A 144,179-nucleotide genomic window follows, 5' to 3' on the forward strand; every position below is an offset into this window, starting at 1 on the left:
TTTGTTGATTGCAATAGTATGGTGTCTATAAACTTCTTTGATTTGTCAAGTTTGTATATTATTTTAATTGAAGAGGTTTTTAAATTAAAGTTCTGACAGTGTTAAATCAATTAACAATAATTGGAAATAAAAACGTTAGTATAAAACAGTTCTACCACCAAGTTGCTGAGGACGAAGATAAGAAGCAAGATTACAAGCATGAGGTAATTAGATGGTTTTCCTTTTAAAAAAATACCTCCATAGTTCCATTGTTTCTGCAGCAAACCACTTTGATTCAAGACTCAATTGATGTAGGCCTGTACAACCATGTACATTAGTTTAGCTTAAATACAAGATTATCTTGTTTGAGGCCTAATACATAGTATTATTAATTTTCCTCAGATTAATAGGCCTATGGCTTACCTCTAAAAACAATTAGAAACAACTTCTAGTTGATTCAAGATTACACTTACTTCATCTTGGCAGGCTATTATGGTAATTAGCTATTAATCTGTATTTTAAGGAAACAATGTTTTCAATGGATGACAAGTTTGACCAATATTTCTGGGTAATATGAGTTTGAAATAGGCTTAGGCTACCCCCCCCCCCCCCCCCCCGCCCGACACTTCATGCCATTTCCTTGAAGTATGTATACATTTAAATGTTAATTAAAAAAATTAAACAAGGAGACAAATGAAGGCCTAAAATAAGAATAGATCATGAGCTTAGCACTATAAAATTGTCTTCTAATGTAATGATTTTGAGATAAAATGCCATGCCTTTCCCTTTGAAGTAGGCCTACATTTAAGTGTTATTCACAATGGCAGAAAAAAAGACAACAAATGAGGACCTAAAGTAGATGTTATTAATGATAAGTCTAACACCAAAACACATTTCTTCTAATTAATATTAATTTGAAGTAGATGACAAGTCTATTAACCCCATGTTCCAGGTAATATGAATTTTAAGATGTATAGTGACTCTTTTTTCCAAAGTGACATGCCTTTTCCTTGAAGTAGGCCGACACTTAACTGTTATTCACAATTGAAACCATAAAAATAAATGAATACATTAAATAAAATGAGATTTCTTTTCAATGAGAAAGTCTTATAATGTTCTTTGTGTTAATATAAATTTAAAGTAGGCCTAATTGCTTTTTTCTTTCCATTCCATGTCGTCCTTGATGTAGGTCTATAAAAATAATAGGCAACTTTTAATCAGAATTGGACGAAAACCAAATGTATAGGCCTAAAATAAGATAATTTTCCCATGAATGATTTTAACATTAAAAATAGATTCCTGAGAATTAATATGATGACATTTATTTAGGCCTAATAATGGGATTATTTTCCCCATAGATATATGATCTAAATACCTTAAAGAATTATTCAGAACACTTTTCTGGCAATGGTGAGGAAGAGCCGGCTGTGTGGGGAAATGGAGGAGGCCGGTTCCAAAAAATAAAAAAATCAGGATGAATCACAATTTTGTTTTGTAGAAAATGTATTAACTTTATCGCATATTCTAAAGTTTTACATGCTTTCCTGTTCACATAATGAGACTTGTTTCTTAATACACATGAATATACCAACAATATCTTTTCAGAATCTAATGTTTTATCTTTACTTCTCAGGTCCTGAATTTGTGGTTCATGAAACAATGTGCAAGAAATCTTCTCTCTTTTGCCATGGAAATGATAGACAGCTGATCCTTCCAAAGGACACGAATACTCTCAAGGTATTGCTCAAAATCAAGATTTGAATCTGCATAGGATGGATATAGGCCTATAAAATGGCAACATGTGGAACATATCAAAACCTTGTCTGTGTATTGTTAGGAATTAGTAAACTTCCATCGGGTGTGAAACTTGATTATCATTATCTGTAATATACTTGGTTACTAAAAATAAATAAAAATAAAGACCAATTGACTGGCCAACAAAGCTGTGAATAGCGCCCTCTATAGACACAACAAACTTTATAATAAAAAAATGTTTTGCCGAGGGCAATAGGAGTATGGTGTCTGTAATCTTCTTTGATTTGTCAAGTTTGTCTATAATCTAAATTGAAGAAATTTTTATCAAATCAAAGTTAGATTGACAGTGTTGAATTTTTAAATCAAATTTAAGCAATATTGGAAACAAAAACAATAATATAAAACAGTTCTATCATCAAGTTGCTGAGAGAGAAGGACCAAGATTACACTCATGAGGTAATTAGATGGTTTTCCTGTTTAAAAAATACCTCCATAATTCCATTGTTTCTGCTGCAAACTACTTTTATTCAAGACTGAATTGATGTAGGTCTGTACAACCAGGTACATTAGTTTAGCCTAGATACAAGATTATCTGGTTTGAAGCCAAATACATTATAGTATTATTAATTTTCTTTGCCAGTCTATCCGCCAATATTTTTATGAAGACTATTAAGAAGGTGCATAGCGCCCCCAACGTATCAAAATGGCTAATGTGCAAGATACAGAAACTACAAAACCAATTTGGTCAGCTGTAAAATTTATGATGTACAAAAAATACTTAAACGCTTCTAAGAATTTCCACTCAAACATGAACGTCGTGGTTACAAATTAGTTTACTTTTGATTTAATGTCTTTGGGTATCATAGCCGAGGGGGTCACGGTAACATTACTATCATTGGGGGCGGGGCACTTTCATTTCCCCTCCTAATTATTTTTTTGTGACAAACGATTTCAGGCCGAAAAGGGAACCGAATGGATATTAAACGTAGGCCTACTGTCTGAAACTTATTGAAGCTTAACTGATTATCACCATGCCCGAGTAAGTATAATCTTATTTTTGTTTTATTTATAAAAGAAGAAATTTGATAATTATGCAGAATTGCCGGTTCGTGGATCATTCACGCACGACAGTCAGATTCTTCTGCCAAAACACGCAAAATCATTGGACAACAATTCTGACGTCATTTATAAACAGACACAACCACTTTGTAGTAGGGGTGGTCAATTGAAACTTAATACAACTACCTCTTCTTTTAACATTTTAAACCTTGTCTTTAAGCATTTATTTTGTAAGTTGAACAATAGATTATGTCTAAAAGAATCATTATTATAGTTTATTTAACTTCTATTGAATGATATCGTAGATTTGTAGATGTTTTTATGGAACTAAACACTGTGACACTGTTGACATTTGTGTAGCCCAGCATGCAGGGATATCCATTCATTAATTTCGTCTCTCGCATAAACACACGTACGGACCGGACGTACGTCGACATCAAGGAGCAACTCTGCATAGAGCATGCATGCACAAAACTACGGCAAAGAAGAACTGCCACTTGCCGCTCGGATATCGTGCGTGGAAGTTGTTGAATGGAAATGGCTGGATCTTGCAAAGTTGAGGTAATTTCTAAAATGATATCCATTATCAAAATGTATGTGTGGTTTGTTTTTTAATTGCCGTGTGAGCTCTAGAAATGTTGCTTTGCAGAATAAATTACAAGTATGTTCATGAAACGTATCCATGTCAACGAGCGAGAGCAGTTCAAAATGTTGTCGAATTGCTTTTCTTCAGCGACAGATCACACTAGTGACTAACTAACTATACTAAATTATAGTAAGTATAATACTCCTACACTGCAGAAGGCATTGCCTTGGCGTCGTATGAGGGAGCTAATCCAGTTCCAAAATGGCTGGATATTTCTTTTAGGGTTTGACAACCTTCCATACGTGTTGTGTGTAGTCGTTTGGGGGAGGTTGAGCCAACAAAAAGAAAAATGGACTCCATCTTGTGTGAAGGGGGGGGGGGGGGGCACATCAGGTCTGGTGCACATGGCTGGTTTGATGGTTTGACCATGGTGTTTGACCATTATTTATTATAGAACATGGATGGCATACAGACAGTACAGAAAGTGATCACCCTGACCCGAGTTCTTTAAATAAATTAAATGTTGATGATTTAGTGAAAATTTGTGTAATTTTGCAATTTTGCAAGTTTCACCTTTTATTTTTTACTCCGACTCAGTTGAGTTTGTTATGGCCATGCCCATAAACACATTTGTCATGTGTGTGCCACTTTTACGAATTATTGTAAATGTTAGTGGAGTGTTCTACGACTCTGTGTCTACTCTACATTTTTCTGAAAGTTTGTAGTTTAAAATTGTGAAATGTTGCACCCTAAGGAAATGTGATTTGTTTGGCCCCAGTTGCCTTCTGACCTTTGACAGCTAGTATGATTCTATGCAAATAACTCTGATGAAAGATTTTATATTTTAAATGTATGGGAATAAAAAAAATTCTGTTTGAAATTCTTTCAAATACATGGTTAAGCCTGTCTTATGATTATTCAATGCATCACCAAAAGCACAGAGATTCGTATTGCATTCCCCTTTTGTGAAAGATAATTGTACTGTAATTAGTCAATTCGGAAAAATGTTACCACCTCGCCACAATTTCTTTACGTTTTTTCTCTGTCTTTTCCCTGGATGTATGAATGCAATAACCCATCCTCTAAGGTTAGAAAGCAGTTCAGTATATTTGAGCTTATTTAGGGTGGATAAATTGGTGGCATGGTGCGGAAGATAAGTTATTATTAATTTCCGAGAATTATTGTAACTATGTGGCGTGATCATGTAGGAAGTGATGATAATTGATGATGCATTAAACCATATTAAACATTGTTTTAAAAGGCTGTGGTCTAGCCAGTGAGGTATGTTTCAGTGATAACCCACAATGTATGAATGAATGATGAAGACTACTGGGCCTGCAACGTGGCCTGACATGTGCAATGCTAGCATGTACATCTACTCCCATGTCTACATCTTTGTGGATCCATAGTATGGTACATGGATACCCCACAGCTAGCTGCACAATTCTGTGGCTGTTGATTTGAGACTGCTTGGTCATGGAATGGCATGGACAACATGCACTAGACAACATTCATGTTGTACACCCAATCCAACTACAGACTAGACAGGTACTGGTACACATTGATCATGCTTGAATGGGTTCCCTGGTGAACTGCACCATGTAATACATTACTAAGCACTATGATACTCACTTCGTGCATACTGCAATTGTACTGTGGAGTTGTACAGTATGGTACTGTACATGGTACATCCAAAAGAATTGTGCTTTTAATGTTTATTGCCTGTTTTTTTTGAACTATTTGGAAGTTGTGTAGCTGTTTACTTGTGTTACAAGAGTATTATTACACTGACAACTATCAAGGTAGCACACATGGGTAAAGAAATATGCCCTACACATTTACAACGTCCTTCCTCCATGTTATATGCATGGTTTTGCAAACTGTACACATGTGAGTGTACATGTACAAGGTACAATAAAAAAAACTGAGTACAGAGATACATCAAACATTCAATGAATAGTTCATACAGTGTATGACAAAATAAGGTATAGGGCCCACCATCTTTTGAAAAGAATTTCTTACTATTGAGGCAATATAGAACCTTACGATCCATAGGCCTACATAATTAACTGCATTGTTTGGTATACATGTACCTACAGTATTCATCCTGACAATTTAGTTTAAATTCAGGAAACAACGTTGGTCTAAATACTATGATTTTTCTAGTTTTTATAATTGCATGCAGGCCTGTATGCTTTGTTTTTGGAAGAGCAAAGACACCAATGCATTTTTACCTTGAAAGGGCACCCTAAGAAGTAATTTGACATTTCTATTGTACATGTAGGCCTAGGCCCTATGCATTTCAAGGGCACCAAGGCAATGACTAATGGGGCAAGGAGGCAATTACCTTTGGTGATTTCGTGAAATATCAGGCCTGTGCTTGCAAGAACAGCCCCCTCTTAATCATGCTTGCAAGAACACCCCCCTCTTATTTTAATCAACAAAAATATTTAATTTTCAAATATCAGGAATGTGTTTATTTTCCCTCCAAAAGTTCGCACCCATTGTTATGCCAGAGTATAATTTTCTCTGAAACACAATTCCCTGTGTTGCATTTCATCTATTTATCTTTCGACTTGTTTACACTGTTGGCTGCAACATATCCTATAAACCTGGTGATATTTGTTCAAGTTAAAGCCATTATACACTTTCGGTACAGAAAAGAAGTAAAAAAGTTCACAGATTTACAAATAACTTACAGGGTTTACAAAAGGTAATGGTGAAAGACTTCTCTTGAAATATTATTCCATGAAATGCTTTACTTTTTGAGAAAACATTAAAACAATTTAAATTCTCGATAGCGAGAATTACGGATTTGTTTTAAACACATGTCATGACACGGCGAAACATGCGGAAACAAGAGTGGGTTTTCTCGTTATTTTCTCCCGACTCCGATGACCGATTGAGCCTAAATTTTCTCAGGTTTGCTATTTTATATATAAGTTGTGATACACGAAGTGTGGGACTTGGACAATACTGTTTACCGAAAGTGTATAATGGCTTTAACAACAACAATCACTCTTCCCACCAGTGCAGCATTCTGCCTGCCACTAGGTGGATCATTGGCCTTCATAATTGCCAACACACCCACCAAGAGGGTCCATGGCTCACTACACATGTGCTAAAATCCACAATAGTCCAGGTCATGTTGCTGTTTTTAGGATTGCCAACTGGGTAGACGGATTAAAGGGTCACACCACTCACTCTTGGGTGATGAAGTTTGTGGCCCAAACTAACTGCTCCAGGGTGGGACTTAGACCAGTGAATACCTTTGTACTTTACCTTGTTGTGATTTCTGTGTGGATACACGAAAAAATAACATACCCCAAAAAGGCCGCTTATTAAAAATATACAAATACAATCAGTAGTTGTAAACTTTCACACAGTGTGCCTCGAAGTGTAAAATGCTTTAAAATTCCAACAAGTAAATCTGCCACAATATTTTGACTGTTTGGACAGAATAACTTAAATCATAGGGATGGTTACAACATTGTTGGTAATAACTTGATGACATTCAAATTGAAAGCTCAGGGGTCTCCGTGACATGGTAAGAAAAGTAGGGATACCCTAATGCTTTCCCTTTAAGTACATGCACTCATTTCTTTAGTGAAATGTTACATTTCCCGGCCAAAATGTTTTCATCAAGCACTGTTAGTGTTAGGAATAGAACTTTTCCCAAATTTCTACTGTGTAAGCATTTTTGGGGGTCATGATTCATTGATTGTCTTCCAAAATAAAGACATTCAGCATCATAATATTCTATTAGTATTAGAATAGTGATAAGAACACCATGGAAAGTATGCTTGCAAATGTTGTGATGTTGAGTATTTTTAAAGGAAAATGCCTGTTTAGTGTTGGATTAAACCATAGTAAACAAGACTGTCATGCGCTACACATTTTGCTGCAAATTATGTCATGTGACGGTATCTGGTATTCCTGTGTGTAGGCTATTAACAGCAATACATGTATGATGTACTCTAAATTCTCACTTAGATTATTCTGTCTTTCAAGGCTTGCTTTGATTATCAAGGCTTGCTTTGATTACTTGATTTGAAGGGAGTTAGACAAGATGGCTGATCCATGAATCAGCCTTTCACTCATTGTCCATGCTGTCTATGCGAGGAGTGTATGGGATACACAGTGAAGCATTGCACTGATGTTGTGTATTGAGGCCCAACTGCTGTGTGTCTGTTTGGTCATTGGGTCCTTTTTATTATGCAAAATGACCCTCTGGACTGAACTGCAAGCCCAAGTCCAGTCTGCACTCCTGCAATCTGTTTAGTGTCGGCCAAATTGTAAATCAGCATCCAGGTCTATCATTCTCTACCTTGTTAGGTTTTGGTAGGATTGAACTACGTGCATAATTTTTTTGTAAATTTGGGTTTAATGAACACTCTGTGTAGTGGTAAACAAACCGTGCCAAGGTACGGTACGGTACGGTGCTTTCTTTTAATGTCAATGACGTACTGTTTATCATGGTATAAGTCATTCATTAGTCAAAATCTAATGTTGCAACCTTGTAACTTTACAAAGTTTTAACCTTTAGGTTAAAACACAGTACCTCAGGTAAGTCCAACCATGGAGGAAGAAATTAAGAAGAAATTTCTTCCTCCATGTCTCCAACTGAGATCTCATCAAGTCAAGTAAAATCTCATAGAATATTTGTAGGCCTCTACACTCTAGATTATTACCGTAGATGTTCTACAATCACCAATTGTGCAATATATATTGCACTTCTTGTATTTTGTGAAATTCAGTTCTGTTTTGAGAAGACATCCTTGCATAAAAAATGTAGGCCCTTCATAAATAACATCCTTGAGAATCGTGTTAACACAATTTTGCATTAAAATGGAAGTGGAAAGAATTTGTCATCTTTGTTCACAAGTTGAGACTGAAGTATTTGTTGCAGCTGGCTACATGGTATTCATAGTCTATTTCAAACGGACTGTGAAAAGCAATTCAGTTTGTATTGTTGTCACAAATTATAGTGAGCCTGCATGAGAAAAAAAATTGTCCTCGTACAGTGTACATGGTGTAATGCAGAAAACAGGCAATGCAAGCAGAACAAATATGTAGAGAGAGAAAGAGGGAGAACAGGGCATGCTGCAAACTGGCAGGGACAAAGGTTTCGGCTGTTCGTACCATGTTTGTACCCCTCTATGTGCCAAGGTGTATGGTATCTACCCTGTGGATCTGAAAATTTCCTATCCCCTCCAAGCTACATGCACACACACTTCTCATGGCCAGCTGATTATTAAATATTACAAGCATTCCATGCCTGTGAGTTTACCCTGGTTTTAGTGTTATTCAATCTTGCCAAAAGTGCCTTCGTGAAACAGGCCATAGAGATAGGAACCAAACTCCATGGAATTCTTATGTTTGCTTGCTAGTTGGTTCTGAAGTGGTGTGCACATGCCATTGTGTGCTTATGTCAGGGTTTAAGTTGGTTTTCTACAATCGGGTTGGTCCAAGTACCTCCATGGTCCAAGTGTCTCTAAAAAAAACCTTAACCCAAAACAAAAACTGGGACAGAGCAAGTGAGAGGTTATGGATTGTTGAACCTTTCCTTGGATTAAAGTTTAAATTTCAAGTTTAGCATTTTCATTGTAGAAAGGAGCTTCAAAAGAACTATTATTCCCACCTTGTGTTCAGTCTGCTTGTGTTTTGTACAAAATAATGTGTTTTCTGATGTTAATGTACAATCCAGAGTGATAAATGTTCAGCAGTATCTCTTCCTCATCATGTAGTTCATACATTTATCAGTGCAGTAATCAAACATTTTAGTTATAATGAAGTATGGCCATTCAAACAAACTAGGACATGGATGCCAATATTATTAATACCTCCACATTTTGCAGGGAATTTTTGTTGATTTCCTTTCAACATTGAGGTTGTTTTTCAGAGGTACTTGTCTTCTTTTATAGTCCGGAGAAGTGCTTGAAACAATCTAGGTTATGTCAACCTCCAGGTTGTCATTTTGAAATGCATGTACAGGAACTATACCAAAGTTGTCCAGTGTTGTTTTTTCCTTTTTAATGGACATGATAAATTACATTAACGGGCATGGTTTGTTACTGATTCCCGGTGTCACAAGTAATTATTATCTTTCAGCTGTTCTCTTCAATATCTCAATTGTATTTGGAATGCAGGTGTGCTAATAATAGAATGACATGCCTCAATATAACCCACGGCACCCAAAGCAATTGCCCTGTGCTTTTGCTGTGATGCCCTTTGCAAAGTAAGTTCCAATACAATTTTGAATTTTCCTCAAGGAAGTCAGTGCCCCTTACAACCGGGAAATTGCTGTGCCCCTTACAGAACAAATTAAGGGCTTCTAATGAGATTATTTTGGTATACCAAGTCATTCAACTACTATGTTTTGCATTTTGCAGGGAATTATGCAGTAGCGGGGAGGCTTCATGCCCCTGTCAGCAAGAGGTAGGCTCCAGCTTCATTGGGTGGCTCTGATCTCCAAGGTGTTGGCCAGTTCCCCATGGAAATTCCTCAGGGTAGCTACCACGGGGCCCACTACAACAGCGGGTGCTGGTGTGCCTAGTAAGGTGTTTGGAGATAAATTGGAGGTGTTGTTCATCTGGTGTGTACATGTATAGCAGGGACTGCTGTCTGCCTGGCGGGCCAGCCAAACCTGTTTCTGGACTCGTTGATATTCTTCTTGCTAGCCGCATCAACTTTGATGCATGTAATATGGTGACGGTGATTACTGAGAAACTGCAGAACCAGTCGCTGGACGATGTCAAGTTTGCAGTAGTAAGTATTTTCAAATTTGTTTTTCTCTAAGTTCTAAAGTTGCATTTGTACTGTTTGTCTTGGGGTGAACCTACTGTACAATTCCGTTTGATGTTTGACTGTATGTACCGATGTAAAAGTTAACATACAGTACATTTTGTGTCATTACCTGTATTGCTGTTTACCATGCAGTTATTTTTTAAGCAACCAAAAGAACAAGAGCGAATCCTCTAGTACTTTTCTTTTATCAAAGTTCTATTGTAATCAAGAGAGTTCAAGATCCTGTAATCCCCAACATGCCCAATACAGTACTGTTTACTGTGTTCCAATGTAGTGCAATGGCATTCCAAGGTGTTTAACCCCCACTGGTAATCTTTAGGGGTCTGTTCTTGATTTATGTGGAGAAGACACAAAAGGACACCAGGAAAAGGACAACAGGTCTACTGATGGTGTGTATTTGTGGGTCAATTGTTATGCAAAGTTAAATTTTGAATAATTGATGGGTGTGGTGTTTCCATGAACATTAATCTAGTTAAGCCGTTTCTAACATTTCATGAAAGTATTGCTCAAACTCACCCAACTGTACAACAACCAATAGCCTAATCAGCACAAACTTATAAGCTGGAATTTGCTTGATATTTGAACCAATTTACTCAAACTACTCTTTGAAAGAGTGCCACAATGATAATTTTGCAAAACAAACAAGGATAGCATCCTACTATGTATGGTTTTTTTTAAATATAAGGTGGAAGTGATCAATCCAACTTTTTTATGTGGATAATGAAAACACAATTAAAATTAGTTTCTCTTTGAAATATGAATAACTGGTATTTGAATCTCAAAGTGCAAACCAACACCCCTGAGGGCAGATGCAGTGTTATTTCACATGTCCCAAGTCCCTGAAATATTTGTAGAATGAGCTCAGCAATTCAATTACTTGATTTACTTTTAATACAGCCAAATCTTTGTGTAGGGGACACCCAAGGGGGTGATGAAAAATATCCCCATTGCTCAGTGTACAAGTGCCTGATATATCAGAAGATTTAAAGGACTCACAATGGAACTGTCCTCAGTAGCATGGGCGCAAGTAGCAGGTGCTTGCTTTGTCCAGATGCCTACATTAGTTCTGCTGTAGATTTTGATTGTGTCTCCGAAAACCCAACTTTTTTCCCCGGCTGCCAGGGTGATAAGAGTTCTTTCATGAAACTCCTCGTATAAGAATGTAGCTTTTGTTTGGATTATTATCAAATAAAAAACGTACTGAGTTGGTGATATAACCTGAATGGCTAATATGTCACCATTGTTGTATTGATTTTAAGTATGCCGCCAATTAAACCGTAATTTTGTCCCAAAGTGCTTCAGAAAATGTCAGTCTATAGAATGGCTCTTGCCTATTATGTTTAGAGTTGCATGATATAATTGGTTTGCATGGTTGCATTTTAAATTGTTGACGAGGACAATGTCAAATTTTCAGGTTGAAATGCGTATAATTATTAAGATCTGCACATACGTGACTGTCATACATTTGTACTCGATGAAAGAGCACCAAAATATTTTGTGATTTTTGTAACTCTTTAGATATTCGTCTCGTTATTAATTTTCAATTAAACTCGAGGGCAGCGAATTAATCTGCAGCACACACTCACAGCAATTGCTGTGGTGTGTGGTGCCTTGCGCTTTAACTATGGTGCCCTTTGCAAGGTTTCACTTCAAATTGACTTTTTCCTAATAGAAGTGCCCCTTTAAAGAAAAAGCTGTGCCTGTTCAAGAGCGAAGTTCAATGCCTGAACAGAACTCATCATGGTTATGGTTCGTGTTGGAACAATTCAATGAAACTGCTAGTTTGAATGCTGCTGGAAACTAAAACAAGTAATCAGAGACTGTTTGTCGCCAGCCTCCAAAACCCGACTTTTCATTTCAATCCAGTGTGATTTTTAGTGATACTTATCCAGCCAACAAAATGACATATTGTTGTGAATCTACAATAACTTATAGGCCCCCTAGTACTTGTATGTGAACACAATGCAGTACTCCAGTGTTTGTTTTGGCACAGTGCGCCAACAAACACAACCTTTGTGGTTGTAAGGTTTCAAACAGTTTTGGTCATTGCTGCGCTGAAAGATGTTACTATGAATTTGAGTGTTTTTTTTTTAAATGATACTGATTCACTGAGGCAGCAGAAGCAATTCCCTACCATGTGTCCCTCTTGCCTTGGTGCCCCTCGAAACATTCCCCCCAAAATTAACAATTTCCTCATACATGTGCCCTTTACAACGGAGAAAAAACATTGGACCTGCTATGCAATGAATGTACAGTAAATGTTCCTTGTTTTGGCACCTGAAGTGTATTTCTGAAGTTGAATCCAATATAGTTTTCAATTCTTTATGAAACCGGTTGATACAAATGTTGAAGGGAAGTACACTAGACAATTTGTAGCTGTAGCAACTTCCCAGCAAGAGCATGAGCTATGTTTGCTCATTTATTCATTAATCATAGCAGGACACATTCCCTGAGGTGCCAGCATTGACAACGAACTATTCTTGTTTAGATAAAAGGGGGGGGGGGTTAAGAAAAGAAGAGATGTTTAATAATATGGCACCACTGCCTTTTAGAATTATCCCGGTGAAATCTTGGCTCTCATTGCTTTCCTTTAGGCATTCAGTAACTTGCCTGGAGTGAAATTTTACACGTCTAGTGAGTTCTAGTTGTAGAAGATGAATTATGGATACTGGCGGTGCAATCTGATGGAGAGAAGCGGCTTCTTGCAAACACACATTCATTGGAACGGTCTTACAATTTATTTCCAGCAGCGCTGAATGAAACTGACAATCAAACACCTCGCACTATACAATCTTCTACAGATTGTTTCCATCGTTTTTTTTTGTTTTCATCGTTTCACTTCCATTTTATAAATTTTCTTCCCGAACACAGTGTGAAATTGAAAGTAGGCATGCGACTTACCCAAAACAATAATTTGCGCACTGCTGCAGCACTTCAATCACAAAACAAGTGATCATTAACTAGTAGAAGGAAGAATGCCTTAAATTTATTTTGTTCCAAAAAACAAATCTAAATAAATTAAATGATAATAAATCAGGTCTACTTTCTGAAATAGTAGGTGCTTTTGAGTCCAAGTAGCTTTGTAAATCCTTTGCTCTTTATGAATTCATTGAAATTAAAAAGCTATGGAGCATTTGATTATTGTACACAAGTAGGCTACAACAAAACAAAACAGCTCTTTGACATTGGATTCCTTGGAGCAGCAAAAGCAAAGGTATTACTTTGTTCCTCCCACATTGTAAGAAGAATTTGGCGTAATACAAGTGTAGTTAATAATATTTAATAAAATAAAAAAATATAAAAAAGTTGTTATAAGCAGCAGCTGCTTTTGTTTTGATAATCAACCATTGGAAACTAAAGTTCATTGTCTTTAAATAATGCCATTGACCGGACTTTTCAAGCTTGCATGCAGAACAGCTATTAATTCACAATTTTTTATCTTTCATTGCTTATGGGAAGTTTTATAACCTGAAATTTCACTCAAGCGTGACTGTAATCAATTTAAAAAAAAAGTCCTGCTGTGCAAAGACCAGAACCATTTGTTTAAAATTATCAGAGATTTGCTCTTTCTTTATGCGTGCGTGTAAAATTTATTTGGGTTTTTAGTATTGGGGGTGTTGATAAAATGATACTGTTGTGTCCCTTTCCCCCCCCCTTTTTTATGGGGGGGGGGGGTGTTTGTTGGCACTGCATTCCATTCATTGTTATTGTCTCTATGCATTACAATGAATGATCTTGGGCTTGATACTGCATGACTGTTTGGTTGAGTATTTACAGTAGGCCCCTATTCATAAACTATTACCAGAGCTTGAAAACCTAGTGTTCTGTAGTCGAACTAAGACCAGACGTTCCTGTTTCACATTCAACTAGGACAAGTTGACATTCCTGTTGAATAAATGCCTTATGCAGCTTTAAATGATACATGAAGGTAATAGCTTAGCAGCTTACCAGCCAAACTACCCAACACTGTAATGGTAATTATTGTCTGTCAACTTGTTTTTATCAGCTTAATGTTGCATGCCAGATACATGTAAGCAATCAACATGATCAGGGATACAAGGTTTCAGCTGGTCAGCTGAATTCCATGTTGCTTGTAGGTTTCTCATCTGTGCCAATGAAAACGGAGAGTCCAAAGTCTTGCTGTGCCTAGTATCATGCTAGTATCATCTGTTTTCTTTGAAAAACCGCAGCTGCATGTCTGCATACAGTAGGATAATAGCAGTGCAATGCGTGGTTACAACAATAGATGAATTGTTATGGATAGGCCATGGAAAGTTATTTTTTGAAAAGGAAAGGCAATTTTCATTTTGCAAAGGGCACTTCCTCTAAAATTGAAAGTCCACGGAAAACTTTTGAAAGAGCATCAAGACTAGGGCAACAGAGGCCATTACCTCTGTGACCTGCATGAATTGAGGGGCCCGACTATAATATTATGAACTGTTCCTGAACTTAAAACAAAGTGTACTTTGGTCTGAATTGGAGACTTTGGAAAGCACAAATTCATAGTACACATTAGTATGGAAGCAGACATGCATTGTACATGTACCAGGAAATTTTCAATTGTTTATTTTGTTTTAAACACGTGCACATTTCCAAAAACAATGGATTTACCTGGTAAGTCTGCTGCCACCTATGTTTAGGATGGCTTGCAGCATCTTTAGTCTTATGACTCAACTAGATGCATGTTTTAGGCCCAATTTCACAGAGAACTAAGATTGATCTTACACTTATTTGTGTGAATCAATCTAAACTGATGTAACCAGGTTGTGATGTCATGCTTTCTTCCTCCATGCCATAACTCACTATTGAAAAATGACAACTCATCTTGAGATTAATTTTCCTGCTTTTTGATATAAAACCAAGGGCCCGAATTTCATGGCACTATTTACTGTCAAATTTTGCATTTACGGTGCCCTGGAGAAGCTTGTGAATCTAAAGGACATAAGCGTAGAGCTACGCAGAAAGCTGAGCCACAAGTATAGGCCTTGTACAATTTAATTAAATTGGTTCAGAGTTCATTCAACATGATTAGTGAGGACCACACCCATGTTGCACTCTCCGGTTCCCAATTGGGATATACTTTTACCTTGATTTAGAACAGTTTCTCCTGATGAGGATAATGGTTCCAGATTGGGACACCCTTGGGTAACCATGATACATGTACCTTCTGCCCGTTGTGCATTCATTCAAGGACTGTGTGCACAACTAGTACACATACGCCCCCCCCCCTCACGCTAGTCTTAAACCCCCTTCACATTAGCTGTAGGACCTTTTCATACTAGTCCAATTTCCCAGGAATTTTTCTAGGGAATTTGTGTTGCCCTCTTCACACAAAATTATTAACCCTGTTAAACTCCTGTAAAATAACTTTAAAGTGTGGGAGAAGGGTGTCATAAGTTAACACCAGGGGTTTTCATACTGAGTGTTCACTTGTTGGGGTTTAAAGTTCCCAAGGAATTTGCCATGGTTTATTTCCTTGGAACTGCTCTGTAGTGTGAAAAGGGCTTTACATAACATGGGCAATGCATGATAGTTATAAGCACAATGTGTCAGTTTACGGTGCATTTCTACCGATTTCTCCTCTGTGCCATACAGGTCCAACTTGTTAAACAGCAACAGCCCGCAGGCTAACTACAACCATTGAGACATTGAGCCATTTTAAAAGCAGTTTTTTAAAGCTCTTCCATGAGCCTATTTGACCACTGACAACTGACAAAACCAATAAACTTGGCTTCAAGCTCATAAAAAAAACACTATATTTTTTGACACTTTGCCCTAAGATAACCAAACATCCATGTATACAAAAATTTAATTTTTAATTTCTTTGAGGCAACCCCCACACCCTTATCCCCTATCCTTCGCGTGTGATGTGAATAACTTCCCTCACTAAGGCCAGAAGTGAAAGTTTTAACGAGAGAGTGGTCCATGCACGGTATATTGATCAGTAGGAAGTCAACTACAGAGGCCATACCATCTAGATCAATAACCACGCAGTCTGATAGTGGAGGATAAAAAACAACTCAGTGGCCACAAAAGTAAATTCAACGCTTGCTTGCTGGGCCGAAGGTTGGGTTTTGACAAGCTGTAAATGCTTGCTTAGCTCCGCACAATGGCTTGGTCATTATGGGAGTGTTGTTATTCAAATTGAGTTTTGCTTGTTTAGGATGTAATACTATAGGAGTCTTTGTAAGATTTTTTCTCTTTTTGAAAGTATTTTTTTGTGGATTGGGCTTTATTTCGAGACGACAGTTTTTCTGTTGGTCTGGTCCTCCTACATACATGAACAAGGGAGCAAGGTTCTCACTTTTACTGCATTCATGTCTCTGATGCCACATTAAGAAAAATAAAGCCATTTATATGTTATTCATTGAATTATTTAGCAAAAGTTTACAATTTAAATAGATTGATTGAGTTTGCCTGATTGATTTTCCATAAATTTTATAGGCAGCAGATGTTGGATTGAAAATTCATAATGTAAAATGTAAAGTTACTGGGTCTTTTATTGGCCAACAATGTATACTAAGGAAATGCATACTGATGCATTCGCAATTTTGTTTTTAATTGTGTCATTAATAAATAATTTACTCTGAAGAGATTTGTTTGTAGTATAAATATTTTTTAAATCATCATTGCTAATTTTTCTTGTTGTAGATCCAATAATCAAGAATGTAAAACAAAGATTGAATTTTGTTGTTGTAAAGGTTTAGGTTTTTCAGATGGTTGTTGTTTGGCGACCTAAATAAGAAAATCACCTGCCAAATGTGGCCTTCGCTTGGAGGACCTGTTTGTTGGGGCCACTGGCAAACCACTGATCATTGTTTGTTGACAATGACATTATTATGACAATTTCTGCATTTTCACCTTGGATGGGATTTTTTCCTAATGTGACTTAAAACAATGAGTTTGCAGTGCTTAATAAATGTTTTAGACATTGTGTTCAGGTTAAATGAGTTCTCCTTGCTGTATTTGTTACACCAATTAAAATGCTACTGATGTAGTTTTTAACTTGCAACTGAACTTAAATTGTTTTCTATTTTTTCCCTCTTTCTCTTGTAGATACCATATCATACTCGAAGTAAAACAAAGGCCAGAGTTTGGCAACAGCAGAGCAAACAGAATGTTGCTCTTGCAGGTGAGTTTGAACGTCAACAAAACCCCTATGACTATGTGTATCAATTCCTCTAGTCTTTATTTAATGAACTGTGCACAGATCCTGCCAGAAAAAGAAGGGGCTGTCTGCCAATGCAAGTCGTTTAAGTTTCATGTGTGTCTGTCTATATGATGTAATGTACATGTAGTAATCCTATGTCATGTACAGCATCAAGCTCCTTTATGTACACCTAAACTGAAAGTTCCAGTTTGTGTAGTCTTTGTGTTATTCACAAGGGATATGATAAGTGCTTCCCAAACATTGTACATGCCTTGCCTTTTGCAAGTCTTGACCTTTTCCTTGGTTGGATCTGTTCACGATATTCAAGACTTCCTTTGAGTCTTAAAACTTGGAGCCCTAAGTCTCATGTCATAGGATGCACCTTTATTATTCTGCAACCATGCGCCTTATCGTGTTCCCTATGTGCATTGTTTTTTATTGATAGTGATTCTCATTGTGACCACAAAGGTGCCTGTTTTTTTATTTTTCCCTTCCTTCTGGTTTTTGCTGTGTTGATTTTAATCATAAGGAACAAGATGGAAGCACTGCCATAAAGGCTCCTTATTAGTTTGAAGTGGTGTTCAAGGTAGTGTGAAGTCATAAGGAGGTTGAGGTTGCTCTATTGTGTGTACACATTTGCGTCATTACCTAGTTTACTAAAAAGCATTCCTAGACGAGATGAGGGGAATCATAATTTATGCACCAGTCAAATTTGGCCTTGGGCTTCATTCTGATTTGCATTCAGTAATTTGTCGATACTAGGAAACCAACAGTGACTGCAAGATGAGACATTTTAATCACAACATGTTTCCCCTTTTTCTTTTTCTGCCAAATTTCGATGGAGTAAAAGAAATATTAAAAACTTACAATTCACAAGGAAATAAGAAGCACAATAGAATAATTAAATTCATCCTGGCTTATGTTGAATAGGTCAAGACCAATCGGTCATCCAAAGTATTTAAGCTTGTGTCATCGAATGCAAAAACATACAAAATTAAAAAGGAGTGCCCTTAAAAAAAAAATGCATTTGCGCTTCAAATTCAAACAGGAAGTGAATGTTCTTTGATAATTCTGTTTTCTACATGAAGCATGACTTGTTCCTGTAGCTTTTTTGAAAATGGAAGGAAGTAGAATAACGTACATGCATGAAGAAGAAGAATATTTGCCACTTTCAAAGGTTCTGGGTGAGGACCACTGCACTTAACACTTCCCGTGTCTGTCTGAGAGCTGTGGGGAGGGGAGGTCATATTGCTTTTTCAGGTCACAATCTGATGAAAGACAAGACAAGTCATTAAGAGGCCACCTTACATGGTGAATTTGGTGGCTCCCAAAATAATGATCAGACTCAAAGAGAAGAGAGTCAGACATGTTTTGGAGATAAAATACCCCTGGGGTGGGGGGGGGGAGGGGGGGGGGTCTGGCTCTTAGTATTATGACACACAATGTTAATTAAATTGGGTCCCTTGCATTTAATTTATGCTGTCACAGTGTTTCTGGTGACCATGGTATGGCTGTGCCGGGCAGACAGTGGTAATCAGGTTCATGTACAGTATACACGTAGGCAGACGGCCTTGGGAAAATGATTTCATTCATTCCTCATACCATGACCTTACCAAGGGTGTGTGCTCACCAGGGATCACGCTTTTGTTTGTACTTAATAGTAGTCTATACGACTTATGGACTACATAGTATCAATTCTGTTAATTTCATTCATTCCTCATATCATACTAGATGTTAAGGGTCTGCGCTCACCAGGATTAAACTAATGTTTGTATTATATAGTGACTCAGTGTCAATCCAGTTAACTTTGTAATTTGGTGCCCAGCATGTAAATGTTTTTCTGTGAATTGAGCTTTGCTAGTCAGGAGACCAACCTGAAATGCAATCTGATTTTATGATAATGGATAATGAATTAGGGCTGGCCCATTTATAATGTAGGACTACATCTTTACATGTTTTTTAAACAATTAATACAAAATTTATAAATAAGGAGCAAAATGTGAACATAATTAACGAGGTCAATGAACAAAATGGAAATGAGTATTAGACTGAACGCTCTTTAAAAAAAACCTCTAATGGGCTAATTAAATGGTTTACTGCAGCTAAGAGTTGCTAGACTTGTAAATTAAAAACAGTACTTGTATATAAAATTCAAACACATTAAAGCCTGATACTTTACAGTGGCAACGAGGGCAATTGCGTCCATGCCCCCTCGTCATTGCCTTGTTGCCCTTGAAATGCTCTGAAGTAGAATAGTTTACAATTTCTTCATAAGGTGCCCTTTTTTATAAAAGTGAAATGCCTTGCCTGGTGCTTTTGCCCTTTCAAAAACAAAGCACACAAGCCTGCACATTTTACATGCATTTAGATTGCAATTGGTAAAATTGGTAGCCCATGCCTTCTGCTTATAAGTTATATAGCATGATAGTTTCCAATGTTTCTGGAATGTAATTATTTGTCAACAAATCAGTATCAATATTCCCAGGGGCTCTTTGAATGCTCTCTTTCATTCAGTGTCAATGGTCCTCCCAGGGTATGCTTAACTGCGAGTGCACCACAAACGTTTGTACGCCCTTTTTCACACATTACAATTTTGCTCAGGCTGTTGTCTTCAGTCGTTTTCACTGGCCATTCATCATTCTCATCCTTGTGAATTCAACTGATATGCCTGCGTGTGTAGAGGAGCTGGTACATAGTCTTGGCCTAGTGCCACCTGCCATGCTATTTGCCCCGGCACGCAGTTCACATTAAGGTTCAGTCACAATTTATCCAGGTGCAAGTTTTCATATTAGAAGACTTCATGTTAAATGGCAGCAGCTTGTTCAGCTGATTTCCTGAACCCAGTGTTCTGGGGTTGGCTCAAGTCCAAATGCGTGCCGCCAGATCTTGTTTGTTATGAAGGTGTTTTTGTGAAACAAGGGGAACTGGGTGAGGTAAATGACTGTTCAGTTGACATGTGTTAATTCAGTTATGTCGATGCTGCCATTTCCGCAATTTGCAATCTGGATGCATAGAGGTAAATTAATGTTTGGACCAACTTTAATGACAATTCCAAGCTGTTAAAGAGTGAGCTTAATTTCATTGTGCCAGGAACAAGCCATCAATGTTAATCTAGTCAAAGCTTGCTCAAACTTCATGCAGTTGCATTCTTTATCTTTACTCAAGGAAAACACTGTTAGTTGTCCCTAAAGTCATTAGGCACAAACCAACCATTAATCTTTATTCAATTCATAAACCTCAGGCGCTAATAAAAGCTAACATATTTTCCTGTAAATACACCTGGGCCAAGAGAAGCAAATTATGGTTAAAAGTCTCTCCCATGGATACATTATGACGCAGCACTGGGAATTGAAACTTGACAAGCTTGCCATTAAACAAGAGTCCTGACGCACATCAATATTCAAATTAGACCTTTGATATTTATATTTATACACTGTCTTGCAGTGTTTGATGCCACAAACTTTCATGTTGCATATATTTTTCTCAAAAGTACAATGGCAGTCCAATGATTAAAAAAAGTAGTATCCAGTGATACATGGCTTTACCTGACACGTTTTTACTGCCCTCATATTTTCCACTTTGCAATTGGATTTACGCCGTTGCTGTTGACAGTAATTTTTGTTTGCGATGTAGCTATCACAAGTACAGTGAACTTTCAATTTTTGTATGCGGGTTGACAGACTCTGGCATTGCCAAACATCATTTATATCATTATTTATTTGCCAAAGAGATGATATTTCCTGATAAAGGAGCAGTTTTATCACTGTACTTATTATAAACTACGTACTTTGAGTTTCTGTTTTGAAAGGCCAAACATGGTTTGAGAACAATCTACCAGAAGCTGAACCAAAACAAGGACAAGGAGAGTGAGAAAAACCATAAATAAACTAACATTTTAAAGAAGGGTTCTGAAAATATGCATTCAAATTTTCAGGATAATTGCCAATGGGCTTGATAAGATGTGTTATTATTTGTTATTATTTTGTGTGTTTGCATGACATTGATACATATGAACCTCCCAGCTTATACTCATAATCTTAGCTGTTTACATTTTGCCAAGATTTAATCTTTTTCATCTGAACCCAAGCTACAGATAAACAAACGTTTGTTTCTAAACAAGAGGGAAATCTTCAGGATCTCTTATAATGTAACTACTGTATGCACTGACTGTACATGTTTGTCTGCCAACTCATCACTAATCATGGTCTAAACTACCATAATATAGGCAGGGGTGACTAGTGGAATTCACAACCTGACTTGTTGTGCTGTTAATCCCTGTCATACCAACAATACTCATAATTTATTAATTTATGCACGTTACAATCAATGCTGTAGTGTGACTTTCTCTGTGTATTGTTCATGGTTGGCTTCCGCGTAAAGCTCTCGCCTCTCACCACTGGTTCGATTTGCTTCGGCCAGATGGAGTACAGGTGTGCATTGGTTCTCTTTTATGCCAAAATGGTTTTTCTCCAGGCCCAATGGTTTTCTTCGGAACAATCAAACATCTTTGATCTCAGGCTGTGATTCGTGTTCGCATGGGTCGACATAGGCTGGCTGCGGCATCCTTTTCAATTCAGCTTTTTAGCTGCGAGTAAGGATGATTAGCCTCCCAAATTATTATTAGTACCATTTATATGTAATCTGCTGTTTATGCTGGTCATTAATATTAACACTTTTTAAAATATTTTTCTCTCTGTTTAGTTGCCGGCTGTAAAGGTCCCTCCACACAGGTAACCAGTCAAGAGAAACCAACAGCCGAACAGCCAGGTAGATCACATCCTACGACGGCCCAGAACACAGGCACCATTCCAAGTAAAACGCTGCTAAATGTTAGAGAAAACAACGCCATCAATGAAGCATGCTCCATCACGCCACCAGCGCCCCCAAAGAAGAGACACTGTCGATCTCTCTCGACAGGCGAACTCATAGAACGCAAGTGGAAGCCTCGGTCTTCTAAAATCTGGCGGACTCCCTCACAGGGGAAGCGGAAATGTGAGAGTCATCAGCTGCACAGCCATCAAAAGGGAGGAAACACCATTGGACTCTCTGGTATTCCAAGCAGCTCTGGATTGAATCCATCTGTCAATGAGTTCTCAACACCACCAGAGTCCCCCATACCAAGACCTACCTCTTCGGCTTCTTGGGATGGGGCCATCTCAGGCATCCCTTTCTGGCTGGAGTATGCCTCTTTTAGACCCGTGCTTTCACCTCGGGCCCAGAGTCTGTCATTTTCAGAGGATAAGGCGTCAGAGAGTTCGGGATCGGTGTGCTCGTTCACCGGGAGCACGGACTCTGAACTGGACCGGGGAGTGGTTCCTCAGAGGTGCCACTCGCACCCCTCGGTTAGGAAAAGTGGAAAGAAGCGACGCAGGGAGGAGGAAGCTCGACCAAAACTGGATTTGTTCAAAATGGAAGAGGTAAGTGTCTGATTTTAAAAGTTCCTTTAAATTGTTAGGCTCCCTTCTTGAATTCACCAAACTGTTCCTGTTTGGGATCAATCAACACCATCTTTCCAGGATTGCCACTACTCTGGAATTGCTATCAATTTAGCTGCTGGTGGGGTAGTAGTAGCAAGCGACTGACAGTAACATGAAGGGTCTCTTTCACTGGAAAAAAAATCAAGTGAACAAATTGAAACTAGAGATTTTTGTGTTTCATCTTCTGCTTTGCATACGTGAATGTGTTGTTAGTTCCTGCGTAGTTATCATTAAACAACTGACCTTTATACATTGGATGACAATATAATGTTATGATGTTTAAGGTTTCCTGGCAAACTACATTATAGTTTTTTGGGTATAATCGGTCAAAAACTGCGTAGTTTCTGCTGAACAGTCTATGAAATTTGGCAACGACTGTGAGATGGACAGCTGTTTGTACAACACAAGGATGGGCCTTGATTATAAGTGTACAATGAATCTTTCACTGTTCAATTGCATTATGCCACAGTTCCACACCTGTGGACAGGTGTGGAGGTATTATAGATAGAACTTGGAAGTAATAGCGATGACCCATTTTGTAAAGGTTAAAACATGTCAAATCCATACTTCTAACCTCATTTGATGGTCCTTGGAAACACTGTGGTGACACTTTATTTTCATAACATGTTCATGTATACAAAAATGTAATTACAGGCACACACGTAACCTTATTGTGACCGATTCTTCTGGATGTAACTCGGCCAAGTGCATTGTGCAGTAACGTCAGTGTCTGAGTTGTATTCAATAATAATGAGTCATCACTGTAGCGCTGCGTGTTATTCTTCAATGAAACTGCCGGACAGCAAGATGTACAATCAAATTGACATTGTACTATTCTTGATTGTTTGAAAGGAGGGGGTAAAACCGACCTAGTTTTATGCATAATTAATTCAGCTTGTAGTTTAAAAGGATCCTTACCTTGGCCTCTGGCCATTAGGCAACTAAAGTGGGACAGCCTGCGCTTTTTTTAGTCCCCTGGAGAATTGCGCAGGGTTCCTTTCGGTCTTTGTAGTTTGAATTAAATGGATGTTTCACTTACATTACCATGTCCAATATTCATGCACTCAAAGATGATGCTAATATAGGTCTATACACACACATGATTTTGTTAAGGAAGTGTTCTTTGCAATGTGAAGGAAAGATTAGAAGGGGGGGGGGGTAGAGGGAGATATTAATACCAGCATAAACTGTCTGCATTTTGAGTTATCAATTCAAAATACATTCTAAGCAATATGACACACATCAAATTGGCACAATTCTTTCTATGTGGTATAATCCCCATATTGGAAGTTTATACATACATGAACACACGCATGTATGTGACCGTGCATATGGGGACTTTGCTTTTAATCCTCTGACATGGAGCTCGTGCACGCACATGAAGCCAGGCTAACCTTCATGATGAAAACAGCCGACTCTGTATCATCTCCCTGGCTAATAATATTACATTTTATTGTAACTTTTCATCATGGTCATTTTAATTAGTGAGAAAGTCGTGAAAGTGTGGGCGGTGGAGCTCACGTTCGCAAAAGTAAACGAGACCTACATTTACTGTGTGTGTTGAGGAGATAATTGCATCTGTTTGCTTAGACTGTATATTACATAAAAGATTTCACGATGCGTATAATGTTGATGTAGTCGCAATGATCTGGCAATTTTCAAAAACAAATGTACGTTACACATAAAAAAAATTTTAAAGGTGGAGTATTGTCACTGATAACTACTACAGACCTTCCCTGTTGGGTTTATGACAGGTATGAGAGTAATCACAAACAAACCAAACAGATAAAGTTTCTTCCCACCCCAAAGATTCTCTTTCTTTCAATCCTCCCACAAAGTTTGCTCTTCCCTGTAGTGAGTAACATTTAAGGTTCTTCATTATAAATAAGAAATGCAATAACACAACTGTAGTCGATTTGATCAATTTACTGAGAACTAACTCATAGCTCTGTGGCCTTCATCACTAACAATGATGACAAAAGCCACTCTTCAGCCTTTTACTGGGCTCTGCTCCATTATCTTGTTTTTCCTAATACAATTTATAAGTAACATCTGATATTTAAAACATTCCTTATACAATAAGTGGTACAGCAGGGCGAGTCAACCCAAATTCTCGATCGCCCGCAATTCAGATCCCGATTGCGGCCAAATTAAATCTAGCAAGTATCTAGAATTGTCAAACTTACTATTTTAAATGCTGTAGTAAAATATTTCTTTGGGATTTTGCCACTGAACCCTCATTTATATGTGAAAAGGAACATGTATTTGACTCTCCCGTCGGGCTAGTGAGAAAGGGTTTCCACTCGCCCGCCGCTATTTTCACTCGCATTTGGCGATCGGGCGACCGCTAATTTCGACCCCTGTACAGGCTTTACAATGTTTAGTGTGCCCTATGATTTATGAAAAGAGACTGCTCTCGATTACTGAGAGAGATAACATGTGTTGCTAACACAGCGTCTACAGCGGTGTTGAAAGCACAAATTATGAGCTATTTAAACCATCAATTTCTACAGTGCTGGGGGAGGTTAGTCTCTCCCTACACTTAAACCAGGTTCTGAACAAAATATTATTTACCAAATTCATTACATGATCCGCGGGGACATTCCACCGCCTAAGTCTCAGTAGGAATTTTGGTGCCTGTAGGCACATTTCTGAATAATATTTACATTTTTTTCGAAATGAATTATGCAGGACAGTGCTAAGACATGATTTACAGTTCACATTATTTTGTACACAATACTTAAACTGTACGTGTGCAGGCATATGGTATGTTACTTGCACAACACTTTCTTGAATCCCAATATTTCATTTGATACTTTCATTATTCTGTACATGGATGACACAAAGTCTGAAGGAATTAAATTACTTAATGTTTCGATGCAGCCTAATTCCTTTAAAAATTGTCTTCCATTTTAAAACCATCCTTATTGCTCAGGTGTTGATTTTGAGGGAGATCAAAAAGACAAATACGTGTTTTGTTATGCATAACATTCAGCAAATCGTTCCCCCCCCTCCAACTCGGCTCTGCAGAATTGCTATCAAATCTGTTTTCAGAATTTGATTTCAGAGTGAGAAAATTTAAAATTTCAGTCTGAAGCAGTGAGCTGTACAATGTTGTAGTTATAACTCATTTATAACCCCTACATTAATTCAAAGCACAAAATAATAACACCCAAAAACCCATTGTCACATTGTCATTTTAAAGCATTTGGCCTGTAATTTCATCTTCGTAAGGGCAAAGCCATTTTCATTTTGCAAAGGGCAATTTAGATGGGCCCCAGTCCCAAGACCAGGGCCACAGGCCTGAAATGTTCTGTGTGTAATTTCAGGTACATGTATGATGTTGCCATAGTAATTTCAAAGCATTAAGTGGATACAGTCCTCCTCTACCAACAATACTTCAGATCTTTTGTAAGAACGCCCTTTATTTAATTTATATGATGAATATGTGATAATCTCTTTGACACTTTCCACAGACACTGTTTGGGCTGACCTTTGAGCCTGTTTAATTGGCACTAGAGTACAAGAATGTCCATCATTACTTATCTGCTTAAATCCTAATTAATTTTGCACTGACAACACTGTTATCAACAAGGTGTGGAGGTTATCTGTTTGTACGTGCTGAGTGGGTGTTGAACAATTGCTTAGCTCCAACTCCTTCTCTATCATCCTTGTATCATCAAGAACATTATATCGGATCCTGTCATTCCTTGATAGTTTCTGGCACAGCAAAGTGGGATAAGATTTTTAAGTGTTAACCCATGAAATGTACTCCAAATACTAGAAACGCAACCTGTGTTTGGTGGATTACCACTATCAAACAAAAGTATGCATCTAAAAACCAGGGTTCAATTTCAAAGAGTTGCTTTTAAAACAGTGGTGCTAGCATTTTCTTAATTGAGACAAAATGAGCAGGATATAGTTGCAAACTGTACATCCTGTTATATTGGCTAGTAACCCTTTTCTGGTAAGCACGACTATTTGAAGCACAGGCTGTGTCTAAATAGACCGATCCTTTAAGCTCCGCCCCATTGTGTGTTGACCATTTACAACGCCATTGCACAATCAAAAGTCTAACACTATAAAGTCTGACATGCGTGCGCTACTGCGCATATGCTTAGCGCGCGGCAGAGTTGTGCAGAATGGCGTTGGAGAGGCTCATGTGTTCTTGATCACACGTACGCCGTGGGTGGAGCCTAATGGACTGGTGTATTGGCAGCTTCGGCTACAGCTATGGGTTGAAGTTTGTGTCCTTTCCAATGCCCTTTCTTTGTACCGTATAGCCTGTAGCTGTGAATTGTAGCCTCCAATTTGGATACAGCCCTAGCTACTTTTTGCGCTTTCAGCAGCTCTATGAAATTTCACTGAGGTCATGAAAAAGGTTCTTGGAGTCAAATGTTTAAGTATATGGATGTGCGGTTCAAGAAGAGTAGAAATAATGTCTTCGGAGCTACGAGTGAGTCACAACTTGGATGCACATAGTCAGGGGATATTCATCAAAATATGGTACAACTTACTCATTCTGCAGATGATAAACATGTGATGATGTCCGATAAATGTGGAGCATTGGGGATTCTTTCAATAAGTCTGATGGCTCTTCCATCATCTTGTGAAAGCAATTGATACATTAGCTGGGTCCATCAATGATGTTATTAATGCTTTACTGAGTACATGCTATGACGTCATTAAAGGTTTTTGATGTGATGCCTCAAAGTCTGGGAAATGTTTGATGATTCAGTCGTTTTGTTTTCTTCTCTGTCTGATTAATGTAACCCAAGTTAGTCTGGTCTCTTTATGAGCGTCAGTATTGATTATTGCTGTTGCTCAAACAGGGAACATGACCACAGTGATGACGGCATGATTAGAGCATACTTGAATGTACTCAGTGCGGAATCAGAGTATGATGACGGACATGTAGGGGTGTGGAAGTTGAACATTAACCTTGCCTTCAGCTCTGACTGGATCAATTATCAAACTATCTTTTATTGATCACCTCATCAAAAACATATTAGGTTGATATGAAAAAAGTTAAACAAAAGTAAGCAACCTTTTGGGCTCTCAATATTGTTTTCTCTCATGAGTTCAGTTGTAAGTTGATTTGCTTACAATGTCTACAGTTTTTGAATAATTATTGCACTCCAGAGGAAAGGAACATGCTTTTAAGCACGCTCCATCTAGGGTACACATGCACTGTATGTGATTTTCAAATAACGATTGCACTCCATGCTCATGCACACATTTAAACACTTGACAAAGAAGGTACATGCACTATGCCAGCAGTAAATTCTTACAAACTGTCCTGAGGTCTTGTACTTTGTACATTGTAGACACGATGCCCAGTAGAATCAGGTGTGCCTCAATGCTTTTGCACAAGCCATTGGCATTTTCATCCTTCGTCTCTCCATCTCCAAAATTTACCATCCACTCATAAACCAGCATTCTTTTCATAAGCAGGTTTATTGTATACTGCCCCGAAGATGAATTTCTCTCACAAATTGTTTTGCTCATACCTGAAGGAGACTTTTAACAAAAGAGCATGTACATTACCCTGTTCGTGTGTACATGAGCATATTTCTGTGTGTACAATCGATTCAGCACTCAGCAGTTGTGAAAATAAAAGCTTCAGTAAGGCACGGACCACAAAAATGGAGAGCTTAAAGGCCCGGGAACATTCACAGACTTTTCTGTTTGAGAATCTCAGGTATTGAACAAATAACAGCTTGGAGATTTGGAGTACATGTAGATTCAGGATGGCTGGAGTTTGATTTTGACAGGACGTAATTTTGTAATTTTGTCTGTATTTTGTAAACAAAAACTACTACACATAATTTCATATCTCTCTCTCCCCTATCTCTATGAGGGTGAAGGGGCAGATACAAGTAAACCTTCAAATCACAAGACTTTATGGTTTTTGTTTGTGTGTATAATATCTAAATGGAGGAGTGCGTTGTGGGAAGACTTTTAACGTTAATTCTCACGATTTAGATTTGATTTTGCGTACCAGATTTTGCGAATATCTCTCCGTAAGAAATATGTGGGGCATGATTTTAAAGTATTTACTCCTATTTCTTGATCAAAATGGTTGATGTTTGACGAGTCTGTCATTGCAACATAGACACAGAAAGTCAGCTGATACGACAAAAGGATTTCATAAAAGGTGTTTATCACCTCAAGAATGAAAGCTGCATGCTCCAGTCAACATGGTTTGACATATAATTTACCCCATCTTGGTACATGTGTGTGATGGTGTACAATTGTACATGAAGTCTACTCCTATAAATAAGCAGATCTGTCACCTTGTTTGCACTCACGACTTTGGCTATTTGTGGTGTTCCTACAAATAGGGGAAAAATAATAATAACTAGGGCATAACTTGACACAATGCCTTCTACCCCCAGAGGAGATCAATCGCTTTGTCAGAAGCACCTCAATAAGTTTGACTTTAACCTCAACAATTGTACTATTATTAACTAATTAATGAACTGTGAAATAACAAGTGAGGACTTTACAATGTGTCTGAAGATTAGAGGGCTTGGTAACATAGTGTTGGCGACTTCATTTATAAAGCAACACATATTTGTACATTAAGGGAATACATGCACAATTGAACTGACTGTATTAACTACCTCCTCTGGGTCTATTCATGAGTACTAAGAACTCAATGGAAATGTTGAATTCTATTCATCAACTCAATGGAAACAAAATACTACTGTCAGAACTTTCAGCTCAAGTTTATAATGTGTTCAAAAGGTATGTACCCCCACAAACAAATAGAAAATGCTCATAATGCATTGTAACCCTTTAGTTTCAGGGATTCATTTGTCATCCTTTTTTAAATAAAAGTGTAGTCAAACACGATTTATGATGACAAATTATGCACTACATGAACAATGTAATGTTTTGTGAGAAAATCCACAGTAGTTGTGACATAAATACTCAGTACACTCTTGCATTTAATAGTCGTGTAGTTCGTTAAAAATTTGGTTGTTAATTAAATTACATGTAGACCAGCATGCACCTCATTCCACATGTTTCATGATTAACACATGCACAGTGAGAATTTGCGAAGTAGTCTTGAAGATGTATTTTATTTTAATTTTTAATTCTTGATGTTCATGCTGGGTTTTTTGGGGGAACTTTTTTTTTGGTATTGACTCTCCCAAAGTAAGCCTGTGCTGGGCTGAAATTTTCCAGTTGATGACATAATTGTCTTGTGATGTGTCCGAAAGAGCTCAGAGCAAGACCCACTGATATGACCCTTAATTGATTATTTTAAAAACTCCAGTGCACCTGTAATTAATGGGAGTATGCCAGCCTCATGCAACGGCTGAAACCCTCGGGGAAGAGCAACAGTCATCACAATATTAATGTGTTTTGTATTGATCTACTGTTTGTTTTCACAATCGGACGTTTCTGCTGTTCTGCTGTTTACAATGCCATTAATATCATTATTAATATAAAAGAACCCTCCGGGGATATGACACTCAGTGATAATGGTCCCCGGCATAGGGTCGCCAGTCAGTCACTACCTCACTATCATCAAATACTGTGACACAATCAAAGTACTAGGTCAGCTTTACTCAGGCTGCCCTTGCAAAGAAAATGCCATTTGGCAGTGAGTCTGGTTCACAGCTTACATTGATTTATCAAGGTTCATGTGCAGGGATGAGATACATAGTATCGGTAGTTCAGACGTTTATCTGATTTCAGATTTTCTTGGTAATCAAAAGGCTGCATTTCTCTCAAATTTAAAGAAGTCATGCTCTTGGATCTACTTATCTAGCACTGATGATACTGTTCCCAAAGGCTCCTTGGAATCTACAGTTCCAGGAGTGATCAAAAGGTGGAGTTTCCATCATTTCAGTGTACCTCCAAAGATATAGATCACAGGTTCAGACTTTTTGTCAGCATTGACTTCATCCCTGCATGTGAAACAGATACAGAAAGAAGTCTAACATAAGATAACATGCTTTTCTCTATAGTCCTTGTCTAAAAAGGATTGGAGCGCTGTATATTTATCGTGGCATTACACTTCCCTTGTTTGACTCCATGTATCTGTTTACTTGCAACAAACACTGTTGTGTCAGCTACTTTTTTAGTTCTGATGATTTATCGTCCACTCAATCACATCCGAACTACATCAGGTCCAAACCAAACAGACGTCATTAGAAAAAAGATAAAGCAAGCAATTTCAACTGCTGATCGCAGGCTAAAATCTTAATCCATCTGGAAATTTAAGACAAACAAAGGACTCCATCGGAGTCTTCCTTGGATATATTTAACATCACTGAGTAATCCTGTTGGGATTACAACTTGATCTCTTTCATAGCATACACTATATCCCATTGCAAAGGACAAACTGTACGTTCAATTAATAAATTCAGGGAAAGGAGATTTAAAAATAACAACCTGCCACAAACACTCTTGGTTTGTTAAGGATATCAGGTCTGACTGCAGTTTGGTAATAAGTTGCCAAGTGAACTGTCCCATCTCCCCATTACGTAGGTATGCATTAGCAGCACACTCTTCTTGAGTTCAGGGGATCATTTTTTTCAGACTCGCTGTCTCCAGGTTTCCTTGGCAAACCCCAGGAGCTAAGTTTAATGAATTTACACGCACACATGCAACAAAGCTATACACAGTAAAACGCCAGGGAGGCTGGTTTTGTATTTGACAAGCTTGAAATGTAGCTTCACGCTTATTGAACAGTTGTGGCAATATTGTTGCACTGGTAACCGGCTGCTTTCAGTTACTCACTGTAAAGTATGGGATGGATACCAGGATTCATGTGCTCAATTCTCACCAGGTTTCTTTGTGGATAGGGAACAATGACAAACTCAAATATTTGGCCAACCTAAAAGTGCTTCCAGGCAATATTGGTCCCTGGCATTCAGATCCTAGACAGTTTCATAAACACTTTTTTATTAAAATCGGTTATGTTCTGCTTACATCTGCCCCTGATCTGTATCGACAAAACCTCTAACTTTAAAATCAATACCTCTTGAAAAAAGTTCAGGGTGTTTTCGTGTACATTCAACAATATATAAGAAACTGATACAAGTAATGGCACTAACTTTGTATTAAATGTCAAAATAATTTGTTCTCTTATCAAACGAGAAAGGCCATAGTTTATACAGGTGTATTCATGTGCACGGAGCACCATCCCTAGTTAAGAGACACTGGTGCCAGCACTGTAGTGTTTATAGACGGTTTACTTGAGGATGTGCTAGCATGCTTATTAAACTAATTAGATTATTCTGAGATGTAGGTCAGTTTTTCTCCTCTTCCGTTCAGTTTTAAATTAACCAGTTGAGATATATATGCGACTGCTGCTTAATTCAAAATTACCCCCGATGTTATTATTTTGCGTTTGAGTGTTATCGACTTAAACACCTGTACATCAGCATTGCGGACATTAGGGAAGGCCCTGATGAACTGGTTTATCTCGCGGCAAGAGAGCGTTAAGCACAGAGGGAGGAAATCAAGCAAAAGGGGTCATGCCTTTCTCAGAACCGATGACCTTATCACCGCATGGGAAGGACTTTTATTTGGCTTACATCTTACTGCCCTGCTTGTAATAATTCTGCTTGCATGACATCCAAGTCTTGGCAAAATAAAATCTCCATGGGTTATATGATATAAAGGCCCTCTTTGCCTCCATGCCCATTATTTTGATTGAGTGGGCAATTACCAAAGCATAAATTATTTAGTGGTTACTTTCAGTGCTGAAGCAAGCACTTGCAAATTTGGCCTCTGCCATTAATTTATTAATTCATACAAGGGCGTTGTTTCCAATAAAATGCAAATGAGTTTAAATAATCAGAAAGAATTCATAACATAACTGTAACTTTTAGAAAGTAGTATATTCAGTCATAGTTTTATAAAATGTATTTTAAATTAATTTGAGCAGTTATGGTTAGCACTCTCAAATTACCAATTAGGGTGACATTTTGTTCTTTTTTAAAGTACGTTTTTTTTTACACAACCATATGTCATGTTGTTGTCAAAAAAATTCTTAAAGGAACGTTACAGAATTGGTAAGAAACAGAAATCGTGAAGATCACAGATTTACATAAAATTTACACGGTCTAATGATGACGATAGTCAAAAACATCCCTTGAAATATTTCTGTCTGAAATTTAATATTTGGTGAGAAATAAATAATGTTACTTCGATGTTTGAGTTTATCGTTCAGTGAGCGTTTTATTCATTTTTGTTTGGGCATCGATGCAACGCAAAATTTGTAATCGGTTTTTAACTATTCTCTCGTGACCCAGATGGTCGATCGATCTCAAACTTCTACAGATTTGTCAGTTTATGTACATTGGATTACATAAAGTGCTTACACTGCCAGCAACTTTTTTGCTAGCAAAACCAATTCTGTAATGTTCCTTTAAAAGGGCCTAGAAATATCCCTGGTAAGGGGCACTCTCATGAGGAAAATTTAAATTTGCAAAGGGCACCACAGCAAATGCACAGGGCACCACGGCAATCGCTGTGCGTGCCATTGTTTTATTTGAGGCCTGATGTATGCTGTATTGTTTTTATTCTCCTCCATGGTATGATGGAGAGAGGTTATGGTGGACATTTTGCCCAGGGCACATGATTAAGTACTGCTGTATATGTGCTCCCCATGATTAATCCACATTAAATTGCTGTGGTTTTAGAATGCCTCACTATCCATTGGCTATTATGGTCACTGTGTAATTTGTGGTCTGACAACTAGAGGCTTACCCCACCACAATCTTGTAATATCAAGGGTTTAGTTGTGTCAACACTGCATGGCATACCATCCATCTCCACTGGTTGTTGTAATGTTTTAAGGGTTCTCCAAAGGTCTCAATGGTTTGTGTGATAGAGGACATTATGTTTTAGAACTCCTCCCTTTAGTGCTTTTTATTATCAATGTGTGCAACTGCAATGTGCGCTTTCATCACCCTTTCCAGTCAGTTTCCCAGCAGGCAAGCTGTGAAGTTTTGTGTTCTTTTTTTTGTGCTGTGAAAAATTAACATTTGAATGTTTCTACAGATGTTCCTCAGCAGTAATCGTTTCACTTATATTGAGCAGTTGTAATTTTACAGGTCTGAAACTTGATCTTTGAGAGTGCAAGGCCCTTTTCATTTTGCAAAAGGCACCATAAATATATCTCAAAGTCTATGGGAAACTTTTGGAAAGGCACCAATGCCAAGACCAGGGCTCGATGGGCCACAGTTTCTGTGTAATTTCAGGCCTGATTTTGGGAAGGGTTGTATATGTTTTTAATACAATCCACCTTAAAATGCTAGAGTATAAGAGAATTGTATTTATAGAGAATGGTGAGTCACACTTTGTTACTGGCTGTCTTGTAGGGTTTCAAGCTCTACAGTTTCACATGTGCATTTCATGGTTTGTATTTTAGTGAACCTACGGCTACCCATGTCTCATTAGGCAGGTGCAAGGGCAGTTCTTATCGAGTATCGTTATTGCCCAATAATGTGCCTTGCAGGTACTAGGTGCATCTGTCAGTCGGCAACTTTTATCGGAGATCCCCGTTCCTATTGCCATCATGTCAACTTTAAAGGTAGCGTGTCATTTGTTTTTTCTTGACAAAATTATCATGAACGATACAATAAAAGTCACCTGTGTAAGTTTCAGTTGAACATAGTGCCTTCTCGTTAAGGAAATGCCAACAATGTTTATCAAGGTGATAGCAGGTACCAACCACATCTTTGGCTGTATTGAGGGCATTATTTTAATGCAGTCCGTGGACATTTCCATCTTTGGAAGTTCAAAATTGTTGACATATTTTTAGTGACTTCTACAGTGAACCTTTATACCAAATAATTTTGCAGGATGCTTCATACTACCATTACAATCTTTACATGCTTTATAAAAAAAGGCTTTCGGAAAAAAATTACACAATGTCCTTTCAGGTTCATTACCAAAGTACAACCCTACCTTAAAAGCAATCATAAACTTGTTGTTATCAAGTACAAAGCAGTCATTCTTTTGACCATCAATGCAAAACGAATATAAAATGACTGCGGACTCTATATTGTTAAGAACTCTTATGAAAGAAACTTACCCCCAGATGTTGTTTTTCATTACTTTTTTTTCTTTCTTTCTTTTTTAAACTTGATACCAGCAATGTTACACCAAAGGCGACTGACCCTGGATTGGGTCCCAGGGAGTGTTTACATAATCAACAAATGCTCTTTTAAAATACAGTCATCTGAAATATCTTCTGTTTACTTTGGGTATATATCATTATCCAGTGTTTTCCAGGCACGAGGGAACGGGGATAAAGACTACCTCCATAAAGTTGCAATATTAATGTCAAGTACATGTACGTACACGTAGCTTGCTCTATTTATACCCTTATAACTTGTTACTTAGTTGATTAAAAATTTAGGAGGCCTTAAATGAAAAGTGCGGAACTGTATTTTAAGATATGCAGCTAACAAAAGATAAAAATATTATTATGAATGCTGATTAAACTTGTAAAAAAGACATTGAAATCCCCCTGTTGTAAGTATCGGGGGAAAATTAAATAAATCTGTTCAGAAGAAAATACTGCTTGACAGATATGTGAGTGGTGCACCAGCGTAGCAATGTAAATTTAATGTAATTTAGGCTGGTAACCTTTTTCTGTTTTGTTAAGCATTACTTTGGCTGTGCTTAGCACATTGTTGTGCTTATAAAAATGTTTTTGAAATTGAGCCCATGCTGTGCTTCTCTTGAAGTGACTTAATTATGCAAGCACAGTTGAAAACATGATTATAATATTTATTATTGGGGAGTGAGTTGATTATGTAATCCATTACAGGTGTCAACCTGTCACGCTGTCAGGTTGCATCAATATTAAAGTGCTAATTGTATCGCATGATTTTTTCATACATCAGCTGCTGAGTTTCAGCATCTGTTTTTTCTACGTTGTTGTGCTGAAGTCATACAATTGATTAATTAAGTAAACTAACTAAGCACAAAATGCTTTTTGATATTCTGTTCATATAAAGTGTGATGTAATTCCACTATACGCCTCTCCCACTTCACACAATCTGGCTCCACGGATTGCCATAAGCTCACACAAGCTGATTTGAGCTAGTTTTTCTTTGTTTGTTTTTGCTAGAAAAGTTAAATTTGTGTATGTGGCTTTTACATACATTCTTCAACGATTAAGGTCTTCTCAGATTTTCAAGTTTCTGCCATAAATGCTTTTAAATGATGAAATTACACACAACTTTGTGCCAGTTTTGAAGCGGAAAATAGCGAAAAAAAATTGCATTTAACAGCACAACAAGAAGAACTGTTCAGTTTTAGATTTGGGCGGAAACCCCCTATGGGCAAAACCCTGGCAAACAGGTGGGGACCGAAAACCCAGTTCACAGGCAAGGCTCCAGTCGGAGTTCGGATTTAAACTGGGATCCAAAATGGGAGGAAACCCCAAATGGGGCATACCCACACAATCCGGTAGGGACTGGAAACCTAATCCACATGTACTACTTCAGTGTGAGGTGGGATTTGAACTGGGGTCCACAGAGGTGAACGGCAGGGACAGAAACCACTGAGCCAACTTGATCCCCTGATGTGCGTGCGTGGGATGCAATGTCAGAGTAGGGTGTGACAGTCTATAGAAGGTGTCACACTAAAAAAATAAAAAGCTATAAAAGACTTATCAATTGTATTGGAGAGAGCTTTGTATTTTTCTGTGAGTAGAGTTGCATTTTGGGGAGTTGAGTTGACAAAAGCAGTAACACTTTATCAGTTTTTATGATTATTTATTTATTTTGATTTTTTAATGTTTTACTTCCTTGTGCATTGCTTTATTTAGTTTATTTAATGTATTAATTAAATTGCAAATTATGAAGTATGAGTTACAGTTATGATTGAAACTGCTCGTTTTGTGTGGAGCTTTGACAGATTGATTGAACATTCATTACCTCCCCAAATGCTTTCAAACCACTTTAAATATTGTAAAACAAACAGTGTAGCTCAATTGTTTTTGAATAAAGAAAATGCATGTAGCTTGAATTAAAGAAAAAAAAATTGTTGTGAAAATGTTTTGGCAAAAACGGAACAGATATTAAAAATACCACGTTTCCTTGTAAGTCTGCCTTATATGTGTTTATACAGGCTCAACCAGGAAGGCTCTTTGTCACTCAAGATACCAAATATTGCTTCGTTTTTGACACAGCGGCTTATATTTGAGATGTTGCAGTTTACCTTTCTGACTTTGCTGTTTTGAAAAAAAGCAAATCCGAGGTTGTACTTGCGCTTCTTTCAGTGTTAAGTGAGGACAAGAACACTTCCATGCTGTTCACAAGTCATTGCTGCAAAGTAGTTAAACAAAATATGTTATTTTCGCAAAGAAGAATTAGACTTCCGGTAGGAAAGCCATAAACTCCTGTACAGTAACCTGCATACTGTACATGGATCTACAGAAAAAGAAAAATGCACTGCAGCAGTTGGAAAGATCACAATGCACCAACAATAAGGCATTCCCGTACAATGCTTATCTTTACAGGGCTAACAATACCTTTCCATATTTTCCTGGCTTTAGCATGTTTAGTGCCAATGGAAGAAACGGGATTAACTGTGTTTTGTTGGTATTTCATATCTCCATGGTATTTCTGACTAGGACTGTATGCATCTTGCCCTATGTTATGGATGTATTATGACATTTATGTGTGTACATGTACAAGAATAGATATTCTTCTCAACGTAGTTTGACTACCCTCAGTATATATTTGTTGATCCCTGATCCTAATATAGCTGACTACCCTTGTATTGATTCCACACCATGGATTCACAAAATGACTTCGACCCCCCCTTCTCTAAATGGATAACCATTACCCCATGTGTGTGATAGAAAAAAAAAAAACAGTAGTCCACCAAAGCCGGAGTTGGAACAAGACTGTACAAACCTGGTAAATCTTGTGTACCTAGATTCCAATAAGAAGCCTTGGCAAAGTGCTCAAACCTTGAAGGAAATCATCCTGAAGAAGAATTACTGGGTGTTGGTTTTGGGATGATCCTAGACTGAAGAGGGGACAACAGCAAGACCCCAATCCCCTTGTTAATGAAATAAGAGCAGACTATGTGATCAACCCGGCCTGTCCTGCTAAGAAGATTTTCTTTACCCGTTTTTTTTTTCTACAAAGAGCTTTGGCAAACTTTCGTTGGGTTTCATCTTAGAGCTCATCTTTAATGTTTGTGTTGTCTCTTGAAGATCCTTTTCAGAAAGGTATGCATTCAGATTGTTGGTCATCAGATTGTGTAACATGGTGGTGTTTTTGGCTGGTAGCTGTGTTTTCATTTGACCACAGTTTGTGCACCCGATCCATGGTTACACAAAACCAAAAACCTACATGACCTATAGCAAGGATGTGAAAACCAAATTTGTTCAGGAATCTGAGTTGAGGCAGTAACTTTCTGGGTTGGTTTTTTTTTAAATATGGTGATGTGGCTTTGCGTTTAAAGGACAAGCGGTTAAAAGCACCTGGATTCAAGCTCTGTTGTTTCTGATCAATTTAGCGTGTGTTTACAGTTGTCCTCTTGCTTGCAAGCTTTAGAGATAAAAATATCACTCAAATCAGGTATCCTCGGTTTTATTGCCAGAAATATACATAATAATAATATAAATGATAAAGTTGATAAGGTCACTTGTCCAAAATACATGTGCCACAAGTCTTTTTCTTCACTGGAAGTTTATTCAAAATCCATAATGGACTTACAAAATATACTGTACATTCTTTAGGGATCTTTATCAGCACTATGAATAGGGAACAAAAATGCACAACTTCTTGACCCATTTGTGGACACTACTATGGTAGTTTTATAATCATGTTTACCAGAGAGTTGATGTACTTGACTGGATGAGTTGGCCTTCAATCAAAAGTGATTAATACCTTATGCAGAATCAGGCAAAACCAGGAGCAGTACATAAGGTTTATGAGGTACACACCTGATGAAAGATGACGCCAGCCCTCTTGTGTTGTTAAGCTCTGTCCACTTAGGACAAAATAAACTCACCATTGACCCAGTTACTAGGCGATTGCTTTCATACGCTGGAATGGCCAATTCCGATGAAATGTGTGCTTAGTTACCACTGCGTAACTCCTGATGGTATTTGTGCTGCCACTTATCAACTACTCCTTGTGTTGTTTTCATCAGCCTTTGACCGAGGGTTGGTCTCTTTCCCAAAACAGAACCAGAGGGGGATCAAAAATCCATGATTAAGTGCATGGGGTTCAGACTTTATAAATGCCTCATTTTGTATTTATTTTATATTTTGGGTCGAAAAAGGAAAATTTGACATTGGACATTGACCTGCGACATCAGGATGAATGTGCTTTTTTTTTTAATTCTGTACACGATTCATTTATACATCTGTTAACTGGGTTATAGTAACAATATTAAATGTTAATTTTGGTTTTTACCCATACACCAATGTGTGTTAGCACTGTAAACTCAGTACTTTCCCGAGTCCTGTGAAAAAATATCACAGGCATGTTACTCGGGTGGGAATATTAAATTAAACACATTTATACTTAAAATTACCTAAACCTATTTGGAATAATTGTCTTCTACAAAAGAGGACCTCTCGATGAAGTTCGTGCAGGCTAGTTTTACAGAGTCAAATCAAACCAAAAGACACTGAATAGAATCTAACCACACTTATGCTATTAATTCCCCTTGTAGGACAGTAGGACAGCAGCCATGTGTTACTAATGTACATATAAAGAACATTGGATAATTTGTAGATTGTGTAACTAGAAAATGTATCTGGGCCAAGCGGCCAAGACAGTTACTTCAGCAAAACATAACCTGGATTAGCCTATGGGGAAAAGAGAGCATCCTGTGAGTGTTTTATTGGACTGCTCCATCCCTGCATTCCATTTGTGCTTTGTGTTTCAGAGGTTGGTTTTTTGTTCACAAAAAATTGCAACATCGGAGCCTTGAATTCTTTTAAACCTTGAACAAATGTGGGATTATATGCTACATCTATCAAATATTTGATGAGTATTTAATTTTCTGTTAGGGTGCACCAATTCCTGCTATGACTGATCAATGCACAGCGCATGGTGTTCTTTAAACCCAGTTTTATCATGAGGCTAACTGTCCATGGTAAGATTGAAGAAAATACCTCAATGTGCTGATTCATATAGCATAGAAATGAGGTACCGATGCCCAGGTCAGTTTCAAAGACTTAAATATGGCCATGAAAGCAAATCAAGATGACAGCATTGTTAAAACGACCCCATTTTTTAAAAGATGATTGCCGACTATTGTGGTAAGACTTCACAGCATTGTCGCCCGGCACATTGTGGATATTGATCATCCTCAGGGATCCTTTGTTGATTCAGGCAAAGGTGAATTGACTTAGTAATCAATAGTCACAAACATTGTTCTCGCCGAAAACAGCTTTGCTTTTTCATACCATTAACCTGCAGTGGGCTTTAAAGTTGTGTAATCAGATGTGGGAGGGGCTCAAGTTATGGCAAGTGCTTCAACACGGGTTCATGTTGGTACTTGTCTAAATGTTTAAGTGGATTGGATAGAACTTTAATGTCAAATCACATTTGGGGTCTCAGCTTGAAACTTTTGACAGTGCTGTGTGTTTAGTATGTAATGGGAGAGCTAATGTAGCAAGAAGAGGTTGTAAAGAGGGGGGTGGGACCCAGACAACACTTGTAACCATGGAGGGATGCTGTATACAGTTCATGTACACATAGCAACATCAGTGGTAGAGGGGGGGGGGGGGGGGCATGCCAAATATGTTACCTTGGGAGGTATGTTTCTCCATATGCCTAAATGCCTCACTATTTATTTAGTAGGATGTATGTTTAGTATAAAGTTAGCTCTTATAAAATGTGTAGATCCCAATGTTGGATTTATATTTGTGTTAATTCAAGTTGGATTATGTACACATTCCGTGTCTGCTGCCCACACAGATTGTCAGATACAATGTCATCCATGATAAATGCCTTATTTCTCTGTCATTGTTCATGTCAGACTGCATTCATATGGACATGTGGACAGCCTATGTTCATATTAACCGCCACATTACCTGTTTACAAAGATGCCACGTTATAATCGGCAACTTAACATAAGCCCTCTATAGAACTCCTTCCAGATCTCGCATTCGTCAAACTATCTCTCTAATTGACACAAAGTGGAAAAACTATCATAACTTCCAGAAAACTTTTCTACAGGGATAGCATACTGCTCCGGTTCATTACGTCAGACAATTTGTCAGTCAGTTACTTGTCCATCTTGTCTATAGGCTGATACCTGTTATCAGTTTATGTACAATTGTTGTGCTGAGGGGCTGTGTATTTTCCACAATTATAAAGGTCTGCCTACTTTAGGAGGTGCATGTACTTTCTGCAAGCTTATCAATATGGTTATTAATACATGCGTTAATTGTCAACAGCTATGTGCACTTTCTAATCTCGCAAGAAGTTCAACAATTAAAAATATATGCCCTTAGGCTGTTTACTCTTTAGAGAACAAAAAATAAGTATGGAGAATGATGGATTTCAATAAATGGTTTTGATTGGATTAAGATTTGGAAAATACTACATCTTTTTTATAATAAAAGTACAGGACTAATGCCTCATTCCTTGAAGGAAAGGCATTTGTTAAATAGTAAAGTAAACCTTTGTGAGGGAAATTTTTTCACTGCTTCCTCTCCCCCCATGAAAATTGATTAAAGATGAAGAATAGCTATAAATATCCACATTAAACTAAGCCCAATTTCATAAAGTTGTTGGGAAGAAAATATTGCTCCCTAAATCTGTTTACTTGTATGAGAACGAATACCAGGCATTAGATTCATCCATGTAAAGCTATATGGCATTTGGCTAATAATAACCTGTTTCTGGTCAGCAAGACTGTCTGTGCTTAACATATCTGTTTGCTTACTGGCTCTATGAAATTGGGCCCTGGTGTTGTGAAGTTTGAGAGTAGGGCGGAGGACGTACAAGCCTGCAGCAAGATCTTCACATGGCATGGCAGAAGTTCCCCCCAGGCCTGAATGGAAATTGATCTATAATACACCTGCGGAGTGTACATATTCTGATTGGCCAGGCGACTTCATTAGTGAGCTATTGGAAAGGTCATCAGGGAAGCCATGATGATTGAATAACATTCTATCCAGATAAAAATACGCTTTACAATTGTCTATTTCTCAATATTGGTTCCCTGTTGCCCGAGGGGCCCCTATGGAGGAGTTACAGCAGCTTTGTTTTCACCCCACAACTTAAGTTATTTAGTTCCCATTATATTTCATCCGTTGGTAGAGAGATTGCTTGCAACATGTTGCTGAATCCTATAAGAGATGCATTCCATATGCTGGTCATTTAAAATAAATTGTTCAAAATGAAACTAGTAGAAACATGTTTCTGCATCAACTCTATTCAATAGAAGTTGTGATTCTGTTACTCTCTGCCATTCTAGCGTGAATTGCATTTCTTTGGTTGCTCGCCACAGGTTTTCAAAATGTTCATGCCCATGTGAATACCAGGTTGTACCATCAGAGGACACACAAACATGGGGAAAAAGACAGCCAAATATACAGTCATTTGTATTGATATGCTGTTGAGTACATGCCAACGAACTTTGGACTGGCTGTGTATGACAGTATGAAAGCATACAATCGGAGAAAAACAAATTGAAATCTACATATTTGGCACTAGCATCATTTCTTCTACTGTGTCTTCCTTCCCTCAAGGATCGTAATTCTAACTGGACTGCAGACCGACCTCATACTTCACAGAGGCAACGAAGGCAATCGCCTCCATGCCCCCCAGTAGAAATAAACTAATTTCTCATAAGGTGCCCTTCTCCAAGGAGAAAATGCCTTGATGCCCTTGCTCTTTCAAATACGAAGCATACAGTCCTGTGCAGGTCAGATGCTTCAATGAGCAGTTTTTAAAAAAACCATTATGATTTTTTATAATATTGATAATTCAACGAGAATATCACCTCCATTGTTCCTTGTCATTGCCTTGATGCCCCCACTTGAAATGTTCCAATAGAAATTTGCAGTTTCCTCATCTAGGGTGCCCTTTACCAAGGAGAAACTGCCTTGTTGTCCTTGCTCTTTCAAAAACAAAGCGTCAGGCCTACACGAACAAAGTAACAGTTCTGTAACAAGATACATGCTCACTATATCACATTAGGTAAAATATTGGCCGAGGACCAAAACAATGTTATTCCTACATATCTCTGTAACAGCTCAATGAAAACACCCTCTGGCCCCGTTCAGTGAAGTATTCACACGATAACCCTGTTCAGAAATCCTGTGTATTATTGATTCCCCCTGAGAAACTCTTAATTGACATCTCACTGTAAACCTGAATGTTGTCCGGGAATGAACAAACAGGGCCCAAAATGATTGATTGTGCTCAGAGTGGGTATATAACCTCCTCACCTGATGTGTAATGGTAGCAAGGCTAATTGTCGGCGAGACAAAGTAGCACTGTACAGGTGGGTAGAGCAGGAAACATCCAAAATGACTTCCAGGATGCTTAAAAATTTATCGGTTTTCTGGAAGAAGTTTACAATGACAAATATCCTCTTTTTATGGTTTGTTTTGTTGATAGTCTTGATTTGTTGACTGGTCCATGGGCCAAGTGTTTGAGGATGAATTTCTAGCTATAAGGCTGAGTCAGAATTGGTGGCTATGGCTACATCCATGGCTGGTTAAGCATCATCATACGTTGAAGTTTAAGACGTCTTAGCAACAATTGTAGCCATAGCCATAGCTGCAATTCAGAAACGTCTTTCAGGTTTTAAGGTTTTGATCTCTGTATACCAACTTCCATTGGGTGGGGCGAGGGTCATGCTGGATCCAATGCAAGTACTATCAGTAAGATATTTGGACTCCAGTCATGGTAAATTTCTACCTGTTTCAAAATTCTTGCTTGAATCCTGGAAATATTACCGAGTCCGTGATAGGCCATAGACCCACTATAAGATACTTGATGATAGAGTAAGGTATTGGTTTACTACCCACTGATTATCTGATTAACTTCATGGCTTCATGAAATGCAAGATGTCCATCTTTGAAATGCAAATCTATTTTTTCCCTGAACGACTATACTGCCTGACAGTTGAGTTGACAACCTACAGCCTGCATCTTCACTGTTTAAACATGACATCTAAAAAGTCTGGCATATTACCTTATCTTAACCCAGTTTTTTTACATTCACAAGTCTCTATTCCTTCTTCATCTGCCCGAAGGCCTCAATAATTCAATACTATTGACCTGATTTTATTACTCAACAACGTCATTTCTGACAAATTTGAATATTTATCCTTGTTAAGTAAAGAACAAAAAACATGTATGAGGTATTAAATGTGCTGGTATACATTAATGTATTCTTGATATGGAACTGAGTGCGATATTGAATTCCATGCATTCATAATTCCTTTTGAATTATGGACAAGAACCTGATAAAAAATAATCAACATTGAAGAAGAAAATCTCATGAAGGAAATACTCTAAGGCCTCGGCCTTGATGCACATAAAATTATGTAAAAGTTTTCCATAGATTTTACAATTGAAGTGCCCTTTGCAAAATGAAAACGACTTTGCCCCATCAAAGATTAAATTGAGGCCTGATTAATTCAAATAATTGAAACGCACCAATTTAGCTTACTGTATTACTTAAGCTATCATTCCAACCCATCAAGCAAACTGAAAACTATTCCTGATGGTCTATCTTAACTTCTACAGGAGTGTTGTCTCTAAAATTATTGCTAATGATGAGTGCTCAGGGTTTTAACCACTAATATTTTACTAATATCTTATCCTGCGCAGAACTTACCATGTGCAGAGAAGCACATTATGGTTCTGTCTAGCTCAAGGACAAACTCTGTGACATTTAAACTCGGTGGCAACTGGAATTTGAGTGTGGTGTGCTAGATTAACATGACATTCTATTAAAATCTCACACCTAACTAGAACTGAAACCGTTAGATGGAGAAGATTTGCTTACCAGACCGCATGTCAGGAATTGTTAGTCATTCTAGCAATATCAGTCAATACAAGGGAAAGGAATTTGGAAGATTTTCTAGACTGCCAAGTTTGACGTCTGCACAGTTGGTAGGAAAGCAAATTTATATTTTTAACTGAACGAGAAGAGGATTGATGTAAGCATGAGTGGAACATAGAAAAATGAAGCGCGCCCTTGTCCCTAATCTAACTCAGCCAAACGTGGCCGAAGGCCTAGCTGGATGGAATACAGATGCGTTTTATTTGTCCATATTTGACAAGCAGTGAGCACGTTGATGATAATGATTTTATCTTCAAGCAAACATGACACTTAGCTTTAAATAGTGCAATATGAAGAGTTAGATTGGCGCAATACACAGGGTGTGAGATGGTCTGTGCAATACGGAACAATATCACACCGCTGCTGCCATGGATCGACCAATCAGAATCGAAGATTCAAGTTCGTTGAAGATAATGAAATACACACAACCTTGATATTGATGTAAAGGATACTGTTTTTGCCTGGGTTGGGGGAGTGGGTGAGGGAATGGAGCTACGTTGATGTTCCAGGAATTACAAGCTGTTTATCCAAGGATTATTCACTGCTTTAAAGCTCAACAAGAATTACACTAGTGTTACTGTTACTTGTCCTCTGTTTCATAATGTAGAATCAAATAACATTGGTGTTTGTGATCTGACTTTGGATAAAGACATTGGGATGATAATTTAATTGTTGTGGATTGTTGAGGTAAAATATTAGACCTACAATGTAAAATCATTGCCATGGTACCTTGCCAATTATAAAGTGACAGGTGGTTCAAACATTTATAGTTAATAACAAGGGCCCATTTAAAGAGTTAAAATCCATGTTGTTCATAGTTTGTCAACGTGTTTGATTCCCTTGTGTTGTAATTAAGGTCTACATGACCTTTACTTTGCAAGCTCTCCAGTAACTTAAAGGAACACGTTGCCTTGGATCGGACGAGTTGGTCAAAACAAAAGCGTTTGTAACCGTTTTTTATAAAATGCATATGGTTGGAAAGATGTTTTAAAAGTAGAATACAATGATCCACACAAGTTTGCCTCGAAATTGCGTGGTTTTCCTTCTACTGTGCGAACTAACATGGTCGGCCATTTATGGGAGTCAAAATTTTGACCCCCATAAATGGCCGACGTGTTAGTCGACGAGTTAAAAGGAAAACCACGCAATTTCGAGGCATGTTTGTGTGGATCATTGTATTCTACTTTTTCAATATCTTTCTACCCATATGCATTTTATAAAAAACGGTTACAAATGCTTTTCAAAGACCAACTCGACCGATCCAAGGCAACGTGTTCCTTTAAAGGTCAACCATTTTTAGACAATTTATGTCATAAAGAGATAATTTATTATCTACCCATACATAAGATCAATATAAGATACACACATGATGTAAGTTTATGCTTCTACCCTTATGGTATTTGCGTTTGATGAATGATGTTTTTAAATGTCATTCTGTAATCCATCAGATTATTTAATCTTAATCATGGATTGTCAGAAAACTGTAACTAATGATATACTGGTGGGATAATCACACAGCATAAAGATTTGAAACTCATGATAGGACAACATTTTGTTGACGAAGTACATGCATTTGAGTTAGGCTTGGTATGTTAACGTTGTGAGGGCAGGGCAGTATGACATCACACTCTAAAATAGCGCCCTCACCGAGGGAGAAGGGGGCAGTTCATGGACTGACAGCTGCTCATAGTGCGTTAAAAACGTACACATGACCTCAGCATACCAAGAGCGTTGCGCGCTATGCAATGGGTCTAGTAAAAGGGTACTTCATGGAGGAAAACTTAAAGGGGCTGTGTCATCATGATCAAAGCAGGCCCGTCTTATTACAGGGACTTCTAAACTCTCACCCAGTTACTTTCCGCGCACTCTCTTCAGATTTAATATGGAGGGAGAATGCGCACACAGCCCCCTTAAATTTCAACTGGAACATTTCACAGGGCACCTAGGCAATGAACATGAGCATGGATGCATTTGCCTCTGTTGCCTCCACTGAGTATCAAGTCTGCTGTGCAGGTTCATGTATACCCGTGTTTGATTGTAACTGAACTTAATACGTTGAATGGTTGTAAAGGTCCTATAACTCGTTCGGGTTACAGCCAGTCATCGTATTGCATCAGAGCTGTAAGCCATCACCCTCAACACAAATTCTTTAGGATTTGCTTATAACATGATATGAAATGGCCCGAATGAACTTGTTTACAACATGGTCTACATTCATTCATACTTACACGTACATGTGAAGGCCAGAGATTTTTCAGGATACATCCTGAATTTAGGATTGATCTCCTTTCATCTTTAAATATTTGCTTGTTAGACATGAAATTGTCATCACTGGTTAGAAAAACAGCTCTTTATTATTATGAGCAAATCTCAAGATTTCAATTTTAGGGAAATAACCCACGGAACCCTCAGCAATTGCAGTGGTGCGCTGTGCTTTTGTTTTGTGCCCTCTGCAAAGTTCTCCAATACAAATGTACATTTTCCTCACCAAGTGCCCCTCAACAGGGGAAAATTGCTGTGCCCCTTCAAGAGCAAAGTTCAAGGCCTGCTATTTAATAAGGCTTTATTTCAAGACCAAGATGGGACTGTTTCGCATTTTGTTGAGTCGTCTTTTTCATAGAAGATCACCCCTGCAGTCCACTATGTGACATCATTCACAATTCTCTTGATTGCCCTTGTGGCCAATGCAGTGGTTTACATTTCTCTATTGTTTTTTTTTCGAAGGAAGAAGGGGGTGGCTGGGGGTCGGTGTGCTCTAGAGACGTCTATCTTGGTTTTCTTCTTATTTATTCATTGTCATACGTATCTGTTCTTGATGTACAAGTACACGTGATGCATATATGAAGAGTGCCCCGTGTGTTCAGCTATGCTGGATGAGTTACACTCTGTAAAAATTGATGTCAATATAAATAAATAAATCAGATACTGGGACCCGGAGTCATGTCTTCAAATACATGTAGGGCGTCACATTGATTGAACAAGTGCTTTACTTCATTGAACAGGGACTACTTCAAGGTGCTGTTCCACGCACTGGCTGCGTTTGCCGATAAAGCTTAAAGCTTAGAAATAAAAGACTGGTAACGATTGGTCATCTAACTCTCTCTCCCTCCACGGAGCCGGACCACTCTATCTTATACTTTTAAGTTACAGTTTAAAAAGCCAAGTTAACAGATGTGACATTTCATCCCATAAAAGTTTGGCCCTGGAGAAATACTCTTGCCTCCTTCCACTTGGCAGATCAGCATGGTAAATTAAATTGTAGAGTCTGGACTTTCCAAGAAGCAAGGACAAACTTTCCTAAATTTCATGCACCATTGTCTCTTTGGGCTCACAAATTAACTTAAAAGAGAATATTTTGCAGTTAAAAATTTATTCAGTTGAGACATCAGGATAGCATTTTTTGCTTCCTCGTGCCAAACTAGATACAGGCTGTAATAATTTGGGAGGATGGTTACCATGATTTCCCTGGTGGCCATCAGTGGCAATAGCCCCACTTGGTCCGACGCACAGATGGGGGTATCTATAGGGAGTTTGCACCGCTGTGCAAGCTGATCAGTTAGAATGGGAGAAATCTAGTCTTGCAGTGTGCCGCTGGCTATTGTTAGAGCCCATAACATCCCAGGCCCTGTGCCAGTTTTATGTAGGTCAGGAGGATTGGCCTTAAGATGTGAATTCATTTTCTTCTCAAAGGTTTTTTTTCCTTTTCACCGTCTTTTCTTCTTCCGGAGTGACTGAAACATGCTGCCTCCTTTGTATTGATTTTAAAGACATCTGGGAGAGTTGAGTTTCATCGAGTCCAAGTGATTATTTTATTAGGTATATGTAGCTCTGAACAGAGACTCATTCAAAGTCGCTTTCTCAAACTCTTGCACGAACCGTTCAGCACATGCATGTGTGCACTTTTCACATGATGTTTAATTTGTTTGACCAAAGGGGTTTGTACATGGGGCCCCAAATGTGCTGCTGTGACTGTGATATCATGACATATAATATAGGTTGGTTCATACCTCGGACCAAGCAATCCCTGACGTTAAAAATATAAAACAAAAAAATAATCAAATTCCATAATTTACCTGTAATTTCAGAGGCACACAGACATAAAAATAAAATTGTAATCAGATTATCAATAGAATACACACGAGGCTATTGCCAAACTCACTTCAAATTTTGAGATATGAAAACAATATATACATACTGCACAGGCAACTTTGTCATAAACACACTGACTTTAACTTCCCTGAAACTGAAACCAGGGCAAGCTTTATGTTTCTGTGATTCTTCTATCGAAGGAGAGTGGAATTCAAGAAACTCTAATTTTGTATCCTTTCATACCACTAGACAAATAAGATTATTCTCTTTTAGAAATCGCTCATAATCAAGTCTCTAAAATTAGTTCTTTTCATGCAAGATGGATAAATAGCTATTTTCCCAAAGCACTGTCCCTTTGTGAATCTTTTAATCCGGAGTGTTTGTTTCTGTAAAGTGCTTCAGAGACTATAGCTTGACCCTTGATATTTCATTCTCATTCTTCTCCTTGTCTCTTGCATACTGATTATTACGGAAAAGAATGTCAGTCAAATCCTGCCTTCTTTTAATGTTTCAGGGAAAAATTCTCTGATTATCTTTTCTTGAATCGTATCAAGTCTTTCATTGAAACAGAATTTGCTGGCTGATTTTAATGGAGTTATTGTGTTGAAATACATGAAAGGAGTCCTGGTTACATGCAAGTCTAGACAGTGGATGCTGGTTGTTCATGTAGTGATAACAACGCGACCTTGTTTCCATGCAAATGCGAATAATTAATTTGAAAAGAAATTTTTCATGCTGCTAGTTTTTATCATTCTTTTCCCGGAAAGTCATGACATTTCAATGACTGTGGGATGATATAGCTTTATTTTGGTCACGTTCCCTCTATGAAAATTATACGTCTGCACATTGCATTCATGAAACATGGTTTTCATTATAAATTGGGAACCAGACTAATTTCTCCTCTAGCCTTGGATGAATGAAAGGCCATACCTAAATGGACCCCTCTAATGAAATATGCCAATTACATCCACGTATGTGTACAGACCCTATTTGGCAAATGCCGTAGAGTTGTGCACTAAGCAGAAGCGCAACCGCGTCTGTACAAATAAGCGCGAACACGCTATGTGCAAGTTACATATTTCATGGGAAGGTTCTATTGGGGCTACTGCTATGACTGTTGCTAAGGAGTCGGTATACTCCTGCCAATTTGGTCATGGCCTGATGTTGTGGAACAAGCATGGCCGAACTTCAGAAACTCCAACTCTCTAACATTGTCAGTGCAGCTGACATCCATAGCCAAAGCCATTCGATTTGTATGTATGTATGTGCCCTTAGAAACACACAACATTGTCCCTAACCATTCACCACCAAACACACTTATTTCAAAAGCATTTTTCTTATTTCATTGATTCTGGACCTTGGTTGCATGCTGTTGAGATGGATGTGAAAATGCATACAGTACGTGTTTTGAGAAAAATGTCTGACAATTGAACTAGTTTCACATGGGAAAACCTTCCTTGTACTTAAGGCTGGTGTTGCATGTGTGTGTTCTTGTTGTGGTTGTGTAGTTCCTTGTATTGAAGACTTTCAGTCATTAATCGGAATACAAATGCGGAAAGGGATCCATCAGGCGAAAGTAAGATAGACAGACTACCTGCACAACAAAACCTGTCAAGAGGACTAAAACCCCACATGGAATTAGTGCATTGGACCTGCAAGTAGCTAGCTATTAGCTGGTCATTATACAACAGGCCGTTAATGCAAGATGGACCTTGCTTTTTCATGTACTCTGTATGCCTCACTGTGCGCACAAGAGAGTATTTTTGTCATGGAAGCAGGGTGTCGTTTTGTTCACCACTTTAGTGACACTTCTTATACAAAATGACAAAGCATGGTATTTTCCTTGGGTGGAAGGTCTTGTGTTATCACCCTCAACTGCTGAGCCTTTCAAGAACTGTGTCTGTGATGTTTTTTTTAGGGATGGTTTTTTAAAAAGAATGAAACTGTAGTTGTTGATGGTGAAATTGTATTTATTGAAATAAATAGGTAGATATATCAGGCATGCAACTACTTTTCCTCGGATCAGCTGATTTCCCCCTTTTTAAATCCCAGTTTTACCATTCAAAATTAAAAAATACTATACAAAATCGTTGACATTTTGTAATGTCCTCTTTTTTGGGGGAAGCCTGATACATTCATTAGCCACACCTAAAAAACAATAACTTAGGTAACAGCATGTAAACTTCAGGTTACAAGTCTTTATAAATAAACCGCTGACCAATAACGCTGATACTCCTATCTGTATACTACACTATTAGAGAGGAGCAGAGTTGAGTTAACAATATAGCACTAGCTTGTTAAGTTTTAGATGCGAGTTTTCATCATGTCAGTCAAAATTGTTGTGTAAATGCTGTGCTGATTGATCAGGGCTTGGATTTCAGGGGAGAACCTCTACTAGACCACAGGTCTTTTATATCATGTATCACAGACCATTTACTAAATAGGAATACATCTATGCATGTGCAATTGTTACCATTGATGATGCTGGACCTAAATATTTCTTCTTTTTGTATATTTGCCGATTGTGTAGTTGGAGGTTTAGACATTAAATGTTTATGAATTAATACATAATTTAATCTGCAAAAGTATGTGCATGGAAACATGCTTGGCTTTAGGACTGATTCAGTTACTTTGTGGGCTTATTGGCCAAGTGGGGCTACTAGCCCAAGTGATAAAACATATACTGTTAAATTGTATTAGACATTTAGACCTAAGCGACTACTGCATCATGAAGCATTGAAGTGTATAGCAAAAGTTTTAACAATAAGCTGTAGCTGAATCTTTCAATTCAGATACGGCTTGAGACTTTGAAAGTGTGGATACCAAGCACTGCCTGCTTCTTTGTAACATTCATTACTAGTCGTTGCGTATGGATGCATATACCTATGGAAATATTCTTCATGGTCACATGAATTGTAAAAGGACACATCAATACCTTCATTAGATTGTATTGATCACAACAGTTGTATGTGGGAAATTTATTAATTTTTTAGGATCAGGACATGATTGGGCTCTGACATACAAGAGGGATTGATTGCTTGTATTCCATTGCAAATGAAAACCCAGGGTTCCTCTCAGGATTTTGTTAAAGCTGTGGGGCATTCTGGACCCTAACTTTGGAAGTTTGGCCAAAGGACTTTGAATTGAAATGAGATTATCGGAATGTTTTCTACTTGGTGTTTTCGTAGATAAAAACGCTACTGGGCCATTTTAAACTTTAGGTATTTAAACAAGTGAGAGATTTTGTTAGAAGTTCATTTGAATATTTAAGAACCCATAACTTCATTGAACTTTATCATGGTGTGCAGCCATATCAAAATTGATATCACTATTACAATGCTGTTATTGGATATAGGGAACATGACCAAGATGGTGATAGCATGAAAAAGGTCTTTAGTTTGAATTCAATTATCATTTCATTTTTTACTTTGAAAGTTCACATCCCAACTTGTGATTGGCATTAAACATCGATCTATGTCTGCTCAGAATAAGGATACTAGTGCGGTTACTATGGGTTTCATAAAAGTGATTTTGTATGTTTTGGAGCTCCTTGTAAATGGGATTTATTTATCAAGAATGTTCTTCGAAGTATCTGTTTGCCCCAAAACACCATTAATTTTGTAGGTAACACATTGTTGATTTTGATCAGGTTTTTTTTCCCAAGTCACACTTTCAAATTAGACTATTTTATTTGTATAAATATGAAATCACCAATAATGGCCTGACATCTTGCTCTTCCTTGTGCAAGATGGTATTTAGAGAGAGGCATGGGTACTTCACGATGCCGCCAATTCTTCCAGTCATTTATCTCGTAGCATTAATAACGTCATCATCCTCTGCATGAGTTGAGCAAGAGGAGACTGCCATAGTGGCACCAACGTGGCATGCAACCCTGAGAAAATCTAGACAAGAATTTCATCTCCTGTTTGTTTCAGTTCAGTTTCCATGCCCTTCACTCTAAATGTCAATGTTTCCTTAAACATATCTTTTTCAATGTCACCAGTAATTTTTTTATGCAGTAAACCAATTTAAAAACTCCATCAATGAAACAAGACCCAAGCACTGAATCAAGCCCCTCCCCTTCTATTCCTACAGTTTAACATCTAGGCCTGGAATTTAATAAATTTTACTGTGGCCCTTTTCGAAACCAATAGCTTCGGCTCTGGATTTGGCTCAGGCTAGCTTGTCCTCGCAGTTGCTTAGACAACTCTGCGTGCTTCAACTCTGCGTGTACACGCTCAGGGCTTCAGACGAGAAAAGGAGCTCAAAGCCAAATCAAGAGCCGAAGCCGTGGTTTTGAAAAAGGGCTGTGTTAAACTGTAATCACCTGATAGTGGTGGGTGCCAAGAAGTTGTTGTTTATTTTACATGGAAACTAAGAAACGGATGTAATAAATGTGTTTGTACTACTTTCATTGTTTTTCTTAAAAGCTGAAAGTATTTTTGTGAGGAAAACATTTCTTCTGCACTTTTGGCACATGTACTTCCTTGTAGGACTTGGAAGGAGTGTGTTACAGGGTGACTACTATTACAATAAATAACATGTTTTTCAGTGTTCAGTTTCCTTTAAAGGAAAAACACATTTGTTTTTTTTTGAAAGACTGAGTTAATTCCTTCAGTTTTTCCATCATGCAACTTTTACAAGATGTGTAAATTTTTGTGGTCATGTATGACTGTGGTCAAAGGTGTAAAATAGTCTGATCCCTGTTGAGTGAAATGAAAATCAGTAATCATCATCACTATTGCATGCCAGGAACATGACCAATTACCTAGATGCTGTCAGGATAGGTCTTATGGAAAACATCTTTAAGCAACGATTGTCAAGATGACGCAAATGGCCACTGCTTGAAATACCTCTCAAGCATTTAGGTTTAACAGGTTCATGTACTTTGGGACCCTGGACAAATCTTAATTATGTCCAGGTTCCTTGGTGCAGTATTTCAGGGTTTTTTTTTAAGGAAAAACAAAACGGATCTTCAATATTTGGTTTTCTGTAAGTCAATCAATCAAACTCGGAGGTGCAATATTCATCAACAATGGTTGTGTCGTTCTAACAAGTCACAAAATCCTGTCATTGGTGACCAAGTCACGCAATTTGCCGCCAAGTAGATGCAGTCAACCTCCATGATTCAAATAAGCCGACCATAGATTACCAGGTGCTTCTCAAATCATCTCCAATGCACACTTGGACAATCTTTTAATCGCCTGATTCCCTTCTAAGCCACAGGTCATGAGGAGCTGAGATCTTATACGGGTAGTAAATGACAACTTAGAAAGGTCACTTCGGTTGCTCAGGGCAGAAAATGCTAAGCGGAGGAAATCTCTTGCTCATCTTGACAACTTAAAGGCAGTCATCTCTTTTTTATAATTGGCCAAATAGTGATTGCTCTCTTAAAGACATAAGTGTGATCTGCAAGTTACGGCAGAACCTTATAGCAGTACTTGTATTAGTAGGTCTAAAACTATTTTTTCATAAAAATTAGATCTTCAATATTATGTTGCTGTAATAATTCTTGTTGGCAATTCAAATCCTTATACATATTTATAGATTTTCTTCTTCCGTCATAATTATCAAATAATGACGGAAGAACCGCACCCCCTTCCTCAACTGAGACCTAATTGCTGTGTTTTCAGGAAGAATTTTCGTCTTGAGATGCTTGTTCTTGTTTAACTGACCTCCCACATTTCCTGTTCTTCTCTAGAGATTGAAGACGATTCCCCCGTTATCAAGACCAGTCATCTTTCTTGTCTCTGGCTGAAGTATCCTCTTTCGCTCCATTTCTCTTTTAGTTCAGATATTCAAGATGTGAGGCGACTCTGATGACGCTAGTGTGAAGTCACTACGCTTTATGTTTCATTAAGAATACCCCGATGGCATTGACCTGTATTAACGTACATGGTGTTGATACGACAAGAAATCTTGAGTTATTTTAAGATTCTGAAGTCTCGGGCTCAGATCAATTCAATCTAGAAATTAGTCAGCTCCAGAAGACCAAAAAGAAATTGACTCCTGCTGAAGAAAGCAAAATATCTGTGCAGTCATAGCTTTGCAAATTATTAAATATTATCATGCACACTTTCAAAAAAGCACTTTACAATCATCTCATTAGTTGAACATTTTCTGTTTTGCTGTTTCAAATATAGTTATCTAATTATTTCAAACGTTGCCAGGATAACTGATGGTGTTATCTTACAGTCTTTTGATAACTTCCCCAACCCCCTGGTTGGCTCTAAGCTTAAGAAGGGCCTCGTCCCTCGAGGTTCACATTGTGGAAAGAGAGAAATATTGATTTAATGGGCAGTTGGAGTGGTCACTTTCCATCAGCCATTCATGGCCGATACTTTCTTAGACCTCTGCGGGCATCTCCATCATATCTTGACGTCAGCGCCGGTTTTCAGTTTCAGCCAAGAGCTGTTGGAAGGGGATGTAGCATTATGTGGATTTCCTCAACTTGCAAGCTTTCGGAACATCAGATTTCACCGGCCACCGGATTAACCATTTTTTTTATGACGGATTCTATTTCATGGGCAAGTTTCGTGTATTGTACTTTTTTCTTTTTATTAAGGGATAAAAAAATATCATAAATAAAATTACTTTCCGGTTCACCATGCCTGGAAAAGACTTTGTGTGTCACACGCACACAGATCTTCATTCAAGGGTGAACATTATCGTCTTCAGAAACTCTCCTCCGTGGTTCTAAATAGAGGAAGATCTTAACATTAATTCCAGTTCCCTTTTTCAAAGATACTTTGTCACTCAAGAATTTTCCCAAGGGTTTAAGTATGACCATGTGTTATTCTTAATAGAGTGTGCCGTTCTCATCTGTGTAAATGGTCTCCCTCACGAACATCATTCGTCTTCATCTTTCTGAAAGGTTTTTTAAGATCTCCATGAATAAAAGCGAATCACTGATACCTTCTTGGAGATTTACCTGGATTTACTTTCCCATTATTTCTCATCGTCTGAATGATGGAAATATATTGTGGTTTAAAGTAAAGAAGCTTAGCCTTAAAGGTGACTTGGCATAACTGTTCAGTCTTCATAGTTTATTGTGGTTGTCCAATTGATAGTTTTGGGGATTACAAAGCTAAACAAAGTAAGACATTTCAAATGGTCAATTTTGAACCCCAACATTTTGATCAAAGTAAAGATTTAGAAGCTTTTAAGCCTAAAACATGACTTGACATTATTGTTCATTATTCATACTTTTGTGGTCCAAATGATGGTTTTCAGGATTACAAAGCTAATCAAAACCTTGGACATGGTCAAATGGTAAATTTTGAAGCCCAAGGCGGCACTCAGTACTCTATGTCATTGCCTTCCATTCATATTAATGTAGAACCTTGCCTGCCATTGTGATTAAAGGGCACAAATTACAGAAAATTATGATTGGTATCAATGGTTGTAAGACCTGTTAAGTGCATGTGATGCGTGACCTTTCAAATTGTGCAGTAGTAGGTGATTACTTGTTTTGCCTCTATTTGTGAATATTCCAGTGGGAAATTTGCTCTAATGGCCAACTAATATTCATCATCCTTAACATTGCCATTAGTCCATTACCCAGACCAGGTACACATGTAGCCTACATGCATGTTGAATATTATCATCCTTAGTATAAACTACCTTTGAAATCTATGTTTTATTTATTAGTCCTTATATGATCGCTATTAATACTCAGTTACAACTAGAACACGGCTGCTGAAATGGTGAAAATATACTTCCTGTCAATAGCTGTAGCCTTGGCTCTAAAACCAATATTATCTTTGGGTGTGGGGTAGGGGATCGGAGTGGACATATAAAATTTAAGCATTCAAAATTTCAGAAATGCTGGTTTCATTCAAGAAATCTCTGAAGACACTTCATAAAATAAGATTTGTAATACACAGTTATTTATATATACTTTTTTAAATTCACATTTCTTACTCTTACATGTTTTGTATACTACATAGCACATTGAGCACCTGCAATGAGCCATATTGAGGTATAGTGTGTATACATGTAAAGCACTGTTAATTAATAGGTTTGGGTAAATTTGTCTGTATACACCCAAAACCCAACAGTGTACTTCTTTAGTGACAACCATACCTCAATTTAGGTTAATGGTGTTGTTCTTCTGCCTCTTTTGGAATTCCAATTTTCTAAGGGCTATGGCTATACCACATGTATACCAAGGGAGTTTAGAGCAAACACAATGGTAGATTATTGGATGCAATCCAAAGCAAATCACAGCTTGTAGTCTGCTTGAGACAACAGCTATAATCGAAAGAGGAATAAGCTGTTAAAAACATCAGGCAGTGTCTAGCCACCAATAAATCTGGCAAGACACAGATGATAACTGATAACCTTAGCTGTCATAGGCTTGGTGGCTTGGTGGATTGCTACAACAGGATGTCCTATCCCATAATGGCGCAGTTATCAAGCCATAGACAAAGCCCAAGGAGTAGGAGCCAATTTGGACATTACCATTTTCTTTCTCTCTCGTTGGTTCTATACATGTAGATACCTGAGTTTTGACTGCTGATGGGTCTGAAAACAAACAGTAAAACAAAAATACTACATGTATTGGATATGACGTCATTGTACCATTTAACTTTGATGAAACGTGCATGCGTGCATTGGCTGAGAGTTGAGCGCAGCAAGCAAATTTTCCATTGTGTATTATGAAATATGGCAGTAGATGACACTATGTTCAACAGAAACATAGGGCCAATGTGTATCTATACTTGGGCTTAGGCCCTAAACAAAATCTTACGCACATTCAATGTGATGGGATGCAGTTGATTGGATGTGTCTTTGTATCTATATCTGTACGCTCAGGAAACCTCACAGTCTCTTACCCTTTAAATGTAATTCCCTAACATTGTCTAAGGTAGTTACCTTCTGCAAACCTGTCTTTTTAAACAGTAAAATTCCCAGGCTTAATTTGTAGTTTGAGAACTCGTGAGAATTGGGTTCTGCCTGACAAGTTGCCATTTCAGTTAAATAAAATGACGAAATGGATCACTGGATTGTGATTCAGTTTCAACAGCTTGAACGAAATTTTTATTTGGCAAAGGCTGAACGATAAAACCAAACAAGCTGCAAATTTCAAAGGTTTTGTCACTTTGCTTGGGTGCATTTGCGGAAATTCAACCAAATAAGTTTAAACTACAGAGGGTCTGAAATTTTTAAAATTAAGTTTTATAAGATTTTCATTTACAATGTTTGTGTTTCATGATTCGGTCTACACCTCATCAAACAAGGGATTTAAGTTGCTTGTTCAGTTTTGTCAAATACATTTTTTGGGAGTGGTAATCAAACATAATAATGGAAGGCATACTTTTTGATGGCAAATGATAAGGTCATTAAAAAAAAAGGTCCTTTAAAAAAAGGACATATTGGGAAACATGGCATTGAAGTGTGTTTACATATCATTTACGTCATTGGCACAGTAAATCATGGCAGCTTATTGTCAATTAATATTGTTCGTGTGTTTGTTTCTATGCCAGATGTTTTGAGGATTGCAAACAAATGCAATGCGTAGTGCATGTCTCAAATCCCTGTAGGGGTTGTGTACCGTACACTCAGGCATTGCTCTGTAGTTTCAATATAATAGCTGCAATATCGCCTGTGGGACACAAGCACGGTTTAATTAATTGTTGTACCAGAGGCTTTTATAGCCCTAATGCTTAATTAGTTGGCTCGTTCGGCACTCTCAGGTTTTCATTTCCCCCATATTGGAGGTAAAGTTGGTTGGTTCTATACCCTTATCACAGTCCAGGGTTCGAGCATGCTGCTGAAACTAAAGCAAAACCTCACACACAAAAATCAGTTAATAAATAAATAATGAAAAATGATAAATGAAAATATGGGAGAATGAGATAGAAGCTTTGAATTAATGAATTTAAAGATGGAAGGAAGGAAGAAGTTTATAAAAAAGACATGGACAAAGCTTTGGCATTATGTACAAAGAACCTGTTGTGCACTCCACCTTTTATGAAGGTGTTGTTTGTGTAATGTCCAATGGTTTCAAATTGTAAATTACTAAGAATAAATATATGCTGAAAAAACTGCCCCAGATTTTCACACTGTTTGTTGTTGTTGTGCAACACCTCCCTCTAGAGGGAAGCATTTATTCAGTAGTGTTTACTGCAGTATGTCAGTTTAAAAAGATGTTAGTTTTGCGTCGAGGATAAAGAATACAATTTGTTTTTACCTTATTACATCGATGTTTAAACAGTATACACATACAATGTAGGTTTAAGGGTATATACACATTGGTAAAACATAATATTCTTAAATTTTTCACTGTTTATGCTAATGTTCTAATTATAATGCCCCTTTTACATGTATGCAGTCATCCCCGTTGTTTTCCCATATTATTTGATCAACTCCTGTGTTCATAATGCATTGACGTTTCTGATTACTCCATTGGGATGACCAGCAATCAAAACAGAAGAGGAATTATTGATCTGGACACTAATTGGGTTGTCAATATCTTTTGTCTTGTTGAATTTGCAGGCTCCGTTTGTGACACCGGTGAATTGGCCGTGCAGGAAACGAGATGAGATCGAGTGCAAGGTGAGCAATAAACTCTTTATCTTCAGTAATTAACTCTAACCTCTCCCCTTCTCCGCCTGCCCCACCTACCCCGCCTACCCAGCCTACCCCGCCTGCCCCCTCTTTCTAACACACTCTTTTCATCGAGGCATTTTTGTTGGGTACCCTTTGAACAGAGAACCATTGGGCTTTGTTTAGATTTGTAAACCTGACTGAGGTTCCCATGCCATTCATGGTTACTTTGGCAATGCAAAAGGAATGAATACATCAAAACCAGTCAAAACCTGAGAAAGAAACCCATAAAATTAAAAAGCACCACAAAATTGTAAGATGGGAGTTGGAGCTTTGTGAAGTACAGCACAACACCATTAAGCAAATGTTTTGTTATTTCATAGCAATTGCCGTTGCCTAAACTAAAATGGCGTCCAGTGGCAAGTCACATTTCGGCCGAGTTGCCCTATACAATCTTAAGTCTGTAGTAGTTGCGCTTCGAAAGATTTTTAATTGTTTCAATTTCAGGTTTAATTTGGAATTTTAAAGCATTTGTTGCCACCCATAGTGTGAGAGTATTGTGTTGAAACCCCTTTAATATGCTTCTAACTGCGTGTTCCAACATGATAAAGAGACCTTATCTGTCCCATCAATGCATGACAAACATGAACAATGTATATTTGTTATTATTCAGGAAACCTTACATTCATTACGATATGCAGTTGTAGAGTAGTAGGGAATCTTTTGTTGTGGAGTTCATGTTCGTAACGGGGCTCACAAGCACGCAATGTTAGACACAGTATCAATCCTGGCACTCTGCCAACCAACAATACACGCATAGTATTCTTCTATAAGCGGGGCCCAATTTCATAATCATAGAGATGTTTAAGCACAGGAAAATCCTGCTCAGCGTAACTAGGTTACCGGCCAAAATAATATGTAATGTATATTGTTTGTGACTGTTTCCCTGCTATAACTGTTGCTTAGCATTAAAAACTTGCTAAGTGCCATTTTATTTTAACGTTTAACAGCTATGAAATTCGATCTTGATCATCCTGTGCATTTTATACTCGTGGCTACAATGTACATCTTTGTCTAGTAGTAGGGGGCAGTATTTTCTCTTCTCGCTTTAAATGCGAGGAAAACAAGATGGTCTCACCTATGATAAAGATCTTTTTTTTTTTAACTGAGACTAAAAGGAAAATAATTTGATTCCTTATCAGGCCTGTATACTTTGTTTTTGAAAGGGCAAGGGCACCAAGGAATTTTCTCTTTGGTGCCCCTCATGTGTGAGGATATTGTAAATTTCCACTGTGAGCATTTCAAGGGCACCAGGGCAGTGTGAGGGCTGAAATGGAATGGTCTTTTCCCTAGTATCTCAAGGAATACACAGAGACAAAGATGTAACACACATTGTAGATAATGACCAGGGGGCATTGAGCAATCGTCTTCAATGCCTCCTTAAAGGATCAGGCCTGCCTTATTGTATTTTTCAGAATCCATATTTAAAAAAATCATTCAATTCACACTGGGAAAGTGACAAAACTGCATATTTAACGTTGTGCAACAATCCCTGTTTAAAACCATAACCCTCCTCTACCACCCTATTCCCTTGGGGGAATAATGAATGAAAAAACCCATGCTGCTTGCACAGTCAGACAAGCACTGCGGTTTTACAATAATATTATTATGGCATACAGGAAATTGCTTGTGTCCCTGGATATTCTATTGATCTTCATGAACCATGTAGATTCATGTGCAGATTAATTGCCCATCAGGTGCTGTGGCTGTACCCGCACAAATATCAACCATTAAAAAATAGTTACTGACTACAAGTGTAAGACGAATAATGTTTGGCTTTCTGCTTGAATGAAGCTGAATTTGTTTTAGCTCATTGGCTCATTTGTTACAAAAGTGTTATGTATGCATACATGTATATTAATAATAGTAATAGTAATATTATGAAGTTCTTATAGCGCATTTTACAATAAGCCATCAGTGCGCTTTACATTAGTGCCCTAGTCATTTAGCCAGTAGTTTTCCTGTACTCATTCTCAGCTCCCTGGGGATTATATATAGCACTGGGCTGCAGTGACTCTCTATATTTTTCAAATACAATATCAACCTGTACCCTTGCAGATACCCATTTATACCCCTGGGTGAAGTGAACCAGATAAAAATAAGTTGTCTTGCTGAATGACACAAGTGCCATGACCGGGATTCGAACCCACACCTTGATGACTAAACCACCAGTACTTGCTCTAAACCGCTTGGCCATGACACCCTATTGAAGGAAACAACTTTTTGAAAAGGGACTTTGGTAAAGACATAAATCCGACTCAGTCATTAAACATGATTACAAGTTTTACTTTTCATGTTTCTACTGGCAGGAGTCAAGTCATCCACATGCTTTTTGTCCTGGTAGTTGGTTTATTACATGAACCAAGGAAATCATTTTTTTGAAAAGGGCGTAGACCCCTTGCATAAAGCACAATGCTGCTGGTGCGCTGTGGCCAGTGCGTACATTTTTACGCTGAAGAGAAGTTGTCATCCAATGATCAGGGGCCAATTTCATAGAGCTGCTTAAGCAAATATTTTGCTTAAGCACGAAAATAGCTTGCTTGTTTTACACATGTTACTGGCCAAAATGTCATGCCATATTCATTACTTATGACTGGTATTTAGCTGTTGCTTACTTAGCATAACAATTGAGTGGAGTCTTGGCCGGTAATCTGATTTTACTAAGCAAGGATTTTTTTGCTTAAGCAAAATTTTGTGCTTAAGCAGCTCTATGAAATTGGGCCCTGCCTACTGTTGCCTCCATATGTGATGTCGTATGCAAGGGATCTATGTTTTTTAAATTATCAATCAATAATAACAAACGGGCAAAGGAGTCCATGCAGTTGCTTATAAATTGGAATCGATCCCATTTAAAAGTCGTTAAAAAGCCACTTCACTCTGATATCTCCACCCCATTTAAGCTTTGCCTTTTTGGTTCAACTAAAAAATTAGTCAGTTACAAGATGTACAGTGTTCTACTTCCCAGGCCTTGAACTTGCTCTTGAAGGGGCACTACAATTTTCCTCTGGTAAGGGCCACTGCTATGGGGAAAATGTAAATTTGTATTGGAACCTTGCCGAAGGCACACCACATTAGGATGGTCCCTTTTCACAGTTCTCGTTAGAAGTACACGTGCTCAGACCTACTCACACATTACTGAGCAAGTACGTACATGCAAAAAAGGACTAGTCGCAAAAAAAGGACTAGTACATTTTATGTCTGCTGCTGCCAGCATCACTAAATTCTCAATTCTGACTTTCATTGAGCAGTTTGAAATTATATCTCCACCTTCTCTGATGTCATACTGGAAAATGTCTCGTGTGATTGAAACAGCAAGGTTGTGCGGCAATGCCATGACACTCCATAACAGCTGAGTCCGTTCTTTAATCAGTCATTACCCAAGGTATGCCCATGGTGAATCCGTACACACTGGGCATGCACATACACCAGATGCTGTTGATGCCAGTTTCCAAGTGGGGCACTGCAGATCACTTGATTGTTGATTGAATGGATGATAGTTGCGGCTACTCTTCTTGTGGTCACAGACCTTCCTCAGTAGATAGTTTAGTCTTGGTAACGTGACGTTAGCTCAACCAATGTTTGACGGATTTTCAGACCACCATAGAGGGTGCTGTGGCTTGAGTAATTTTCCCCCACCAGTGTTTGGCAACGCCCTCCATTCTACTCAGTATAAACACATACAGTGTACTAAAAATCGAATGTTGGTTGTGTATACCTAAAAACACCATGGGCTTGGAACCTAGACTTCAATAGATAGGACCATAGAGCAGTACAGACTTAGGGTGATGCCAGACAGGTATAAATAAAAGACCACTGGCAAACTTTGTAGGTTGTTTCCTTCTTCTATCAAGACTGAGGCAGTAGAAACTGATGGAGTGTACTTGGATGTACATACAGTGATAAAGAAATGGGCTGTTCTGGTCAACTTTGACCTGTCCAGTAGTCAGTACCTCCTGTTGCCAGGATTAGTCGGAGCATGAGCAAGGAAAGGATAGAAAAGACATAATTCATTACAACTTTTCCACAAAGTAACCTGTGTTATGCCTACAATACAATGTGTTTGTATAATGCTTTTTAGTGAAAACATTCTTGGTGTATTACAAGAATTTTAAAGCTTCCCCACAGGGAAAAGGATTTTGCCTTCCATACAAACAGAATAGTTATAGCAGTAGCTCCAGATGCTATGTTTGCAGATTACACAATCTCACCAGAAAAGGTCTCAGTAGTTCATTACAATTAACATCACCTCCTGAGTAAAGGGGGTTGAAACAACATATCTGTAAAAAAAAAAAAAGATTAGAAAAACATATTGTCCATCCTTCAAATATTTGAAATTGTTATGGATGTGAGTAGTCGATCTCTCACAATAATAGGTTATAATGTTGGTTCCCCTGAGACTCAATTATAGCAGTTCCAGTCCACCTCTCTGTCAATGTCTGCTACTATCTGGAGGAGATTATCAATGAACTGTACTGGCTCAGACATGTCAAAGCAGAAAAATGGCTGCTGTTTTGGTTCATTCTGTAAGGTGTTGTTGCTGCAGTTAGCTGTTGTTTATTCAGTACATAAAATGTAGCTGCAGTGCATGTAAGTTGATGATGCTTGCAGTAAGCTGCCGTTTTTGCAGTAAACTGCAGCATGTAGCTTATGCTATAGCTTATGTTGCTGCAGTAAGCTGCTGTAGCCGCAGCACATAAATGCTGATGTTGCTGCAGTAGGCTGCTGTTTCTGCAGTAAACTGATGTTGCTGCAGTACATGTGGGCTGATGTTGCTGCAGTAAGCTGTTGTTTTGCTGCAGTACATGTGGGCTGAGGTTGCTGCAGTAAGCTGCTGTTTCTGTAGTAAACTGATTTTGCTGCAGTACATGTGGGCTGATTTTGCTGCAGTAAGCTGCTGTTGCTGCTATAAGCTGTTATTGTTGCAGTAAACTGTTGTAGCTTCCGTACATGTATTGTTAGCTGCTATCGCTGCAGTAAGCTGCCGAATGCACATATGTAATTTGTCAAGTTCCAGGCATGCAATTATAACATGTGGATATTGATCCCCATCTTACCAAAAAGGAACAGTAGGTTATTTTCCCAAGATCTTATTGGAGAAAAGGCATTAGACTGCTCCAAACTACAATGTCAAAGTTCCTAATTGTTTTGCAGAAAGATTTTTACTTTAAAAAAGTAAGAGTAAGTCCACCCCACCTCAGTTTCGTTGACAACATCCAGTCGGGCTTAACTTAATTTACCCGTGTGGATATTCGTAACTATATTGTTTTCATGTTTGTAATGACATTGAGAGAAATGAATACCACTCAGTCCTGATCAGGTTGCGGGGTATCTGACTCCCGGCAATGCTTTGGCATTGTGCCAGCTTGCATTGACGGGAGGGCAGTGGTATCTCCGGGCTATTTATATATAATAATACCAATGAAATTCAAATAACGAGGACTTCAACCGCACGGGCCATATGGCCATGAGAAAATTGAAAGCAGATGACGAAATAGATATACATGGATTGATTCATGTTCTGGTACCTCGCTTGAAAGGAATTTCCATCCCCTGGCACCTGTGCAACATCCAGACGGTCCATCAATGATGTAGTAAACACCATTATCGGCTGAGATGAGGTGGATACCAGGCGATTAGGGTAACCCTGAGTCTATGTAGCCCTCGGTACTTTGCATGTCATAAGCTTCACTCCAATGGTTAAAAGATCGTATCGTTTACCTAACTGGACATACATGTACAATGTACCCTCAGTCAGATGACTGTTATGAGAAATACGCAATTAAAGCGGTTCATGATGTGGCAATGAGAGATTGACACTGTCCCTGCTTATAATTATCCAAGTAATGGTGGATAATTGGCCCCCACTGCCCTTCTTAGTATTCCCAGGATTGATTCAACGTCACTTCTGCTCGTCACGATTGCCCTTCACATCAACATCTCAGCATCTTCAAGGAAAATTGATATCATGCCAACAAATAAGTCCATGGGTGTCCATGCTTAAGTCGATACTGTCATATGTCTGTTTCCTCCAACCAACAAACAAGAGCAAATAAAACTTAAATAGACTTCCCTCCCTGATCTCAAGCGAGACTTGCACACCAGTACTTCAATATTTTGTTATCTCATTTCTAAATAGAGATGAGAAGCTGCTGTTCTTCACAAGTCTTTTAAATCCATTCATTCTTCACAGTCAAAATAGTATTACTTGTAGAACAGGGTATTGTATTCTGGGTTTGTTCTTAACTTTTTCAGTGACTGACCAGCGAGACAAGTTTAGCTGACACTTAACTTGTCCATCAGCTTTTAACCCCGGGACACAAACGCCTAATGTGGCGACAGTCTGCCCATGGTCTACCATTTAGGGAGTCAAATTGCATGTATAAAGACAGTGTGAGTTGAACTGCATGCAAGTCATTGCTGCAACCTCCAATGCATTATGCACGGTAAGACCTTATCTGAACTGTTGGCTACAGCTCTGGCTACGAGTGTGGCTAAGGGTGTTGCTGGGGACGTTCAGCTGTAGAAGTGGCTGTAGTCGCCAATTCGAACACGGTCTCACACTTAGAGAATTTGACTCCCAAATGGCACAACCTTAATATACATGTACATGTATCGTGTAGCGACGTCAGGTGGAATAGGGAAGCAGATGACATATTGACCAAGCACATGTGTTCTTTTCATGCTCTACCCACCTTGATCATGAATTTCGTATGGTGTTTTTAGTCTAGATTTCTTAGATTTATTTGGTTTAAAATTTCTGTTCCTTTTGTTGCCTACATCTGGTGTCCTAAAGTGCAAACATTCAAAACGACGCGAAACAGAAAGTGTTAAAAATACAAGCGATGTTTACACATGAGAGGAAATATTAGAGTGCGATATCGCCATCATCTTCGGTTTCCACTGATATGTAATTCATTGACCAGCTACGCGTAGATGATTAACCAGGAGTGTACTCAAACCACATGTACTGCTCAACGAAGACCACATACGCACGATTTGGTGTATGCGGTGCCGCAAGACTAGAGCCGGGTCACATGTTTTTGACATTTCCAGAATTCCCAGGTCTTTGGATGACGGGATTGCAAATCCAGACCTGTCCGTACACGTCCGTAGTGTTTGCGTCACGTACGGTTGGTCCATCCGTATCAGTTTCCCTTGGTCTTGTTCTGTCTCTATCTCCGTACTGTAAGTCAATTAACTCTCCTGTTCAATTACGATTGAACTGAGGGGCATCTTCTATGATTGAAAAAAAGAAGAAGAGAAAAAACAGAAGAAAATCATTATTGCAGCCGTGGAACGACATGATGATGAATTCTTTGGTCCAGGTATAAAGTGCTCATCATTAAAAAGCACCGGTGGCCGTTTACGTAATACTACAACTTAAATCCAACATGCTGGATTTGTCTTGGGTTTGGTAGATTATTTTAAGGTTACTGAGCGTAACAGATAATTTGTTACTGCTCGGTTGAGGGATTTCATACCAATGTTAAAAAATGAGGGTTGAAAGATGCAGATTGAGCTTTAATAACATGAATCTAACTACGCTATGTTGGAGCTCAAGTAGTTGTCCCGCGCAAAAAAAAAAAATATTGACAAAATATCGTGTCATATTTGTTCTTTTACTGAACCATACATTAAATGCCTTCGCATGATCAAAGATGACAAGGCTTTTAAAGGCTCTGTCTGCAGAACCTTCAGACGTCAGTTCTGAATACCGATGATTAGACCTTTCAACAAATTGAATGCTCCAACATTTTCAGCTCAGTAAAATTCACTGACACTTCTCACCTATTTGCCTTGTGCAATGCCATGTTTAAGGGCATATGTCACAGAAGTACAAGTAACTCTGGGGACACAGTGTCGCAGGCTGGCCTTTCCATTAACAACCTAAAAACAACACTTCACACTGCCTTTGGTCAACAGCGTTCTTAAAATATTCATAATTTGAATCCAGCACAAGGATACTTTAAGTGTGCTAATTTGGTTACCAATCGAGTCTATTGAGACCCTTGTATGGCCACCTTGTATTGTGTACCAGCTAAGACGACAGACCCTTTATTGCAGACTAGAGTTGCAGTAAACTAAGAACTTCCTTGCTACACTATACGCTATTCTCTCATCTTATGAAATTATTTGACCTATATTTTAATGTGTTTTATCTGTGTTAAATCTAGTTTTTATGGAGTAAAAAAGCAATGGCTGCCACAAACTAGGGCAAGTAGTATGGACAACTGAAGGGTTTCTTCAAGACATTTCTCTCTTGAGTGTCCTTTTGAGTTGGTAATCCATTCATTCAGTAGGGATCAAGTTCAATTGTCGAAGAAGAAAAGATAAAAGCATTGGCGCACTAGTCGTTATCATTCGGAAAGAATCCAATTTCTGTCTCAATTAAAGCTGAGAAATCTGGCTGTCGTTTGGAATCATTTTCATGAGAAATGAATACATTACCATTTACTTGTCAGTCCGCGACGTCTTTAAGCGCATAGTTTCAGCATTTGATATAGATCCAAGCCTAGACCCAATGTCATAGAGCTAGACATTTTCCAGTTCCATTGTTCCATCACAAATATCTTCGAATCAAACCAGAAAGGACCCTAAACTTCACTTTGAAACAATTGAGAGGTTAAAGGCACCTGAAAATAGGATTTTTTTTCTTTTAAACATAAGAGTATATGTTTATTAACAATAAAACAATTTTTTGAGTAATTGTTTGTCACGATTTATATGTTAAAAAAAATTAATTAAGTGACTGGGGGGGTTGACTCCGCCTACCCCTTTTGTGACGTAGGAAAAGGAAGACTTTGCTTCGATCAAACATAGACCCCCCTCGATGCGTAGATAAACACACGTGCAAAAGTACATGTTATTCTAAGTTGTGAGTTTGTACGCTGCGAAAAAGTTTTTTTTCTGGCATTTTTCCGGCAATGCCGACCAGGTGTATTACTGCTGGATGCAGCAAAACAACTAAAGATGGGGTCAGTCTTCATCTGTTTCCTGCAGATCCCAAGAATAGGCGGCGGTTGTGGGCTGCAAAAGTCAGATTAACTAGAGCAAAGTGGTCCGGTCCGACGTCTTTTTCAGCGCTGCAGCGAACACTAAGAGCCGTCGTGCTTCGAATCCTGGATACACAACTCATTTGACATGACGAGAAGAGCCATTCTTAAACACGACGCCGTCCAAACAATTTTTCTAGCTAGTGGGAAGTCGAAGAAGGTATCTGAAAGACGTGACGAACTCAGAGGAGCATTTGCTAAACGTGAAAAAATTCGGGCAAGTTGATGGTATGTTTTTAGCTTTTGCCAAGTGACACGATTTTTTGTTGGTATAGCATGCGATACACCGTGCGTGCAGGTCCTATGTGACTGTCCGCCCATTATACAGCAGCCATAGTGCGTGCATGCAGTCTGCTCCGTGGTCGTATTTCTATAATAATAGGTAGGCAGACCCACATCTTACAACCCATTTGGTCACTAAAAAGTCGCATAGTTAAATAAAAATAGCAGCAATAGCTTTTGTAAAAACCACTAGGCGTTCAACATGTTCAAGTTTCAATGTACGTATGTGTAAAATCGTGTCTAAATTTGTTTTGATGTGCCATGTTCCCAGACGTAATGTACGAGGGCCCGACTACAAATTTTCTCTCCAAATATCGCGCCTTGAAATACGTCACGAACAGCGCCCTCTCGGGTCGGGGCCTACTTGTAAATTTGTAAATACAATCAAAACTAAGATTTTTAAACCTTAGTTAATTTTTTATTCACATTCCTCTCATAAAAACACATATTTTAGCTTTATTTAAAAAAAATACCACTTCCAGGTGACTTTAAAGAACAAATAAATTTGAACACAACACTCCCAACAATCCATCAAAATTTTAAATCAAAATTTGTTTTTTAGACCCTGTGATTATTTGTTTCCCATTATCTATCACAACTTCATCTCAGTTTATGCCATGTCATCTGCACATGATGGTGAAAGTAAAGAGACTTTCTCTGTCAAGAGTAGAAGGTTCCAGGTTTCTGTCTGTTGTATCGTAGTGCGTGCCAAAGTGGGTGCTTTTTGTACTTAAAACACGTGCCATCCACTGGGAAACATGCTGTCCGATTGCCGAGGGTACCCTTACACAACTCCATGGCAATCCTCATGCAACCATGGGCTACATGAAAGTAGTCTGCACAATTAAACACTATCTCATATTGTCTTTCTTCAGAGACCACTTAAAGTTTCCAGAAATTTTGAAGTGTAGGGAACATTTTCTTCTCACGTTTTTAGTATTGGAAATGTCTTTTTCGTTTATCACAGTAAATCTTGCATGTTGACGAGAAAGTGTTTGTTATGGAACATTTTGTAGTGCTAGACAAGTGACATCATTCACTGAAGTATTGTTTGTCGGAGTTAATTTTAGTGGAGTATACCAAACAATTTGAAATTATCACACATTATTTAATATAGTTTGGGAAGGGACAGCAAGCAATGGGGAAGATTTAGTCTTCTGGGCCAAATTTCACAGAGCTGCTTAAACAGAAAATATTCTTTAACAGTTTTTGCTGAGCAGAAATGAGCAGGTTATCAGTAAAAAAAATGTACACATGACATGGTAGCTTGGCTGGTAACCTTATTCTGGTAAGCACAAATTTGTTGTGCTTGGCTACTTTTTGTGCAACTCTATGAAATTGGGTGGATTCTTCACTTCATGTATTTTTAGGAGAGCACTTGGGCAGACAACATCCGTCATTTTGTGATCTACAATACAATTTGACAAATCAGATTTTGATTTCTCTAAATAAAAAATCAGACAATTTCATCAAGATGAGGCGTCTTGTTGGAATAGCTGGTTCGCTTGTCCCTTTGGGTCATGAAGTGATGTCTGTTCAAGAAGTACTTGATGCTGCAGGCAGAGAACCAGTGGAGTGTTAGTAATTGTGTGTAATGTATGAGAGACATGTGCCTTCGGATTGTATTTCACCTTCATGCTTGGGAATAGCCTAAATTTAGACCATACAACTTCTGAAAAGTCTGCCTGTTTATTTATCGTGAAACTTTTTCGCCGCCATATGATTGTGATTATCAGAGATGCAACGTCAAACTGATATTGCACCCTTTCTTTCTTCTATTGCTTTAGAAAAACTGAGGACTGCAGTGCAAAGTTTTGCGTCGTATTCTGTATCTTTGTTTATGAGGTTCCAAAGTTGTTTGTCTGGATGGATAGGTCTGTTTGTTTATTTAGTTTGATCAGGAAGATGGAGTTATATTTCCTTCCCCTTTCATGAGCACTTGTGCTAAATTGAGTTGGTGAACTTTATTGCCTTTTCAATCATATAGAGTTGTTACAATTTGGATGTTTAGAAGCAAACGTGACAGGAATAGAGTGTTACGTGAAAAGTTTATGTAAACACCGTCAAAATATACTGAGGAAAATATCTGATAGTGCTTAAGAATTGACATTCTGTAAGGGTTGATCCTGCTGCTCTCCCTGCCCTTTCTCGTAACATTTCCCATTGGTAAACACGGACCTTTACCTAGCGTTCATCTGTCATTTACATTGTCTATCCCAGACAGACCATGTGTTGGCATTATTCCAGATTAAACAAAAAATAACAATTCATGTGACTCAAATAAATTAGAAAATAGAATTAGCTGTTGCAAACAACTTACCAACCAAATGGAGCGAGAGTATAAATGCAAAAAATAGTTAATGGCCTGACGTTTCGACCCTAGCAGAGTCTTTCTCGAAGGCTAAATGACAACACAACAAATATGAACAGGTAACTAAGTGAAACAAATAAATAAATAAAACATTTAAATGCCTGGGTGACTACTAAGTTGCCATTAATAATCCTCGGAAGCAAATGCATTGAAACCATATCAAGCTTCCTATCCTTCTTATCCTGGCTTCAGACAACAAACAAACAACAGCTCAGGTTTCATAAATAAAAACAAACAAACAAACAAACAAACCTAAGTGCTTAAAATAACCACTATAGTAGTTGGGAAGTTTTACTCAATCAGCCGACATATGCACATGAATGAAGTACAAACTAATTTGTCTCCCTGAAAAAGCAGGCCTGAAAGGGGATGACTTCATGTTCGATGTCATTTTGTGACCATGGTTACCTGAATACCACTCAAAATTCTCTCTAAGCTGTCCAGTTGCTAGTTCAGTCTTGAAAAGTATCCCTAAAAAATGAAATAAAGGCGCTTAAAAAGACAAGCTTGGGTGAGTTTATTTTGTGGATATAACAATACCTGTTTTGGTCATTGGCCAGTGATTTAACAATTGCCCATTGGCCAGAGATTAACCAATGGCCCATTGGCCAGTGATTAATCAATGACCAATTCAAAAGTTAATTGGTTACGACTGCGATCAAACGCACCCTTAGTCCCACTGTCTAGTCACTGAAGAAGTAATGGGAAAACACTGAACATGTTGATGTAGTTGCACAACTTGCATGAGATCAGATGCCTGCATAAATATCAATGCAAAGCCTGTTTGAGTAACCATAGAGGAGTAACCAGGTGTCATTTACGTTGCTAATGTTGCGGAACATGAATGTTCTTGCCAGGTCTCGACAAGGGAGGACAGATTATCTCTTGTGAATTTTGTTGGATTGTGCATCTATTAGGAGGCTCCTGTGAATGCACTTTTCTAGAAGGCAGGTTGTGAGGATCTTAAGTTTCCAAAGGTGTTTCTGTTGTCATGGTCTATCATGCAAAACCTTTATCTCATAAGCCACTAATCAAAAAAGACTACTAATGATAAACACCAGGGTCAAATTTCATAGGGAAGCTTAAGCACAATTAACTTTGCTAAGCAAAAAACAATTTTGCTTACTAGAAGAGGGTAACCATTGCCAACCACAATTACAACCTACGATTATACAGTTTCTGATTAGTTTCCTGCTTGTTTTTGTACAGGCCTGATGCTTCATGGAGGAAAACGGAGGCCCCTGGTCTTGTTGTCCCTTATAATGTTCCAAAAGACATTTAAAATTCCCTAGTTATACCCTGTACAGGGAGAAATGTGGCGGTGCCCTTGTCGTTTAAATTCAAAGCATCAGGCATGCTTATGTAGCTGTATGCAGGCATGACATTCTTCCTACTTTAGTCTGATTAACCCCTTTGTTTTACCCTAGGCAAAGCCTGATAATTCACAAAACCCTTGACAAAACATTGTATTTTTGTCACTAGAACGTGACCATCTAATTTGATGAAATTTTCACAGGTTGGATACAGTGAAGGGCCACCGATATATCAAATTCAATTCATACACTTCCAAAAAGTGTAACATGCCTTAAAGTGTACAGTGGAGTTTGCAACATATGACAACAATAAAATCCAATCCAAAATGCCATAGTTACCAGGTAAATTAGGAATATTATTAGTATGCAGTAATTGGCCCTCCACTTCAAAAAGATTTGCGCAATTGCCTCATATTAAAGTCTCCACTTTGATAAATGAACTCGTTGTGGAAAGGTCACTGGTTCCAGTCTCTAGTGTATGCATTGTTTATCCAATGCCTTTTATCATTGTCAAAGCCAAAGCGGCCAGGGTAAAGACTTGTATCTGTATTCAAAGTAAAGAAGTTAGATAATCCTAGAAGAGTATCTGTGTGTGCTAAGTGTTAACGACCCAACAAGCAGTCTTCAATTGCCATCACGATACCTACTTTCAATGTAGTCTCGGTCCGATAACCAAATGACAAGGATCAGGAATTTGTACAAATAAAAAAGAGCTGGTGAAAATGGGCTGAATAATAACGGCAGGCTTTTGTGTGGTTGAAGTGTATTTTTATCTATCTTGTGTTGATGGGTTTGTGTATTGCTGAAGTCAGTTGAGGGGATTGTCTTCAGGCTCGTTGGATACCATAGTTACACCATGTTCTGCAAATATATACTCAGTTCATAGTTACCTCGGCTTCTTGTTTTTTTTAAATATATTAATATCATTGCAAAAATTATCACATCATGATGTGCATGTATTTGGTGTAAACAAGTACCTGGGGTATTTTCATTGATTTTAATGAAAATCTATCAAAATTTCTAGGTTTTATATTACTTTCCTAAAAAAAGGTTAAAAACTCCTTTAAAATAAGTGATGTGAAGTTACAGAAAACATTTATTGTGTAAAGGGAATGGAAGGTTGTAATTGTGGGGAGATTTTACCTGAATATAATTTGTTGAGGGGATCAACAACTGTAAAAAAAAGAATGGTTATTGCATTTTTCATCTCTTACAAATTGAAGTGGAGAAGAATCAGCTGTGTGTGTGTGGTTGAAGGAGAGGGGGGGGGGGGGCGGGCATTGATTTGATCATCAATCGCAGAACCCGTATAATATTAAGAGCAGTATCCCATTGGATAATTGGTTTGTCATCACCAGCCTTTATGAATGATGCATGGCTTTATCAGACAATCTAGGCACCAGCTTGGGTTTTAAAGTGCCGCTAATAACCAGGTTTTGTTTCAAAATTCAGAGTAATATCAATCCACCACAAGCTCTCAATCTCTCTCTCTTCTTGGCAAACCACAATTAAACCACAGACCCTCTACCTTTGAACCACTACTCAAAGATGGCCAAATCATGCCCCGTAATCCAGGGACCCCTTTTCTGACGAGCTGCCGATGAGCAATTTTTCATTTTCGTTAGACTGAAAACTCAAGCTGGAAACAACTCGTACCTGGTGGCCTCAATCTGGCAATTTGACCAGGCAAATCCATGGGGGATATAGGACAACCTATGCCAGTGTTCAGTTTGAAGTATAGGATAGCATTATGTTTCTATTGGTTGTAAAAATACCTCTGATAATTGGGTTTTTAATTGAAAGCAAAGAAAAGTGTACTCCATGGTATGGAAGGATGAGATGTTTAGTGGCTGTTTTGTGCATTAGTTTTAATCAAGGAATGTGTCTATCAAGCAAACTGAATACTAACTACTTCTAGAGCAACAACCATTTCATAAATTTTTCCATCAGAAAAGAATGGTAATTTATCTGCACTGTATGGTCCATACCTTCTACACCACACTAAAACCTAAACTAATTACAGGCTACATGTTTATGACATCGCTCTCTGCTCATAAAACTCCGCATCCTAAAGTATTGTGGAGGACTTTGATCACAGTGCCACCATTTTGATTCTCTTCCATTAAAATCACTTTGATCATAGTGAGGCTGGATGGAAAAATGGTTTTGCACCCTTTGATGACTTCAGAATTTGAACTGCTTTTGCCATGTGGTATTCTGGGAACCTGGCAAAGATTGTAGCAGAGTTATAAAGTTATTCGTCAATGTTGTCATATAGACTGTGCAAGTCTCGCGAGAAATTGAACTTCCGGGACCATTGTGGTCCCAACCTAATGGAGTTTTACGTTGGGGAGATTTTGTTCTGCCAATAATTTTAGTTTAACATAAGTTATGACTCTAAAAAGTGAATATGTTCTTGGGAATGTAAAAATAAGTAATTAAAAACAGAAAAGTAAAATCAATTCAACAAATTAACGAAGAAAACTAAAGAAAAAACTTGACCTCCAGTTTCCGGTTTACTCTAAACAATTAAGAATACTACCCAATTGACGTTCCCATTATCGCTGAACCTATGTGATGATCGCACCAATTGGACGTGATTCACAAACGGGGTGTATTAGAAAAACCATCCCGGTCGATGTCGAACAGCGATCCTCGTCCCGATAAATGTATAATTTTTACGTTAATTTAAACAAAACAATTATTATGTACACGAATTAAAATAATAATTATACAAAAAGTACGTTAAAAATAATAATCTTTAAGAATCTTTTAACAAATAACGTTTTCAATACAATTTGGTTTTGTACAAAAATATACTTTTTTTCGAATTAAGTTCTCATTTTCGCTACGTGCGAGACTTGCACAGTCTATTGAGGCTTGAAGGACAAAGAGTCTGATCCCGTTTTGGTGTGCTAAGATTCAGCCTCTATTATTGTGATTGAACAGAGGGAACTTGACATACTTGATAACATATTATTTGTCAAAGCAGGCTCTTGAGTCAAAGCTGAATTAATCAGTCATCAAATCATTCATTTTTTTCATAATAACAGCTGTTCATAGTTTCACGCACTTCTAGTGAATGCACTCTTGGAGTAATTATTTTCTTCTCTGTTTGACCATGGTTTGATGAGAAAGCAGTTCATTTGTTCTACTTATTAGAACCATGGAGTTTCCTTCCTCCATGTTAGTACTCAGACTGGATTCATGAGAAATATAATCTCCTTTTGTACTGAAACCCAGTCTTGATGAATCAAAATTGAAATCTATGCGCTTTATTGGCGATCATGCAATATTATATTCATTTCTTCTCTAAAGAATGTGCAGTGACCTCTTGATATGAAATATTTCTTAGAAGAAAAAAAAAAAACACTGAGAACTTCATTAATCAAACCAAGAAAATGGAATTTGTTTTGCGATTTATTGAGCCGTGTTCCTCCTCTGACAAGCAACACCAAGGTTTTTATGGCATCGCGTTCATAAATTTGAAGCGTGTTGTCCACCAACTTCTTGTTTTTTAAATTGCTGGTGCATACTATGGTTTTAATGAAATAAGCTTAACCCATAGATCATTTTGATTGCCATCTGCTTGTGAAGCATGCTCGCCTGGCCTTCAAAAGGAGGGACTGCATTTTATGGATGGGAGTTTTTCGCTGTTATGCATCATCTGCTGATCATGTCAATTCGCCTCTTCATCCATTTTTAAATCCACGCTTGAAATCCTAGAAAATGGATGGATCAGTCGCGAGGATTGTTTGTAAATTGCAGGGTTATTTTGTTCTGGTTTGGTTGGCTGCACTCTCTAGTATCTCTCATAATACTTGTATGAACTGCCGGCGAGCTCTCTTTACATTCTGGTTGTTGAGATGTGTGCGTGCGTTTTTTGAAGTTTGAAGTTTAAAATCTTGATGGGATCTTCATAATGAAGTCCGTGTTGAAGCACGGATAGGGGTTCCTGTTTGGCCTAACTTTAACCCAGTTATTTGAAGTGAAGCCATAGCTTTAGTTAATGAATAATCGCATTGAAGCTAACAGAGTATAAAATTTGTTTGGATATCAATCATCCGGGGGAAAACATTCCATCTAAAGTACTTCAACCTTTGATAGTTCTGATGATCTGATTTTGCTTTATTACCCAAAGGTAATAAAAGTAAAATATCCAAGCTAAATGTAAGCACGCATTCTTCAACTAAAGATATACATGTTAGAACGCATACTTCAACTAAAGATATAGCTCATTGCTTGAAAATGCTGTACTTTAACGTCTTTAAAATGTGAGAAACAGAAATTGGATTATGGTGTTAAACATGTCCCTGTAAATCAATAAGACATGTCTTGGGAAAACTGAAAGGAATGCTGTGTGGGTTTTTTTCAAGAATGTTTTACCCCATTGCATTCAAGGGGTACAACTTTGCAGAGTACAAGAATCTAACTAACTCATTTTTTAAAATTTATTTTATATACATGCAAACAGTAACGAAGGTTCTGACGTCTGTGTCATTGACAGAAATTACCTCTTAGCAAATTTTAATGATAAACAAAGTCCTACATGTATGAAAAGTCACAAAAGATGTATACATTCATCCTCCGATTCAGATTAGTAAGATTTGAAGTCGTTAACAAATTCAATAAATCCCTGAGACACAAGTGCATGTGTGTCCCGCCCAAACCAATACTGAAGCTCTTGACTCCTTTATTACATCATGAACATGATAGAATTACACAACTCTAGAGATTCAGGTAGGGGCCCAAACCAAGTGCCACCTGCACTTTTTCCCTGTTCCAGAAATATTTTCCTCTGTGTAATATCATACACATATGTACTTCTTGTAATATAGGGAGTTATAAATCTGTTTTCCCACTCCTCACATAGCTGATGATCTTCCTGTGTGTAAGTAAACGCAGCCAGTTAACATTCTGACTCCCTGCCTCTGATGGATGTGGAATAGTGCATTCACATGCATCTTCTTACAACAGGCTTCTGCAATCATAAACCATCCGAGGAACTTACAGCTAATGGTCTCACAGATATCATTTGGCAATACTTAAAATCACTGCTGAGAGTAGTTTGCATCTCAGGAATTGATATTAATCTTCATTTAACTGTGTTAAGACTGTCTTGGAGAGAGTGGACGGTGACTTTAAGTGGATGTTGTGATTGACGGTTTGTGACGGCGTTGTGTACTCGCTTTTTTTTGTGTTACTGTTATTGAAAGCTGAACAACAGTTGAATGAAATGTACTCATGTGTTTATGTTGGTACTGGGATAGTCTGCGTTTCAAGTCTAATGTCCTGTACTGTATACATGCGCCACTTAGTGGAGGGGGGGGGGGGGGGGGGGGGGGTTGACCAGAATTTAAACAAGCACTTCCAATTGATACCTAATGTGTACACCCTTCTCTACCAGGTTATCATAAATTTAAATACACAGATGTTTATGACTCGAACAGGTTGAATAGCACCCCTCCCCCCCAAAAAAAAAAAAATAAATAAATAAATAAATAAAAATAATAAATCCCAGTTCTGTTTTATTTTCTTTTTTGAAGAGTGGCCTTTTAAAAAGCTTGAGAAGCTATTACAAGATGCCAAGTGAAGCTGTTGCAGAAAATACAAATCTGGATTTCAGGGGTTATTCCTGTCACTGTTAATTTGTGGTGATTTCGATCTGCTCAGGAAGAGAGTAGCTTCTGCAAGATGGTTGTACTTTCCTCAGAGGCCACAAGCCTTCAGCACCCCATCCGTGACTGGAATTGAAGTCGATATTAAAACACTTTACATGGACCCGTTGGGGTAGAAAGCTTTATTAATCTTTGGCCATCTTGTCAGATTTCCTGTGTGTAGTAAACCCACTGCGGTGCTACATAAAGAGGGGCCATGCTGCTTTGCTGGAAGGCACTCCTCCAATCTGGTTGTGTGATTTTGTGAGGTAGATAACAAGATGTCTCTGCTTGGTGGTCATTTACCTGAAGCATTTCTTAAGAAAGCAAACATGGATGAGAAATCTCAGACTTTTGTTTGAATTCAAAATGTGTTATATCTGCATGTTGAAATAAAATGCAGTTACTTTTCTAAAAACTTTCTAAACCTACTCTTTTATGAACCTCGCTATTTAAAATCCAAAACTACAGGGGTTACCCAGGGTTGGAACTGCCATTATTTCAATATTTCTTCTAAGACATGTAAGATCTGGATACCAGTTTCAGACTTGTTTGTCAGCATTGACACTCTCTCATGAATAACTATTTAACAAAATATATTTAAGTGTACATTTGGGTGTACATGTAAGGAGAAGTATATCACGCAATGCTAATGTCAATAGATTCTGTACCACATCCAGGAAGCAACAAAATAAAAACAATTTTTTTTTCTTTTTCTTTTATAATGGATCCTTTTAATGATTGATTTAATGATGTTTTTTGTTTAATGGTTAAAAAAAAAGGGAACTCATTTCCCGTTTTATCATTCCAACCTGAAAATATGATGGTACATCTCTATTTTCATTAATGCTACATTAATTCCTTTAAGTTCACAATAATCCTTTGAGTATGTTATCAGCTTTCTCTTCAACGTAGTAAGGGTTATATATTTTTATAGCACTGCCTTGCAGGAGAAATACTGTCAGATTATTAGACTTATTTTCCTAAGCTTGAATGCTTTTCATTGTGATATTTTCAGCGTTTTCATACCAGCACTAATTTGACTGATAATCACAAGAAACAAACCACTTAACTGGAGAAATACGACTTGTGATGAGAAAGTGTAATGGCATACTTCACTCCGTCTTTACAGAATAGGGCTTCAGTTGCCTGTATCATGAATTAGAAATCCCATCACTGTTGTTGCCCACAGTCCGCTGTACGTTTGCACAAGTACAATCAACTTGGGTCAATATTTGCTGTAAATTAATTCACAAACTACATGTACAACTATAGACTTGATCGTCCAAATGAGCAGTTGTAATTTCATCATTGATGTACGTACTGTCTCCTTGGGCTCTTCAGTCAGGAAGGAGCGCCCCAGGTTATCAACTAATTATTATTTTTTATATAGGTGTTTACCTTGTGTGATTTTTAAAAATCAATTATTGGACATGTTTTTGGTCATTTACATGTAGTTAGTTATTTCTCAGTCTCTGCCATTTTGAACAAACAAATTTAATGGAGAAATGTTCTCAGTCACAATAGCCTAAGAGCAAATCCTATCAGATATATTATTGCGGTAAAAACAACTTAATGAGTGCAAAATCAGCAAGTTTATAATGGGTTTGTTTTAAGGGGGTGGCTTTGGGGATTGAAGGGGGGGGGGGGCTGAAATACATTAAATGTATTACTTCAGTCTAAGCATGATCCATCATTCATATTATTCAATCACTTTGGCTTTGAGATAATGGACATGCTATTAAGAGAAAGATTTACCATCGCTATTTATTGCCAAGGAATCAAAACACATTTGTGGGTGTGCTGAGCATCATTGGGGATATACAAAGAGCATGAATTAGTCGCCTCCCACCCAGTTCTTCCAAAGTCTATTTTGTTGGCAATCCCTGGAGTCGGGAGAGTATTTGCCTTCGGGAGTTTGAAACCCACCAGCTTGTAAATGTCATCTCCCTGCAAGATTTTTTAAAACCATTTGAAATATTCATTTTGTGCAGGTATATTCTCTCTTGCTGTTGTAACGATCAAATAGCAGCCAAGCATTTTAAAGACATTGACACCTTTGGTAATTGTCAAAGACCAGTCTTCTCCTTGGTGTATCTCATTGTATGCATAAAATAACAAACCTGTACAAATTTTACCTCAATTGGTCGTCGAAGTTGCCAGAGAATAATGGAAGAAAAAACACCCTTGTCGCATAAGTTGTGTGCCTTCAGATGCTTGAATTCAAGACCTCAGCTGAGGTCTCAAATTCAATTCAAAAATTTTAGCGAGAAATGATTTCGTTCTCAAAAACTATGTTTTTCTTTTTTTTAGGGAACCCTTTTCACAATGCTTTATATTATCAACAACTCTCATTGCTCGTCACCAAGTAAGTTTTTATACTGTTAATTTTTTGAGTAATTACCAATAGTGTCCAGTGCCTTTAAATAGCAGCCAAGCGTTTTAAATGTTAGCTGCTGTTTCATCTTGACATCCAAAAAATGCATTTTAAACACTCAACATTTGGAGCACTTGTTGGAAGCCTGGAACGTTGGCTAATTTAAAATGCCACCCTTTATTTACCGGGGCACTAACCGTGTGGCCACATGTCTCTTAGTGAAAAAAGAAAAAGAAAAATGCAAAATATAAAAGGGAAGCAGAATGCATAGGGTCAGGGTCAGTCGAAGGGGGGTTCCTGTTTCCACTTAGATACTACTATGGCTAAGTGCGTGCCCCCCGCTTTCCCCCAACCAAATGGCATTATCAGCTTTCCAGTGTTGGGTTTCATGTGAGTACATCCGGTTTGTACGGTGTCATGATGCCCTCTATAGTTTAACAAAGTCCATTACTACAGTCAATCCTGCGAGAAATGTTTTGAACAGTACCTTAAAAAAAAATATGAAATTGAATAAAATCTATAAAAAATAATTTACTATGTATAAGAATATGAACTCAAAAGTAGTATGAACAAAATTGAACGAGGGCTCCCGTGTCATTCATGGGCATAGAGTAATCAATTTTTCAACTTCCTCAGTGCAAAAAGAGCCTCATAATTACGCTATTGTTGGATTCCAATTTCAGGCAGTCCTTAATAACTTTGTGTTTGGTCTTTTACGGAGCAATATATAAATAGATCAGCCTTCGCCAGGAATTAAATTATAAATTCACAGTTGAACCATGTCATTTATGACCCCAAAACAATTTTACAGCATGGACACAATGTACATATTAAGGTAAAAAGGTTTTTTTATGGGTTTACTTTGTTACACAAAACAAAATACCAAAGTTTACAACTGTATTAAATTCCGTGACGTAAAACATCTACATTGTCTGCGTTTGCTCTTTAGAAAGCTCATTAAACCAACTCTCGAAAGTACATGTAAAGCGTAATTAAGAAGGCTTTGAAGTAATGAGTTAATTAACAACAACTGTTGTCATCAGCATCGTAACAATTACATGTGAATTAAACGCCACATTTTCTTGTAGTGATGTATGGGGTATTAATTTCAGCGCGGACAACAACCTATGTTAATCACTCGCCCCAGTCATTCTAACTCTACGCTATTCAACTTTTGATGAAGAGTGCTAGCCTGGACTAATCAGGGGTTTCACACCTACACATTAAGAGATGCATCACAAATCACACAAATCAACTGTAATTATGTTCCTTTGGGGCTGGCTCAATGCCTGTATTGAACACGTATACACACACTTTGTGAAATTGTAGTTTGCTGTTTGTTTTTGTTTCCTGTGTTGACAGGGATGGGCGCCCAGAGCAGGATGTTTGAAAAAACATTGAGGCAATGTAGTTTATATTTCGCGGAAAGTAACCTGAAGATGTCTTTTTAATTTGTGTGGATTATTTGGTATTTCTTACCACTGGCATAATGATCAAAACAAACCTTTGACATCATGCAGCATGGAAGACAGAGCTTTAAAGAAAATAAGTCAATATAATCTCGGGGCTAGATTGGCAGAGCATCGACACATTAATCCAGAGGTTGCAGGTTCACATCCAGCTCATTATTAATCCAGAGGTCGGGAGTTCAAACCCTGCTGAAGTCATTTAAAGGTTATCCAGTCAGTTTTCCTAGTGGATTATTAGTTGATATTCAAAATAAATAGTCGCTTCCCAGGTTGTATCAGAAACTTGGGCGGTTCTTTGGATGTAGCGGAGAACACTATAGTAAGGCTTGGTAGAACACCACCACTTAATCCGGAGTTCGCAGGCTCAAATTTTGCTCCACTCAAATATTCTTTGTTCAACCCAAAGTCAATTTAATTTCAGCCCATAAATGTTGAACATATATAGCTTGATCACCCTCATTTGATACTTTATTTTATTTAAGTATTCATTATGAGATCATATGTCGGATACTTGAAATGATTAATGTGTAAAATCGATTACTAAGATGTGTAATAAATTAAAACTCAAATTGGAAACCAGTTTTTACGTAATTATTAATTCTCTGAAAATCTGATGAAATGATGTTGCAGGGCCAATTAATTACTACATGTATTGTACCTACATTATAAAATTCCAATAATACTTAATTAAGAGTTACCATAGAAACCATTTTATAACCTGCCATGGAATGTTAACCAGGAATAATGGGATTCAGGTTTTGATGGTGTTATTATTCACTGCGTCTCATTCACCTCTATGGACTGTGGTTTGAATCCCACCTTGGGAGCCTCGCTTGTTGTGCAGGTTTTCACTCCTTACCTAAGTGTGTGGGTGTTACCCATCAGGGCTTCCTTCCCACATCAACAACTGCTCGTTGCTTCATATTTACAAATGTATATTTAGGCCTATGGGTTCCACTCAGTGTAAGAAGACTAATCCTCCTTCATAAATATCTAACAATGATAATTTACTTTTCAACCTTCGGGTTGGATTAAAGATGCATGTGCTGTATATTGTGCAATGCATGTAAAAGAACCCAGTTAAACTTATCGCTAGAGAAAGGGTTTTTGCACCGGTGTTTCTGGCAGTGGCTGTTGAATCCAGCAGCACCATGTAAACTCTTACAAGGTTCATCAGTTGGTCTTAGAATTAAAACAAAACTTTTAAACCTGTCTTAAAAAAATGTTTCTCTTTTCAAAAAGTGCCTACAGCACCTTATTGGGTGATGCATGTGCTATATAAAGGCCCATTCACACGAGCGCTGTAAACGAGGGTCCCGTGCGATTTCATAACATCGATGTTATGAAATCGCAAATCCACGTTGTGTGAATGCTATGTATGTTACGAAATTACCTGGGTCCCGTGTTGTTCATAACACAGATCGAGACCTCCTCCAAAAAATCACATCGATGTTATAATCACGGGGAGCCATCGTCTGAACCGGATGCCTGCGATCGTAACGAGGGACCGCTGCGTTGACACGTGAAGAACTATGGAGGAAGAAATGGGCGAACTATAGCATGCATATACATTTACATGTACATACATGTACATGTATATCTGCTCAACGCTGGACTACGATCCGTTTGGCTGGTGGGTTTTGTGGCCGGATGCTAGACCAGCCCAAACCTTGAAGCAAAAACACCGTTCAATCGGAAGCAGAATACGTCATTTGGCAAAGCTTTTCGATGTTTTAATTCACCATTTGTTATGTTTCATCAATAATTTCATATCTAAAAAACATTTTCATTCAACAATGTAGCGTTTTTAATGTCCAAAAATCTATTTGAATCGTGGAATTTTGTGTTTTTCTTTGACTCGATCATGACTCGACGTTGCTGGATCGCTGCATTTCAAGACAAGCTCAAACCTTGAAGCAAAAACATCGTTCAATCGCAAGCAGAAAACGTCATTTGGCAAAGCTTTTCGATGTTTTAATTCATTATTTGGTATGTCTCATCAATAATTTCATATCTAAAAAGCATTTCCATTCAACAATGTAGCATTTTTAACGTCCAAAAAGCTATTTGAATCGTGGAATTTTGTGTTCTTCTTTTTTTAGCTTCGAAAACGTAACCCCCTTCCCGCCGGCCGCCGGGATGAGAGTTACGTTATCGCAAATGTTTTTAAAATATTCTACATTTTATGTGACTTAACTGATTTCAATGAAATTGATTTATTTTATTCCTTTTAACTGTAAGGTTTTTGTTTTAACTCAAGCCTCTTGCTTGTAGACTTTTGTCCATGCAGTAGGCCTACCCAAACGAGGGACTTTTGTTTACATGTGTGTGTGCGTGTCGTGTGAATGCTCGCTAAAAAATCGCACGCGGTAAAGGTGACAGACGGCTGGCGCCCTTAACCAGGGACCCACGTTTGCAGCGCTCGTGTGAAAGGGGCTTAAGACTGCTTTATTAATAATGAACAAAGTATCATCTTTCCTCTCATACAAATAAGAATGAATTTGAAGAAGAAAAAAAAAATTCCGCATTAGTCTCTGTTCATCAATCCCAAGTATGGATAAAGTTTACAAATTCCAAACTAAAGTTAAACACATCTTTCATATAACCCTCCACAAACTCTCATTTTTCTCTCATCACCTCTATCTGTAAATAGTTTTGATGAGTTCTCCCATCAAACCTGGTGGTGATTGCCAAGCTCCGGTCCCAAGACATGCCCTCATCACTCAACAGCCTCCTACAATTTATCTTCATCCTCACACCTTGCTCCCTGGGTTTCAATCCTTTCAGTCCACAATTTAATATTTGCCAAGTCCCCCTGGTTTAGTAGCAACACTCTGATGGATTTGGTTAAATTCATTCTGCTCTTGAGTAACGATCTTCTTGGGATCATGGATCACACTATGACATTTAGACTGAAAAGACGGTTTCAGATCCCCTCAATGTTTGAAACAATTCTGCTTTTAAAGTGAAGAGTTGAGCAAGAGCAAGGATTAATGAGTGACTTTGTTCAGAGAACACGGACAGGAACTCTGCAAACTATCTTAAATGCTTATCCATTTTGTAATGCTGTTTTTGATGGTTGGAATAGATTAAAAGGGATCAAAGAAATCACTAAATCCCTTTTTTTTTCTCTGCTCTAGAACTCGCTTGACTCATCACATAGGCACAGAAGGCTTGGAAACAACAAATGCATGGTGAGTGTGATTATCTTTAATAAGGAGATTAACTGAACCAGATTTCACTATTCCTCATCTCTAAGTCACTGCATGTTTTGGATCTTTCCTCTTTGATTCAGAACATCTGTTGAAGCTTTGTACTAACTGCCAGCTCAATGTCCAGTGATCAATTTCATAAAGCAGCTTAACAAATTCATCCGCTAAGTAAAAGTTAGTTGGTAACCACACACAAGCAACACACAGTGTTGATGGTAATCTGCTTCTACTAAGCAAATATTTCCTGCGTTTAGCAAACTTATCTTCACTGTTGGCTTACAACCATTTTTTACTACTTTTTAGGTACTTTTACATAATTTATGCACTGAAGCAACCATGATTACTTGACAAAACTTAACTGAGCAGAGGGTAGAATATCAGTTGCGAAAGCCGTTTTCACACAACAGCATTTTAGATTGAGTCCTTTGCTTTATTTTGGCAAGGTTGTGAAATAATTTACAAATTACCTTTCATGTGAGTGAGAGGAAAGAATGTTTTGGTATGTCCAAGGTCTCTGGTGAAACCTTCTCAAACATTGCTCTATAGTTTTTTTGTAGCAAGGGACATTGGTTTTATTGTCATCATGTGAATAGGGCTTAAGCCCTCACTTACAACTATGCTTACAGTAAAGCATCATGTTGTGAGATCTGGACCCCTGCTTGAGAAAGTGGTTCACACTCTCAATTAGAACTGTTCATCTGTGGCCTTGGGAAAAAATCCAGACCAAAAGGAATGAAATCTAAGCTGTCTTCTCATTATCATCATTCAGCACAGGCGCTTGACATCTCCCTGCCTCTGCTCATAACCCTCCAATTTTTTTTTTCTCTCTCTCTCTCTTTGTGGGGCGACCATCCATGATCAGAAGAATTCCTAGAATCATGATCTTTACCTTGACAGTTCTTGAATTGCATTTTTGAGTCAGAATGCTGTTGAAACCTGTCTGGATGAGAAAGTATAAATCTTGCTTTTTTTCACAGAGCGAGTTTGAAATTTGTAGACATGTTGGAAAACCGGAGGTGTTACATTGAATTGTTAAAAAAACAAAAACAAATGGAATAGGGTAGGACAAGTAGAATCGCACATGCTTGTCACAGTTGTAGAAGAAAACTGAGGTTAGGGATACATTTTTTTGCGCTTGTCTCTGAAACAATAGTAAGTTTTTTATTTGTGTAATGGAATGCCTTGGGCCCAAATGGTAAAATTCAATCAAATTCAAAATCACGTTCCAGCATTTTGACTCATTTCTTTATGAAGACTACATGTAAACCTGGCAGTTTAAACTTGGCCGAGTTTCAATTGTTTGAACTAGGAATGTTCATTGTGAGTTTCCTTTGGGCTTTAAACAAGAAACTGAAGGTTAATTACACTGTGTTCAGGTTGCCAAGGAGAGATCAGACAGAACAAGCCATAGATCACTCTGTCTAGCTCTCCCATTCACCCCAGTTCCTTGTGTTTCACCCCAGGAGATTAAGTTTGTATTGTTCTTGCGACCCCCTGCCCTGTGTGTGAGGGATTTGGTCTTGACTGATGAATAATAGCCAGTTGACTGTTGTTAAATCTTGTGGGGAGATGGGGGAGAGTTAGAAATAACTGAAGTTAGTCCCTCCATAGAGGGTTAAATATGATCTGATGTCAGTTGTCACTATATAAGTCTGAGAAAATGCATGAACACCTTATTATATTAAGCCAAAATGTTATGTGCCTTTTCTCATCTGACCTTCATTAACAATTGACTCTAACCTACTTTGCTGTAGGCGTTTTTTCTCCTGGGCTTATAGTTGCTGTTTGTGTAATGAAGTCATGCTTACATGAAGTACGGGTCATTGTATAGGATTGAGATTTTCAAAGATGAAATCCTTGGAGTTTGTTGGAAGCGGACTGTAAAGTCCATCAGATTTGTAAAGTGGGTCGAAGTACCCGAGTGACTTGGTTGCCAGCATAGTCTTTATGTCATTATCCTTTTCATCTGGCATTTAATTTGTTTGGAATGGGCAAGGTCAGTTTCATTTTGGAAAGCTTTACATTTTAAAACAAGGCCATGGATCTGTCAAAGATGAGAATAATGGGATAATTTTAAGGGAGCATGAAGGCAAGAGCATGAAGGCAAAAGCAGGGCAACAGTAATGTGGCCTTCAAAGTGGGTTTCCAAGACTGGTAGAGAACTTTCTTCCCACCAATTCTGAAAGCTTCTCTAATGGTGCAAATAAAATTGATGTAAGTTCATGCGGTGAAGCTCGAGTTTGTCTGGGGGCCTGTGGTTCTCCTGTTCTCCTTATAAGTTGGGTGTGAGCTTTTGTCATCTTCTTGTCATCAGTGGGGCGGAAGGGAGTGTGTAGTACATGTAGATGCATTGGAAGAGATAAGGAACATGTTAAAATGCATGTTATTTTATTTCTTAAGCCTCATTGAAAGGGATCGGTGTGTCTACATCTTAGCTTGGATATTTGAAATCTGACCTCTGACACCCGACTTTTCACACCCGACCTCTGACACCCGACCTCATCAACAGATATCACCTGATGTATCACAATGTATAGGGTCAAGTTGCTATGGTATCTAATGAATGCTCTGTACACAGTTCAAGCATGCAGTTTTTGTAAATTGACTCTCAAAGTATGGGAATAAAAGAATAGGACATGAGACGTGACAAGCTAAACAGTATATGCTGCATTTATAGAGAAATAACAGGAATACTTTCATCGTAGTACACTTAGCATCTGTTCAATTATAATTTTAAATTCAGCGAGTCGATGGAGCTTAGAATGAATGATTTCCATTTTTCTATGTCTTTCCTGCTTGTATTTTTTGTATAATATCATTATTAGATAACCTTTTATATGCAAGAACTATTTTTTGAAGGGGGGGGGGGGGCTAAAAACAATATTTTGTTATGCAACCATGAAACAAATATCAATTTTGCACTCTGGTTTGTAGTCAACTTCATATTTGAAAGACCTTTCTTTTAGAATGAATCACTGAGCTTCCAAGTGCATTACTAGGCCTACACACATTGAACCTAAAGTGCTCACATGGCAACAACTCGTTTGAAACATCGCCTTGGTTAATAAGTAGAATACAAGGTTTGCTGTGTCACTAAAGAATTCTTTTATGATCCAATGATCAATAATGCTTGACAAAGCTCATGATTTAAAAGCGGTTTTTAGTGATGTTATCCCAGGAGCCCCGTGCTCAAGATAGTTGCAGTTTTGTTTACCTCGCCTCGGGGGATTCGGTATCCTCCATAAAATATTCAAAGATCTATTCTAGAACCTCATAGTAATCTCCTCCGTCTTTATTCTCCATCTTACACGTGCCTCATGGCAAATAATTCAATTGGTTTTTGTCCACTGTGGGCATGCTGCCAAGTAACGTGATTTATTGCAATTTCTGCAATTTTAGGAGCCCCTTATTTTTGCAAGTTCTTCTTTAAGAAAAATGGCCGGAACCAGCAGTCTTAGTCCACTTTAATGTATGTGATAACCATCTTTCTCTTTTTTCTTTGAAAAATGGCGAAATATCAGTAAACAAGGAAATTTGAAAGACAAAAGCATCTGCTTCTGTTAGTTTTTCTACCAAACTCTCATTTTGTAGTCATATTTTCGATATTTGTTCTTCTCAGTCTGGTACTGTAGCATTTGTCTGATCATGCTAAAGTACAGAATAGATGTTAATTTTGCATAAGATAAAGAATATTTATTTTGGTTTTTACCAATTAATTATACACCAGTGTGTTAGCACTGTATACTCAGTACTAACCGAGTTCTGTGAAAAAAATCACAGGCATATTACTCAGGTTGGATCCGAACCCAAGAATTGCAAAGGTCGTAACTTCAAATCACATTCGAGTAATATGGTGATCCCGCTCCTGCCACTTCCCAGGTTGTATCATAAACTTGCGAATGGTCCCTGGTTATCAGCAGTAATGGCTTTGACTGGAAACCCCTGAACAATGTAGGGAGATCACCAACATTAGGGCTAGATGGCTCAGCTGTATGAGGACTGGCAGTTGAATCTGGAGGTTCAAATCCCACTAGAGTCAATTTGACTTTGTTCAGCCCCAAATTATTTAAAACTTACCCACTCTGTTTCCATTGTGGTTTATTACTTTAACTGGATTGTGAAACTGAGCCAATACTATAAGCAAATTTGACCTCAAATTGTGAAATCTAACACTTACACTTTTTAGCAGTAGAACAGCACCTCGCTCGCATCCCAGTTGTCATTATATTGTGTTATTGATTTCAACATCACAGAGAGCTCATTCATTTTGTAATGTTTTGTTGCCTTTGTTTGTTTGCAAGGGTGCTTTTCTTATCAAAGCTTGATCAATATTTATTCAATAATAGTGCAGTTTTGAGCACAGGGGCCAAATTTACACCAAATATGCTAAGCAAAGGCAAGTCTTGCTAAGTAGAAAAGGAAATTGTTATCATAAAGATTGGGGTCGTAATCAGAAGGTTTTGTCAGGCGATTTTAAATTTGATCCATCCTTTAATTTATGTTTCTTGTTTGGTAGTTCTTTTTTTATGATCAGTGCACCGCAGACACATTGTCTGAAAAAAATATCCCTGCCTTAAACATTAATGTCTAGAGCAAATACAAGGGAGTTATTAAAAACAAGAAAATTGTTGTTTTATACCTATGATATGAGTCTAAGAAACGATGTCCTCTGAGAAAGTTGCTATGTCAAAACTTAAATAGGATCTAGCTGTAGCGAGAGGAAGTTTTTTTTTCGTGTCAAACGTAGCTGAACAAAATGCAACCGGAGTGTATCAAATCAGCCTTTAACATGGATCATTGGCAGAAAGTGAAAGACTTGGAGCACTACACCTGGCCTCATTCTGATTGCTAAGTTTGCTCCTAGTGGACCTCTCCCTCTAGACACTCGCTTTCATACCACCCTCTCTAACCCACAAATTGATCAGAAAGCTCCTCAAGCCTGAAAATGTCACCAGTCAAAATCTATTGCAGGTACTTAACTTCCTTTCACCTAATTGATCTGGGTTCCAATCCCACCCTGGCTGCATTACCAAAATCGCTGGATAGGTTTTGAGAATGCTTAATAAGGTCAACTGTGAAGAAAAATAGTCAGATGCATCTTCATTTCTTTGTGCTTATGCAACATGTGGAATTGATGATTTTTTAGTGTGTTTCAGCAAGACCCTAAAGCTGTTGCTTAACCTCTCTTCCACGTGATTGATCTAGGTCCAAATCCCACTCTTGCCAAATCCAGGGTTTAGAATCTCAAAAGGTCAACCATCCTCAAGATTCCCTGTTGTTTTATAGTCAGTGGTTATCCAACATGTGGATGTAATATTTGTACAAGTTCATTCCAGATGATTACAAGGTAGTTTTCTTGCCAAGCTGTTCTCATGGGTGAGCGTTTCTCGCCTTTGACTTCTCCTATGCCTTGGGCTGCATCTTCTGATTAATCAAGCACAGTACGTCAGGTGTTTTCTATGAATCTGTGGTTTCCTATGTGTCTAATTATAAGCCATGATGCAGTGACTGCTGTAGCCCAAAGATCCGATATCACTCCTCGGGTCTCAAGAAAGTTTCGTATAAATCACCCCCACTTCTTAGTCTGTATTTTCCATGGAGATGCAACTTTGACCTTTCAGTTAATTTCTCAGGTGAGTGTGCATGATCAAGATCCTTGTGAAGCAGTCGCTTGGCATGTGAGAAATTTGAGGGAGTTCACCCACCCCAGTGTCAAAAGTTCTTCTGTGGAAGAAAAAGAAAGAAAACAATTCTGGGTTAACATTTCAGTTCTGTATTTTGCTGTGCAAATTTATCCCCCTTTTCATTTCTTGTCCTGTTTTGTGTTGTCATTGCTGGACCAAAAAATGACAGGCAAGATAAATTACTCACTGGTTTATGAATCCTGCATGCCAGAGGTTCTTATGGTAGTAGATTGCATTACGGGCAAGTTGTAAACAGATCCTATTCGGATTACTGGGTTTCCTCGTCACAGGTCAAATTTTCCGAACAGAATCCATCATTCATACTCTTGAATGATTCCCTACATATATGTTTGTGATTGTATGTCTTTCCCATAGTGGAATAAACCTCCAAAACCATGAGACTTAGAAATTCTATACAGGGACCTTCATTTGCCAACTAGGTTAATTGAATTGAAATAATATACCCTGCAACATCAAACATGGTTTTTTCCGTATGTTACTCCACATACTTTGTCCTTTATTGCTCTTTGATGAAAGTGTGAACAACCAAATACCCGACAATAATAATGATTAAAGCCCAATCTAATTATATCCATCGACGTTCAATTCTCAAGTCAACGACTCTCATAGGGCCAGATTAAGAGGTTGCCTTCGATCTCAGATTCAAAAGCTATCCAATCAGATTAAAGCTATAAAATTCTCAAAAATTATTGATGGCTTGCATGGTTTATAGTTTACTCGTTTAAAAGAGTCCTTTGTAATGGTAGAGTCGTGGATTGTTTTTTGTCATCGTAATGACAATTTGTGGGCAAAAATATAAAGAGAGAAACACTACAAGTCGCATATGAAAGTTTCAGGTGTACAGCATCTACTTGTTGAGAAAAGAGCAAAAAACTGTCACGATATTTACTAACATTTCATGCGAGCTGTTGTTTATGAAGGTCGTGCTGAGGTCAGTTATATATTCATATCAACTCCTCATTTATTCACATGGATTAAAGGCAGACAAATTTAGTGTTTCAACTTTAAGTTACTAATTTATTTGCAAAAATTGCCATTAAAGCGAACTTTCCCGTGCCCCCAAAAAACAACAGCATGGTGAACAAATTTTAGTTGGATATTTATGTCAAATTGACAGTCATACTTTTCAGTCGTACCTACTTTTCATGTATTTGGTGCCAACTTTCAGCTGGAGTGCATTAGGAGTGTACTTGATGCCACTCTGCCATAACTCACACATGAGAATGTGATTCCCATAACAGCTGCCTTTTTAATCTCTTTCCTTTGCCTTCAAACATGATCCAGAGAATGAGAGATATGCCACACAAAGCCGACAGCGACATATTTTTCTCATATTCCCCAGCTTTGGCTTTGGTTAGCATTTCCCCTTTTCTCTCCTGTCTTGTCAGATAATATACAAGTTGACAGCGTGTGAAAGCCCTGCTCTGGCCTTACCGTAACATCAATCTGAGACTTGTGGCAATTACACGTATGATTATGGGGCTGTCTTCTATGATACATAAAGTCTGTTACTTCATTCCGCTGGCAGTGCTGGGTTTTTCCAACGTTCACTATGATTATTATTTTTTTATCAGTTGATTGCATTTCGAGCATTTAATCCTTTTAAGTGCAGAGGAACTGTTTGCATGCATGGCTACAAGCTTCGCTTAGGATTACTGTAATTTCACGATCACTTTCTTGCCTGCCTGATCATTTTCAAGACTGGTCTTTTTTTCCACACAGTGGCTGCTCCTGTGTGAAGTGTTGGGCGGTACTTAATCCTAATGTAGAAAACACAGTTTCAGGAAAAGCGGAATGTATTATATCTAGTCTCTGTGAGAGATCTTCCCCTGTGCAATTCGGCAACTCAACTCCCATAGGGTTAATTCATTAGAGAGCGTTATTAAGGCAGGCTGCAGTATCGATCAAGTACGGTTGGGGACAAAGCACAATAGGGGCTGTCTGCGTTGGTTTATCAACTATTTAAATGAAGGAACTGCATCTTTGTGCTTGGCCTACAAACTTTGCCAGCCTCCCTGCCTCCCTTCATAGACCCTCCTTCGCCAATTTGTCCTCACGTCTCCTTCTTGCATTACAATCGTGCTCCACTGAAAGGAATCCATCTCAACTTTCACCATGTGCTTTTGTATCGCCATCTATACTCTCCGCCAGCATTTTTTATTATCAGACATTTCCACCTATACATTTTTTTGGTAGGAACGCATTCTAATGCTTCATTGCCAACACTCAGTGTTTACTTTAGGTGATTATTAAATTAGTTAGTACAAATTTTTGGGTAACAAAAGATATCTGCCTTGTAGAAAAGATTCACCAGGCTCGAAACATGGAGCCATTAAATATGTTTTTTTCTTACTTTTCTTCACAACTGAGTGGTCCGGCAGTTTAGAGAGCATTTACATGTCTGTCGCTGCTGTCTTTGACAATGGATCCCTGTGATCAGGTGATGTCACTGGTTAAAAACAGCACCCTCACTTAGGTCAGAAGAAGGCATTAGTTTACAATTATGTCAGCCTGGCTTTCCATTTCCTAATCTCTGCTATGGCATCTCCAGGAGGTATGAACTATTTTTCCTGATTTCTTTACAATCTACTTTCAAGCTTCCCCACAGAATTTCGTTGTTGAAATTGTTTTTTATTTGATTTCAATCCTGTGACATACATTTTCTTGTGTAAGTACAAAATGCTATTGTGAAGTTGAATTTGACGTTGCAATTGGAGCACAACAACAGAGGAACTTTATTTTTATTGGAGCAAGCGCCACGAGCACTTTTGTGAATACTGGCGCTATAGAAGGCGTCATTATTTTATTACGAATTAAGTCTATTTCATCATGCGTCAGTTATCATAGTAAAGATTCTTGTATTTCATTGTCTTTAATCTATATGTTTTTTAAATACTTTTGCCTGTGTCGCACCGGGCATGTAATTTCTGAGCTTTCTAATGGTATTTTGGCTTGTTGCCTTATTCTGGTAGGCATTGTTGTTGTTGTGCTTAGCTATTTTTTGTGCTCAAAGGCAGAGGACACTATTGGTACATGTAATTACTCAAAATAATTACTAGCATAAAACCTCACTTGGTAAATAGTATGGGGGAGAGGTTAATAGTATAAAACTTTGTGAGAAACGGCTCCCTCTGAAGTGACACAGTTTTCTAGAAAGAAGTAATTTTCCACGAATTTGATTTCGAGGCCTCAGGTTAAGAACTTGAGGTCTTGAGATCAAGCATCTGAAAGCACACAACTTCGTGTGACAAGGGTGTTTTTTCTTCCATCATTCTCTCGCGACTTCGACCACCAATTGGGTTAAAATTTTCACAGGTTTGTTATTTTATGCATATGTTGATATACATCAAGTAAGAAGACTGGTCTGTGACAATTACCAAAAACAGTGTCCATTGTCTTAAAGCAGCTCTATGAAATTAGGCAATGGCCTTTGGATAATTGTTTGAAATCGTTTTGAGAGTCTGTACTCTTCTAAAATGTAGCTTCCTGCAGTTCTAAGTGATTAACATCACAGCAAGATTAAACGCTTTACCCAATTTTCATGATTTCTTCATTTACATACAATCTCACTCCTGATTTCTACTTCTCAAACCAGTGTTTAGAAACCCCAGCCATCCCACGAGCAAGTAACATTCAACTCCTGCTAACATTTGCTCCTAAGACACCCATGTTACGTATTTATAAGTTCGCTTCGCACTCGCATTCGCAGGAAGTATGAACCCGGCTTTAGGGTGACCTCATCCAGACGTGGTCTATCTCATCTTCCCAACAAAATCCCGTATCAGTACAGGTATATTATAGTCTTTGTGCATCTTCAGCTCTCGTCTTCTTCTAGCCTGGAATTTCAAAACCCCATCTTCCATGGAAATCAATATGCATTAAAAAATTTGTTAGAGCGGTGTATACACAAGTCCCCAACCTCTCTAACTAGAATGTGCTCCTCATTCATATAACGTTTCAAGTTATTAGACGGAATAGCCACTGAAACTATAAACCAAGGCGAGGGATATATTGATGAGAATAATGTAATAAGTCGTCGCCTTTGTCAGCGAATGGGTCTTTATTGGATTAAAGCGCAAGCAACTAGGACAAGTTATGTATGTGGACATCAAGATTCAGTTCATGGGGCTACATTGACCTATACCTGCAGGAGGTGTTTCTTAGAAAAATATTTTGTCTCTTGAAAAGAGGTCCTTTAGATTCTGCTGTTTATTTCTTTTTTCCTTAAGTAGATTTAGAGTCCGTCCTGACGCTGCGTTTCGTTCCGTAGTTTTCCTTTGAAGTGACTTTTTCTGTTGAGAAGGTTGTTTGATGCTCAACATGACATTTCAGATTGTGAGTTTACGTCATTTCTGTTAGTTATTCCTCTCTGGACTGGTCACAATTTCCCAAAAGACCCTCTTTCTTTATTAATAACTTTCCTCATTAAATGTATATTCTTCTCATGGTTTTGAAAGTGACAGCTTCAATTTGCTTGTCGCCAAATGCACTCGGATTCCTTATTTTGTCCGATCCTGGAATATTTAACTTGAACAGAAGCAATTATGAAAGTAAGCATCTGATTGTATACACGTATATACATGTGCCTCAACTTCCCAGTAGACCCTTTCATTCCTCTGACAAAGAACATCCGGGCGACCACACTGCACTGCCAGTCGTGCATGGCAATTACCAGTCATGCTGTAAATGACTGACCGATAGGCAGCCATTTTAGAATCTGCCAAACAAGGGATGTAACAACTCGCACAAGCCGGTTGAGTTGGCTCAATCAGGGTCTTGTTTATGTTAGTTCTAAGGATGTCCCAGAGCAGTTTGCTTTTCTCCATTTAGTTATTTCCCAAATGGAATGAAATAAATTCTGCCGGAGAGTCTATATGCTGCTCTTAAAGGCGGCGAGGATTTACTGCATAATAGAATTATAATAATGACTGGAATAGTATACTAGACAAAATATTTGGACCTTCCAATATTTTGTTTTTATTAATTTTAAAAGATGTCATGTAAAAATCTATTTATGCTATGAATTAAGACTCCATTGTATGAATCTCTCGTCATATTTTTACAATTTCTAAATTCTGCGCAATTGAAATACCAGCGCCTAATGACCAGCTGCAACATAAAATTTCATCAATCAAAAACCAGACAAATTTGTACTTGACAGGTGTTTTTAGCATGCACATTTTCATCACAGAATCATCTGATTTGCCCCCTTTTTAAGGCCTCTGTTTTCATTTGTTGTAATGTATTCAAGCAGTTATATCTTTCTGCAGACAAGCAGTTTGTAGCCCCCAACCACTGACTGATGGAAAACATTAATGTTTTGGTGTTTTTTCCCCCCACCGTTGCAGCTTTTCAGTTGTCACGACCACAGTAGGTAGAAAAAACACAACCCTTTCATTAAATCCATCATTTGGCAGGGTCTATCAATCACTATAGTATGCGCACACTGTCACTGGATAGCTTTAAAACAAAAAAATCTTAATATCAAAAACAAAAGTTAGAAGATTCCTTGCAATTAAGATGGTTATGTTTTGACTGTACACTCAGCTGAGTATTTCCCATGGTATCATTAGTGCACATAAATCATGTTGGAATTGTTAGGTTTTTATTGAGGCAAGTGGAGTGTTATGGGATTTTGGGAATAGTGGTTTATAAGCTCGTTCGGTGTCAAAGGTTGTTTGGGCTTATGGTATATGCTGATGAAATTATGAGGAAAGCAGTATGAGTTTGGTGTAGCAGTGTTCGGCGTTTTTCAAGTGAATAATCTGCTTAACTCACCGAGTGATCAGTAGTGCAGTTGGAACATAGAAATTTATTAGAAAGATAATTTGGGGTTTACTGGAGATAACCTCAAGTTCATCTTGGACCCCAAACTGTTATTGTATGGCCATTTTGGTTTGATTAGATTTCACATTCTACCCAATACAACAAAACTGAGGATGAGGGGCAGTTTAGACTGGTTCCACTTTAATGAAATAAGCATTAGAGCAGTTTTCACACTGTGTATAGAGGGTACCAGACAATAATGGCCACAGTTTACTATGATTAGCCTTCAAAGCGTTGAGTTTGTAAAGTTGTCTGTACAGTGTACAAACAGCTCAAGGCACGTCCCATAATGTAATTCTCCTCAGAATATTTACATGTAGTTGTGAAAGACGGTTGTAAATCAGTTGAGAATCTTGGGGTTCAATCCTTCAGCAATGGCTGAGGTACAGTTGCCAGGAGGTGCAAGTATGCGTGGGTCAACCATGGGCCAGTGTGCTTGTTGGCATACACCATCTAGGCACGTCCAGTATTGATTGATATAGGTTTGAGAGTTTGAAGGGCCATTTCTATTCAAATGTTTTTTTTATTGTCCATGTGTTTACAGCCAGCTACTTCAATCAAAGTCGTTGTCAAGTGATTTCACAGAATGTTACATCCAGGAACATGGGTTTGTGGTTTGGAGTACTGCACTTGTTCATATAGATGTAAACATGGAATGACTTTACAAGTATGATAGCAAACATTTGATGTATGCTTGATGTGTTTTCTATTGGGTACAAAATGAGACCACAGAATGAAATGCATGCATGGTCTCATACTGACTCCAGGACAACATACTGAATGCTTTAAAACACCTCTAGGGGTGGGATAAAGCACTATTTATGAACCATGCATTATTAATATTAATTCAACTGACGTCATCATCAAAAAAAAAAAATCTTGGCAGCGCCATTTTAGGAGACCATGTCCCTGAGTGTCCTTTTGGTTCAGGTAGTGACCAGTAGTGTATTCAAGTTCCTTTCAGTTGAGTATCAAGTTCTGCTGAGAAGTACTCAATTGAAAGTACTTTGTTCATCAATTATGAGTACAAGTGAGTATGAGTATTCTGATACATGGTACTGAGTCTAATAGTAGAGTACCAAGGACTTCCATCTCTGATTAGAGTACCAGTATTTTTTAATGAAAAGTTCTGCAGATAACTCATTTGTATTTTTTCCAATAATCACTTTAAGTGGCGTTTTTTTTCTTCTTCTGTCCATTCTTCCTCTTATCCAGAACAAGTACCACACAAGGAGCCACTGCAAACCGCTACTGGATTCCCAGCAATTCTGCGGGCTGCAGACCATCGCCTCATCACCACGGGATACCAGTCACACCTCCAGCGTCATGATTACACCTACCTCAAGCCCAACAAAAGAGCTCGATCAACCGACCAAGTCAGGGAGTAATGGCCAATACAGCCTCCGCTACAGCACTCGTTGTCATGACAATGAAAGAGACCAACAAGAGGTCCGAGATGCAAGTAGCGATGAGGAGAACGCAGAAGACATTGACGGGGATGATGGGCGGGAACTCGGCGTCTTTCCGTTGGACCCTGGCAACGATTTAGACGTCGATCTCATTGAACAAAATTGAAAGGGGTGTAGGATTTATACGATGTTACTTTTTTTTAATGTAAATTTGTCACATGCGGGACACAATTTTCCACATCTCATCTAAATCTAGTAGGAGATAGAATGACTTTTTTGAAAGTTATTCTGAATATTCCATACAAAATCAATCACTAAAAAGAAACACAGAGAAGATGAGTTTAGAAAATTAGCCTTTGTTTAAAATCTGCTTGCCGTGAGTTCACATGATTATTTTAAAGATATAAAAGCTTCTCTTAAACTTATTATACAATTTTAATCACAACAATGACTTGGTTTTCCCCCCTTTTTGTTTTTTAGGCATATATTAACAAAGTATTTAATGTATCACTCGATTGTGGTGTCTGTTTTTTTCTTCATGTGCTATATATTTATTTGGTAATGTTTTGTGTTTTGCAATATGTATTGAATAGGGACTGTGAAGATTCGTCATGTGGATTATAATCAAAGATCAAAATGTGTCAATTACAGAGTGCTGGGGTTGATTTCATGAAAGTAGTCCTAACTTGGGACTATTCTTAGGACTTTTTATGAGCTATTAGGCTAGTCCCAAGTCGGACAAATAACTTGAGTATCTCGAAAGAAGACTAGTCTGAACTCTTTGTGAAATCTACCCAATTCAAACTCATCCTTTCTCAATTCTCAACGGAAACTGGTATTCTTGTAGAGCAACAATGTTTCTCTGATACAAATGGATACTATTTCTCCGAGACGCGGCATCCAATACCATATCAGTCCAGTGGGCTTTAGTTTGTCAAGCATCAAATAAATCAAGGGACATGAGTTCTGACATTGCAAGAGAAGATTTATAATTGAATATCACATACAGGTGTACTTGCTACCAAAGTCAAACACACTAAAAATGTAGTAGGGATGGAGGGCTGAGTTAATCACAACTCACATTTAGCCATTTTGTTCTTGTTTTCCAATAAAAGATGCAAAACAAAACAGGATGTACCCACAAATTCTTCAGTTGGATTTGAAACTTTGCATGGTCGGAGTACAAAGTAGAATCAGGTGAGGTTTGCGGGTAGCACCATGTATAAAAAGAGATTTACACATAAGATACAGCCGTGCGATCACAAACCTGACCTGATTAAAAAAAAATATTTCTATTTCTCTAACCCAACCTGGATTTAAGATTTGTTCATTCAATTGTGCAGATTTGCATGAGTGCCATACCAGCTCATTGTGCAAGTCTAAAAATAACTCACAACAGACACATCATGGGAAATGGTTTCATTTTAATTCAAATGTACATGTTATGTACACACCCTGTAGTTTGAAGAATGCCAGATTTCTCTGGAGGATATTCACAGTCCACTTTTTTTGTTCTCTCCTTTTCAAAACGGAATTATATATCAACTTGTCATGTTGTTGTGATGAAATTTGCCAACAGCATCCTGTTGGTTTCAAAGATCGGTTGAGATCCGATATAATGCCAATATAATGCAAACAGGAAAGTAAGAAATAATCGATAACTTCTCCGATTTGTAATGGTTTCAGGCAAAGACTGCAGCAACTGTTTGCAATTTTTTATTTTTTTATTTGTTTATTTATTATTATTATTATTAACTAGGTTATTATTATTATTTATTTTTTTTTGGGAGGAGGGGGGTGTGGGGGGGGGGGGGGAGGTTTTTTTTAAAAGGTGTTATGCCTCCCTAATGGGTGCGGGTGTAATTATCCAACCAAACAGGTGTCATTACGAACCAATCACGTGGTACACTCACTTAGCATGTTTCCTTCTTCTGAAGTGTTTAGCGGGAGGAGGAATCTAAACGATCACCTTACCAAACATATCCTGGCAACCTGGAAAGAGGCCAATATGTTGTCATTTCTGACATAAACTTTGAGTAAATAGATCTATTGCAGCCATCTTGTTTTCCCTTCCATTCCTAATCAGAGGCTGGAAGGTCAAATTAGTCTGCCCCCTGTATTGAGTAATGAGAATATATTTTCATTATTGTCAAAGGAGACAGGGAACATGGTTGTAATGTTTGATAAAAGTCTATACCCTCTTCAAGATGTTTAGTTAGATGACCATGGCTCAACTTCATAAAGCTTATAAGCAAAAAATACAGCTTGACAAATTTCTTTGGTAAGCAAAAATTGAGTTCGGGCACCAGCCACGACAATGCAAACTTAATGTAATTTAGGCTGGTAACCTGGTTCTGCTAAGCAATACCATTTTGTGCTTAACAGGTTTTTGTGCTTGCAGGCTTTATGAAGTTGGACCTATCAGTCATGCCAGAGAGGCAGAAAGTGGTGTTATCACCCAAGAGGTTCACTGCTATCTTGATTTGGAAATAAAGATCCAATCGCCGCATGTGCCTTTTGGGGTAGTTTTATGTGTATCACCTGGGAACAAATATCAATCGGGGTAGAACTACATACCCTAAATGGGGTACATTTTTGGAGCCTCAGCAAGTAGTAACATCAGAAAAATGTCAAACTGGAGTAGGTTGATATATAATTCCGTTTATGTTTGATTCATTTTTGTTGAGAACATATGGTTTGTATGTGCATTTCTGTAGTGTATTACTAGAATAATCTGATATCATGAGTTTAGTAGATAGCTATGAAGCAGGGCAGTTTGCAATAATTTTATGTTGGCTTTGTTTGTGTGTGTGTGTGTGTGTGTGTGTGTGTTTTGTTTTGTTTATGCTGTGTGTAAGAAGGATATCAACAAGCCAATTTGTTTCAAGAGTTATCCCCATTAAAAAATGTATAAAAACATTGTAACCAGACAATATGGAATTTTTATGTTTGGGCAAGTTGTATGTGTTTAATGTACCGGTTACGTTCGTGATAGTTTACGTTCGTGATAAAACACTGTCACATTTTTTCTGTGTAGATTTTGGCCCAAAGGTCTTTTCCACCGCACCTAGTTAAAGCATACAACACAAATCTACACAATTGATCATTTATGAGTTCCTGCATAGACAAGATACACTCTGGAATTCTCTCTTTGTTTGATCAAAGAAAACAAAATGTACTTCCAAAGAGTTTCTGGTTTGTGCCTTGATCTACCTTTGAGTGTTCTTCTAAATTCACTGTTCCCTTTGATTTCACTTCCTCTGCTGATGAAAGAAATTTGCCAAATAAAACTTTCCCCAAATTGCTTAACAGTAAGTTGACTATATTTATGGAATTAACAGTTTTGTTTTGCTGTGAATGGCGAGTAGTTTTTTTAACAAAGGATGGAAGTAAATGTCATTCCTTGAAACATTAACAGTTTGCAGTTAAAAAGTAAAAAAAAACAAAAACATTATTGTTAACTCTGCGTTGATGATAGACTGAGGAAAACTCAATACTGTTTATGCAGTTGATGTTTTGTTTACATAAGGTTGATCATGTGACCAGTATTTGTAAATAAAGGTCATTCAAGATCAGTATTGCTAATTAAGTTCATGTGACTGCTATAAAATGAAGGTGTGTGATTGATACTGCTCAAATCAGGTCAAGTGAGTAGAGTTCAATGGGGTCACATGATCATCACATGAGGTCATGTGATACATTTTGAAGAAGTTTTGACGCATCTATTACTGACAAATACAATTTTATGACCGTTTTGTCAACAGATGTTAAGCAACCAAAATTGTCGGACTGGGTCATGTTACCAATACTGAAAAGTTATATCATGTGATCGACATGCCTGTGAGGTCATGTGACCTGATATTGTCCACAAGGTCATGTGATCAGTCAAGTATCAGCTTCTTGAATGAGATCTTGAGCAATGAATTTTTTCTTAAAAAGAGAAGTGATTTATTCAAGTGAGCACTTTGTGCTTCCAAGATGACAGTGAACAGTCAATTTCATGAACTTTTTTTCTACATTTGTGAATCGAATGAAAGAGTGACCAGAAATTACTCTTGTATTCAAATTAAATGAACTTATTGTTTGCTTAGTAGCTTATCGGTTTTCAAAAGGCATTTTATGACAATTTGCGTGATTACTGATTTTGCATGGATATGATTATTGCAGGTCTCATATTTTTAACTTGTACAATTATCTGATTAATAGCTTTAATGAATTGTTTTGAAAAAAAAAAGTATGAAAAAAAACCTACAAACAAAAAGATGCTGTTGATATTTGTTCTTTAATGATAATATATATATTTTAGGGATATTTGACTGCACATTTATAAATGAATTTCTGTAGTGAGACACTTTGGTTGTGTGATGTTGGAACCAAATAAAGTGCTTGGTATCGATTTAATATTGATAACGACAATTCAGGGTGTGTCTTGCCTGCTTTATAGCACTGTACATGTATCAATTGTTTAGGAGAACGGTTTGGTTGTTCCTATAAAAAAAAGGTGTTCCATTCCAAGAAAGTTTGTGAGTCGGTCTTTCAACCAGGTAATATGAAAAAGCGTTAGATTATTTTGAACTCCAGCCGTTCCTGGTGTTTTTATTAGCTTGATTAAAAAGCAGTATTATTATCAATTGGAATTTTGTTGATGGGAGAGTGAGAGGGGGTGTGAGTGAGTGAACTGAAAAGTAGGAATGTAGCCTTTTTGGAGAGACCTTACTATAAACTAATTACTGAATTAAAATCAGTGTTTTAACTTAGTCACATGAGATGCACTAAATGGTGTTAGAAGCTCGGTGTATAAAAGTGCTGCTTACAACGTTGATAATTCCCCTTGTCAGTTCATTTTATACACAGGCACTGGGTGTTGATGCTCGAAAGCTGAGTGTTGATACTCAAACACTGAGCGTTGATATTCAAACACTGAGCGTTGATATTCAGACACTGAGTGTTGTTGATATTTAAACACTGAGTGTTGATACTCAAACACTGAGTGTTGATACTCAAGTACTGAGTGTTGATACTCAAGTACTGAGTGTTGATACTCAAGCACTGAGTATTGATACTCAATCACTGAGCATTGATACTCAATCACTGAGTGTTGATACTCCAACACTGAGTGTTGATACTCAAACATGAGCTTCTGTTCTTAAGCACCGAGTACTCTCTCATTTCCTTAGTAATTTGATGTATTTTAATAACACAAATTAAATAGTGAGAACATGTTCTATTTTTTATAAACCTAACACTTGTTGGGTTTTTGGTTAGCATATATAAGTTGGTTGGAAGGCACAGTTATAATTGTTTTATTTTTCATGGTAAAATTTTGACTTATAAGAATGTTATTTCAGTCTTTGGAGCTGATAGTCTACCATGGTATTAAATGCTTGGTAAACATTTGTATGTTTTCTTTCATAGTGCTGTAAATGTGTTACCGGGCTGAAGATTTTTCCTGCTGAAGAATATTGTTCTTAAAGTCTGGGATTCCACAGTTGTGTTCTGTAACTCAGAGCTCCTGTAAACAAATTGTTGTGAGACATATTTTGGGATTTTCTCAAAAGCAGAATACCTTGAATCATTTAAAAAAAAAAGCCCAGTTTCTTTCAAGAAATGTACCACCTGCCAGCAATGTGAAAGAAAATATCCAGTGTTTTTACCTTCATGTTGGATTTATAATAGTCGTAATGGATTGATACTGTGCCACTAACTTTGGACTTGTTGTTAAACCAATCTTGTTATTCTAAGTTGTATATAATTTTTGTGGGTTTGATAAAAAAAATTAAATAGTATTCCCAGGCTATTGTAGTCTGGCTCCTCTAGTTGCCTTACTTAAGTACCTTTTTCTGCACATCTAGTCCCCCGACTCACTCGGTGTTGTATAACTAGACAGTGAAGAGCACTTTGATATAATTGACACTTGGTGTGACTAGACTTTACTCATGCATCCGCCATTTTACACACACGTCTATGGGAGTCAAACTGAGGCTCATTGGCAGAATAGGCTGGTGCCTTGTACATTGTGAACTTTTTTCAAAGTGGTTTTAAACTGAAAGTCAGGGAACAATACAACAATATGGCGGTGTGATGAGGGTCTATTATTGTGATATTAATGATAATGAACTTTTTGAACAATGCATGATAATTATTAGACTTGACCATACGGGTGTTGAAAATAAGCTGAAATCTTACAATTTTTGTAAAAAAAAAGTTACTGTCTTTGAATACATTTGTATAGATTGTCCTGTGGAAATAGGAAGAGAAAACTAGGATTCAAAACAGAGTCTCAAAGATTAAGATGTACAATCATAGAAAAGATCGAATTGCATGAACTGTATAAATTTACATCAACATTTTAGTTTAAAACAATCAATAATTAATGTATGCATGGTTTAATGTTTCATAATTGATTAGTTGTAAAGCATTTCAGTAGCGTTATTGCTGAGCAGCTTTTCCAAACTGCAATGAATTGAAGGGTTTAACACTTCCAATGCTTTTTAACAAAAACACTTGAACTATTCATAATATATTGGGAAAATTTCAATAGAAAATATTAGCTATTTAAGTATGATGATTTTAGCTCATGAATTAGTAGAGAGTTGGTCTTCACGAAAATAAAAACTGCACTGTTCAATTTTTAAAATGAAACATGCAACTTCTGATAATAGTTTTGCCTTTTTTAAAACTGAGAATAAAGCTGTTCTATTTGGTGTTCCTCTGCTACTAATTATCCCTTGCAGGAGGTTATGAGTTATGCTGCTTTGAAAAACTTTTCTGACTAACTCTTATTCTTTACACTTAAGAAACTTCCGGGACAGGATTGACCTGGAGCCGGGTTCCATGGAACCTGACACATTTCTGGGTCAGTATGATCAGGAATCTGTGTCAATTGACCCTGAATGGGTCGAAATGGTGCAGAATCTTGGTTAAGGTCAAATTTGTATCCACTTTCTGGGTCGCTCTGACCCAGAAATGGGCCAGGAATGCGGGTCAATATTGACTCTGGTATTTTTTGAGTGTATGAGAATAGTCAAAGTTGACTCGTTATCATTAAAAAGTTGGGCTCGCTAAAATAAACTTGATTGGTTTTCTTATCCTGTAATCTAAAATATGACTGAAGCTGTTTCTTTGTTCATATATATAAACTCTTTTCTTATAGCGGAATGGGGTTGCTCGTGGTTACTGGGAATGGTAACTAGGATGCATAATCCTGTGTATTGATTCTTTTGTTGTTGTTTATATGGCCTTAAAGAGTATAGTTTCCAAGTTGATTTGTAAGAGGGTTTCACACTGATGCATTAATGTTTTTATTTGATTTAAGTCTCTTAGTCTAACATCATTAGTTGTTTGTTTTTCCTTCGAGTTGAGGGAAGAGAACAGTGAGTTCATTTATGTTGATTTAACAAAAACATAGATTTTATTTCATATTGATTTTTCATAAAACCAGTACTACCCATTTAGTTAAAAAAAAACATGTTTTATTTTTTTGTGTGATGTTCCAAGCTTCATTTTGTAACTTGCAAAAAATCCACAATGTTTGAATTTTTTATTTTTAACAGCTGCTTTAAAGTAGTTAATATTAACTAGTTTTTTGTTTGCAGATTTGATTTTTTTTTTATTTTAAAAAGCTAGGGACCAACATTTGTGATGTGGAGTTGATGAATGGTTATTGTGAACATTTTATATATAATTCATGAATTTTAAAGTTGGCTTATGGTATAGTTTATTTTGTACACATCACGTTGGATTTATGCACATCAACAAGCCACTTTTAGATTATGTTTTGCTGTGTTCCTAAGTTTTCATTTGTATATCACAATTTAAATATAATTTTATCAGTCAGCTCCAATACTCCTTAGAGCAAAAAAGTTATTCCTGTTTTTGTTTTTATTTTAATGCCTGACTTTATGCACTTTTAATATCACAGATCCAGTATGATGTGTTTTTGTGAGACATAGCGGCAGTGTTGTATCACTTGCATCATTTTGCCAGGAATGGTTCACACATCTTGTCCCATTATTACTTCTAATGCTTTGCCGTGCTCCTTTGAGTTTGTTTATTTTTTTGTGTAACCATTAAGTTAAACTTTTTTTTAGGCCGATACCCATTTTAAGCACCAGCATAATCACGATGTTGGTGCAACACAAGTTTGAAGAGAAGTTTGGTTTTAATTTTGTTTTGTTGTTCAGCGAATGGTTGGAATTTGTCATGACCCAACCAGATAGTTATGAGATTGTGTTAGAGAGTAGACCATCGTGATGCATCAAAAGACTGTTTTCTCAATGATTTGAGGTATTGGATTGGATCCGAACCTTCCATTTCGAGATACTGTATGTTATGCATGTAGAGGAGGACCTCACTGTGGTCAACTTGCTAATGATCATCTCTGTGGTTTCTAATGGCTAAGCTTGGTCACTATAGGCAATTTTGAAGCATTTTGCTTAAAGCAAGTGGCTTCAAAATGGCTGATAGCTCTTAAGTCAAGTAATAACCATTAAATTCAGAAAAACACAAAATGTTTATTGGCATTAAGCAATAGATGAGTATCATCCCTAATTACTTTGTCCTTCCAAAGTATATTTCCCAGTTACAAGGAAGCTCTTGAGAAGTATTAACTTTACCAATACAAACCAAACGAGGCAATTGTTCTCCGATGATTAGGATCTATCGTAACTGTGGTCATTATGACGATTAGAGAAATACTTATAATATTGTCCAAAAATAAAAGTTAAAAATTCAGTGATGTGAGACCGTAAACGTACCTTCATAGGATTAATACAAGTGTAAGAATATTACTAGCAAATAGTTAAGTCCAAAAAAATGTAACTGATGAATCTGTAGTTTCAGTGATAAATTTAGCATGTTGTTAGTCACTTGATCTAGTACATGTTTTGATCTGTCATTGATAACTACTGTCCCCTTCTATCTAATGTTTTATCTTTCCCGTTAGTTGAGACGTTGAGGTGTTCTGACCATCCGCTGTTGTCATGGTAACAGCTGTTATGGAGTGGGGAATAAAAGATGCTTAGGCCCTACACATGTTTTGATAAAACATTACCAAGTTGTTATGTTTGTGTGTTAATTGAGCTCTGAGTAAATCCCTGAATCCCTTGTATTCTTGACCCAGTTTCAGATGCAATGGACCCTTCCCATGAAATATGCTAATTACATTCACGCATGCGTACAGACCCTGTTGGTTGGCAAACGCCATAGAGTTGTGCACTAAGCAGACGCGCAGTCGCGTCTGCGTCACGCACCCATTAGCCGTGTACAAAACATCGCGATGTTCCCTCATTTTGCCAACCACAACGTTAGTGCGCATGCGCTACGTGCAATTTACATATTTCATGGGAAATGTCTATTGTGTCCGCCATGCAATACTGTCTGCTCCGGAAACTTTTGCATATGCAATCGTGTCCGGGGCCATGCAAAAACCGTCCCGACGGACATGTATATGACTGTACATGTATGTGCACGCATAAGCGAGCGTGCATATGATACACTGAACCTACATGTTATGCAGCATGAATATTCACGTATTTTATGATTGCAGCGGATACCCAACGGCCGGACATTTCTCATGTTATTCATGACATGCACTTGGCTCGTAAAAAAATGGCGAACGTGTTCCGTCGACCAAGGGCGTTTAATTTACCGCAAGGACGGTTTTGCACAGGGCGGACACAACTGCATATGCAAATGTGTCCGGGCGGACACAAATGCATTATGCAGCAGCGACTGGGCAGACTTGATTGCAAATGCAAAACGGTCCGGCGGACATTATTGCATTTGCTTTATTGCATATGCAATAATGTCCTCTGGATAGTATTGCATAGAGGACATAATTGCATGCGACGGGCACCAGTCGCCAAAAAATGTTATGGACGTGGTATTGTGGGTGGTAAACCTTTGCTATAATTCTGCTTAAATCTTTATAAATTGTTGCCAAGGACTGTTTGATTTAATCACTTCACAGCCATTTAATGTAAGTTTTTACAAAATAAAACATCGTGGATTCGGATTAGATTGAGTTGGAACACTGACAAATCCATCAAACCAGAGCAAACAAGAATTGGGATTTTGCAGGATGGATTGCAGCGTAGCTGTTTTTTTGACAAAACTTCTGCTGTTGTGTTTTACCACCTTTAAATCAAGATATTGCTTTTAATATAGAAGTTATCAAAATAACTACATCTGACGGGCTTTCTCTTAAGGCAAAAAATGCTACTCACAAAACATTAAGCCCAACTTACTATCTAACTTGGACTTCACCGGACTTCTTTCATAAATCAACAGAATGTAAGATATTTTCTTTTGTCTTTATAATAAGGAAATTGATACCAACCAATACGGAGAATGATCTGACTGTGCAGTGAAGTTAATTAAAATTTGATCAGAATTTATTCCATGAGTAATAAATACCCAAAGATGAAAAAAACGATGGCTGATCAGACAGGCTGTAAAATAATACTATGATTGCTAGTAAAGAGAAGGACACAGCATTGTAGCATGTGACATCTTGTGGTTTTGATGACTTTGCATCTTGGATTTGAACTTTCCTCATCTCCAGCCCCCCCCCCCCCTTAAAAAAGAACAGGTTGGGCAAGTCCCAATTACATCAAGACTATAAGCACAGCCAAATCTTGCCGAAAAACAAGGGTAGCCAACATTCCACGCCACTGCACTGATGCACCACTCATTTTTTGCTAAACGCAAAAAAAATGTGTTGAACAGTATTTTCTGCAAAACAGAGAAGAAACGTTACAAAAATCAAATGGCAGAATTTTGCATTAAATCTCTCTATTTTATGACAGGTTATTTGTGTGTCACCCCCCCCCCTCCCCCCCCCCCGATAGAAAGTTGTAATGTAACCGACAAAACTTTATCTCAAAGTTGAGCCGAATTGCTCTCTATATGTAAATCGAGATAGAATTTCAACCAATCACTGGACGTCCTCACTGGCTTCTGCTGGTCACGTGACTCGTTTCCAAAGATGGCGGCGGTTGTTTAGAGTTTCTATGCAGTTTTCGGCTGGGAATGTTTCTGAAAAATTGAAGCCATGCCTCCTAAAAGGCCCTCGTCAGCTCGCAGGAATATACCACAAGCTACATTTTCAGCTTTTGCCAGGTAAGTTTAGACCTTTTAGCTTCGAAATTTTGTGTAGGAAACGCACATATTTGTTACTAAAAAGTTGCATTGCAACGTTATATACGCAGTTACAGTACGTAATTGATAGGAAATGCCGTCTTTTTCCGACACCAAGCTGCAATTAAATTTGTACTCGATCTTCAAATAAGAAGTAACTTTATTAAAATAGAATTGCCCCCCGGTAGGACGTCCAACGGAGGAGTACAACCTGTGCTACATGTGGAACAACTTGTACTATACAATACAATTACAACAAGTATTAAGTAACATCATGTCATGAGTTTGTGAACAATTTGTCTTTGTGATACTTTGCAAGTGTCTCAAAACAAACTCAAAGTGCTCAAAATAAGTAGGCCCCATATTAGAAATAGGGGCCTACTTATTTTGAGCACTTTGAGTAATTACATTATTATTATTTATTATTATATAAAATACAAAATTTGCATTTTCTAAAGCTCAATTTCACTTTATGGGAATATGGGTTGATCTTGTATTTTGTAATGCACACATTTTGGAAACAATTAAATTTCCATTTGTAAATATGAGGCCTATTATCAAATATATAGGCCCTAGGCCTATACTAGTTGCGATAACGTAACCCTCCTGCCGATGGCATAGCCGGAGGGTTACGAAGCAGACACAATGTGAGCAGGGCGAAATGGGTAAAAACGTACAATTTCGACAACTAGTCGGCAGATTTGATCAATTTTTACCACTTTTGAAAATCATGACATGACACAAATTCTAGAAACACGAACTTGATCCTCAATGTCTAATGAATCCTAAAATATCACTCAAAACACCATTGAGGAAGTAATTTGAAGAAAAGGCACAAAAACTTACCAGATTCCCGAGCGAAAGACCCAGGTTGAAAATTCGAACCTGAGGGGGGCGGAGCTTCGGCTGTTTATGCACTACCGGACTCGCTGCGTGTGGGGTGCATTCTGTATCCCTGCAACTGTGCAGCCGTAGTCTTGTACACGCGGTGAGATGCGGAAATCAGAGAAACAGAGCGCCCACTAACGTTCGATTATAACAAGCGTGTACAGTTTTTGCCGTGGACGTTGGTTGTGTGTGACCGCGCAACATCAATGGTCTTGGATCAAGACTACGGCTACACAGTTACCGGGATACACGATGCACCACACGCAGCGCTGAGTCGTTGACCCCCGGTGACGTGCACACACGGCCGAAAGCTGTGAAATGGATTTTCAAAAGTGGTAAAAATGGAGCAAATCTGCTGACTAGCTGTCGAAATTGTACGTTTTTAACCATTTCCCCCTGCTCACTATGCGTCTGCTTCGTAACCCTCCGGCTACGCCGTCGGCAGGAGGGTTACGTTATCGCAACTAGGCCTATACATGCTCGCTTGGTATTCCCACTTGGTCCTCATTGGGTTTGGGACCATAGATGCCTGGCCAGCTGGTGAAAGCCAGAGCTCTGCGGACTCCCATCCATAGGGTACTTCTACTTCTAGAAACTATAAGGCTCCCCTGTGAGCCTTATAGGGGTCTCATATTTAGGGCCTTTTTAACGCTATACGTTTTTCAAATCAGTGTTGATTGGTGAAAGTTGTACGACCGTTAGCCAGCCAGAACTGAAGTTTCCTGTGTACTGTACACCTAAAGCTTTCCCCACCCTACTCAATACACATTCATAATGCTTGCATTTCCTTTTTGTTGAGTGAAATAAAAAACATCGTCAAAAAATACAATTTTCTGCTCGGTACATACTGTTGTTTTCCTGCCGCACAAAAACGAAGGCGCATACGAAATGATCAATGAATGGTCCTCATTTGTTCCGACTGGGGTTCTTACTAATTACTTGTTTATTGACGCTCATGTATTTACTATTATTAGGCCTAAACATTAAACAAAACAAGTTCTTTTTTATAAAAATAAATGAAAGTTAAAATGAACTAAGCTTTCATGTAAGGCCTACATGTAAGTTTTTTTTTTTTTCAAAGTTTATTTTTGACTTGCTTGGTAGGCCTACTTTGAGAAACCTCATTTTGTTTTCATGTACGTGTCACTGTAATAATGTGAACAAAACAATCAATGGGTCCTCATCATCACTTTAGGCAATCACCATGCAAAAACAAAAAACACAAACCCCCAAACAAGAAATAATTATAATATTATACTGTCAAATTGATTTAGCTGTGAGCAAAGAAATGGAACATGCCATGGAAACAGAAAATTCCACTGCGTTCAAAATGAACACTCTTAAAAGCCACAATCAGTTTGTTATAAAACTGAATGATGAATGAACTTGTACTATGTAGTGTGAAATTTATTCTGTTAATATGGCCAAGCAGTCTAGTGCACCAGACAGACACTGAGTGTTGTCATTGTCATAGTGTTGGTTCAGGTTCCGGAAACTAGAGAACTATGTTTGCTTCAACCTTTGGATATGGAATAAAGTCGTAGATCCCCTGTACAATGCACAGCATACATGTACATGTAAAAGAACCCATACACTTTTTACTGCCCTGGAGTGTCTGGCTTGCTTGTCTGCAGATTTTGCGACATCATCCTGTTAAACCTCACAAGGTGCTGTTTAAATAGGTCTCATCCAGGCATACATGTACCTCTCTGTGGCATACTTTCATATGAGGCTCTAAGTCTAAGGCTTCTCTTGCAAAACAATTGAAATTATAAATTTTGCTCTCGTTTTTATGAAATATTTGAAGCGTGTCATGGCCGAGCAGTCTAGTGAACCATACTCAAGTTCTGGTGGTTATTAAGTCATCAGGGCCCAATTTCATGGCTCTGCTTACTGAAGAATTTGCACTCACGGTCACCATTTGCCGAATTTCCTCGCTAGCTGTGTAAGCGTAAAAATGCCTAGCAACATGGAGTACGCACGCGCAGAAGCCAGAATTCGCTTGACGTAGCACAGAATTCCCTGCTTCTGTAATTTAAGAGCTGATTCTTTGCTTACGGTAAGCAGAGCCATGAAATTGGGCCCTGGAAGTATGTTCTTGACACATGGTTCAAATCCTGGTAGTGACACATATGTCCAGACCACGGCAAGATGCTACTTTTAATTGCTTCTCTTCACCCAGGGGTATAGCATGTAAACTGGTACCTGTGAGGGTAGAGGTTGATATTGTGTTTGAATAATCCTTTAGAGCCACACAGCAGCCCAAGGCTGTATACTCCCCAGGGAGCTGGGAAAGATTACAGGAATAAATGACCCAATGACCAGGGCACTAGTGTAAAGCCCATTGAGACCTTATTGAGCTTAATATAGGTTTCCCAGCCAATTTCAGCAAAAAATCATTAGATTTTATTAACACGCATACAAGTCCCATGTTTCCTCTAATCCACTCGTGCTAGGGTTTAATGCATTCAATTTGAATTTCGTTTTTTTTTTTTCCTCATTGAGATTCGTTTCATTATTCTATTTCATTTATTATAGCCTTCGTGAAGACTACACTTTGACCATTCTTTGGTTGAATCTACTGGCATTTGCTGAAATTGAATGGTTGACCAGCTTCTGCTGCTGGCCTTTACGAGATTGAATGAGTACTCAGTAGTATATTGCAGCCTAGTGAAATTGAATGACTTTATTTTGCCAGTGAATGCTACGTTAAATTTGTGAAATTGAATAACTCTATTGTTGAATGCTGATTCAACAGAGCATTCATTTTGAAAGGCTATTGAATGAATCAGGTGTTAAAATTAACGGGTTTTTGTTGAAATTGGCCGGGACAACCTATATTATTATTGTTGTTGTTATTAAATAAAGTGCTATCAGGTATCATTATAATATCTTTATACAGCTGCGCAAGGCTTCGTCATGTGCAATCATTCTTAGGAGCAGGAGAGAACAAAGAGACATCCGATGGAACAGATGCAATATTATGCATCCTAGGAATAGATAGCAGGTCAGTAGTTGCTTTATGATGGTGTGACTGCCCACCATTTCATTTCAATTATTCTGGTTGTGAAGCCAAGAAGTCTCAGAAGACCCAGCTTAATCACTGTACTAGACGAGAACCCCGTTTAAGATGTGGGAGGGAAGCCACATAGAATTATTTCCAGGTAAAATCCACGCAGTCTGGAAGGGACTGAAAACCCAATCCATGCACTGCTCCGGCATGATTTGAACCGGGTCCTTAAGGTGGAAAGATATCACTACGCCAACCTGACCATCCCATCTGCTCCTAGTAAATTTGAAATCAACTTATTACAACTTTTATTTTATTTTAAGAATTTCATAATAGCACTATTGTTTATACATCGCCAAGCAATATTCACACTTGTCACAATAGTCGCTTTAAACCGTGAAGGTTTAGCCAAAACAAAATAACATCTAAGACATTTTGTTTTTCATTTTTAAACGAAAGAAAACAAAATAATTGAACATTATTGAGATTTTTTTTTTGTATTTGCGACTTTCAATGTTATCATCTGATTTCCAAAGATATAATGAAGGCTGTCGTGAGCTCACTAACTACTTGCTGTTTGGATTTCTGGACTTGAGAAAAGATGAGTTAGAAAGGTAAGTCTGAAGTTTTTTCCCCATATATTATATTACCTTGTTAATCTTCATCAGTAGTTTATCCATTTGGCTCCCATTTTTTTCTTTCTTTTTCTGTTCTTTGCTGAAGTGGTTTTCTTGCTAATACCTTTGGTCATTTTCTAAATTGCAGATCTGGCCTGGAGGAGGATATTGCAGATGGTAAGTCATCTATTCTTTTCACTCACTCAAGTGTAGTTTTGACTAAGTATGATATACACAGTTCAGGCAGGCAACTTTGAAGTTTAACAGGGGTTAATTTCATGGCTCTGCTAACCGCCAAATTTTGCACTTACCATCACCATTGTTTGCCTACTGTGCGAGCACCGAACTTCTGCACTAGCTATGTAAGCACAGAATACCTAGAGTTTTGCATAATGAAAGGGGTCTTTTGATTAGAGTGCATATAGAATAATTAATGTAAGTTTCCATGTCTGTTTTCAGATCTCATTCTCTTGATTAAGAAAGACAGTGTGCATGTACACTACACTCCATCAGACTACAGTTACATCATCCCTTATGTAGCTCACTGGCCAAACCTTCACCTTCACTGTCTGACAGACTCTGAGGTAAGACAAGACCTTGGCCCAAATCCATGACGTTTGCATAAAAGCATCAAATTCAGCCTTCTAAAATTAAACGTGTCTTAAGTTGTCATTCATTTGGATGTGAGGCTGTTTTTCTTGGCATAGTGGTGTCTTGGTGTGTTGTTTTGGAAACCCTATTCTATCTGGCATATACATGTAAATGTGTTGTAATTTGGTCACATGTTTTTTTTCTCCAATTTCCAGCAAATGTTGACACCCCTTTACAAACCCTGTTTCTTAGCAATGCTTGCTAATTACAGCTCGCGCCTTTGTTTTGATTAGCTTTTTCTGACTATTTTTTCTGAATATCAAGTTATGGACGAGAAGGGAGACTAAAATAATTTTGATTTGGAGTGTAAAAAAATTATCTTATTTTGTGACTTTTCCTTTAAGGAAAGCTACTCAAATTAATTTCTTTCCATCAAGAAAACTACTGTTTTGTTCTAAACTAAAGGCAAAAAACAATGTTTCTTTTTAAAACCAACACTACCTTTAAAAAGATAAAGTTTCATCCTACAAAAAACATTAGTTGAGAAATAATCCAGAAACACAGAGGATGTGCCTTGAATTTGTTCACTGCCCTTAAGAGTTCTGAATGTTGATATTGTTGTATCCGGGTGTATATATGTTACACCCTTGATAGCCTAATGGAGTCGAGTACTAGTGGCCGCATTTTTCTTGAAGTGGTTGTTCACACAGCTCCTACACACCCAAACCATGAACTACTGGCATGGTTACGGCTCTAGACGATTGACGTTTTTTGTCCCGGTTGACTTTTTAGAATTTTTCCGCCAGGTATGAAAATGAATTCCTTGTGAGGGAAATAATTAATAGTGTGAAACCTTACCTGAAGGGGACTGTCTGGTAGAGTGTAATGACACGTTGTCATGGCAATACATTTTTCATTTAAAGTGCATTTCAGGGGCATTTGTCTGTGACTTGGTAATTGACGCATTTAAGTGCTGCTGAGTTTCTACTTATTTCCCATTAATTCAGAACTCGCAGGGATTTCTCCTGTGCAATATTTTATTAAGTATTGGCTAATCTTATAACCACTTAAAAAAGATCTTTACCGTCCCTCTGCATGGCATAACTATTTTGTAACTTCCAAAGTAGTTTGTTGTTGTTGAAAATATCATGGTCTCATATTGAAACCCTAACAAATGAAAGAAAAAAATTGTCATATGTGCCATACTTTTTTGTATAGCAATTAATTAGAATAGTGTTTTGCCACAAATAGACCTGGCTGTAGGTCCTGATGACCGATAATCAATCAGGGTGCTCAGGATACGCTGAATATAATGATAAACATATGTCATTTATTTTAGTCCTCATTTGTAGTACAAAAGGACAAAGGTCTGGAATCGAGGATTACTCAATAACCCCTGGAAAAAGGGTGATTTCAGAAACCTTTGTCCCTCATTTTTCACAGGAAATAAAGTCTAACACGCAAGGTCTATGCCTGTCCATGCTGCACAATTGATTGTCTGATAACTTGTTTATTTGTTAACCGACCATGACAAAAAGAGGATATTCCAAAGGTGTTCAAAACATCCATAAACATTCACCATTATTGAGTTTGGGTGAAACAGATGTCAATTAGCATCAAGTGATTAATCCTCATCTTATTTTCCTCCTATAGAACCAGGAGGATGAAGAGGCTGCAGAGAACTTCAAAGTCCTTAGTTTTATTGAGATGGTTCGCGGTGTTCCAACTATCGGAGTACCATTCTATGCCAGAGGTAAATCTGATAGGCCCAGTTTCATGGAGCTGTTAAAGCACAAAAAGAAGCCAAGCACAACAAAATGATGCTTCTCAGAATAGGGTTACGAGCCAGAATTACACCTCACATGTTCAATTATTTACTGGTTTCCAGCTCATTTCTGCTTAGAAGGAAATTGTCAAGCAATATTTTCTGCTTTATAGAAGCAGCTCTATTGGTACTATTGTTATCTATCTATATTGTTATTATTGTTATTATTATTACGTATTTCTAGCAATGAAATCAAGGATGCCTCATAATAAGTGAACTTAATCACTGTAGCTCATAAACTTGAGGAAACCTGTTAACAGGAGGTGCTTGCTATGTGAGTGGTTGTTTGGTGTGCATTACCAATCTTAGCACACAGTACCTACAGCTTAATGTCCCATACGAAGGATGCTTCAATACCTTGCTCAAGGACACAAGTGTCATGACTGGGTCTTGAACCTACACTTTGCTGATCAGAAACACCAGAGCTTGAGTCCATTACTCTTAACCGCTCGACCATGACGCGCCACTATACTTAATAACTTGTGTTTATATTGATCCAGCTTACAGGATGAATGTTTGAATGGGATGAGAGTTAGTGGATTCAAATATTTACCAAGAGTGATATTTATCCATCTCTAGGTCACGTCGAAAAGTTTGACCCGTTTGCTGTGGAGAAGTGGCCAATCATACAAGCATATGGGTTTGAAGATTATGGCACGTAAGTATTAGATACAGTAACAAAAAGCCACCGTTAAAACATTGATAATACCTTCAATTATAAACTGGCTCAGTTTTATGTAAACTCAATTGAGATACAAACTACAATGGTCTGCTAGATTGCGATTAGTTAGAATGTGAGTTACAATATAGTCATATATTAGTCATATATGCATAATAATTATTAGCAGTTATTATTGATTTATTGTTGTCAGTAATTCATTATTGTTAGTTATTTTTGTACAAGTTGATCTGTATTATTGTTTTGTCTTACAGGGGCGGATTCTTTTCAATGAAACATAAGGTAAGTTTTGTTAAAGAGAAGATGCATTATTTATTAAATATATTGTAATTATTTAAATCCATTGTGGTATTCTCCTCTCAATAGAATAAAATGTGTTAAAATTTCCTCAACTAGACTTCAAAGTTGGCGGTTAAGTGTTTACACTAAAGTAAGCTCTGTTTTCACACTGCAAGGTTTCAAGAAATGAAAATTATGGGTAAAGTGTCCGGCTCTGAACACCATGACAATGTGTTAGGGTTTCAAATCACAGTTTCAACATCACTGTATCAGACCACTTCAGACTGGTACGCCAGACCACTTGGCGACCCTTTGCATAACCCTTGCCTCCTTTCTTCGTCTTTATTAGATCTCGGATGTAACGGAGACCCTCTCGCCCGTCTACGATATCATTGACCTAGTAGCCCTAGAGACACTGACCACTCAGCAGCTACCGCTGTTTGAGAGACAATGGAAGGCTTTACTGATCAACGTGGACGTCGCATTGTGAGTCGATTAACAACAAATTTGTTTGCTTGTGGGTTCATCATGGAATGATTTTCCATGCCTTCTTTTATCAATGATGGCCTTCTCTTTGGTATATTGTTGGTACACCTACATGTGTTAGTCTGCCCTTGTTGTCCCTTGTCTTTGTGAGTCTTATACATTGTTAGTATGTCAGTAGGTTAGGGTACAAAACCAAGGCTTCACCCAATCCAAAGTTTTGCCCTTTGACTCTTTGGTCTTGTTGGCTATAATATAATAATAATAATAATAATAATAATAATAATAATATTTATTCGGGCAATCACATTTACAAGCACATGTACATACATTAAAAATATTTAAGAAAAAAAAGTAAAATAACAGTGGGGGTGCCGAGGAGAGCATAAAAGTTAAAAACATAACTATCGCCAAAAGGCGTATGTCTCCTAAATCCCCCAAAATACATTAAGGCAAGAGAGGGCATATAAAAAAGCTGTTTAAAGACGCACTTATTTAACATTTAATTTATCCATTTTGTTTGTTACCCAGTACATCTTGTCTTTGTATTCTGTTGTGTTTTTCTCAAGAGCGCTTAGGGACATGTTTGATTTCTATGTGTTATGCGCTATATAAGAATGGTTAATTATTATTATTATAACTGTCACTGTTACTATTTATGAAACACCAATGATGTATTATATAATACATCATTGGTGCCTGTGAGGGCAATACCAAAATAAATGTTAATTGAATTGAGCTATTATTGTCTCACAGCCAATATTTACTTGCATAACGTTGTCTCTTAGTGTGTGCATGTTTTCCCCACTCTGTCTGTGAGAGAAAAAAAAGTTAAGGGTCATGTTTGGCCTAAATCTACTGCTTCACCTAAAAATATTAAAATCGCCTACTTTGTTCCTTCCTTCAGCAAAGAACGGGCAACTTTTGGAGAGCTGTGTGAAAGCACGGTAGTAGAGGTATGTCAAATTGTTGTTTTTATTTTCATTTCTGACACTGTATACATTGTATTACCTGAATATTTACTACCTGTATAAATGAAGGAAAAAGGAAATGACACAATGAGATCATAGCTGGCATTCCATTCCACTGCACCAACAGACCATGACCCATCACCTAGGGTTGTAATCAGCCATAAAAGTGATTTGTCCCTGCGTTTCCACTTCGCTGGTTTTTGGGAGGGAAACTTTGGGCAATAAAATGCAGAAGGTAAACATTTCATACATGTTTTTCCTGCCAAAATATAAATTCTTGGAGATTTGCCAAATCCAAGATGGGTTGTATCTGATTGGGCGGCTAGAGCTACGGCTACGGCTGGATTGTTGTATCATAATGTGTTGAAGTATGGGACGTCCATAGCCAAAGCCGCCAATTTGGATGTGGCCTTAGAAAGAGGCAAGGTTAGCACTGCAAAGCTAGTTTGACCTCTTTTAACCTTTGACCTCTTAATCTTTGACCTCTTTTAACCTTTGACCTCTGTTTTATTCACAGCCATTGAAGAGTTTCTACAATCATGGCCGTGTTTCAAGTTCAAGGAACGACACAAGGTAGAGAATGATTTTGTTTGGATGAATGCAAATTACTTTAATCAGACCTGCCGTCGATTTTACAAAGAGTTAGGACTCGTCTTATCTCGAGTTAGGACGAGTAACTCTTCCTAACCTAGGATTAATCTTAAGGTCTGCATGCTACAGTGCAGGGTTGGGACTCGTCCTAAGTCCTAAGATTTATCTTAAGTTAGGAAGAGTTTTGTGAAATCGACTGCTGGCTTGGTATCATCCATTATCCATTAAACTCCTTCACCATGGCTGTTGCTTAATCTTAATGTAATGTTGCATTGAAGAATAGGACTCGCATAGCAATATAGCAATACCCTTAGCTACAGCTGTAGCCGCTTATTCTGACAGGGCCAAAATGGATTTGAATACTGACCTGACCTTCATGATAATATTGTGATCTTGACCAACACAATCAAACATAACAACTTTGTCAATTGAATAGTAAATTAAACCTGGTACTCTTATGTACAAGTAATTGTATGTTAATGTGGTCTCCCAAGGTCTCTAACTCATTTTTCAGAATATTTATTTTAAGAAGTATTATGGTGGCATGTTGAGTAGGTGTCAGAATTCAAAACCTGGTTAAAAACATATCTATTTACTTTGTACAATAATTGTTGATTTCTTTTTACAGCACATAGGGACCTCACGGTGATATGCGCTATATAAGAATGGTATTATTATTATTATTACTATTGGTGGTTTTTGAAAGGGCAAGGGCACCAAGGTATTTTCTCCTTGGTAAAGGGCACCATATGAGACAATTGTTTCTACTGCAGCATTTCAAGGTCACCAAGGTCACCAGGGGGCATGGAAGTATCTGGCTCGAGTTTAACACAGAGCCCTCAATGAAGACAGGTAGAGCCCACTACCATGATGATTGAAACATTGAGACTCCGGTTACTTAGGAACCACACATACTCAAAAGGGAGGTTTAAATACGCCGTGTCATCGTAAAATATCTGACACTATTGTCTTCCCTCCATGCAAACCATCAAGTCTTTTGTTAATGTGACCAGCCAGACTTATATTGTTAATCTTCGCTTCCAGGCACTTGTAAATACATAACTATCGTCTTACTTTCCATGATATACAAAGATTTATTTACAATTTGTGAAATTTAAATTCTGGTTCTTTCTTTTAACTTCCAGATAGAACCGTTCTGACTGTCGTTTTTGTTATATATGAACATAACACTTCAACTGTAAATAAACACGAATAAAATACTGTATGAACTTCAACATCCGTCTGTCCTTCCAACTAGGTTACATTAATAATTATTGTTTTTTTTATACAGCAGCAAGAAGCCTCTGGTTTTATTTGGCCAGCGATCAGCTGAAACCTCACCATCAGAGAGCAATGGCAAACTCGCTACATCAGGAGCTAATAAAACAGCTGCCAAACATTTCGTAAGTCAGTCTGAAATTAGTTTCACAATATGCCTTGTCTAATTTGGTTCATGGCACTGCAGGTGGTTGCTTTCTTATTACTATGCCATTACTTAACAGTTGGAACCCAAGATTAAATCTGGGCCCAAAGTAAGATAATGTTAATGGGCATTTCCATAAAGATATTGTTTTGCAAAAGTTCTTACCTGGTTAATATTTTGTTTACAACATTGAATTAAAATAAATTTGATTTTATCATGAACTTCATCTTTGAGAGGGCAAGGTCATTTTCATTTTGCAAAGGGCACTTCCACTTGAAAACCAAAAAGTCTATTGAACAGTTTTAAAGGGACACCAAGGCCAAGACCAGGGCAACAGAGAGTCTTTGGCTTCTGTGAAACTTCAGGTAGAGTCTTGTGATTATGCATTAAGGATTTCCAACAAATGTTTGTGTTTAGATCTTTATAACTGAAGTTTTAGTTTTAACCACTAGTTTCTAGGATTTAAAATAATTTTTGATCTGATTTGTCTTTATTATAGGTTTGTCAGGCAGTTGCACCCAAGAGCCCGCTATGTTGTGGGCGTACATATTTCTTGGGTAGCGGTCACACCCCATACCCAGCTACAGGGGGTACTGCAATGCTACCCAAAGCACCAAAGACAGACATAGAGTAAGTGTAATATAAAAGGTCAGGCGGTCATACCCAATACCCACCTACTACGGTATTTCAATGGTTTCAAAATCACCAAAGACAGTCATAGATTATCAATGGCTGAACTAAACCCATTACCCATTTCTTGGGTGGTGGTCATACCCAATACCCAGCTACAAGGGTACTTCATTGGTGCCCAAACAGCCCAGACAGCCATAGGTTATCAAATGTTGAATAAACCCATTGCACACTTCTTGGGTGGTGGTTCATACCCTATACCCATGTAATTACTTGGAGTACTTTAACAATCTACCAACCTACCTTTAAGTTACAATTCAGTTAGTAAATTTGCTCTGCATTTCCATTTCAATGTTGATATTTCCAGCCTTCTGACCAAACTCTACCAAGTTGCAATAGATTCAGTACTAGCAGCAATACAAGCTTACGGGCAGACCGCTAGCTCTAAAAAGGTAAGAACAGAACAACACTTGAGTAGTAGTAGTACAAGAGGTCATCTTCAACCAACGCCATTCGGGGAGTCTCTGATGGCCTCTTTTATGCATCCCGGTCCAGCATGTGAAATCCCACATTGAAAAATTTCACACACCTTGTTTCCCACCTTTTTACCCTCAGAAAGACAGTTGGATTAATACTAAAGAACCTGAAAAAGTCTATAAATTCAATATACATTATCATCTTGTCAGTGAAAAATAACATGCTATGCGTAAGTTTGAAATTGTCAACAAGCGTTCACTTAAAATTGCCCTGATGTAAACTCAAAACAAGTACACTTCGAGATCTTTAGTGTTACATGGAGAATTTTCCTGCGAGATACAACATTTTTGCAAAATCAAGATATGGTCAACAGAAAATGATATCTAAGACTTTAGTCAACTTGTCTTTTTCTCCACCAGGCTGAAGCCGTGTGCAAGCATACACTCAGAGAAGGCTGTGCAGATCATCAGCTTAACGCTGATACCTACTTAGAAAGGTTAGTTCACACTCTTTACCTCCTCGGGGGCTGATTTTCACAATTGCACTTATAAGATTCATCTTAAGATAAGTTATCAGTGTCACATAACCATAGTGATTTGTATGTAACATTGGGGTTTAGCTTAGGAATTACGAGGGATTTGTAGTCAAGCTCAATCTTAATAGCTCTTTGTGAAATCAAGCACTGTCCTCATAAATCTATTCCCTGGGTGTAGTTTATTCTCATGGAATACAATTTTATAAAACATTTGTTTGATTTATCTATGACAGGATGGTGTTTAGTTTGGAGGCATTTGATCACTACGGAAACAGTCTTTCACTGAAAGAGGGCATCGCTTCTCCCATGATTAAAATGGTATGTATTTTGTTATTGTTATGTAGCTTTGTTATTGCAGTACAAACAGAACCAGGATAATATTTTTCATTGATCAAAAAGTTTAACGAACAATCTTTGTCATCTCCAAATCCTAGCCCGTAGAATTCCTCCAACCTTTCCACTCAAACAAATATTGCCACCCTAAACTTGAGTTTGATATGCGAGTGATTTTCCCTCCCCAGGCTTACCTAAGACTGGCTGACATTGGGAGTGTTGAGCACACTGGTACCTCACTTGGATCTCTTCTCTTCTCAGAAAGCTTCCTGGACTCAAGAATCATGGTCACTAAACCTGGTAAAGTTGAACTACTAACCATAGTTAATCTAATCAACCCAAGAAATGGTTAGTCACTTGACCTATTCAGCCTCCGGTATAAAACCCTAACTAATAGCAATCACTAAACCTAGTTAGGGTTTGCCCTAATCTGTCTCAGTTATTAACCCCCTTTGAGCGTAGTCTCTAAACCTAGTAAGGCTTTACCTAATTTACCTCAGTAAGTAGCCCTAGTTAAGTGCAATTACTAAACTTGTTTAGACTGAGTCACATTCAGCGGCAAGCAGAGCTATACAATTGGACACCATGACAATATACATGGTGCTGCTTACAGTTTCATTCCTGTGGTGAGCAATCCCATCAAATTAGTTCCATTTCTGAGAAGCATGATCATCCGTTTGGAATCTGAAGGATCAAGATAAATGTACTCTTCCCTCTTGATGTTACCATCCCTTTTAAGAGGGTATTTGTCAATCATTTTAACCTTCATTTTGATTTCAGATGAGAGTTGCAGTATTGATAGCCAGTGTTTGATCTTGACAAGCCATGTGCCAAGATACGTCTCATGGGCGGTAAGATTACGCTTACTTCCTTCAGAATTATTACCAACAAAAACACCTCTAAAAGGACCCTTCCCCTGCTCTCATTTCTCTTATTTCCTGCTTCTTAAATGCTATCTGAATTTTGATTTTTTGTATCAACCTGTTGGAAAAAGTAGCTGTTATTCGAAATGCCACCAGTTCAATATACCTCCTAAACTGTGGATCTTCATTTCAGGACCCAATTTCATAAAGCCTGTAAGCATAAAAACTTGCTGAGAACAGAATAATATTGCTTAATGGAAATCTGTTTACCAACCAAATTCCACAAAGTTTACATTGTTGTAATTAGTGCCCAACTCATTTTTGCTCAGCAAAGAAATTTGCTGAACAGCAAACAGCTGAACAGCTCAATGAAATTGAGCCCAGGTCATTGCAATGACTCTCAACCTTGTAGTGTTTTTAATCATGCTAAGCAAAAGCAGACAATGAACACATGTATTTATTAATTTTTTCTACAGGTTGATGTTTCTGAGAAGGTCACCAGCAAGATTACTGAAACTTTCACAAAGGTAATGAATTACTTGATAATCGTTTAGCATCTGACTTTCAAATGTTATTCTACTAATGGTTCATTAGTTTGTAAAGGATTTGAGGCATTGCATGGTAAAGTTACCATGTATACTTAATTTGGGGTAACGACATGTGCACATCTACTTTGCTGCGTAGATTTGTTTTTTCAGAACTTAGCCTTGTTTTTACTATACTGCCTGGCTCATCATTCCCTTTTTTCCTACTGATGTTTCAGAGTTCAGATGTCTTTGGTAAAGTTTTACTGAGCGGGGAGTCTGTCATATCACTGGGCAGTAAGGAACTTTCTACTCCCCATGAAGGTAAGCATTGTTACTGTGTTTTGGGTGGGGTCAATTTTTTTCTTTTACCAAGAATTAAAAATGATTTAGACTTTTGTCTGAATTTAGACTTTTTAAAGTCTGTCTGGTGAACAAGATATAAACTATTTATAAATGGGACATGCTCTTTGATATACTTCTCTAGCACTGAGATTGTTCCCACAGCTTCTTTGAATCTATAACTCTACGGGTTACCAAAATGCGGACATGCCATCATTTCAATGTACCTGCTTATATTTGGAGCCCAGTTTCAGACTTGTGTTGGTCAGCAATGACTCCCACCCATGTATTTTGTGCTGTAAGAACTCTTGTAAATCTTTTTTCCTCTCTTTTCTTCCAGGTCAGTTACATGTATGTGAGAAGGGGATCATTTTTCAAGACACAAGACATGGCGTTGTTGTCTTGCCGAAGTCATACTTTGAGGAGATGCAGTTCTTTGATGGAGTGAGTAGCTAATTCTGCATTTCCATACACCTGTTAATTAAAATGATATTATTGATTATTTTGTTTTTGGTGCCAGTTGCTTACCACAGGATTCAAAGTGGCCTTCCACCCCATGGCCCATTTTCAAAGCTGTTAAGCAGAAGATAGTGCCCGAAAAATGTATTTGCTAAGCATGAATTTAGTCGGACACCAGCCACAACTGTGTAAACTTATTATAATCTGTTTCTGCTAAGCAGTATCTTTGCGCGCTTACATGTTTTTGTGTTATTGGGCCCTGTGCACATCCTGTGGTTTAGAAGTTGAGACAGGGTGCAGAGTTGTTGGTTGGAATCCCATCCGAGGTGTTGTAAAGAACTCATTAAACAGTGCTTATCTTACATCTGTTTAATGATCAAGCTGCCTGTTGCTATCGGGCAAGCTTGGTGGTCTGGTGGTAAGACATCTGAAATAAAAAAGGTTGTTGGTTTAAATTTTTCACAGGATTCTGAAAAGTACTTAGCATTTACAGTGCTTAATACACATAGGATAAAACACAAATACACTATTCTTAATTCCCAATGCAAGTTCAACATCAATACAAAGTAATAATGAAATGCTCAGAACTTAGTTATTTTGGCACAGAAGGGTGTTGCTGTTCAGCAAAATCGGGTAAACAGATTCAACGCTTTGTTATATCTATTGATCTTGACTGGTTCACTGCTCTTGTTGTGTTTAGGATTCATCTAGCGTGATAGCGGTTCTAGTCATCACCTACAGACATTCCTTACAGCAATATCTCCCTATACATTATCACAATCAAGATGACACTCTTATGATTGCCTTCACTCCAAAGACAAAAGCACATCGAGCTTTTTACAGTGAGGTAAGTCAGCCATGTTGGGTTTGAAGGTTAGGTGAGGTTTAAGTTGGCACCATATGTCAATCTCTTTAGAGCAGGCTCGATATTCGTCCTAATTGATTTCCGATTTTGTTGCCCTTGTGAAAAATCTTAAAAATTGTGATTTAATTGCTTGAAAAGTCTATTAAATTGATTAAAGTCTGCACCATGTGTAAAACTGTAGGTCAGCTCTTGTACTCGATCAAATATTTCTACTTTTTACATAAGGACCTAATATCCTGCCTGGTTGAGTTGTGTTAGTTTTGAAAAGATCTGGTGGTTGACAACTCAATGTTTTGAACTGTTTGGTCTGATTGTCTTCTGTATTCGTACATGTAGGTTCAAGAACAGATGTAACTTACTTACAAAGCCTCATCATTCTGCAGATGTTTTCTTGTTCTTATATTCAGTTCATTTTGTTCAAAATCAGACTGCTAGAGCAAACTAGTCTGGTACCGTTTCAGTGTGACAGTGGTTTGTATTTCTTTGCACATGGGGATTGGGAACATGACCAAGATGACCATTTGCTAACTATTGGATTTGTACTTGCTCGATGGTTTAGGTGTTACAACATCTCATGAGGGCCATGGGTTCAAATCCCCTGGAGTAGTACAGCCTGTGGTGTTTGTTTTGCATGACTCTGGAAGCAATGAGTATTACTGCTCTAATCACACATCGATGTAGGGTAAAACACAAAATACTATTTGAGCTGTATCTGTATAAGAACACATAAAACGCCAGCAAATTTGTCAAAGCATACTGTATTGTCCCTTAGCCTATGTTCAAAATGTAAAAATTGATTGTTTAACGATGTGATTTATGGCTTGTTTTGATCAATTCCAGGTGATTTCTTTGTGGTTGAAGTCATCAGATGAACCCCTACTGAAACTTGTGGATAAAGTCCCCGATTATTTTGTTGCTCCGTAAGTCTCCCATGATGATGTTTCTCTTTATCTATTTTTCGCATTATAACAAAACTTTAAGTCTAAAAGTAACTTTTGTTCAGATGTTATTGTTGACCGTTTTTTTTTATAGGAAAGTTAATTAAGTTTCGCTTAGTTTTATCTCAAGCTTTATATATCCTCTTTCTTATCTTTTAGACACACTGAGCTTCAAATACAGTACGCTTTGTCCAACAAAATGAATGTGGATAAAAAGCCAATCAGTGTTGCCATGGCAAACCTATACCATCTGAAAAGGTATGTAAGAATATTTGTCATCTGAATTTGTAACATGTGAAACTATGTTCCGTTTAGGAGAACATAACTGAACTATTGAATTTGATAATGTCATAACCGTTAAGTCCTCTAACTGCCCTACTGCCTAACAAATTTGGAACATTGTATTTTAAGATTTACACAAGCTATTGAAACTAATTAAACAGCTGAAGATGGAGAGCAATATCAAAACTTCAATGGTCTTTAAAACAATACATAGTCCTTAAAAGAAGAAGTCGAAAGTCCCTTTCCCAATAATGCAGGAGCATATTTGGAATTTGTGAAGCACTGATTCTGTTTAAGAGAAATTTGATTTTGTGATACCTTGGTTCAGATAGGAGCAATTAGTTTTTTTGGACCCTGTTCTGTTTTGGAGAAATAAACTGAAATATTGAATAGGATTTGAATACGATATGGAAAGGGTTGCCGTAACTCCATGTAATGACTATCTCTAATGAGTTTTGATGGTTCTGAAAAGAACCGTTGGTTTCAACTCGGATGTTTCGATCAGTGTGCTCTTAAAGTTACTTCATCGTTTTTGTAACCATTTGAATGAAACCATTGCCGGAATAATGATTTTTGTTTTTTATGTTCAGCTTTTTGAATCATCTGGCAGTAAGCAGTGTGGGAGATGCTCCGATACCAGCTAGAGATCTTCCCGTTACTCTTAAGGAGAAAGTCATTGAGGAGGATGGAGATACTACAGAGGCTGGAGAGGTCAGTTAAATATTGTCAGAACCGAGTTCAAAACAATCAGAAATAAGTCCCAAAACCAGAATCTTTTGATTGCCTTCTTCACTTTAAACTTTTCAAGTTTTGTTTTTACATTCAAAATAATTCACAGGCATTAATATATAAAATAAAATTAAGTAAATGATAAGTTATACAATGTTTGTTTGAATTCAAGGAGTTTCCTTATGAAGTCACAGTTTTTTCGAGTACTCCCTTTTCTTTTGAAGTGTAACTTTCACATTCAATTTTATAACACAAATTATTTTACAATTCGGTCCATATGGACATGCGTTATCAAACACTTTTATCTTCTCGCAAACCCAATTAAATTCAGTGGCTGTCTTTCAGCAACAAATTACTACAGTAATCAGTTTGGATGTTTCTTCCACCTTAGTTAAAATAAACAAATCAATTGACGAACGAATTTCGAACAAACTGATCCTGATACAGGTTCTTTGCCGTCACTGTCGGCATGGTTGAGGATGCTCTGTCCCTCTAGCCTCTTAATAATCTGGCCCTTCCCCCGTCTTCTATCTCTTCACTTTGGAATATGTAATGGCTTTAGTAGCCCTGTCCCAATCTTTCAAGGTCACTCATCAATATGTCAATTCTTTCGTTGAAACAGTGAATCAAAACTATCGAAACATGGGAATACATAACTTTTTTATCATAGATCTGCATCAACACAAAATAACTATCATTTTGTCCGAACTTGTTGAAGAGAACTAAATAAGGAACCGCAAACTTTAAAAGCGTTAATTTCCACAGTTTCAAGAATTGATGTTTAGTTTTGAGTTAACAGGAATTACAACTTACGGTTTTCAAATGCGTCGTACTCTTGGGTTGTGGCCATTGAGTCAGCTTGCCCTCTTTCATGTACATGTCTTGTGGCAATATCGGGTTAAACTTTGAATAATTTGCCTCAGTGGCTGAGTCCACTGAGTTTCGGCTTTGACATAAAAATTGTATGCCAACTGATGCACAAATCTGCCTAGGAACATGCACTGGTTGGTGGCTATAGCAGAACCTCACACACCCTCTCGCTCTCAGGTTTTGATGTCAACTGACTTCACACAGCATTTGCACATAGGTTCTTTATCACTCACTCACTTTCTTTGTATTCAGCCACACCCTTACTAATTATCCCTGTTATTCTTCTGCTATTCTACATTTACCACTAAACTGAAAATAAAGGGACACTAACAATCAAAGTTTTGTAGCTGATTGTTTGGACTACGCTTTTATTGTTGCTTGTATGTGCTACATTAAGCCTAGTGAAACCATAGTTAAAGGTTTAAAGAAACATTCCACCATATGAATAAAGTAACTAATGGTACAACAAAAAGTACTGTGTGCATGCAACAAAGGCTGGTTCCAACAAAAGGAACATACCACATAGTTGACAGTGCACGAAACAAACCACGACCTGAGTACCTGGTGATCTAAACTTGTTTGAGTTATGCTAATTAGACTGTTCCATTAAGTTTGCAAAAAGGGAAGTTAAAATAAGGACTGATTCATTTTATCTACAGGTAAGTAACAAAATAAAGGCACAATTTAAACCACATTGTGACAAATATGTCTAATAACAAAATAGAATTAGCTGTTGCAAATTGCTTACCAACCAAAAGGACCCATGGTATAAGTTCAAGAAAAAAGTCCATGGTCTGATATTTCGCCACAAGCAGAGTCTTCTTTTAGGCCATTAAATTTTTTTTGCAAGAGAAAAATTTTGTGCGTATTTATACCACAGATTATTTTGGTTGATAAGAAAATTACAGCAGTTATATTATTGTACATAATAAATAAGTTGATCCTGATTGAATTTTTTGATATTTGCAGGTTGTTGTGACAATCATAACGGGGATTCCTGGCAGTCATAAAGAAAACCTTGCAAATATTCTGACTAACATGGCCAAGGAGCAAAGCAGGTAAGAATTTAATAGTGAATTGGATACATCTTCAAAGGATGGTACCAGTAAACTAATAATGGTTATCATAACTAGCTTTTATATAGTCTTTCCTCGTTACTGGTTTTGGATAGCATAATTATTTTCCGTAAAAAGCTTGCCTTTTTTATTTTATTTAATCAATGTTTGTTTCCACTAGGTGGGTGACTCTTCGCTCACCATTTGACTCTGCAGAGAGCTTCAGTCCCGAGATGGTCCAGACATCTTTAAGTGCCGTCCTGACATCAACCAAGAAGAGGAATGTGCGAGCAGCGACGGGAGGACGGAAGAAGATGCGAGTTCTTATCGCAACCCCCGGGTAAGTAAAGGTTGAAAGCAAGACGAGGACATATGATTGGCTAATTTAACCTGCTCTGTGCAGTAAGATTGTGTCTCATTCTGTAGCTTTTGTACATCAACATGGGATTTTTTAAGCAGGATACAAACTTCTTGTAATTATAGAAACTGACCGTGCAACAAGGTCGATTCTCATCATACAACACAGTGATTTTGTTCCCTCTTTGTTTGGTTTGAGTTTCTCATCAGCATGATTGCTTTTTGTTTCTCAGGTTTACAGACACCATTGATGTTATACAAGCTCTTACATGTCATCCAGACCCAGAGATCGCTAAGCAGATTCGTATTGGTGCTGTAACTGCTTGTGTTGATGCCCATAACACCTTCATGGCACATAGGTGGGTATAAAACTTACTTACAATCATCAAGGTGGTAGCGTTTTTGAGATAATGCTGAAAATCCGGAGCAGTTACATAATCTGTGAAAAGTTTCTGACAGTAACAGTTATCAAATTTAAATTTTTGGGGTTGAAAAAAGAGATCTTTTTCTATCGACATGAAATTATTCTCAAAATGCTTTATATCATCGAAAGTTGTTGTATTTCTAACCAAGTAAGTTTTTTGTTGCCATTAATTTTAGGAGAGGCCACCTGTACACCTTTGCACCTATACACCCCTGTAGACAATCATTCTTTGTTTTCTCATTGATTCTAGATACACTTTTCCCAAGCTACTGGATCAGTGCGCCCAGGGATGGGTCAATAACATCCTCTTCACAAACTCAGTATCTGGACCGGTAAGTCAGCTACATGTTCTTGATAACAAATAGGATTTAAAACTTTGTATGGTGGAATTATAGTTAGTTGAGGTTTGTAATATTACCTTGTGAACATTTCTTTTGAGTACATTGGTTCTGAAAAACCCCCACAATGATTGACAACTCAACATTTTGATTAGTATGTCCTAATCTTGATATTACTCAAAAGAGATGTTTGCATGGTGTTGCCACAAACCCTCACCTAATTACTTGGAAGCAGAAACTTTGGTGGCAATGAAATTAAAAGTTTTTTTTTTATGGATTCAGCCTTGATTTTATTATTAACATTTATTTTGTTCACCCCAGGATCCTCAGTTATCATCGGTACAAGATCTACTGAGAAAAGTCAATCCAAGTTTGGCGTTCATCTTGGCAAACAAAGGAGAAATTACAAGGTAGGTGTCTTACACATCATTTTGGAATATTAAAAAAAGGTTGAAGATGCACCCTTGGGCCTCAAAATAACCCAAGACCCTCAGTGATTGCAGTGGTGCCCTAGGCTTTTGCTGTGGTGCCCTCTGAAAGGTTCCCATACAAATTTTGTTTTTCCTCACGGAAGTGCCCCTAACCAGAGGAAAACTGCTGTGCCCCTTCAAGAGCAAACTTCAAGGCTCTGCCCCTTCTTCACTCAACAAACTGACAAACCATCAATTAAGTAAGGTATCATCCAAGACATACTGTGTCTTTATTGTTAATTTCAGGAGTGAAGACGTAGACATGATTCTGTCGGAGAAAGCTTTCACTTCACCTGAGATGATCAGAGCGAGACATCTTCTTACACCAGGCTGGTAAGTTCAATCTTGTTCTATCCGAGTGCAGGGGCCAATTTCATAGAGCTGCTTAAGCAAAAAATTTGCTTAAGCACGAAAATAGCTCGCTTATTTTACACATGTTACTGGCCAAAATTTCCTGCCATATACATTGCTTATGACTAGTATTAAGCTGTTGTTTACTTAGCATTACAATTGAGTGGAGTCTTGGCCGGTAATCTGATTTTACTAAGCAATGAAATTTTTGCTTAAGCAAAAATTTTTGCTTAAGCAGCTCTATGAAATTGGGCCCAGGAAGTCTGGATAAATCTGTCCAAACCTCAAGAGCCATCTTCATGAAGTTTCTCAATACTGCTTAAAAAAATGTCTGCTTAGCAAACTTTTGCAGAACCAATCAGTGCTTAATTTCTTAGCAATGCTTAACGGTAAGCACAATTAAGGTAGAAGTTAGTGGGGTACCAGTCACAGTAATGGTATTAAACTGTATGGTGTACTTGCTAAAATATTTGTTTTTCTAAGCAAAATTATGTTGTGCTAAGCAAGTTCTTGTGCTGACAGGCTTTATGAAAACGAGCCCTGAAGGCTAGCTTGCCTTTTTGTGTGCTTATGGCTAGCAGCGCTATGAAACGGAAACTCTCACAGAAAGTACAAAAATGGACGTTAAGTAGCTGAATGAAATTGGTCCCTGGTTCTATGTCGATTCATTATAGTGGTTTGACTGGTACACTGTTCTTACGCTTAGCAAATTAATATCGTTCTGCCATCGTCCAGGTCAAGAGGTCAGTTCATCTCCGGTGCTATCTTCCCTACCATGACGACAATCTCTCTAAAGTTTACCCAGCCGTTGGATCGAGGTAAACTCCTGACCAAGCTCAAGGCACTCCGTGATCAACAGTCAACACAGTGTCCTTTCTCTGGTAATGTCTACTGTGTCAGAGGGAGGACTAAGTTCACAGGTATTGTTCTTAATAACCAGCTTTGAGAATAATTCGCTTGTCCCCAGAGCCTTGCTGTAACCAAAGGTGCTGGAATGGGCAAACGTATTCATTAAACATTTAATTGATTTGAATTCACAGATTCAGACCAGCTTATGGAGGTACAAAGTGTCACTCTCAGTAGCTACATCTCCCTGGCCCCATCATCTGAATTCCCCACTATCCGTCCCCCTACCGCACCCTTATCACCCAGGCAGCCCACCTCGCCTCCACCACGCCAGCCAGCACCCCCACTGCGTAAACCCACACCCCCGAACGGTTCACCCACAAATGGGCCAGATGAGACGGGAGACAATGGGTACACGTTCTGCTTTGTCTTCACTGGGTGTGGTCTGGAAGAAGGGAAGCTGAAGGAGTGGATGAGGAGTTGTGCAAGACAGAAACCAGCTAAGAAGGTTCTCAAGACAAAGCAATCACTCACTATGGAGGAAAAGAAGCGGATACACGTAAGTATTCCTGATTACGGGGCGCCGTAAAGGACTTCATAACCAGACTCTAGAGGAAAACCAACCAAACATAAATAGCACAAAACAAAAATTCAGTTAAACAAGACAAAAATATTTGGAACGAAACAAAAATATTAGAACAAAGTGCCACCTGCGACGATTAAGGGTAGTTTTTCTAAATAATAATAATAACCCCCCCCTACTACTAGCGCTAGAAGGCTCGTACCCACACAAAATACGAACACGTACAATAATCCTGCTGATATTTATCTTGTCTCTACTCAGACCAAGCACCATCTGGATGCTCTACCTCAAGGATGGTTCTACAATGGCTCACAGTACGTTAGCATGGCAGGAGAAAAGACTGATACCCACCCAGGTAGGTTTTATAGTCGGATCCATTTCTATTTCTACTTTTCATTTCTATGTAGGAAATACCCAAGATAAACCAAAGCTAAACAAGCGGTTGGTTTGATTTTTAAATGAAGTGTTAATGGAGCCAGATGATGTATGAAGTGAAACCATGATGGTTGTAACTGAAATACTCTTAAACACCCTTTCCCTACACCCCAGGAACCCCTCCCTACTAAACCCCCATACCTGACCTCCAGCCTCACAGTCACACCCAAAAACTCTACACTTGCATTCTCTCCATATGCATAACTGATTCTTTATTGCAACCAACCCTTAGCCATACTTAGGTTCCTTTTCCAACTCTGCACCAACATTAATTTATTAACATAGTGACTTTAAAATATCTGTTGAATAAGATGGAGTAACCTCCAATAACAGGCCTGCCGTCGATTTCACCAAACTCTTCCTAACTTAGGATTAATCTTAGGATTTAGGACCGGTTCAGTTCCGTATAAAAAAACGTAGGACGCATTGAACTCATCCTAAGTTAGGACGGGTTACTCGTCCTAACTCGAGATAGGATTGATCCTAGCGTTTCGTGAAATCGGCTGCTGCTGCTTCATGGAGGCAACAAAGGCGATTGTCTTCATGCCCCCTGGTCGTTGCCTTGAGGCTATAGTAGAAATTTACAATTTTATCATTGGGTGCCCTTTACCGAGAAAGTGCCTTGGTGCCCTTGCCCTTTAAAAAACGAAGCATACAGGCGTGCATAATTATTTTTTTCTTTGTCTTATTACCAGAAATGAATCACTTCGTCCAAGAGTACATCGAGGAGGCCAACAAAATAATAGAGAAGTACAACGCTCACATCGATGTGGAGGTGTACAAAGACTTGTTTGCCTAGAGGTGTTTTTAATCAGGGTGTGATTTGGGTAATAGCTGCACTGTTTTGCATTTGTATATTTTGAAATAGAGCAAGCATCCTGATTGATGCCATATGGTTTACAGTGTAATGCTACTTTAAATTTTAAAATTTTCCCTGATATACCTAAGAAATAAATTATCCATGGTCAAACTACATCATCATTACCTACTGCATAATGTTAGGAAATAGTATGGCCTGGCCTTGAAAAACTACAAGGGTGTAGGTCCAGCATTTTGTTTAAAATTTGGCCAAAAACTGAGAGAAAAAACTATGGCGTTAGTGAATGATTGCCAAGGGGTAAGTCCAGCAGTTTTACTGAAACTCTGCCAGATATTGAAATAAACCAAAACCTTGGTAGCATTATCGTATTTGTTGAAAGATCTGTCTCGCAAAATTAATAACATATTTCCATAAAAACACAACACCAATTATCCTGTGGTTCAAGCTACAGTATAAAGGCACCAGTATTTACCTTTTAAAAGAGCAGACAAATTGCTTTTAAATATCAAATTGACAAACATTCATAACATGGCTATGCTAGACTTATTGATATTGTTATGTGTTGCAAAAAATTTCAAGTTTGATTTTATGCTTGAAAATAAGCAGCGTCCTCCCTGATTTCAAATCAGTTTGAGCTTTTAATACTGTATGTTGCAGTAGTATCATTGCACCTATTCGTTTTTCTGCTGTAGTATACTTGTTAAGAAAGTTGTGCATAAAACACCAGTTTATATTTTGTTGTTACTTCGGGTCTGGACATGTTTGGTAGCTACTGAAAAAATATATATAAAACACTCAAATTTGTGCAACCAGAGTGTTATTGCTACTTGTACCCAAAATTTCCACAGGTTTGTTATGTAATGCATTTTTGGGACACACCAAATGAGGATACGTGTCTTTGTAAATTACCAAACGTGTCCATCGCCTTTAAACTACTAAATATTTCTAATAATTTTGTTTCTGAAACATTCCCAAATGCTTGCTTAAAGTTTCTGATTATTGGTTTTAAACCTGAATCAAATAAAAACCAGTTAAAACCAGCTGTACAGGCTAATGATTGCCGTGTTAGTTTCTTTGTGAATTTCTTTATTTTGTTACATTTAAAGACACTGAATTTTTTGCCTAAATTTGTTTGGCGACCTTCCGTCCATTTTTAAGTGCCTTACAAATATATTTAAAAGACATACTTTAGACTGGTTTAAACAAAGATCAGTCACTTAAATATTGTAATATTCTTCAGTGTTTTGTAACTGTTTGTATATTTTGTATACATTTATCTTTATCTTGTTTTCATTTTTCTAAAGTCAATAAATAAATCTGTTATCAGATTACACAACAAGGAATTCCTTTTTCTGTGTGAAGTCATTTCAGCTCATAAAATTACAAGGGGCTTTTCTGCTCATTTATTTTGATGTTTTATTTAATTTGAGCCAAAATTTTAAGGTATAAGCCCTGATGCAGTTTAAATGTAATTTGAGCCAAAAATAAAACAACTATTGGATTTTGCTTATCATTTATGGTTTCCCATAAATTTCCTAACTATTTATTCATTAATTGAATTAACCTAATTTTGTTTGTGTTTTAGAACGAGTAGGCTCATCCAATGAGGAGAAACAAATGATATTGTTATGCAAAATTTCCTTTGGAAGACATGCAAGATCACGTGACATAAGCAGGCATTATACTGACGTCACACGCAAGATAGGGGGCCAGCCATATTATCCCTGTTAAGAGGTAGTGCAATGCCGGCGACCAGCTACCGAGGTACATGACGTAGGTCTGACGTAGCGGCATACCGCCATTTTTAAAGACTAAATCGATGCGTCAACATCTAAGTCAATTTCTTTTTTCGACAAATTAAGTTTTTAACCGAGTTTCATGGACAGTTTACCACAGGAAAAGTGTCTTGGTAAGTTGCTTATTTGATAACGATAATAAAGGTTGTTTGAGAAAGTTTTCCAGACTCCACTGTCACCAGTGAAGTCTGGGTGAGTTGGCAGGTTTAGTTCCAGGAGCCTCGCATTTGATTGGGGTTGGGTTGGCATCCCTTGGGTTTTCCCTTTATTGTGTTCTCGAGTTGGTGTGATGTTTTTTATAATTTGGATGCTCTGTCACTGAATCCCCACCCAACAAAACACCCAGCAAGGGCGCCTTTTAATGTAAAGGGCAAGTGAGAAAATGCCCCGGTCGCTTTTGTTTGCTCTTCTTAGTTAGTCTTTATAATTATAGTCTTTCATTTCCATTTTCAATTTCATTTTCAAACACAAAGCACAGGCCTGCTCTTTGTTATTGTTGCAGAACCTTGAATGACTTATGTTATTTGTAGGCCTAGGTCTAGCCCAGGTTGGACTCCTCTCTGTTGCAGGCATCGCGACGGAGTCCAGGGACCAGGGTATAATTTATAAAGGTCCCGTACCATTTTAAACCGTTTTCAATAAAAATATTTCTCCTTTTTTGGTGTTGATATTTTGTGAAAAGAAAATTGAAATTGACGGTTTCCATTCCCACATCGTGCACTAACTTCCGTGTAAACACTTTCTTGCAGTGATCACTGGTGGCCTACTATTTGCAGCCAAATCGCTGTCAATTTGCGTCAACCAACCACTAACTAAGCAGATGTGGATAGTCAGCGAGCAATTTACACTAAGCATAGAACTATGCGATACCGAGCATTGACGTCTTGTGCCAAGACTCCATGTGAGGGAAGCGTATTTTTTCCCAGGCGATTGAGGCCACTTTTTATCAAAAATTAGCGCATACTAACCGTTTCGCAAAAAGAAGATATAAGCATGCAGGAAAGCGCCCTCTGTTGTCCGCACGTATGTACAAGAAGCCCTGTGAAAAAGCAGGATGGCAGGAGACGGCTTTGCTGCTAAGAAATGTTTTTGTTCACAAGAAAAAGACCTTGATTTTCTTTGATTCAACCTGACACTTATAAAAATTCTATTTCAGCTGGAATATTTTCAGTTTTATGCCTCCTTGATTTTAAAATGTATATTGGAGGGAGATGAAGGCGAGTTGACGAACCTACGTACCCATTTGACAGCAAGATAATGCACTGTACTCATAGCCATGCGCACTTGGGCTCACTATATCAATTGGTACATGATGATAACATCGCCAGTGCAGAACTTCGACATATTTTCAGAAATAATTTCTTCAATGGATGAATTTGTTAGCTGTGAACTCGTTGAGAATATAGTGAGGGACACTATGAATAAATGAACGGAATTTCAGCTTCTCAAATCAGGTAAAAAATAAAGGAAATTGTAGTCAAATTTGTGTTCGCCTTGTAAAGAACCTGACGTCCTACCAGGGCTAGCCTAGGTCATCCATTTTCACAGAAAACAGTTCATAACTTGTTTGCATTTGAACAGTTTGAGTCATGTATAGTTCATATATTGTTTACATTTAGGCTAGCTGCAGACGTACCATCATCAGATGAACTCTACCTCTCTATCAGAAGTGGACAAATGAAGCCCACCACCAAGATTGTAACTGAGGATTGAAACGGGTAAATTTATCTATATGAACAACCGTTAATCTGAGACGCATCAAGAAATTTTGGACTGTTTCATTAGAGGCTCTAAGACAAGCTCAAAACTCTTTTAAATAGTTGTTGTTGTTGACTTGTCTACAATTCTGTTCAATCATGTTAAAACCTGTCTAACATGTTTAAGTAAAAAGATTCACTAAAAAAAAACTTGCCCCTTGACGTTTTTTCAATTTTGGACCCTTTTTTCAAGTTTCAATAATTCACTAAATATGGACTATAACTCGGTCCAAGTTGCATTAAAAGGCATCAGTAGAGCCTACTGCATCATTTTAGCGCATAAAATCAAAGCTCAGAATTTGGCCCAATTTTGGCAAAATGCCTGGACTTACCCCTTGACGTTTTTTCAATTTTGGACCCTTTTTTCAAGTTTCAATAATTCACAAAATATGGATTATAACTCGGTCCAAGTTGCATTAAAAGACATCAGAAATAGTTTTAATTTGTTTACATTTAGGCTACCTGCAGACACACCATCATCAGATGAAGTCTACCTCTCCATCAGAAGTAGATGCATGAAGCCCACAATCAAGATGCAAGGATGTCATCATCGAGAGGTAAATGAAACTATCATAAGCAACCATTAACTTAAGGTGCATCAAGAAATTGAGGACTGTTTGATGATAGGCTCTAAAACGAGGTTACGCCGTGCGCATCAGAGCAAGCAGCGACCAGGGCATCATCAATGCCTATATAAGAGATGTTGACTTCCTGTCTGAGGTGTGGTTAGCATTTGACGCGAAACTGAGTTCTGGTATGTTGAGCTTTAGTTAATTTGGACCAAAATGCCATTTGACAAAACGCCTTGACGTTTTTTCAATTTTTGGACCCTTTTTTCAAGTTTCAATAATTCACTAAATATGGATTATAACTCGGTCCAAGTTGCATTAAAAGGCATCAGTAGAGCTTACTGCATCATTTTAGCGCATAAAATCAAAACTCAAAATTTGGCCCAATTTTGGCAAAATGCCTGGACCTACCCCTTGACGTTTTTTTCAATTTTGGACCCTTTTTTCAAGTTTCAATAATTCACTAAATATGGATTATAACTCGGTCCAAGTTGCATTAAAAGGCATCAGTATAGCCTATTGCATCATTTTAGGGCATAAAATCAAAACTCAAAATTTGGCCCAATTTTGGCAAAATGCCTGGACTTACCCCTTGACGTTTTTTCAATTTTGGACCCTTTTTTCAAGTTTCAATAATTCACTAAATATGGACTATAACTCTGTCCCAGTTGCATTAAAAGGCACCAGTAGAGCCTACTGCATCATTTTAGCGCATAAAATCAAAACTCATAATTTGGCCTAATTTTGGCAAAATGCCTGGACTTACCCCTTGACGTTTTTTCAATTTTGGACCCTTTTTTCAAGTTTCAATAATTCACTAAATAAAGCTAATATCTCGGCCCAAGTTGCATAAAAAGGCATCAGGAGAGCCTACTGCATCATTTTAGAGCATAAATTCAAGACTCAAAATTTAGCCCAATTTTGCCAAAATATTGTCTGATGTTACCCCTTGATGTTCTTTCAATTTTTGACCCCTGTTGTCAAGGTTCAATAATGTTTTAAATAAAGTTTATATCTCGAGTTGATTTTTTAGAAAAAGTCTTAGCACTTGTGCTCTTTCAAACACAAAGCATTTAAACAGGTCTGCTTTCTGTTCCAGAGCCTTGAATGCCTTATTGGTAGTTCATCTATTTTCACATGGTACAGTCTATAACTTGTTTGCATGTGAAAAGTTTGAGTTATGTATAGTATATAATTTGTTTGCATTTAGGCCAGCTGCAGACACGCCATCATCAGATGAAGTTTACCTCTCCATTAGAAGAAGATGCATGAAGCCCACCATCAAGATTCATTGATGTCTTCATCAACAGGTAAATTGATCCTTTGGAACAACCACTACAGATGATATGTCAGGTTTCTGGAAGATTTGACCCAAAAATTTTAATTTAAAATTCATTTTGGCCCAAAATGCCATTTTACAAAACGCCTGGACGTTTTTTCAAATTTTGACTCTTTTCAGGTTTCTATTTTTCACTAAATATAGCTTATATCTTGGTCTAAGTTGCGCTAAAAGTCATCAGTAGAGCCTACTGCATCATTTTAAAGCATAAAATCAAAACTCAAAATTTGGCCCAAATTTACAAAATGCCTGGACTTGCCCCTTGACATTTTTTTCAATTTTGGTTTTAGTCTTGCACCAAAGACTGCTACTGCCGAAGTCACAGACATATTAAAATAAATAAATAAATCTCAGGCATATTACTGGGATTCGAACCCACAACCTTTGAAATTCTGTAGGAGTGTCCTTACCAGCTAGACCACCAATTACTGAGTACTATACACTGCTAACACACATCTTTTCAAGGGTAACACCAAAACTAACAATTTTGCCTGATGCAAAGCACTAAACAAAAATGAAGTTTTCAAACTTGCCTTTTTGACGATCTTACCCCTTATTTCTGTCCTTAAAGGCAGTGGACACCATTGGTAATTACTCAAAATAATTATTAGCATAAAACCTTACTTGGTAACGATAATGGGGATGGTATAAAACTTTGTGAGAAACGGCTCCCTCTGAAGTAACTACACTCCTTTCACAAAATATTGTTTATTTGTTTGCAGTTAGACTTGCTCAAGAGATGATGTTGTCGGAGGAAGTCTACCTCTCCAAAAGTACATGCATGATGCAAATGCTGCCGTGACAGATGTGGTCTGCGCGCGATGTCTACCTCATCAACGGGTAAGCACCAGTTTTAACATTGGTTGGTTCAGCAACTAATGACCCCAAATGACGTTTATTTTGGCTCTTTACAATCTTGGCCCAACAAAAGCTACTTAAAACAGATAGGTTTATAAGCATCAATGATGTCTTCATCAGTTAAATTGAACTACCCTTAGTTTGAGATGCATCAAGAGATTTTGAACAGATTGATGGTGACAAATTAAGAAACTTATTTATGTCAAACAAATCTGTCACAAAGAAGTGGTTGAGTGAAAAATGCAGTGAGCAATTCATCATATCTAAGCATATTGCAGCTGCCATGCATCGCGATATATTTATTGGGGCAGAATCACTTGAACTAGTTAAACAAGTTATCCGTTTATTTATGTCTTGGTCATCAGTTGAGTTATTCCCCATTGTAGTCTTCTTGAAAATTAAGAGGGAAAAACAAGCCCCCAAGTGTTCTATCGAGTGTTCTTTATCTGCCGTTGCCATCAACTTTCTATCATCTTGTTTGAATACAGTCCATTGGTGCTTATGGATTGTTTTGTGAAAGTCAGCGGGACACTGATCAAAATGTTTTGATTTGTCAAACTATGAAAGCATTGTTTTGAGTTTTACTCAAATATGTCTCATCACCAGACATCTTTATACATGTACAACAGAAGAATAATGTTAATTTTGTGCAATGCTCAAACTACAATATCTAATAGCTAAAAAACATGATTTTGTTCTTTGTTCGCATGACACAGCGAGGGTTGTCATCTCCAGAGAGATCTACTTATCAACCAAGAAGATATCTGAGCCCCGCAGTTGATAAACTTCCTAACAGTTTACAATGACCCTGCTCTAGTTTATAAAAGGTAAGGGAAACTCTTGAACACTAAAACATTTGTCAGTTCATAAAAATGTCTTAGTTTCCTTTCATCAAAATGTTGCACCACCTTCTCATGGTAGTTCCAACGGTTACTTATTGATTCTGTTTGGGACGGGGAAGAGAGGCAAGTGAGATCCAAAAGAAGTAGAAATTGTTTGGGGCACAAGCATGTGGTCGAGGGGGGGGGGGGGCGGTTCTGCCCTCCCAAAATTTTGGGGAACACTGGTTTACAGAGAGAGCAAAAATACTTTTTACCTGTTGTAAGAAATTGGCACTGATATTCGTTCCTGTGTAAAATGTCTGCCAAATCAAATCATCTGTCCCTTATAGGGTCATAGAAAGGTTTTAGTAAATGTAATGCTGGTATATGTTTCAGAAATACAAGTTTTCATACTGCAACCTATTGCATGCAGGTTAAGCCAGCATTTTTGAAAAGTAATCAAAAGTATAATCCATTTTGCTGAAATAGTAATTAGTTTCTACACAAAATACTACATAAAGAGCTGTTTACATTTCATGGTTCTACTTCAATCATCTGTTCATGTTTCCTAACTTTTAATACTTGGGAAGCTCAAGTGAAAATTTTAAAGGTTACATTAAAACTTTCGTCTGTATTTTTATTTTATCTGCAGATATTTCTACCTGTTCCAAAAAGCATTTTCCTGAGATCTGCAAGTGCCTACCATTAGCTTATCGTCTACACGTCAACAACACAACTGTATATGAAGCTAAAAAAGGTATGTGATATTCCCAAGCGTTGTGTTATACTAACATCAAAGTGGGCTGTTTTAGCAGCACAAAACAGACTTCACCCCACATGCCACATGCCATAACATTCTTGGGAGATCATGCTGGCACCACGCCTAACCAAGATGAATGGCCCTCCCTACAGATTGCTTACAGTTTACAGATTAAAAAAATGAATACATGTTCTTATTAACAAAACCCATTAGATAAACACTTAAAAGTAACAAAAATCTCTTTCTAGTAGAAACCATCATTTTTTCTCATTCAATGTTGTTTTCACAAACTTTGAGTAAAATGTTTCTGTGTCTCCAAAGTGAAAGAACCAGAGAGCAGTGGTATGATCAGACATTTTATTTGGGGGATGTTGTTGCATCAAACCAACCAAAATGTGCGTTTTTAATGGGGGGGGGGTGTAGTACAACACTGCCAAAAAGTGTGTTGAATTTCATGTGTGTCTCAAATTAAAACACTAATAAATTTTGGTTTTGATATTGCCACAGGTTTGATGAAATTAAGGTAGATACTCATGGTGAAATTTGAACCATCAGATTTCATTGACAAACTCAAATCGGAGGGGCTGTTCATTTCACCTTTCCATTTGTCATGCACCAAAATGGGTTAGATTTATACAATTTTGTTCTTAACTTTTTTCGCAGCATGGGAAAGCTGATATGCTACAACGAAGTTTGTAGCAAATAACTTTCCCTCCAATCATGAAGGCTTCAGAATTCGAGGTGAGCAACTCTCTTTAAGGCATTCTACACAAGAAGTCATGGATGAACAACCAACCAACTTGATGATTTCATTTGTAGAATTGTAGAAATGTTAAATAATAGAGAGGTTTCGCAAGTGTACGAATACAGATACAATGATATGTCAACACTTTGTGTGTTCACATGACGCGTATACGCAACTTGTTTTGCACAAACGTTATCAATGGATAAGGGAGCTCGTACACGTCGTAGAAAAACAGATACTGTTTTGCAGACTTTTAGTTTTCTTTTTGTCCCAGATCGAAAACATTTCCCATGGAATTGCTCTCACTGGTATCGTGCTTGACATAGATAGAAATTTTTGGGGTCATTTGCAAGCAAAGCGATGAGAAAATGTGTATAAATTGGTTATGTTCGTCAGAAAAACACTAATGATGAATGCGAGCGCACTCAAGTGAAACATACCTAGTTTGCGAAACAAAGTCCAACACGCGGCTGTCGTGAACGAATACATATCCGTATCTGTATCTGCATGCTTGTGAAACCTCTCTAATGATGTCAAGTATAACCCTGATGCAATTTTACTTCTACATGAATGTTATTGTTAAAAGTAAGTGCACCATTTGCAAGCAAGCAAACAAAAGCACTGATGGTGCAATGGTACAATTAGTGGCGTTGTAGTGGTTCAATGAATAGTGTTGCGAGGGTTTGATAAAATGTTGGTGCAACGTCCCTGCTTAAGACTAATCTTCCCAGGATATAATTTATATCCAGATTGAACTGCTTGCAGGGTACACTTATTTTATTCATAAATTAAATCTTAAAGGGAAGTTACACGCTTGGTAATTACTCAAAACAAATATTAACTTAAAAACTGACTTGGTAACAAGCATTGGAGAGCTGTTGATAGTTAAAAACATTGTGAGTACCAGCTCCCTCTGAAGTAGCGTAGATTTTCAGAAAAAGGTAATTTCTCACTAAAATATTAAAAGACTTCTAGCTGGAAGTCTTTTATTCCTATCTGAAAGCTCACAAATTCGTCCAACAAGGGTGATTTTTCTTTCATCATTTTCTCGCAACTTCGATAACCAATTGAGCCCAAATGTTCACAGGCTTGTTATTTTATGCTTATGATGGGATACACCAAATTAGAAGACTGGTCTTTGACAATTACCAAACGGGTTCGGGCCCTTGTAAACAATTGTAAAGTAAAACAGACATGTAATTATTTCCATCTTTAATCCGTTTTGGGACCTCTTTTGCTCTAAACAAAGGTATTCATACAAGCCAAAACATACACCAAATGT

General features: G+C 37.8%; 2 protein-coding genes across 4 annotated transcripts; both read left to right on the top strand.

The window, feature by feature from the left end:
- The first annotated feature begins 3,187 nt into the window (after window positions 1–3,187).
- On the top strand, window positions 3,188–100,008 carry LOC139940355 (protein FAM53A-like). Of its 2 annotated transcripts, XM_071936569.1 has the most exons (7): window positions 3,188–3,354; window positions 9,772–10,147; window positions 17,243–17,318; window positions 22,038–22,753; window positions 59,446–59,505; window positions 85,219–85,272; window positions 98,037–100,008. In XM_071936569.1, the coding sequence occupies exons 2-7, from the start codon at window positions 9,983–9,985 to the stop codon at window positions 98,394–98,396; spliced, it is 1,431 nt and encodes a 476-aa protein (XP_071792670.1). In that variant the 5' UTR covers window positions 3,188–3,354; window positions 9,772–9,982; the 3' UTR covers window positions 98,397–100,008. The 2 variants fall into 2 exon arrangements, with proteins under 2 accessions (XP_071792670.1, XP_071792671.1); XM_071936570.1 differs by lacking the exon at window positions 85,219–85,272.
- Window positions 100,009–109,204: 9,196 nt separating this feature from the next.
- Window positions 109,205–135,595, top strand: LOC139940449 (dynein axonemal assembly factor 9-like). 2 transcript variants are annotated; one of them, XM_071936704.1, is made up of 35 exons: window positions 109,205–109,351; window positions 113,160–113,264; window positions 113,804–113,881; window positions 114,033–114,061; window positions 114,344–114,468; window positions 116,129–116,228; window positions 116,880–116,958; window positions 117,234–117,261; window positions 117,608–117,744; window positions 118,649–118,697; window positions 119,230–119,285; window positions 120,595–120,706; window positions 121,226–121,356; window positions 121,724–121,808; window positions 122,253–122,329; window positions 122,602–122,686; window positions 122,890–123,001; window positions 123,482–123,552; window positions 124,041–124,091; window positions 124,328–124,412; window positions 124,771–124,874; window positions 125,590–125,736; window positions 126,595–126,674; window positions 126,852–126,950; window positions 127,565–127,685; window positions 129,543–129,631; window positions 129,810–129,968; window positions 130,219–130,344; window positions 130,660–130,741; window positions 131,069–131,157; window positions 131,464–131,550; window positions 132,304–132,488; window positions 132,609–132,973; window positions 133,259–133,352; window positions 134,128–135,595. In XM_071936704.1, the coding sequence occupies exons 1-35, from the start codon at window positions 109,284–109,286 to the stop codon at window positions 134,229–134,231; spliced, it is 3,594 nt and encodes a 1,197-aa protein (XP_071792805.1). In that variant the 5' UTR covers window positions 109,205–109,283; the 3' UTR covers window positions 134,232–135,595. The 2 variants fall into 2 exon arrangements, with proteins under 2 accessions (XP_071792805.1, XP_071792806.1); XM_071936705.1 differs by having other exon boundaries at window positions 120,598–120,706.
- The last annotated feature ends 8,584 nt before the right edge of the window (window positions 135,596–144,179 follow it).

This window comes from Asterias amurensis, chromosome 8, assembly GCF_032118995.1.
Source record: "Asterias amurensis chromosome 8, ASM3211899v1".
In the NCBI taxonomy this organism is placed as follows: domain Eukaryota; kingdom Metazoa; phylum Echinodermata; class Asteroidea; order Forcipulatida; family Asteriidae; genus Asterias; species Asterias amurensis.

Excerpts from the sequence above, each read along its gene's own strand:
- LOC139940449 (XM_071936704.1), top strand. The coding sequence starts at position 109,284 with ATGCCTCCTAAAAGGCCCTCGTCAGCTCGCAGGAATATACCACAAGCT. Across the intron at positions 114,062-114,343 it reads GGAGGAGGATATTGCAGATG|ATCTCATTCTCTTGATTAAG; the intron begins GTAAGTCATCTA and ends GTCTGTTTTCAG. Across the intron at positions 129,632-129,809 it reads ATGGCCAAGGAGCAAAGCAG|GTGGGTGACTCTTCGCTCAC; the intron begins GTAAGAATTTAA and ends TGTTTCCACTAG.
- LOC139940355 (XM_071936569.1), top strand. The coding sequence starts at position 9,983 with ATGTATAGCAGGGACTGCTGTCTGCCTGGCGGGCCAGCCAAACCTGTT. Across the intron at positions 10,148-17,242 it reads ACGATGTCAAGTTTGCAGTA|ATACCATATCATACTCGAAG; the intron begins GTAAGTATTTTC and ends TTTCTCTTGTAG. Across the intron at positions 85,273-98,036 it reads TTGGAAACAACAAATGCATG|AACAAGTACCACACAAGGAG; the intron begins GTGAGTGTGATT and ends CCTCTTATCCAG.